Source organism: Macaca fascicularis, chromosome 8, assembly GCF_037993035.2.
Source record: "Macaca fascicularis isolate 582-1 chromosome 8, T2T-MFA8v1.1".
In the NCBI taxonomy this organism is placed as follows: domain Eukaryota; kingdom Metazoa; phylum Chordata; class Mammalia; order Primates; family Cercopithecidae; genus Macaca; species Macaca fascicularis.
This window is the reverse complement of record NC_088382.1, coordinates 105,680,909-105,818,378: the sequence shown is the minus strand read 5'-3', so window position 1 is coordinate 105,818,378 and position 137,470 is coordinate 105,680,909. Positions and strand designations below refer to the sequence as shown.

The window sequence follows — 137,470 nt, the reverse complement described above, 5'->3', positions numbered from 1 at the left end:
ATTCCCCCTGATTTTAATGTGACCCTGGTCGGTTTGAAGGTCTTGGCTTCTATAAATCAACTGCCTGCAGCAGCTTTTCCCTTTTCACCTCTCTAACCCTTCCCACACCCCATCTCAGGTTGGGGCATGTGTGTAAGAGTGAACCAGCCAATGCTACGGTCAGCCCTGAGTACAAACTGGGTGTGGCTGAGGCTCCAGAGCCAGCGCCCCCGGGCTACATCTGGACTGGTACAGAGGCTTGGATGCTGGGCCCAGTGACACTTTTACTATTGAAATCGACCCAAACTTTACTAGCTTCTGGGGAAGGCTGGGGGCTTTGGGGATTTTTGTATTTGCTAGGTTGTAAATATTTTATGGGAAGGCAGCCCAGGAAAATCTGGTTAGCTTTCCGCCTTGCACATTGAAGTGGAGTTGGCTTCGTGCACAAATGTGTCAAAAAAGAAGTCCAGTTTTGCCTTGGTTCTGAAGAATTTGCCTTGGATTTTAAAAGCCTGTTATACTCCCCTACCTCACCTGTCCTAAATTTCTTTTTCTCACTTATGACCAAACCTTTTATCTTCAGGAATAGTTGCAAAGCGAGAGAATTTTAGATTGGAAGTGGGAGGAGAGATGAGAAAGTCTCTCTCTCTCTCTCTCTCTCTCTCTCTCTCTCTCTCTCTCTCTCTCTCTCTCTCTCTCTCTGTGTGTGTGTGTGTGTGTGTGTGTGTGTGTGTGTGTGTGTCTGATTGTCCCTGGCTGAGGTTTTCTGCCTTCCAGGTATATATTTTTCTCATTGACTGCAGGATGTTCTCAATGGACAGACGCAAGGTGTGTTTGTTCACTTCTCACCCCCTGTCCCCAATACTTCTGAAACTTCATTGCTCTTTTGTTTGTTGTTTAATGATTGGTGAATACATAAATAAATCCCTCACCAGCTCTTCATTCTGCCTGCACTGTTGGACCCACCCAAACCGCCTGATGGGCAGCAGTGTTACCCCAGACTAGTGAGTCTAAACTAGAACTGCACCTTTAAATCATCTTGGAGTTAACAAAAAAAAAAAAAAAAAGCAAACAATAAACAAAACCCCATGCCCAGTCCTGTCCTTAGACATTGACTCAATAGGCTGAATCAAGCCCTGGCCCTGGAAGTTTTTCAGTTCTCCAGGACATTTTAGTGAGCCAGATTAAGACTCACTGCGGTAGAAGTTTCCCACTTAACCGAGGGGCGTGTGCTCCAGGTCAGGCACCGCCCTAGGCACTGAGGGGAGCAAGGCGGACTATGACATCGGCCTAGCTCCTGTGGGCTGGTGGAGGCGGGCAGAGTGTTTCTGGGAAAGGCAGACTACTAACGAGATAAAAATAAACAAGGTAATTGTAGATAAGCCTAAGTACCGGGAAGATAATCAAGCCAGTCCTGTGATAGGGACCTGGAGAGGCTACTCTAGATCAGGGTGGTCAGGGATGGCTACTTGGAGGAGGTGACATTTGAGACGTGAACGAGCACCAGCCAGCCCAGCCTGGAGGAGGTCTGGGGGAAGCACGGCCCAGGCTCGAGACCACAAAGGACACATTAGTGGTTACGAAGCCTTCTTGGGGGAAAACACGGTAGGCCGCCACCGCCTCGCCAGCAGCCACCGACTTCCGCCCTGAGAGTCCGGAGCTGACCCGGAGGAGGGGGCCTGCCCTGGCGCGCCCCCTTCCCCGCGCCATGCACCAGCCAGATGGGAAGCCGGGGTGGTCAGGCCCCGGGCCGGGCAAGCTGGACTCCCCGGCCGACCTGCCCCCACTCCCCGCCCTTTTCCTCCCGGGGCGGCCGAAGAGCACCGGGCTGATCTCCCCCTTAAGTGAAACTGACTGTAATTATTTTTTATCTCGCAGACGATCTCTCGCACACTCCTCTCCGGAGACAGAAGTATTTGTTTGATGTGTCCATGCTCTCAGACAAAGAAGAGCTGGTGGGCGCGGAGCTGCGGCTGTTTCGCCAGGCGCCCTCAGCGCCCTGGGGGCCACCAGCCGGGCCGCTCCACGTGCAGCTCTTTCCGTGCCTTTCGCCCCTGCTGCTGGACGCGCGGACCCTGGACCCGCAGGGGGCGCCGCCGGCCGGCTGGGAAGTCTTCGACGTGTGGCAGGGGCTGCGCCACCAGCCCTGGAAGCAGCTGTGCTTGGAGCTGCGGGCCGCATGGGGCGAGCCGGACGCCAGGGAGGCCGAGACTCACGCGCGGGGACCCCAGCAACCGCCGCCCCCGGACCTGCGGAGTCTGGGCTTCGGCCGGAGGGTGCGGCCCCCTCAGGAGCGGGCCCTGCTCGTGGTGTTCACCAGATCCCAGCGAAAGAACTTGTTCGCAGAGATGCGCGAGCAGCTGGGGTCGGCGGAGGCTGCGGGCCCGGGCGTGGGCGCCGAGGGGTCATGGCCGCCGCCGTCGGGGGCCCCGGACGCCGGGCCTTGGCTGCCCTCGCCCGGCCGCCGGCGGCGGCGCACGGCCTTCGCCAGCCGCCATGGCAAGCGTCACGGCAAGAAGTCCAGGCTACGCTGCAGCAAGAAGCCCTTGCACGTGAACTTCAAGGAGCTGGGCTGGGACGACTGGATTATCGCGCCCCTGGAGTACGAGGCCTATCACTGCGAGGGTGTATGCGACTTCCCGCTGCGCTCGCACCTGGAGCCCACCAACCACGCCATCATCCAGACGCTGATGAACTCCATGGATCCCGGCTCTACCCCGCCCAGCTGCTGCGTGCCCACCAAATTGACTCCCATCAGCATCCTGTACATCGACGCGGGCAATAATGTGGTTTACAAGCAGTACGAGGACATGGTGGTGGAGTCGTGCGGCTGCAGGTAGCGGTGCCTTTCCCACTGCCTTGGCCCAGAACCAAGGCGGGCCAAGGTCCGTCTTGCAGGAGAGGCCTGGCTGCAGAGAGGAGGAGGAGGAAGCTGGCGCTGGGGGAGGCTGAGGGTGAGGGAACAGCCTGGACGTGAGAGCCGGTGGGAGAGAGGGAGCGCAGCTTTCCCAGTACCTTCTACCTGCCAGCCCAGAGGGAGATATGGATTTTGACACCTTGCCTGGCCACCCTAGAAAAACAAGCCAAGGAGGATTTCTTTTGTTCTGTGTGTGTGTGTTTTATTTTTTCTCTCTCTCTATTACTGTGGCTTTGGATTTCCTTGTGTGTCTTACAGGTTTTGATAGAAGGGGAGGGGAGAAGAGATGCATACCCGTTTCTCAACTGCTCCATGGATTGAAAAAGTAACAGTTTAAAAAGGGAAACAATGTGGGAGGAAGAATCACCATTGACCGCATCTTGGTTTGGTTGGTTTTTACTGGTGTAAAGAAGGTGGGGCCTCTGGCCATCTCATAGCCCATGTCTTGTGCCCTCCCACACAGAAAGTGTTAGATAGGGAAACTGGCAAAAGGAATAGTTAAATCAGGAATGGTACTGCCTATAGAAGAGCTTTGAGAGAGGTGGGCCCACGAGTGCCCCTCTCACCCATTTGTGTACTCTGGGAGTTTACCAGCTTTGCCCTGGCCTCTTCCAGTACCAGGAACTGGCAACCTTCACCTCACTCCTGAGGGCCCAGGTCTCTGCCTTCATTGTTGCTTTTTCTGGTAGGGGCAAGGGGAACTGGTATGGATGGAATGACAAGAATTAGTCCAAATGGAACCCCCTGAAGGATAATGAGAAACCACAAGGCCTGCCTCTGACTGGGGCTGACACTGAGGTGCATTAGCCCAGGCTGGAGGTAGCCCACCCAAACGCCCTTTCTGATTCTAATTGATTTCTTTCAACAGAATTTGCCAAAATTCAGACATGCTCTTCTAAGGGGAAGGTGATTTCCCAGTTAAAAAAAAAAAAATGGGCAGGAATGGGGAACAAAACAAGGTAAGAGCTACAAAGGAGGAAATAGGAACCGAGAAGTAGAAGGAGTCCCATCAGGAGGGAAGATGGTGGGCCTCAGGGAGGATGGGGATCAAGGGACAGGCCAGGAGCCAGGAATGGGGAAGGGAGGGATGAAAGGGGACACAAGTCCCTGTCTCTGAAGTTTCTTTAAAATCTAAGTTCCCTCCCCTCTCTTTGACATTCCAGAAAGATTACCAGCCAGCAATAGCCCAGGGCTCCCCCAAAAGAATTGTTTCAGATTGTAATTATCAGTTAGGCAATGTTTTTAAAACTTAGTAATGAGAAACTGTGAAAAGAGCCAAGTGTTACATTGAGCTTGGGGTGGGAGATGGGGAACAGGCAGTAAGGAAGGAGACAGGGGTGGAATTTGTCTTCTGGGAGGAAGCTGGAGAGAGTACAGTGAAATTGAAATACCCATTCCCAGATAGTCAAAAACATGAACTTTCCCCCAGCCTGCACCAGTATTGTTTTCAAACATTGCCCATGAGTAGGCCCTTTGAAGAGTTAGCTTCTTCCTCATCTTTGAGTATAAAGTTGTTTAATCAATGGAATTTGTACCAGCCCTTAAAAAAAGTTTTAGTTTTTCCTAAGTGATTTTGCTGTCTTCCAATCTAAACCTGTTGCTTGTTTGGTTCAGAGAACTACAAACTGTCAAAGAAAGGGTGGGGATGATAAGAAATACTAATATAAAAATGCTAAGTGAAAAAAAGACTTGGCCAGGAGAAATAATTTAAAATGCACATTTGCTTTGGATGCACTGTTGTTCTGTTAAGGCTGTATATATTTGTTTATTTAAGGTGACTGAAAGTGCAAAGAGGAAATGGACAGCATGCAATTCATCCTAATGTACAAAACGTTATATGCACTCAAATGTTATAATTTCTAATATTTTTAAAGTTTATATTCGAGTTGTACAAAGTTAAGCATTAATCGGATATTTCATTTTTTCATAATGTTATCATTTTCTTAAATATTATTACAAAATTTTAAGTCTGTCTAATGGAGAGTTTTTTTAAAACTGTCTACCTCATATAATACAAGTATTTACAACACTAAAGTTACCAGCGGTCAATTAATAATCAAAACATTTTTTACAGTACACCTTTCCTGGATGATACACAATCGAATGCTATATTATTAAATGCATTTTTCTCCTTAATAACTCAGCCTGGTTTATATGGATCGATTTAGAAAAATCATTTTCTTGAGGAATTATTGTCAGAGGTAGTTTGTTCCAGTTTGGGACTGAATGTCTGAAAACAATCTGATGATTTAAAAAATCTGTCATTTAGTGCATTACACTTTTTCTTCATAACTCTTCAATAGCTCCTTTTTCATGACATTTTTATTCACTAGAATAAAGCCAAATCCTTGTCAGCTATTAGACCAGAATCCAAATAGAAATTGGATTATTTCTTAGTTTCTTTAATGTTGAAAAAACAAAGCAGTAATGTTGAGGTAAGAAAGTGGTTACCTAAGTCAACCAAGATGTCAGTGTAATTACTCTTTACATTTGTGGCACACTGGAGCCAGAAGACACAAATGTTTTTCTGTGATTGCTGTGAATTGGGAAACCCACGTGTGAGTGTGAGCACTCACTCTATCACTCATGATGTTATTCTACATGTGTCATCTCATTTAAAACCCTCAGAGGTAGATATTATTATAATCCCCATTTTACAGATGAGGAAACCAAGGTGCAGAGAATTTAAGTAACCTGCCTGTGGTCATCCAGCCAGGGAATTGTAATTAGGTTTTAAAATTAGTTCATTTAGACTCTAGAGCCTGAGGAGTTAACCACTGTACAATTCTGTCCCCAGATCATCTACCTGCTCATCTACCCAAATATCCACGTGGGGAATGTGCAGTTAGCTACAATCCTTAGGGCTGGTCAGCTGGTGGTGGAGGAGATGGTACTGGGGCCAGCAGCATTGCCTGAAGTTTTGGAGTGTGTGAATTCTAACTGCTGGCATAAGGGCAGCTGAAAAATGGGTATGGGATGCAAAACTCCTTGAATTCTTAGCTTTGGGCTTGGCCCAGTAAACTTACAGTTTAAGCCATTACTGGGCTTTGACTCTCTACACTTTGCTGGGACTGCCCTGGGTGTGATTTTTATGAGTTTTGGTTATCAGCACAATAGTCAATTTACGAATAGGTCATGGTTTAAAAGACTGGTTGCAAGTGGATCCTTAGAACTAAGAAACATTTTCCCGTGGACACAGTGATCGTTTGAGTTTCCAGGTCATTTTGCAGAAACTTTTTTTTTTTTTTTTTTGAGATAGAATCTTGCTCTGTCGCCCAGACTGGAGTGCAGTGGCGCGATCTCGGCTCACTGCAAGCTCCGCCTCCTGGGTTCACGCCATTCTCTTGCCTCAGCCTCCTGAGTAGGTGGGACTACAGGCGCTCACCACCACGCCCGGTTAATTTTTTGTATTTTTTAGTAGAGGCAGGGTTTCACTGTGTTAGTCAGGATGGTCTCGATCTCCTGACCTCGTGATCCGCCCCCGTCGGCCTCCCAAAGTGCTGGCATTACAGGCGTGATCCACCGCGCCTGGCCAGTTTTTGCAGAAACTTTATTTACCCAAATGGAAATTTTTAACGAAGCAATTTTGACTTCTGGGTTTTGAGAGGACATAATCACCTGGGAAAGTGGAAAGAAGACTCTTTTCTGAGTGGAAGCTGCTTTTGAAATAGTTGAGAATTCTTGGCGTTTTTGCACCACTCTTTTTATACCTGCCACCCAGTTTGCCCATGCTCACGAATGCCCTGAGGACTACAGCCTTGTACCTTAATATGTTCTCAATCCAGAGATTTCCCTTTTCTGCACAAATATTTTCACCTCCAAAGTTATTTTTCTTTCTTTCCTCTATTAGTTTATTCCCTAACTCAGGTGTTAGGAAAAACACAATCTGATTGAATTACATGAAGATGTAAATATCTCCTAGCCTTTAACCTTAGAGAGATTTGCATTTTAAGAAGAAAATCTTGGTTAACTCAGATTTTTTTGGGAATGATGTGAAAAACTCCAGAACATAGAGGAGAAGTTTCAACACTCAAGCTACACACAATTTTGAGAGTTAAACGTGAACGAGGCATTAGTGATAAAAGAATGAATAGAGACACTTGTCAATGTGAGTTTTTAGTGTCCCTTAGGAGAAATTCTGTGCAACAGAGAGGCTATATATGGCCAGTTTGTTTTATCATTAATATCTAACATACTGAAGCAAATAATTTAATGACTTAGTTTTTAAAATTTTCTCTAAAGCTCTTAAGTTTAATGTATCCAGGCCCCATTGTGATATGTTTTTGCCCTTATTTTGTTCATTGCTATATTCCTAATACCCAGAATAGTGCCTAACACATAGCAGACACCCAGTAAATATTCTGAATGAATACATTACAAATCCTAGTCTACTTATAAATCTAGTAATTTTAACAGTCACTTTCAAGGGAGCCTTTGATTGATGTCTTCAACTCACATTGAACGGAGCAACCTCCCTTAATTAACCAATTCTAGTTTCAACCTAGTTAATAAACTTCCTTTAACTATTGTACATTGCTTTTATGAGCTTAATATATTCCATTTTCTTTTTAAAGCCCTTCAAATTTCTCTAACAAGAAAAACCTTCCAGTATACTTAAACCATTCCAAGTAAAGCTAATACATTAAACTTCTAAAGATGGTGATTCATAAGTTCTATTAAGCATCCCAATATAGTTTATACCTTTTGACTCAACATCAGGAACCTACAATTAATTACTCAACTACCCATTTAAATTGATGTTAGAGGGTAACCTGTTAGGTATCTTAATAAAGTACATTTTTAAAGCTTGCAAACATTTTATTTATTTATTGTTTTTGGAGGTGGAGTCTCATTTTGTTGCCCAGGCTGGATTGCAGTGGTGCGATCTCAGCTCACTTCAAACTCTGCCTCCCGGGTTCAAGCGTTCTCCCTCCTCAACCTCCTAAGTAGCTGGGATTACAGGTGCTCGCCACCACACCCATCTAATTTTTGTATTTATGATAGGGCTAATTTTTGTATTTTTAGTAGAGAGGGGATTTTGCCATGTTGGCCAGGCTGGTCTTGAACTCCTGACCTTAGGTGATCTGCCCACCTCAGCCTCCCAAAGTGCTGGACTTACAGGCATGCCCAGCCACAAATATTTTAAATACCAAATATATACAGATTGTCCCAATTATTACAAAGACTATTTTTGAACTTAACACAAAAGCATTAATAATTTAAATTTGATTTACCTAATATCTGTACTTCATTCTAAAATATCTTTGGGTTAAAAACACTAACCCATTACAGAAAAATCATACCGTCACAACCAAGATAGGGTGACTATTTCAGCAGACTGGCTGCAAATTTACCAGAGGTGTTGGTCAAGAAATGAGATGGACCTTCCCTGGACACTAACCAACATGTTAAGTCCTCTTTAAGAGTCACAGAAACAAAAGGAATTCCTATCTTTGAAGAGTTGGCCTCTCCTAGGTTCAAGATAGGCCATTTAATTAATTTTTCCCCCGATTTGGGTAAATTGAATTCCACACTCCCCATTAAGATTGTAGGTAAATTGCTTCACTAATTAATTAGATTTCATTATTATTTATCTCTCTTAGGACATTTCTTTGCTTTTATCTTTGGCTTTAAAAGTACTTTATTGACACTGTATTGAATTATTCTGCCCTTACATATTTGTTCATAACCTCTTTTGACTTTATCATCAAACTCTGATCATCTGAATTTTGTGTGTTTCTTTTCCTATATGCTTCTGTCTGGAAGAGCTACAACTCTTACAGATGTTAAAATGACATCTAATGGAAACATACATCTCTTATTCCTCATCTAGTTCTCTGGTCACAATACTAATGTTGTGTTAGTGAAAAACTGGTCCCTATGCTTGAAGAGTTCACCGGAATATTATTACTACTATAATTTTGTTAGGTAATTTTTGCAACAACTCTATTTGTTATTACTTTGCTTTACAGATGAAAACATTGGGAGTTAGAGAGGTTCAATCACTTGCCTGGGAGGAGCTAGAACTTAATCTGGTAGAATCTAGAGTGTATTCTCATCTGCTGTCATTCAGCTGTTATTTAGTGAGTTACCACAGTCTGGCAGGCACTGTTTGAGGTTTTGGGAAACTTTACATATAGAACTAGAGAGAAAGGAAATTCAAAATTGAACCTGAACTTCTAAGACTTTCCAGACTCATACAGGCAAACTGTTCCTTTGACATAAGTTCTGCTTTTATGACTTACTCTTCTGCTTTCTAACTTACAAATTCTGTCAAAGCTTAATTCGCCCTTGTCCCCTATAACTATTGAGGAAGGAGGATAATAGGATTAGGGATTGAGGGATGAGGAGAAGGGTAACATTTATAGCCATGGGTTCTCTATACCATTCTGATGTTCAAAACAGGTACAATGCTGACCCTTCTAAGAAGTTCAGACTTATTAGGAATATAACATGTTTGTTAAGACAAAATTTAATAAATACTTATTATACTTATTATATATTGGTGTCATCTGTGAATAGGTATACCAGATGTGTCTGAGAATGATCACATGAGTGAAAATTAGAACTTCTTCATTCAACTTTCTTTTTGAAAATTCACATTTCCAAGTGATTATTTTTTAACCTCTGAAAAATAGTGGGAGATCTTAATCATGATAATTATTTAGTAACAGGAATGTGAAACTAGTTCATATTATCGTTTCCCCTGAAAACAGATAAAAACCAACAAGACGTGTCAAGGGAATTTTAAAACAAGCATAACAGGAGTATTTACTCTTAAACTAGGTCAATGACTAAAGGGAACATATCCATGATGCTGAGATTCAGCCATCCACAGCTTCATGTTTGGTCACCCCTTGTTGGAAAAGGGCACATCTCATGTGTCTCTACATCTCTTTTCTATTCAGAAGACTTTGTGATTTACTTGAGAAAACCAAGTGACTTACGCCATCTAGTTGTGCCCTAAACTTAAAAAAAAAAAAAAAAGCGATTTGATTCCTACTTTGTTAACGTTCTTTTGAAAGTTCCAATTGGTTCGGCCGGGCGCGGTGGCTCAAGCCTGTAATCCTAGCACTTTGGGAGGCCGAGACGGGCGGATCACGAGGTCAGGAGATCGAGACCATCCTGGCGAACACGGTGAAACCCCGTCTCTACTAAAAATACAAGAAAATTAGCCGGGCGAGGTGGCAGGCGCCTGTAGTCCCAGCTACTCGGGAGGCTGAGGCAGGAGAATGGCGTGAACCCCGGGGGGCGGAGCTTGCAGTGAGCCGAGCGCGCGCCACTGCACTCCAGCCTGGGGCACAGAGCAAGACTCCGTCTCAAAAAAAAAAAAAAAAAAAAAAGAAAGTTCCAGGAAAATGATGGGCTCTAATTTGTTGGAAGAAAAGGGTACTTGGACTCCAAAATATCATCACTCCTTTCCTTTAAAACTAGTCTAGTAATCTACATGGGGAATATTTACCTGTCTTTGTCAAGATAGTCTTAAAAGTCTCAGAGGTTCGGTCTCAGTTTTGGAACTTCCTGTGTTTCCAGTTTTATCCCTAAAATATCTGACAAGCTGAGAAAACTACAGAAATAATTAGCCTCTGAGTTGTGTGATTATTTTTGCCCTTACTAGTGGTTAATGTTTATCAGACACCAACAGCATTCAGATAATGGTAGAAGATTTAGAGTTGTTCAAATCCCTTGGTTAGAGGGCTCCGTTCATGCTTTATTCACATAAGAAAGCACTTTTCATTTTTCTGACTTTACAATTGCTATCTAGAACAAACAACAACATTATTCTTATAAGTATGTTTGGTTTAGGCTTAAACAAAACTGTATTTATTCATTCCATGCTTTGTCTTTTACTAAAGCCTGACTCCTGAAGTTTGTTGGGAATGAGTTGTTAGTGACCATTAACCCCTCCCATTGCACTGAACAAATGATTTTTCCTAAAACGATTTCCTAGATAGTAGTTTTATTAAAAAACAATTTTCTGTTTTTTAAAAGTTTACTTGTGTTAATTGGAAAGTGGCTTCTTAGCCGGCACATAGATAGCTGCTGTTCTCTAGTCGGCAGTGAGAGTACCTTGGGCTAAACAATGGGCCAGCGTTGTGATTAGAGACCGCTTTGAGGCATTCTCTGAACAGCCACTGTATCTTAGAATTCCTCCAGATTATCCTACATGTCTGAATTTGGGTTGTCTATTGGTAGGTCTGCAGCTGTAGGCAGATCTGTCTTCTGTGTATCTTTTCCCCTACACCTAAAATAGTCTGCATTATTTGTTATTTAACACATTGGTCTTTTTCTACAGATGGAGAAGATGGAAATTTGTATGAATGTTATCAGTTGAGTTTCTTTCATGGACCACACTTTGAGTGCCCTATAACTTCATATGTTATTTTGCTTCAGAAAGGTAGATCATAGGTCAAAGCATTTCTTCCAAAAACTACACTCAACAAGGCATTCAGAAGTCAGCTCAGGTTCTGGATATGGCAGGGGTGGGTGGAGAGGACAGGAGGGGCTTTCGGTATCACAGCACCAAATTAAATGGCTTCTTTTTTGATTCTGTGTGGCTTGGGCATGGAATGTAGCTATAGACATAATGTAGAACTAAATACACACCATACATAAACCTCTCTCAGAATTTTTTCTAAGCTTAATAAATGACCTAGTACAGTTTGTCCTGGCCCTCTGTATCTGGGTCTTGCACACCTGTGGATTCAACTAACTCTGGATGAAAAATATTTGAGGGAAAAAAAAGTGTCTGTACTCAACATGTATGGACTTTTTGCTTGTCATTATTCCCTAAACAATACAGTGTAACAACTATTTACATGCCATTTACATTGTAATCTAGAGATGATTTAAAGTATACAGAAAGATATGCGTAGGTTATATGCAAATACAATGCCATTTAATATCAGGGACTTGAGCATGGAGGATTTTGGCATCTGAAGGAGGTCCTGGAACCAATCCCCCATGTATACTGAGGAAAAAATCCATATAGAAGGTGCTCTGGTGATTGCTTGAGTCTGGGAGGCAGAGTTTGCAGTGAGCCAAGATTGCACCACTCCATTCCAGGGTGACAGAGTGAGACCCTGCCTCAAACAAACAAACAAAACAAAACAAAAAGAAAAGAAAAAAAGTGCTCTGTAATTATTATTACCATCATTATTATTATATTATTTTTTGATAGATTTTTTTAAAGCTACATCATTTTTGACTGGTGATAGGAATGGTAGTTGAAATGAGCCTCTAATAAAGGACATAATTTATTAAATAGTTGTGAATATTTTTTGTGCATCTACCATTTGGCAGGTGTTGTGCTTAGCACTAATGATATAGACTTAAATATAAACATCTCTGTAAAAGAGAAGATTTGCTAAAATCATTGTCCAATGTGGTAAATGGCATTAGATATTCAAATAATATGCTAAAGAAGAGGAAGCAGATCTCCTCTGTACAAAAGTGACATTTCCTTGAGTCCTTAGTGAGCCATTCACCCTCACTGTTAATTTCTCACACTGGTAAGATAGTTTGCCAAGCTTAGTGTGCAACATGTCATCACAAAATTAGTTTTTTCTCTACCTGAAATGAACTATGTATGCCTTTGGAGAATCAGAATATTGGCATATATCTTATTAACACTAATGAGCAAACTCACCTGGACTCTATATTTTAGAAAACTATGTTAAAAATTATGGAGGGGGCATTGTGTCAACCCTGTTTGGTAGAATGAACTCTGAGAACATATAATCAAATGAACCAATGCAAAGAATTTGTTTTGTGGCCAGAAAAAAAAAAGAAGAAGGAAAAAGTAGACGTGTCAATTAATATTAGGTTCATCTGCCTAAAACCCCAAACAACAGTGGCTTAAACAAGAATACAGACAGTCCATGACTTATGACGTTTTCAAGTTAGAATTTTTTTGACCTTACAGGGTACTAAATACATTTTGGGGTACTAGTTTGGGGTACTAAATACACTTTCAATTTATGCTATTTTTTTTAACTTAGGATGGATTATTTATCAGGACATAACCCCCATCACAAGTTGAGGAGCAGCTGTAGTTTATTTCTCTCTGGTAAGAAACAGAAACAAAAACAAAACCTGGAGTTTGGCATTTCAGTTTTGCTTATGGTGATTTCTCATCAGAGAATTTAACAAGTCATTTAAAAGTACGATTTTTATCCTCAAGTTTGCCACATAGTTCAAAATAGCTGCTGGAGCTCTGGTCGTCACATCTACGTTCCAGTGAGCAAGACAGAGAAGAGGGAAAGGCAAAAAGGGGTTACCCTCATCTCAGCACAGTCAGCCACCTTTAAGAAGTCTTTCTGGAAATCTCACCTGACACTTTGACTTCCATCTCATTGGCTAAAACTTAGTCATGTGCCTCCCCAAACCTGACTACAAAGGATGATGGGAAATGTAGTCTTTTACCTGAGCACATTATTGCCACAAATAAAACTGAAGTTCTGTAACCATGGGAGAAGGGATAATGGATATTGGGAAGATACTAGTAGTCTGTAAGACAATAGGCATTAGTATGGATTACCAGACTCTACAGTTGTTAAAGAAGAGTGGTATGGGACATGTCAGTGGGAACAGAGAAAGAAAGGAGCCAGGAATATAGGGTGAGGCCTTTTTTTATTTTTTATTTATTTATTTATTTTTTTTTAACAAACCAGAAAAAATATTCCCACTTTTCTCAATTACGAAGATGATTTATTCTGAATTTTATTAAATGTCATTGTACAATGTGCTTTTAAGATATTGCTTTCTTGAGTTATCTGGAAAACTGTGACCCATGGTGGGGGGAAACTCATGTCGTGGGAGATGAGGGTAGAGTGTTCATTCCCACCCCTTGAAGAGCAGTAGCAGCGCTCTTCAGTTCCTAAACACTGAATAGTGGTGGAAGGGGTTAATGAGTTAATGCTTACGCAGGGCTAGAAGATGAAAACCAGTAGGGTGGGATATTATTTTTACTGTGTTGACACAGATGCATTTTCTTAAAGATTTATAAGAAACTTTTAATTTTTTCAAAATACTCTGCTTCTTGCTTTACAAATTCCATTTTACTTATGTATGTGTCATCTACACTACAGCCTAACCAGGGGAGAACAACAACAAAATATATTTCTCTTTACTTTGAGGTTTTACATTCATGGGGAACATTTTTACTGAGTCAATAAATTGCAGCTTACCAGTAAGCATTCCCCCAAAGGAATTGATCTTCAGAAAATTTTCTGAAATCTGGGCAAGGTACTAGCCATCCAGGAAGAAGGCTCAAACAAGCAGATTTAACTTATCAACTTCCAAGACAACCAGGAGGTTTTGCAGGAAAATATCACCACCATCCATAATAATAAAAACTGCCAACCATGTATTCACTTCTTACAATACTAGGTGCATTTCCTGCATCCAGCACACCCTCCCCCATTTCTTCCTCTCTCCTTGTATTATCCCTAATTCACAGATAAGAAAACTAGACTCAGAGAGGTTAAATAAAATACCCATGGCCATAGCCAGAACAAGGCAAAGATGGGACCCACAGCAGGCAATTTGATCCCAAAGCCCACGGTGGTCTCAACCAGTGTGTAATGCTGTCTCACAAACATCCTCAGAATCTGCTCCATCTCTTATCACCAACAAAGCCTTGGATTTGCTGGTAGAGAAAAAAATGCTTGAAATCTAGCTGGGCTCCTCTAGTATCTGTTTTGACAGCCGAAATTAATTGTTCATTTTCTGAGCACTTTTTGGCAACTCATTCTAATGACCCGAACTGCCGTCTCCTTCCTTTTCAGCTTGGCAAGGCTCCCCGGTGTGGAGCTGTCAGGGTGCAGGGCGGGTGCGAGAACTGCACTGATACAGTGGTCTGGCAGGGCTGCGGTCTTTAGGAGAAAGGAAATGATTGTTTTCACTCTTGGAGTTTCTAAGAATGACAATGGGCATTTTCTGACTCTGGTTAAAACGAAAGTCTCACAAAGCTGATTAAACCAAATGTGATAATTGAGTTGAAGATGAGCCTATCTCATCTTTGCGATTGTCTTCCAAAGCAGGACAATCTGTCTTTCTCACACTGCACCTCTGCACGCTCAGAGCAAAGGAGGAGTCTCTCTTCCCTCTGCACTCTACCTCGGTGTTGACCAGAAGAGGGAGCAGCTTCTGTTGGAATGTGAGTGATGCATAGGCACATATTCGAATGGGTACCTAGCTCCAAAGATGCTCAGACTCTTAGGATTAAGAACACTTGTTAAATTTTAAAATCCTGTTGGAGTAGAAAATACCAATATTTTCTGGCAGCTCTGAGCCCTTAGGTACCATTTTGAGCTACTTTGTTTTGAAACCTGCAGAAGCTATCCTCAAACATGCATTAATTACTTGAAAGCCCATCAACATCCTTGATATTGTTATTCTCAAAATACCCATATGCTAATCCAGATGCTGGTGCTTGAAACATGCAGAAGGCATGAATTGTACCGGCAAGGCTAAAATATAAAAAAGAGGTGTAGATGAACACTAACATTTCCCCCCTTCATTTACTCTGTCTCTTTTTTTTTTTTTTTTTTTTTGAGATGAAGTCTTGCTCTGTCGCCCAGGCTGAAGTGCAGTGGCTTGATCTCAGCTCACTGCAAGCTCCGCCTCCTGGGTTTACGCCATTCTCCTGCCTCAGCCTCCCGAGTAGCTGGGACTACAGGCGCCCGCCACCTCGCCCGGCTAGTTTTTTGTATTTTTTAGTAGAGACGGGGTTTCACCGTGTTAGCCAGGATGGTCTCGATCTCCTGACCTCCTGATCCGCCCGTCTTGGCCTCCCAAAGTGATGGGATTACAGGCTTGAGCCACCGCGCCGGGCAACTCTGTCTCTTTTTTATAGATAATGCAGAATGGAAATAAATGGGGCAGGTCGATATTTGGCTTTGGATAAGAATACTTCCTCTCCAGATTCTTTACCATCATGGTGGAACTCCTGGTGAAGGTGAGCTTCAAGGTGGGTTTTAATTGGAAAGAGAAGGAAAATCTGAACTATGAAGAGGAGGTAATTCCTACAGGTGAGGACTGGATGGAAATCTTTCAGAGAGAGAGAGAGAGAGAGAGAGAGAGAGAAGGACAGAAGTTGCCAGTATTCGTTTGACAGCAGATCAAACAAAGACTTTGGGTCTGACAGGCTTGTGGCAAACTCCAGGAGGAAGAGTATGAATTTGATGCTAAAAGCAGTGAAAATTACTAAAGAGTATTGAGGCTGGAATGAAGGGTAAGAAGATGATGCTGGCCACATCACACCACGGTGGTAGCATTTAAAGTGTTGGATCCTACTGGATAAAAGTTCAAGTAATAAAGCCGCTGTTAGGAAAGCCAGATGTGTTGATTGGTCGAAGAAAGTCCCAGTTTATACTTACTGCCCAGGCAAAACTATTAATAGCTCCCTTGTTCACTGCCCAAGTATCCTGTTTGGTTGTTAAATTACACAGTCACCCTGGCCTTAGTTTACATATGACTGAGGGTCAAAGAATAAATCACATACTTAGCAATGCACATGCAGAGGGAGAGAGATCTTGAAGAGATGGTTGTAAACAAACAAACAAAATGTAGGATGATAGGAATAGTGAAAAGTGACCTACCTGGTTATGTCCAGTCAACAAGGACAGTGGGCAGTCAGTGTGGGGGACCATGAGGGAAAGATGTAATGTTCCGTATGATGGCAAGATCTCCAGGGACAATAGATATTTATTACATAAACAATATGGAAGAACCAATGAGTGCTTGTTAGATGAATGAAATTGTGCACAGGTGGAGGAAGTAGGACTGATGTGAAGAAAGGACATGGAGCAAAGCCTGGAAGCAACTGCTTAGGAGCAGATTTGATTTTCTAGGATAATGATAGCTAGAAAGAAGTGTGAAGGCTCTGTGGATGTTGGCTCTTAGTGGGTCACATCAAAGGAACAGAAACAACACTGGAGAGGCAATAATTTGGGGAATGGAAGAGATGTAGAGCAGATGAAGCTTCGGGTGTGGAGAGAGGGGTGGTGAAGATCTCACTTGCCGTGTGTGCCAGGCACTGTGCGAGGCTTGGAGACAGAGATGCATGGAGGCAGCTCTCAGGTTCTGGCGCTTTAAGACAATCACAAGCAAACAGTTATTCTTAGTGTTGTTTGAGGAGCACAGTCACGAAGGGGTGAATTCTGCTTCAAGGTGGGGAGAGGGAGCCTGCTTGAGAGGAGCCAAATTAGTGTCAGACTTGGAGGTGACTGGTGAGAGCCTTGAGGAAAGCATAGGGATTTCCTAGTTGTACAAGCAGGGGAAGGTGGAAGGATTGTGTGAGCACATGCAGGGAGGTGCAGCTGCAGTACAGAGCATCTCCAGGATTGTGAGGGCAGGTGAGGATGCAGGTGAGGATGCAGGATGGGCAGCCTTGCATTTCAAGCTGGAGCATAAGAATTTTGGCTTGCCAGGAACATTTCTTAAAGTAGGAGAGTCACAAACTCGCTGTGAGCACTGGCTTGAAGGACGTGGAAGGATGGGGAGTCTGGATGGAGCGAGGGAACCAGGGGAGGAGAGGAACTGCAAGAGAATTCCCAATCTGTCAGAAGCAGAGGAATAGAGAGGAAGAGATGGAGTGAGGGGACACTTGCAGGGTCTATTTGGAAGGTTTTGAGGACAATTTGGATGTGGAAGGTGAGAAAGAGAGAGGACTTAAATATTTTGACTATGAGGAAATCTTTGGGAAGGCGGTGAAAGGGGACAGCCCCAGAAACAGAACTGCAGGGATGTAAGAAATGAGTTTGGTGAAAGAAAGCAGAGACAAGTTCAGAGAACTTAAGCCTGGAGGGGAGGGTTGAGATGGAGTGATAGTTTGATGGTGGGGAGGGGACAGGGAACAGGAAGGAGAAAGGTGGAGGCGGGCATGCTGCCAAGGCTAAATGAAAGTGGTTTTGTCTTGTTTCCTAAGATGGATGGGGAAGCCTGGGTATATTTGGTTTTGATGGGGTTATAGAAACAGAAGGAAAATGCTGATGAAAAATGAGGGAGAGTCTGTGGTCACTGAGGAAAGCAAACAGTTCCAGCAGATGTTACTGTTCTGGTTTGAGGATTCTTACCAGCAGGTACTCCAAGTCTTGAAGATAATGACGGGAAGTTAAAATCCAGGTAGAAATTGGGGGATGGCTGAAAGAGGGAAATTACTGAAGAGGCAGAGAAAAGCCAGGGACAAAAATGGGACTAATGTGTGTCTGAGGTAGATACTAAGATATCAGTAGAGATATCAGTAGAGGAGGGAAGAGAAGAAAAAGAATATCGGGCTCAGGTGGGATACGAATGTCACAGAGAAGATGAGAAAAGCAGAAAGCAAGTTTAGGATTGTAGTGGTTGTTTGTTGTTTTTGTCAGTCTACATTCACACACACTTTTTGAATCAAGAATGCCCTGATTTTGTTTTGGGGAAACCATCTTTATTCAGCGTTTAGCGTGTGTGCTTGGAGTTTAGCTGATGATACTGAGTCCCAGCATTGGGGTAACTTGGTCCAATTCTAATAGTGTATTTCGCCCCCTGGGCACAGTGATTTGTACATGAGTATGCACCAAGTTCAAGTCAGAGCTAGGAAGGCTCAACTCTGGGATTTTTAATGAAGCTATTGAGGGAGAAGATTCTTTCATCTAGGACTTGTATGTAGAAGACTATAAACTGGAGATGCCCCAGACATTTTACAACCTCGAGGGGAGAGTCTGTCAGAGAATGCAGACAACATAGTAGAATGCATAATTAATAGATGGAGAGAGAAACTGGGTCTTCATGAAGTCATCTGAACCCTATGGCTGAAGCCAGTCCTAGCCCTGCCATTTTCAGTTGTATGAGCACTAGTTTTCTTTTGATTAAGTCATTTGGATTGGGTTTTCTTAGTTGCCATAGGAAGAGTTACAACTGATGAAAAGATGTAGGGGGAATGTTATGCGAGCACAAAAAAATGAGTGAAGAAGGGAGGTATCTGAGGGTAAGAACAGAAAGGAGGCAGAAGCAAAGAGGCCATTGAGATAAGGTTGATAGGAAATGAAAGGAAAGGATTAACTGATTGGGGCTAGCCAGGCTTTTAACATCCATGAAGTACCCTTGGACTGTAGTAGATTTCATTGATAAACACTAACCTAGGAATTAAATCCACCCTGGGGGTTCGGTATTGTTTCTCATGTACTCAAAGAGAACAACATGTAGTAATGATAGTCACACTCTGTAATACCGGTGGATGCCCATTCATTCATTCATTGTTTAATTTATTTGCTCAGTAAAAGTGTATTAGCATCTGCCAAGCAACATGTTAAGAATCAGAGGTAGAAAAGACACCATATTCTCCCTAAAGGTGCTGTATTGAGAGAGAGCAGCAGTCAGATGTAATTAGAATGCTGGGTGGTCGGTAGACTGGGGATAAGTCTGTGAGTCTGAGCTCAGAGGGAGCCTCAGGGAGGTGACTGCATAGCTAGCATAAGTTAGTAAGAGTTGTGCAGCTAATGGATATCTGAAACAACCCCTGGTTTGGGTATTGGCAGTCTAGATGAGCTGTGTTCTCTCTCAGAGTCTTGGTCCCACATTGGAAAAGAGGAACCAGATGAAGGTGTTTCTGTTTTCCTGTTTCGTTTCTCTTAATATGAACGGACACTTGCTTATTAAGTGTGGTACCCTCTGGTTATTGTAGGATGCTGTTCATTTAGGCAGTCAGACATGGATTTTGAAAGTCCTCTTGCCTTTTACAAACTGGTTGCATTAAGTACAATAAGTACAGTTTTCTTTATTAATATGCTGACTGTCTTGTGTACCTAGGCTGAACAGGTCTACCTTGTTTGCCTCTCAGAGCAATGTGTATAAGCAGCTGCAAAACATATTTGATGCAATGAAAAAGCAATTTTTGTCTGTAAAATAAACACCAACTTTTCTCTTCTGTAAGCCTGTCCAGATGATCAAAAGCCAGATAAAGCCTTAAAATAAATTCCCTTTTCCCATGTGCAATGTAAAAAACTCCTTTATTCCTAACACACCCTCCCCTTTCATTAATGGAAGCGCAGCTCTTATCTTGATGTATGTGTAGCTGGTGCTTCTTCAGTTCTGACAACAAGAAAAGTGAGCAACAGAAAATAATGGAGCCCTGAAAAATTGCTGTCTTATACCTGAAATGTCTCCTTCTTTCAGGCCAAATCCACCCACGTACCATGTTTGAGAAATGATGAGCACAAGAGGTATCTGTTAAGTTGACAGCCTGCAAAGCTTTTTCTTTTAAATAGCCAATGATTGTTGAATCGTTGGCCAGTCTTGAACACTCTTAGGCGCAGTGATAGTTAATAGAATGGAGAAGGCATCATCTTTTGGCCTTCAAAAGCTTCTGAACTAAAATGGGTACAAGAAATTAGAAGGAAAATAATTGAAGAACCAGAGCTGCAGCAATCACAGAATCCCTGAACTCCGATACAATGGCTGTAGCTTCCTGGGCCATGTCCCATTCTTAAAGTGTGCAATAAGCAAAAAACATGTACTATTCTCTTGTTCTTCACATACCTTGAGGGATAAACATAACAGCAAATTCTCCATCTCAGGAAAATCTTTCATATCCAAACTGTGTAGGGTGGCAATCAAGTGTATACTAAGTTCTGGTTGATGCTCAATGATGAGCAAAGCATTAAGCCTGCCAGCACTTAAAATAGAATGGTGCTCTGTAGACAGACCAGATCTTCAGGTGTTTCAATTACGCTACAGGTAGTTGATTGATTTCTTTTGCCATCTAGGATGATTCTATATCAAGGACTATGAAATATGTTTGCTCACATCATTTTGGCCAGATCTTCAGGCCAGACAAACTTTGTCTTTAGTCAGTCTGGAGCAGGCTATGGCCACACAAGGGAGGAAGCAGAACTGAGAGACTCCATCATGATATTGTATCTAAGGTATCTAAAGCCATTATAGGCTTCAAGGCTTCCTATGGATTCAATGGCTAGATGGGGGCATGGGCTCGGGCATGGGCTCTGGCATGGGCACCCTTCCCATTTGCAAGGTCTGTATCCAGGACCCTGATCACCTCATAACATCTAGCACGAGCCCTTCAACCAAAGTTTAGGCACCATGGCCAAATACCATGCCATATTCTCTGTCCACTGGTTGGTGGATACCATAAATAATGAGGTGCGCTAATTTGCTTCTGAAACTTCAAGCTGACCCTCTGACATTGACAGTGACCTGAGCCACCCCATCTTGATCTACCTGTCTCCACTTTCCTGGCCAGTTCAATACAAACTTCCACAAACTGGTGGTCTGCCTGGCCCCCATTCCTTATGTTACTTCTTTATGCCAGGTTTTGCCTCACTCACTAGCTTGGAAAACTACTAGTACTCTCCTCTGACTGCAGCAAAGCTCACCCAGCAAATTCTCAATGCCAAAACAAGATGGCAGCATGTGATCCATGTCATGCTGATGTTATCATCATCATCATTTTCTGAGGACAGAAGTCTATGAAGGAAGTGTATAAGGACATGCTCAACTAAGAAGCAACAGCAGCAGCTGCTACAAGGAATGGGTCCCCAACAATATCAAGACAGTTATCTACAACATTCCAACCCACGGGCTCAAGGTGGACATTAGCAAAAAACCACCATCCAAAAGCTCTTCAAGGGAATCTCCTAGTCTAAGCAGTTCAATGCTATATCCTGTCTGAACGCTTTCTACGTTAAAACACAGGGAAAAGAATGAGTGAAATGCAGTTCCTGGAGAATGAGAGCAACAAGAACACCTTTGTTTGGGGAAAAAAAAAAAATCTGTGGCATCAGAATGCCCCAAGGAAGAAGAGAAGGAATTATCCTTCCTCCCTCCCTCCCTCCCTCCCTCTCTCTTCCCTCCCTCCCTCCCTCTCTCTTCCCTCCCTCCCTCCCTCCCTCCCTCCCTCCCTCCCTCTCTTCCTTCCTTCCTTCCTTCCTTCCTTCCTTCCTTCCTTCCTTCCTTCCTTCCTTCCTTCCTTCCTTCCTTCCTTCCTTCCTTTGAGATGGAGTCTTGCTGTGTCTCCCAGACTGGAGTGCAGTGGCGCGATCTCTGCTCACTGCAAGCTCTGCCTCCCGGGTTCACGCCATTCTCCTGCCTCAGCCTCCGGAGTAGCTGGGACTACAGGCGCCCGCCACCACGCCCGGCTAATTTTTTGTATTTTTAGTAGAGACAGGGTTTCACCGTGTTAGCCAGGATGGTCTCCATCTCCTGACCTCATGATCCACCCGCCTCGACCTCCCAAAGTGCTGGGATTACAGGCGTGAGCCACCACGCCCGGCCTAATTTGCCTTTCATTGACCATCTCCAGGTGTTTCCCTGGTTTCCATGTGGCTACTTCGCTTTCTCCCCCACCTTAGGTTCAGGTGAGATGTTGATGGTATTGCTCAATTCTCCCCTCAGTTCTGCTCTGAGCCTTCATTTTCCTTTAGAGGAGACTGTCCCACTCTCTTAAGGTGGCCCACATACTTTACCTTCTTTTTGGGGGCAGACAGGAAGTGGGGAGACAGAACTGCCTTGATCTCTAAGCCTCTAAGGAGGACCCCTCTCCTCTTCTTTCCTTGCTCATTACATACCTAAAATATGGAAAGAAATGTATTACCAGCTAAAAACAGAATACATTTTTTTTTCCCTAGAAGATGGAGGAATCAAAAGATGCCCGACCATCACTCCTTTGCAATTTCTCTTCTTTGTTTTTTTCCTAGGCTGGGACATTTTTTCTGCCTTAGTTTTCCTGTTCTGCCACTCAGATTTCAGTTTTGTGTGAGATTTACTGCTCTTTGGAAAGATGATGTTGTTCTATGTTCAAAAACAAACAGAAAATGAAAAAAAAAAAAACTATGCTAAAGCATGACTCAACTCTTGCTTTCATTCAATCAACCTTCATAAAGCATCTAGTACATGCCAAGCATTGATTTGGGGAGGGTACACACCCTGTCCTGCCTGCAGCATCTGGTCTTGCTGCCCTTTAGGTGGGAGTTGAGCCAGGTAGCAGCTAATGAATGGCAGACCACCCTCTGGAGGGCAGGGATTAAGTCTGGATGGAGGTGCTAAGTTGGCCAACCATTATTGCAAGGATAGAAAGTGTGTTGGAATCGCTTTCTGTGATCTTGTAACTCTTTAAAGCCCTCTAGCAATATTGAAATTCCCAGTTTAAGGAAAATTGCCTTCACACAGTGGGATATAGCCACAAAAATCCATTTATATAAAATGTTTGCTGTTTATTCTAAAGAAGTAGATCGAAACCAGGCAAAAACTCCCTTCTTTCTTTCCCCTCCCTTTTCAGGGACACTTGGCAGGAGGCATTTTTGATTGTCTTGGTTGGGGGGACGGTGATGGTGGCATCTAGTAGATAGAGGTCAGGCACGCTGCCAAACATCCTTCAATCCACAGACAGCCTCCCATAACCAAGAATTATCAGGCCCAAAGTGTCAACTGTGCTGTGGTTGGAAACCCCGTTCTAAAGGAAGAGATTTCTGACCCTTCCCTAATCGTGCAATGATAGTAATAATGCACATTTGACAAGCGCTTACTGTGTGTCAGATGCTGTTCTTAAGGTTTTACTTGCAATACTTCACTGATTTCTCATGATCAATGACAAAGGGAAGTCTTATCATCATCCCCATTTTCCAGATGAGGAAAATGAGTCCTGGAGAGATTAAGTGTTTTGCTGCAAGTCCCGAGGCTAGAAAGCAACTGGGTTGGGATCTGAATCTCAGCAGCCTGTGGCCAAGTTCATTTACACTTAACCTTATTTATAGGTTGCCTCTGGACAACAAAGCTTGCTAAAGTTCATTGTTCTCAGTTGGAAGTATACTTTTTTTTTTCTTGGGTGAACATAGCAACCTAGAAGAGGGAGTAAAGGAGAAGGGACAATCTCAACAATTTGTCTTTGTAATGAGAATAATCAAAGTCCTCTTGTCTCTATGGCTGCACTGGAGTGGGTGGATCCTGGTGAACATGAAGGAAGAGATGCACCTGACCAGACAGGACCCGTGTTAATGACAGGGCACACTGTGTCAGGCAAGCCACTCCTCTGAAGCCACACACACCCTGCTCGCTGATCTCCCTGCAGTGGAAGGCTAAGTCTGCAGCATCAGCCAGCCCCGGAACCCTTTGAAATACCATGTCAGAAACTTCTTGGCAAAGCCTAACAATAGAAACCATAAGCAGATTCTAAATAACCATTATCATTAATCGGGGTTGACATGTAACTGGCCCCTCCTAAGTACTGCTCAATCATTGCCCCCCTTTATTCCTTTCTCCAAGATTCCCACAGGCCTCCTTAGAGTAAAGGGTACCTGAGCCGTGCCCGGGTGTGTGGTCCTCAGCGGAACAATGGAAGCAAAGTAATCCCTGACAGAGCCGGGCTGGGACCTTCGACATAAAGCAGATATGGGGGCAAATGTGAGAAAGGGCCATGGGGAGCAGCTCAGACAGGGAAGAGGACTGGGAGAGCAGCCAGGTATTAAGGGGCCGGGTGGGGGCAAGGAGAGCCAGCAATACGGTGGGTGAAATGGAATGAGCACGGTTTGTGTTCAGAGTTGGCATTTGTCACTTTAATGGATTCCAAAGAAGGAGGCAGGCATGCTTTCCAACTAGCCTGGGAAATCAGCTACATATGGGAGAAGAGTTTTTAAAAAGCCCTTCATTCAGGAAACCTATCTGTAAGCTATTGTTTTAGAGCATTTTAAAAATAACTATTAATTATGCTTCAGATTTTTTTCACTTTCGCACCCCACATGGGTTTTAGGAACTGCAAAAATCCCAGACCATATATTTAATCTGTCCATTCACACATTCAGTTATTTGGCAAATATTTATTGAGATCCCACTAAATGCCAAGCACTGTTCATAGCATTGGGGATGCAGCCATGGACAAAATACATATGGCCTGGCCCTCACAGAGACTGCATCATAGAGGCGAGACAGACAACAAAACAGAAAGCATAATAAATAAGTAAATGACTTCTTCTCATCAAAGGACACAATCAACAGAATGGAAAGGCAACCTATGGAATCAGGGAAGATATCTGCAAATTATATATCTGATAGGGGTTAATATCCAGAATACATAGAGAACTCCTACAACTCAACAACAACAACAATAAAAACTTGATTTGAAAATAGGAAAAGGCTTTGAATAGACATTTCCCCAAAGAAGATATACAATTGGCCAATAAATACATGAAAAGATGCTCAACAGCACTAATTGTTAGGGAAATGCAAATAAAAGCCACCATGAGATATCACCTCACATCCATTAAGATGTCTACTATGTTAAAAAACCAAAACTCCAGAAAATAACAAGTGTTGGTGAGGAGGTGGAGAAATTGAAACCCTTCTGCAATATTGACGGGAATGTCAAATGGTGAGGCCACAATGGAAAACAGCATGGTAGTTTCTCAAAAAACAAAAATAAAATTACCATATGATCCAGCAATACCACTTCTGAGTATATACCCGAGAGAACTGAAAGGAGGATCTTGAAGAGAGATTTGTACACCCATGTTCATGGCAGCATTATTCACAACACCCAAAAGGTAGAAGCAACTCAAGTGTCCATCGAAGAATGAGTAGATAAGCAAAATGTGATATATATATACAATGAAATTTTCTTCAGCCTTGAAGAGAATTCTGATACATGCTACAACATGATGACCCTTGAGGACATTTATGCTGAGTGAAAGAAGACAGCCACAAAAAGATAATTCGACTTTTGTGAGGTATCTAGAGTAGTCAAATGCTTAGACACAGAATGTAAAATGGTGGTTGTCCCTGCCTGTAGTACCAGCTACTCCAAAGACTGAGGCAGGAGAAGCACTTCAACCCAGGAGGTGCAGGTTGCAGTGAGCTGAGACCACGCCACTGCACTCCTGCCTGGGGGAGAGAGCGAGACTCCATCTCAAAAAAAGAAAAGAAAATGTGTGTCAGCAGATGGGGCAGAGGGAGAGGGGAGTGGCTGTTTCATGAGTAAAATGTCAGGTTTGAAAGATAAAAAGAGTTCTGGAGATTGGTTGTACAACAATGTGAATATACTTAACAGTAGTGAACTATACACTTAGAAATTGTTATGATGATAAATTTTATCATGTTTTATGTAATCTATTCCAATTGAAACTTAAAAAATAAGTAAATAAAGAGTAGTTTGTTAGAAGGCGATGAGTGCCCTGGAGACAAAGTGTAGCTGCGGGGCAGGGAGTGGCTGTGCAGCGTAAGCCTCATTGAGAGAGTGACATTTGAATGAAGACTTGACATTGATGAAGGATTGAGCCATGTAGATATGGAGTAAGAGCTTTCTAGGAAGAGGGCAAAACTAGGGTAAAGGTCTTAAGGTGACTTGGCGTGTTTGAGGGACAGGAGGCCAGGGAGGATCCAGCCAGGTGAGCCAGGGTTAGAGAAGCAGCAGGTCGTGTTAGGCCTTGGATGCCACTGTAAGGATCTGGCTTTTAAACTGAGTGAGGGCCAAGCCACTCACTCAGGAGGACTTTGAGTAGAAAAGAGCAATATTTTAACTGACTTGTTTCCTTGGGATCACTCCACTTGCTGTGCTGAGAAGGGACTGTAGGGGGCAAGAAAGGAAGTTGGAAGACCAGTGGAGGAGGCTGCTGCTTCAATCCAAATGAAAGAATTATGATCACTTGGACCCAGGTGAGAAGAGTGGAAGTCTTGAGAATTGGACAGATTCTGGATAAAATTAGAAAAGAAAGTCGATTGAATTTCTTGGCGAATTGGAAGTGTGAAAGAAAAAAGCAAGAATGACCCTAAGACTTTTGTCACGAGCGATGGAAATAATGGAGTTTCTGTTAACTGAAATGTGCAGAGCAGAAAGTCCAGAGGTTTTGAGGAGAAGAGCAGGTGTTTGATTTAGGCATATTAAGTTAGAGATGATAATCACGTATTCAAGAGGGACTTCGGTGGATATATGGGTCTAGAATTCATGGGGGAGGTTGGGGAATTATTAGTATACATAAGTCAGTTGGGAAAGTATAGATTAAAAGCCATGGATCCGAAGACGGTCACCTTCAAATTGAGTAGAGAGAGAGGGGAGGGAGCCCTAAAATGCACCTAGGATGAACCAATATTAATAGGTCCAGAGAAAAGGAGGCATAAGAACAGGAGACTGAGACACACAGTGGCAGGTACCATTCAGAGTCCAATGTGACTACAGAGAACCTCCAAGATGGAGCAGGAGAGGCTGCCTTTTCAAGATAAGGAAAAACTGAGTCCTAGAAGGAAGAAGGGATTTACTCAAGTCACATAGCTAGTCAATGGCAAACTGAAAGTAAGTACTCCTCATAGGAATGTGCCTATTCAGCAAGCAGAAACACAATACCTAATTTTAATGGAGGTGGGGACCAAACCTTCAGTAAAGTACAAAAATTCTTTCTTTGAAGTTCATCTAGACTAGCATGTAATTAGACAGTATGTTATAAATGCTATAAAACTGACAATACAATAAGCAAAGCCAAGGAAAGAAAAGTTAACTGTGCATCCTGGTGACATCATGAGCTTGAACAGTTAATAGGCTAGCAGTGCTAGCGCAATTATAAACTTAACTTTCAAATCTGCTTCTTCATAGAAATTCTCTGTTCAGCCCTATTCAAAGCTTGTCATTTTCTCAAAATTCTTTTTTAATGACCAGACCTATCATAATGCCTAGAAGTGTTTTGAATACTCATGTTGAAGAAATTATCAAAGCCCACCAGACATAAAAAAGAGTGTTGTGCAACTCGGTGTTATTTGTAAAATGAAGCCCTAAGAGATGCAAATTGTGTATTTTCAGACACAAGTTTTTGTTACATTGTCATTTCAATGGCATTCTTAGTGCATGGCATGTTTTACCCTAACCTAGTCTATTTTCAGAAATATTTACACATTGATATTGTGAATATTTTCAATAACATCCCAATTGTATTTTTTCCATGTACTTTTATTTTGTTTCCTTTTATTTCCTAAAGCTGCTCCATATCTCACCTCTCATAGTTTCAGGCTTTCAGAAAAACTTGGGAGAGGGAAGAAATAAAAAAGTAAAATCACCCATAAAATCATTATCCAGAAACAATAGCCATTACTAACATTTTAGCAAGTTTACTTGTACTGAATTTTTCCCTCTATTAAAAACACCTTTTTAATTATTAATAATTTTACAAGTATAGTATCTTAGGTTACTAATACTTCCCAAACAGCTGGACTATTCTGGACTCTTTGCTTCTGGAGAAATAAGTGACTGAACAGAGAGCAGAGAAAACAAAACTCATTCCTTGGCTTTGGGGTTTGAAAGGCAATGTGTTTAAGCATATAAAGATTATAGATCAGCATTGCGAGGACGGGATTTCAGAAGTATAGGAGCTTGCTCTTACTCCCCCACTCCCTAATACACACACACACACACACACCCTGGGCTGGGAAGAAGAAAAAGGTGACCCAGGGGAAATTTGGAAGGTTCCAGAGGAAGACATTAGGCTCTATCCTTCAGGTTAATCACCAGGAAAATGGCAACAACTGAAGACAGAATATCAGATTTGAGAGCAAAGGAATCTGTTCTCATCTTCCAGGTGGGAAGTGGTAAAATCATAGAGAAAAAATGGCCTTGTGTGTGTTCAGACAAGGAAGCCTAAACCAGTCTCACAGAGGGTCCTATACTGTGGTTTAGAAGCAACGAGATGATCCAAGATGGAAAGTTGATCTTGGCTGGAAATGAGGGCCATGGCAGATTGGAGGGTATAGACTTTTCCACAGAAGTCCAAGTGCCCTGCTGATACTGAGGTGCAGCGAGGAGAAAGGAAAAACCCTGGATTCTGAAGTAAAGTTTCTAGCACTCCAAGGAACATATCTCAAAAGGGAAATTAACTTGTTACAGAATTTTTTTTTTTAACCCTTGGGTTTGTGAACTGAACTCTTATAGATATATTTTATATGCTGATTTTTTTTGCTACCTTCAAGATTTCTTAATGAAAATCACTTTTAATACTGGCTTAACATGTCATTGATTGGATGCCATAATTTTCCTAACCAATCCCTTATTTTTTAACAGTTTTATTATTTCTAATTTTTTGCCGTTATAATTAATGCTATATATTTTACAGCACGAGCATCCAGGACGAGTGTTTTAAAAAATTCCTGAAGTGGAGCTATTGGTTAAAAGGCCAGAACAACTTTCTTTCCCATGATACATTATTACCAAATTACTTTCCAAAAGCTTTGTAGAAATGTAATCATGAGTCATCTATAGGAGTTTATTGTTAGACTTAAATATTATATCAGCATCAAATGACTTTACCATTTTATAGTTGAAGAAGAGATTTCACTGGTCTATAAATAATATATATTTCTTTTTTCTATGGTTAGAAGGACAACATATATTCATTTTAGAAAATTTTAAGTGTACAGGAAAGTGTGAAAATCACCAATAATCCCATTACTTGAAGATAGCTACTGTTTACATGCTAATGTACTTTTCCCAGTCTTTCTTTCTCTGAGTATGCATATCTACTCACACACACAATCACATGCACCTATATTTTGCTTCTTATAAAATTGGAATCATATCATATATATCATTATGCACATTTTTGATTTATCAATGATATGAAAGTTTTCCAATATCATAAAATATTCTCCTAAAACATTCATTTGCACAATTATTAATGTTTGAAACCTGCCTTAGACACAAAACACTCACTCAGTAATAGCTTGCTGTTGCTGTGATGTAATGGGGATATTAAAACCATTAAGTGGCAGTTGAGGCGGGAGAACTGCTTGAGGCCAGGAGTTTGAGACAAGCCTGGGCAACATAGCAAGACCCCATCTCTACAAAAAGAAACCAACAGTGGGAGGATGGGCTGGAGCATTAAAACATGACTTGAAATAACTCTATATAATGTATTATAATGTTTTGTTATATACCACAATTTTTTAAATCATCTCCCCAGTTATTGGAGATTTAGATTATTTCCTATTTTTCACCATTATAATAATTCCAAGAGGATCATCCCTGTGTGCATCTTTGTGCACATAGCTAGCTCCAATTATTTTCTTCAGATAAATAGTTAAATGTCAAGATGTTTGAGTAAAAAATTATGCTTGTGTTAAGTCTTCTTGTTGTTACCAAATTGCCTTATAGGAAGTTTATACCATTTTCGACACTCATTAGTAGTATTTGTATGAGAATATTTGTTTATTTGCAGCTATGCCAGAACTGGGCATTATAATATTTAAATATTTCTGCCATTTCATTAGCAAAAAACAACATCTTGTGGTTTAAAAAATTTTGGTTAATAGTGAGATTGACCAATTCCTTAAGTATGCTAATTAGTATATCTCACCATTTGTAAATATTATTTTTATTGTCTTCTTCAGGTGAATTCCATGACATTGAGAGCAAGTATACTGAGTATTATTTAATAAACACTTGTTGATTACTTTGAGATGCATATGAATGCCAGTTATTTCAGTTTGACTACTTCTATTCTGAGGTTCTCTGGGGGGATCCATTAAAATAATAATGGTGTTCTTCAGTTTTCTTTTTTTAGTGTTTCAAAAAGCTTAGTAAAAATTTGTACACATATACAATAAGATTGGACACTTTACTAAAATGTCTTTTTTTTTGCATTGGCTCGGAATTTTACATCATTGTTACACTGTACTGATTGAAATTTCAGATTAGTGGTTTGAAATGATAGATTGGTGAAAAAAAGTGTTTCAAAATACTGCTTTGCTTGGTGGTTGCCAGGGAATAATACAAATCCCTGTTATTGAAAAGGGTGAGAACCATTAGATTATGATGTATCTGAGTGTTGAGTTTAGGTATTTCCTTTTTTTCCCCTTTCATCATAATTATTCTCACTTATGGATTTTTTGATTGGCTGATTTAAGTATTATATTTTGTTGTGGTGGTTTATATACTTTTATTCTTCCATACAAATAATTTGTGTTCATTAAAAAACAATCAAGCAGCACAGAGAGCCCAGAGAAGAAATGCTGGGGGTGCAGATGGGGGTATTAACAGAGACCAGGCAAATTAAGGCCAAGCAGATTTCCCAAAAAATTTCGATTAAATATGAATACCACTTGTGTTTCATGAGTAGTTGCTTACCTCTACTTCTCTTGGACTGGGTTTGGTAATACACACACAAAAATGCACATACACAAACATCTATTTCACATAGATGTTGGCACATGATTCTGGCCTTCAAAATGTATGATGAGCCTGGGTGTGGTGGCTCACACCTGTAATCCCAGTACTTCGTGAGGCTGAGACAGGAGGATCACTTGAACCCAGGAGTTTGAAACCAGCCTAGACAACACAGGAAGACCCTACCTATAGAAAAAATAAACAACTTAGCTGGATGTGGTGGCATGCACCTGTGGTCTCAGCTACTTGGGAGGCTGAGGTGAGCGGATTATTGAGCCTGGGAGGTTGAGGCTGCAGTGAGCCATGATTGCACCACTGCACTCTAGCCTGGGTGCAGGGAAAGACTCTGTTTCAAAAAAAAAAAAAAGGTATGACAATTTGCAGCGTACAGTAAGCCCTAAATGTCACCAATAGGTTCTTGGAAACCTTGATTTTAAGCGAAATAACTTACTGCATGATGTAGGAGCTTAAAGTTGTAATTTCCAAGAACCTATTGACAACATTGAGGACTTACTTAGTTTAGTGGAAAGAGCATTGATTTGAAGTTGGAAAATAAGGGGTTTGAGTTTGATTCCATTATTTAGCAGTCATGAGGCTTTGGGTAAACTAATGAGTATCACTGTCCTTCGCTTACCTTTATTTTAGGGGTTTATTGTGAGTGTGAATGGGAAAGAATTGAAAAATGTCGTGTCTGACATCTTTGGCCCATGTATTATATCTCCACTGGACTTTAGTATTCTATTCAATCACACCAAATCCAATGAATTAGTTGAGACCTGGAGCCCAAAGCATCATTTCTGGTTTGGAGCCTCAGAACCTCTGTCTCCCGATCTAGCAACTGTAACAAAGTGCTTGTGAGTTGTAAGACTACTAGTATAGGGTGACTCTAGATATCAATCTTTTACTTTTTCAAGAACTGGACCAGAATCACATTTTTATCTTATCAGGTTATCTATGCTCAGTGATGAGTTGGCTGTCCACTGGCTTTCTTCAATTGACCCTACCTATAGGCAATTGCTAACTACCCAATTCTTGGGAATAATTGTTCTTCCTCTCACTTTTATATAGGGGTGGCCTGTTAAAAAAGCTCTCCCATTAAGTGGAACAGCTTCTAACTAGGCTGCCTTATATTCAGCAAAGCAATTATGACCAAACTTCCCTGGGATTTGCCTTGCAGTGTGTGGGCACTTTTGGCTGTGAGGCTTCACCGTGTAATGTGTTCTGTCGGACCCAACTTGACACAACTTGCATGGTGCATTTACTTTCTTCATTCAAAGAGATTCTCTCTTTTAAGGCACTGGCTACTGAAAAATATGCAAGTGACCTGAGGGAAGAGACTGAGGGCCCCATCTTTCTTCAAAAATATCTCAGGTTAACCCCGAGACGGTTAACCCATCATGTTTATTTGTGGTGTTTTAGCAGCAAGATATTGATTTTATAAGTATGTCATTATTGGGTTTTATTTTTAAGCTACCTATAAAATACCTGATTCATGTGGATATTTAACAGCAACATTGAATTGTTTTTTGGTATTTATTTTTAATTATTTAGAAATATTTAGAAAATGTTATGATTTTACCTCCCAATCTCTCAATAGATGAGTCAAAAGGACTCTCTGTAGCCAATTTCCTTAGTACCCTTGAGAAAATCAGATTGGCTATGCTTTACTTTAGTTTCCTGGATGGAAAAACAAATGTTTGGGACTTGAGAATTTCCTGAAACCTTTAGAGAGAAGGGGCCTTTGAGAACATTCAGAGGAGGAGGGGTGAAGGGCAGGGGAGAGGAAGTGATAAAAGTCATTTTGCTACCTGAGGCTTGGGATATGTTCGCTAAATAAATTTCTTCTCTCCTTGGTTGTTGAAATATTTTGTCTCAATGAGAAAATTGTGGTTTCCTTTCTTGCTCAGGGGAATTTTATTGTGGACATATCCCTGACTGCCTGTGTGTAAATACACACACACACGTGCACACACACAAACAATTATTCAGGGGTTTGGGAGTAGAACAGATATGGCCAGGTGCAGTGGCTTGCACCTGTAATCACAGCACTTTGAGGGGCCAAGGCAGGAAGACTGCTTGGGCCCAGGAGTTCAAGACCAGCCTGGGTAACACAGGGAGACCCTGTCCCTCCAAAAATAATTTTAAAATACAAAATTAACTGGGTATGGTGGTGTGCGTCTGCAGTCCTAGCTACTTGAGAGGCTGAGGCAAGAGGATTGCTTGAGCCTGAGAGGTTGAGGCTGCAGTGAACTGTGATCATACCGCTGCACTCCAGCCTGGGTGACAAAGTAAGACCCTTTAAAAAGAAAAAAAGAGCAGATATGATTAGGAAGACTCTTCAGCCAACAGTTAGAAGTAGCATTTATTGGATGCTTACTATGAGCTGGGCACAGTGCAAGCACCCCATTTGTGTTATCTTATTTTATAGTCACTAAAAAAACTCTCACATGAGGGCAGTGCTCTTATCACCCCCTTTTACATGAGAACACTGAGGCTCAAAGAGTTTAAATTGCTTGTTCAAGCCCACATAGCTGTTCTGAGAGGGAGCCAGAATCACACCCAGGCCTGGTCGACCCCAAAGTCAGATTCACATGAGAATGGTGGAGGCTGTGAATCTGTGGGCTCGAGGCTTCGTGGAGCCCTGACTTGGAAGGGTTGCAGAATTGCCTGGGGACCCTGAGTCTCTAACCTAGTGTGGGTTCTGTCAGGACAAGATGAGGGTGCTCTAGGCCCTGGAAGTACTGAGTGGGTCCATGCCCCTGACATGGACCATCTGTTCTCATTTCCTCGTGTGAACTTGTTATGGTTAATTTTATGTGTCTGCTTGGCTGGGCCACGATGCCCAGATAGTTGGTCAAACGTTATGCCGGGTGTTTCTGTGAGGGTGTTTTCTTAGATGAGATTAGGATGTAAATTGGTAGCCATCGAGTTAAGCACATGGTAAAGTAGTGGGCCTCATCCAATCAGTTGAAGGCCTTAATAGCACAAAGGCTGACTTCCTCTTACCCTGCCCCCGACCAGCAAGAAAGAACTCTGCCGGCTGGCAGGCTTCAAACTCTGAACTGCAACACCAGCTCTTCCCTGGGTCTCCAGCCTGCCCCCTGCCCATTAAATGTGAGACCCACATGGCCACTACAATCTCATGAGCCAATTCCTTAAATCTCTCCCATTCTCTCTCTCTCTCTCTCTCTCTCTCTCTCTCTGCATACAACCTGTTGATTCTGTCTCTCTGGAGATCACTGATTCCTACAGAACCTGTTCAAACTGTTAGTGATTGTCTCACTTTTCCTCTAGGATCCCCCGTCGCTTGCTATGTCCTGCCTCACAACCACCACTGAGCATCTTAAAGGTGTTTGTTTTTTCTTTTTTCCAGTTTTAAAAATTACGGTTATTCCCGTTCTTTTTTTCTCACCTAGTTGTTTTCTGAGAGTGAACCTGACAGTGCTGGAAGTTCCTGGTCCCCTGGGGGAGTCTCACCCCACTCTCCCTCACTCCAGGCAGCCAGACCTTCCTCTTCCTTCAAGTCTTCCTCCCATGCTTAGCATTTGAGGTTCGCGGCGCTTGTAACAATTTCTCCCCAAAAAGGTTCCCATCTGTTTCCTTCTCCACACTCAGGCCTTGGCTTACACATCTGCTTCTGATAGGCCCCATAACACCCACTTCAGAGTAGCTCTCCAGTCTCATTCTAGCACATCCCTTTGTTTTATTTTCTTCAATGCACATATCACTTCTGATGCGGCTTCTTTCTTTACTTCCATAGTGTTTGCTTTCTCCGCCAGAATGTCAGCTCTGTGGAGTTCTGTCTGTCCTTCTCTTGCCTGTACTTTTTACAGTTACACTCCCATGCCTTGAACATTGCCTAGCACAGAGCTGGAGCTCAAGAAACAGTAGTTGAGTGAATGAATGAATGAATGGACAAATATATTTTATCAGCTGGGTAGGCAAGGGTGTGCAGGTGCATGATATCCTACTGGTGAGAAGAGAGTAAATTGCTCATTTTTGAAGGTGCATTAACTCTTTCAGGCCCCTAGGGTATCATTTAGTTCACTGGAATAGTAATTTACTAAACTGTACCTTAGGGGCCTGAAAATGTTAATGCACCTCCAAAAGTTTCTAATTTACACCAGGGAGCAGTTTATTTACCCAGCAGGGTTTGACCTAATAGGTCTTAACTCCATTTAAGAGAGTCATAAGGACTTTATCACTTTTCCACCTTCACATTTCCTACTTCTAGCATTTATCTGCTTGTGGAATACTGTTGCCAGTAGCTACTGTGTTTATGCACACCCATCATATGCCTACCAATACCAACACCTGAAACGTTGCTTTCTTATGGCACTGGTACACATCTTTCATGTAGATTTTAATTTGTATAATTAAAAAAACCTGTATATTGCAATCCATCCACATATGTTATTTCAGTGGCTTCTTGGTGCATATTTTAAATAATTCCTTAAATAACTTACATTTTGTTTTTATCCAATAATTAAATGACGGTGTTAGAAAATGTAAAAAATTCTATGCATTTCGGTTACCAACCCTTATCTACAATATGCAGGCCATGATTTTATTTCTATTTGTTGTTTCAAATAGCAAAGCTGCTTCCACTCCTAATCTTGGACACTTTTGTCCTAAGGTTTTCCAGATTTAGTCTAATCTTTCCTCTTTTGCTGATTACTGTCAATTCTGTACTGTTGTAGCGTGTCAAAAAAAGAATCTCCTCCTCTCCTGAGTTTATATTTTTGAAGAATCATTCTTACAGATTCAATTGTGGAGACATCTTTCCTTTAATTCTTGTCACACTGATGTTACAGGACGTGGTAAAATGTTTCTCTTGACTTTGGGGTCAAATCAGGTATGATTGTTACCAGCATTAAGTAGCAAAAGGTTTTTCATGAAACTGATGGTGGATGGAGTTTTCCAGTATGGCATAAACCCATTAATGAAACAGTCCCTCATTTAGTCTTTGGGATAATTCATCCTGGACTGGGTTTAACTATGCCCTTGCTGCAAAATGAGGGTTTGCTAAGTAAATAATAGTGTAAATCAGATTAGAGAGAACAATTGCTTTTGAGAACGTTAGCACTGTATGGTAAAATCTTGATAGGGTTACTTAATTGTTTTGTATCATGAAGTTTTTTGTTGTTTTTGTTTTTGGTTAAACACCTTAGAAACATGTTCTCTTTTTCTGTTTCAGCTAATAAGGTAATTAAATTTGATTTCTGAACATTTTAATTCCTCAGGGATATCATTCTGGGCAACAATGACCACTCAACATAAGTCAGTAGATGTGAGTTAATTAGAGTATCAAGTCTCTGGAAGTTTTAAATGATATTTGTTGATGCAGAGTTATGGTCTTGTGAGTTGATTCATCCTTCTAAAGGTAGATTGCAGCAAAAACATCAGCAGGATCCAGGGTAATGGATGTTTTGGTTATGGTTCTTCACGTTTACAGAGCTCCTCCAATTTCAAATAGATTATTTATTAAAGGCAGCAGTTTGTGTATTTGAAATTAAGAAGATATTTTTATTTCAAAAATTTTATCATTCAGATTTTTTGTTAATTCAGAATTTCTTCTGCCTTCTAACCTTCTAGGCCTTCAGGATTAAAGTGCAGTCCTGAATTATTACTGTACTAGAAAAACATTTTTAGTAAGTAGATTTCATAAGTGGGCTTTTTCTGCATCACTTCTTTTGTGGGTTGTAAAAAAAATTATAAAAACTGAACTTTACACTGGAAATACGGTAGTGTTAGGAGAGAGTTTGGGTGAGCACTGTTGCTATGGAGACCTTTGTTGGTGTCCTCCTGCTTAGACTGTCCCACCTCTGTGTTATCTACAGGTGGTAGCAATATTGGAAAGATCAAGGGTCTTACTTTACTGACTTGACCCTGGCATTCTGAAGAGCTACCCCTTAAATTCCTAGCTCCTTAATGGCCTTGTAGCAATAGCTGCTGCTCGGATTGCTTTCTAACTCTTGTTCATATTCTCAAGTTTGAAGGCTCTACCTAACTTCACATTTTTTTTTCTTGAGTCATACAATATATGACTGAGCTTTTATCTGACAGCTAGGGATGAAAAACTATATCCTGAAAATGGTCTTGTCTTGCAAATGGAGAAGTCTGAGCTGGTTCATCACTGACTCTCAATCTGTGTTGCTTTTAACAGGATAATTGAAGTCTTGCCATTTTTAAAAAACATTTATTTTCGTTCCCCATGGATGAAAGACATCCAGAAGGTATAGAAGTTACACAAGAGTCATGTCAGAAGATGGGAAGTGGTTGTTAGGGGGAAATATCAAGCTGTGGATTCTTTAGTTAAATGTGATTGTTTTAGTCAAAATGACTTGTTTGGGGCTATCCTCATGTGTCTTAAAATATGTGAATGGCACTTAATTTTGTGTAACTCCCATAGATCTCCTTAACTGATTCTTCAGTTAGATAAAGTTTTACGTACTAGTGAAAGTTAATGCTGATTTAAGCATAATCAGATTGAAAATTCTTCCCTGTGGTCTACATGAAGGCGGATAAACTTCACATGAAGAATCCTAAATGTTATGGCACACACACAAAATCCTGAGTTTTAGAAGTAGTGAGGCACTGTGCTGCTGCTTTATTATTGGATACTACATGCTTTCAAGGAATTTGTTATATATTTATTGGTAATTTTCACAAGATTTTATTACACTGAAGAAATATGTAAATACATGTGAGAAAGCTGTAGTTAGCCTCAAGAAACAAATAGTAATCGTTATTTCAATCTCATATTTCAATTAACCTTAATCTTTTGTTTGTATAGCCTTGAAAAGCTGTAAAAATCAGTCATTATAGTTTAATTACTAACCACTATCCCAGGTGGTTAACTCCACTTCCTTCTAAACAAGTTCCTTCTTTCATTTAGTTTTTAAATGCCACGATTGGCATTCTCTAACAGTGGTATTATGCCTTATAGCCAGGTGTTGTAAGTTACGCTGTACAATATTTTAAGTCTTGTTGGTTCCTCCTGGTACCAGAGAACTGCTGTTTCTTCTTTTCTTTCTTTTTGAACTGGCCTGTTTGCTGTTCCACTTCAGCATAGAATCACACTTGAGTTTTACATAATGACAGAAGTTGAATGTTTCCTGCTCTAATGTTTATTTAGTAAAACATTTTACATTCCTGGATAGATACCAGTCTGTCATTAATGGATTCTTGGCTTTGGGCCAATAGCTAATAGTTTTATTAGTCCTCATAACATAGCTATGTGATTTTTGTAACCACAAGGGGCTCTTTTCCGTGTTTGTCTTTCTTTTCTTCTTTTCTTTTCTTTTGTCTTTTCTTTTCTTTCTTCCTTCTCTTTCTTTCTTTCTTTCTTTCTTTCTTTCTTTCTTTCTTTCTTTCTTTCTTTCTTTCTTTCTTTCTTTCTGGCTTTCTCTCTTTTCTTTCTTTCTTTTCTTTCTTTCTTTCTTTCTTTCTTTCTTTCTTTCTTTCTTTCTTTCTTTCTTTCTGGCTTTCTCTCTCTCTTTCTTTTCTTTCTTTCTTTCTTTCTTTCTTTCTTTCTTTCTTTCTTTCTTTCTTTCTTTCTTTCTTTCTTTCTTTCTTTCTTTCTTTCTTTCTTTCTTTCCTTCCTTCCTTCCTTCCTTCCTTCCTTCCTTCCTTCCTTCTTTCTTTCTTTCTTTCTTTCTTTCTTTCTTTCTTTCTTTCTTTCTTTCTTTCTTTCCCTTCCTTCTTTCCTTTTTTCCTTTCTTCTTCATTTTTTTTTTTTTTTTGGAAAAATAACTTAACAACCCAGAGGTGCACCAAATTTAAGGACAGAGTATTTTCTTTAAACCATTATCTTTTCCACCTCGTTCATTCTCTTTGCTCTTAGGAAATTCTCACATATCCTAGAGTATTTTGAACAAGGCTTAGGACTCAGTTGCACCATTCCCAGCTCTCTTGTTGACCTAAGGAGACTAAGCAAGGCTCGTGTTCTCTGCCAGGTGCTGTCTATTTGCCTATTTCAATAGGCAAAGGCAAGAAGGGTTATTTACTATTGGTGAACTTGTTAAGCTTTATTTGATTGCTTTAAGCATTGAGTAAGGAGGGCCAGCTTTGGAAATCTTGGAGTCAGTTACCCTAAAAGAGGAAGGAAAGGTCTTTACAATCGGGTAAGTGTGAGCCAAGTCTGTGCAATTTATGTAGTTTTTTCTTAGATGTATAGGTGTTAGTCTTGAATTCAAAACCTGCCATTTTTGTCCTGACCTCACACAAGGCTATGCTGTGGTATTCTTAAACTTCCCTGCCTGTTTCCTCTCTGTGACATTTCCTGTTTAGATCTTTCTTTCCCCATCCCCCCATGCATTTTAAAACAGAGTCTTAAAACAAGTTAAAGTGCTTTGTGTCTCTAAATTCCCCGCAAATTCAATCTTCTCCCTAGTGCATAAGTTACTATGCAATCTCACGATCACAAAACCATCTAAAAACAAACTATGACATTGGGCTGAGTTCCAGGATGGGAGACTCTGTTTTTTGCTTCGCCTTAAAATCTACTAAACAATAACAAAAACATCAACAACAAAATATGAAGATTGTGCATGCCAACTATGGAAAATTCAGAAAACATGGAGAGGATAAAGAACAGGATAATTATTCCCAATTCCCAATCTCCATTCCCACCCCTGTCCCATCACAATGATACATATTTTAGCCTATTACCTTAATGTATTTTTTTTCTCTATTTTTCACATAGTGGAAAGCATTCTTTACATAAGATGTTTGCATTCTTATTTTTTATTTGTTACATAATGCTTATTTCCACATGCCATTTAAATTCTCTATTAACATAATTAAAAAGTATACATAACATCCCATGATAGGAGTTGTACTATAATTTACTCAACCATCTCCCAATATTTAGTGTCTTGTTTTTCTTTTCTTTTCCTTTGCCGTTGTGAAATATGTGGTCATTAACATATTTGTGCATAAATCTGTGTCTCACTGTCAAAATTCTTGGAGATTTTGCCTCATTTTAAACACAACCCCACAGGACATTAGGGAAGTCTAGTTCTATTGATGGACACTCACTTTCAGTGGCTAATTCCAGAGAAAAAACGTTGTCCAGGGAGTAGTAAATAAAAATGCCCTATTTTTGTGTAAGAGATTTGCCTTCAGAAAGAGGTAAGATTCTGAAGGTTTGGCGGGTGAGGGGAGGGTCCTAATTCTTTTTCAGAAGGAGGTTTACTCTTGGAGCTCAGCTGGAGAAGTTATGGTATGACATAGGTACCCATGCATTCTGGTGGCTCGCTGGAGAAGATTGAGCACTTTGGTGATGTAGGTCAAGTTTCCTTAACGCTGTGATGTTTTAAAACAGGATGATGCCTGTTCAACTAAGTGTCCCAAAACAACAATTTGCAAGGCCATTCTTTGACAAAACAAAATAAATGTTTCCTACTTTTGAAAACAGTGCCTCCAAATAAATCAAATTCTGCATAAAACAAACCAGTCACAAAATAAAATGTATTAGAAAAACCAAGAGAGAGGGCCCTACCTGAGGGCACCAATGATCACCCATCAATCTATCAGTCGGCTGTCACTGCCTACTGTAAAACTAATATTTTACTGTTATGGTAAAAATTACATGTGGATTTCCTGAACTCATGAAAACAATAATAGCTAAAATAAAAGTCAATGTTCTTTTATGTAATAAGCCAGTATTTTTATTTGCTTGGCTGATGCCTTAAAAGAGTAGCATGTTTCTACTACTGAATCCAACCTCACTCCTCCTGTTACTATCACAGCCAGGTGTATTTGAAAGCTGAGAGGAGAAAAAGAAATAAAGTATTGCTCCTGCTGTTTCTGATTATGAAATTAAGCCTGTCAGTGATCAGAGTTTAAGAGGAATGCTTTCTTCACACCAGTTGTCAGAGTCCTCCTTTTGTGTAAATTCTGTTCAGGTCACCAAGTCTGGTTATGAATTTTATTAACCAACTTGATTGGTGGTTGAATAAAACCCCACTTAGTAGCTAGCAAGGGAAGAACTCCTTCTCTTTCGTGTTAATTTTGTGTGAAAATCTGGAGTGACCAAATGAATTTAGCAGCCCAGTGAGCCGGTTTGATCTTCAGAGCAGTCTCTGGGTCTCTTGAAGGTCCCACATTGGCACCCTAAGTCTGACTGGAAGAAGAGAGAGTGATGAGTTTAACCAGGGCCAAAACTTCAGTTTGGCTTTTGACCAGGACATAGCTGGTTGAGAGGCCTAGTTCCAAAATCAGAGTATGTAGTTTAATTTCCTGCAGCACCAGCAAAAACTCTGATTTACCTCAACAACTATCTGAAGCAACTTGTAGGCCCAGCCACAAAGTTAGTAGAAGAGAAAAGTCTGACCTCTTAGAAGATAAGATCTACATCTGCATCTTCATGTCTCCCTTGGCACTTAACACTATGTTATTTATTTTATTATATTTCATTTTATTTTTGAGACAGGGTTTGTCTCCTGTCTGTCACCCAGGCTGGAGTGCAGTGGTGAGATCACAGCTCACTGCAGCCTCGACCTCCCAGGCTCAAGCGATCCTCCCACCTCAGCCTTCTGAGTAGCTGAGACCAAAGGTGTGCACCACTATGCCTGGCTTTTTTTTTTTTTTTTTCCCCTGTACAGACGGAATTTGGCCGTGTTGCCCAGGCTGGTCTCAAATTTCTGGGCTCAAGTGATCTTCCCGCCTTGGCTTCCCAAAGTGCTGGGATTACAGGAGTGAGCTCCTGTGCCCGGCCAGCACTATGTTTTGAACATGGTAGTTCGTTATTGAACATTTGTTGGAAAAAAGGATCAAACAAATAAGTTAGAAGTAGATGCTAGAAGCTAAAATATATTAATAGAGCCAAGTCTCATGCCAAGTCTAGGAGTATATATTTTTGCCCTGTGTTATGTGAGGCCCCAGGATGCTGAGATAAATGAATCAATCCTTGGGGTTCCCTGTGTACTGTGATTTGGGATCTGCCAAGCAGCAGTCACAGTGGATGACTTGTTTTGAAATAGGTTCTGAAGAGGGGACTGAGCAGGAGGTGGCCACCTGGTCTGCAATGAATTCTCACCAAGCCGGGCCTACTATAAACAGGAGTGTTTTAAAATAGCAGGATGATAACGTGAGGGATTCCACAAATGATCATTTCTCTCTGGTTAAATGGGTTATGAAGTAATGCTCTTGTCTATGCACTTTCCTTTCATTTTGAACTCTCCATCTCAGCCTGAGCAAGAATTTTGCAAGCTTTGAAATATGTCAACATAAAATAAGCTTTGAGACAGCTTGAAAAATGTAAGATTCATAATGGACTCCACTAAAAATATGGTTTGTTAAGAAAACAAACCAGGCTCGATCTTCCTCACTTGGAAAAACAATCAGATGGAACTTGAGCTATCACCACCCTTTTATAGATTCCTGCACCATGAGAAGTCAAGCATTTCCCAATTAAAGCAGGCATATTTGTGATGTTCTTTTCAACCACTTCCCTAATGACCTCCATGACCTCTTCAAGTTCTACTTGACATTCTTCAAGGCTCTTACAGAGGTTGCCTATTCCATGAAGCCTTCCAGACTACTCCACCATGACAATCTGTCCATCTAATTTCTCGCTCGGCTGTGCATTGGCATGTACTATCCACTGTTTGATTTGTCAGTGTTTTCTTCCAGCTTCCCGAAAGACAAGGCCCTTGGTGGTAGGAATGAAGTCTTTTATTTAATGTCTTAGCACAACAAAAGTTTATTTCTTATTCATGCAGGCCCTGATGCTGTTTGCAGGGGCAGGTTGGAGTATGTTGGAGAGCTTTTTTCATGACTTAGGTTTCCTTCATCTTGTGACAGCATTTTCTCAACAGCGACCTTCTAAGATCACTGCAGCAAGGGAGAGTGTGGAGGTAGCTGCCAGCTCTTAAATGTCTCAGCCTCAAAGTAACATACATCACTTCTCATTTCAGCTGCAAGATGGCTGGGAAGTACAGCTGCCACATGGGCTCAGGAATAAGAGGAAATTGTATGTAGGTGACCCTAATTAGTGTCTACTATGTGGCTAAACCAACTCAAACTACTCTGTCTGGCTCTGGTCCTACTGATTCCAATCCATCCTCTGTACTTTTAAAAAAAGCAAAACAGATTATCATACTTTCTGAACCATCCATTACTTATATGATAAAGTCCTAACTCTTTAAAAAGCACAGAGTTCCTCCAGAATCTGCTCTCTTTCCTTCTCATTTCCGTTAGTTGCCCATAAATACTCTGCTTTTTCAAGCCTGAATGGCTTCGTACATGTGATTCCTTCCTTGAGCCTGAAATATTCTTCATCTCTGCACATCAGGTAAATTCCTGCTCAACAATCCTTTCAGAAGTTTATTCCTGTTAAAGGGCCTCTCCCACCAGAATTAAGGTCCTCTTCTTTGAGGTCCCATGGAACCATCTTTCATGGCTGGGCCACTTACTAGCCGCGTGACCTTAGCAACTAACTTCTAGGAGCTTCCATTTCTACATCATAATAATGTTAATGTCCTGTCCCCAGCTGAGAGTCATTTTGAATAAGAATACATGTAATACCCTGCTGGAAACTCATCTAATATACCAACATGAAATATCTTTATTAAAATTCAGGATCTTTTCTCTTCTTTGCTATGATGCAAACAGACAAAACTAAGTCCACTTGAAAGTCCACTTTGGAAGAGAAGGTAAAAATGAGAAAGGTTTGACTGTTTCTTATTTATTCACTCGAAAACATTTATTGGGCACCTGATATGTCCCAGGCATTGTGCTCAATTTTGGGGCTTCCACAACCAATCAGATGGACAAGATCCCCGCCCTCCAGCAAGCTTTGACAAATGGGCAGTGAAAGCAATTTCAAAAGGAGTCACTGATGGCAGGTCTGCTGAGGTAAGGGTGCCACTCAACAGTAAAGGACACATCTTTAGGGGCTTAAGTTCCTAAAAATTTATTACTCTTCAGTCAGCTCTACTCTTGTGCCTTCTTCCCTGTATTAGATGGTCGTAGATTTGTAGTTCCAAGCAGTGATAGGAGGTAGCAGAACTGGGCTTACCTTCGTTCTGGGGAAAAATCTCTTTGTGCCTCAGGTGGTCATAATGATGTACAATGTGCTTCCAGGGGGCCACCTTTCTGAAATGGGCTGTCATTGTGTCCACACTTTTCAATATATGGAATCATCTGAGATGCTGGATAGGCAAAATAACATTAGCAGCAGCTTTCTCCTGCAGAGAAAAACCATGAAATTGTGCATGCAACATTAATTAAATTAGCTACACTGCCATTTTCCCCCCTGCTTTAGGTAACAGTACTCCAATTTCTTTTGGGGGACCCCATCCCTCCTCTACTGTTACGTGATTCTGGTAGGAGTCCACTCTCCAATTCAGGAATAGACATGATATCCAAGCTAACCAATCAGGGGACCAAATTCTCTCAGTCTGCGTAATTGGTAAAAAGCAGTAGTGTGGCCATGTGGTGAACAAAATTCTTTTGGTCCCTGTGATTGGTGGAGGGATGAAAATAGGTTGTAAGTCTACTTCATTCGAGTGAATTCCAATGGTTTAGTGTAGTAATTTCTTCTTCTGGGATTGCAGAGAGAAGCACACATTCCTGGACCACCTATAACCATGGGCAGAGCATGCTTGAAAACAGAAACATTCAGAGGAACCATGTCCTGATTGTATTGTTTGTGTTACCTCATTCACTGGGGCCTGAAATCAGACTAGACCTGAAAGTTATTAGTTATCCAAGGAAATAAATCCTCACCTTTATCCTTTTTATTTTTATTGTTTTTAATAAGCCAGTTTGAGTTTTTTTTAAATCACTAGATACGGAGGAAGTTTCAACATTCCTAAACATTCATTCATTCATTTATTCCACAAATATTTATTGATGGGCAAATGTTTAAAGCACAGCAATATGACTAAAATAAATGTTTGTGTAAACAGAAATATAGTTATATAAAATGGGCGATTATGACCTGTAGTTTTATTTAGTCTATATTTGTTTGGATCTTTAGAAGGTCCTTTCTGCACAGTGGTTTAACCTGGGAAGGCCTCCAGTCTGTGGAAATTTTGTGGGTCACAAAGCTTAGACTAGTTTTATAGGTATGCAGGGAGATACTGTGTTAGTGGTGGTTTCAAATGTTTGCGCATCCGTTGGACTCTTGAGGTCTTGATTTTTAATAGATCATATTGTATGAAAGTTTCACATTATCATTTGGAGGAAATTCAGATATTCTGAGATGAAGTGATATCCAAAGATATTCTCTGTTTCTGGGAATTATGGTTTCTATATCCTGTGTTTGTTTGCAAGATATGTGCATAAAACCCTCTTCAGGGAAGGCCAACCATACTGCACAAAAATGGCTCACCATCACTAATTTTTAAAAAAATCCAAAATGACAGGCAAGGAGATCTACTCACATGACCATTATTCAAAGCTCGATAGGTATTTGAGTTCATGTCTGGTTCACTGATACTGCAGCAGAATTGACTTGCTTTTGGTGCGTTCTCAGATGGCTGGACGGAACCATGAATTCACACTGGATACCTGTTGCTTAAATCAATTGCCAATATCTGATCCAAAAATAACTTAGTTCCTCCTGCAGTGTTCACTGGTGCTTCCTACTACATTCTATAGGACATTTTTTTTCTGAGTTAAATTTTTCACATGATATTACATTTTGCCACATTAGCTGATATTTCATAAAGTGAGGAAGCAGGGTACAGGACAATGTAGAAGATGAATAAAAAACAATATACATTAGCATTAGTATGCTTGGATATTTTAAAGCAAATTCTATTTTTTTTTACTTAGTTCATAATATCAGCATCACACCTAACACAATTAACAATATTCCCTAATTATTATGTGATACACAGTCTTTTTCAAAATTTCTGTTTGTCTCAAAATGTCTTTTTGTAGTTGGTTTATTCAAACAAGGATATAAACAAAGTCCATACATTGTATTTAGTTGTTCTGTCTCTTTCTTTATCGTCCTATATCAGTCCACCCTCTTGTATCCCCTACCTTGTGCTGTTTCTTTGTTGAAGGAATGGACAGTTTGTTCTGTAGAATGTCTCACATTCTAGGTTTGGCTGATTGCTTCCTTTTGGTGCCCTTTAACTTATTATTTTATTCCTTTTATTTTTCTATTAGCTGATCATTAGGTCTAGGATTAATGAGATTCATATTTATTTTATTTAGACAAAAATATTTGCAAGGTGATATGCTTCCTAGTCTATGACATCAGGAGACACATAACTTGTCATTGTTCCTCTATTAGTGGTGCTACGATTGAGCAATGGGTGTGGCTGCTCTCTGCCTCATTCATTCATTATAAAAAGTTCACCCTCGCCTACTTAGTTGTTTTAGCATTCATTGACCATTGTTACCTGCATCCATTCTTTTATTGAGGGCTGCAAAATGCTTTATTTCTCCTTGATTATTAGCTGGAAATTTTCCATAAAGAATGTTCCTTCTGTCATTGATATTGAAGCTGTAGACTGGAGAAAGGGAAATAGGCAAACACTTCAAGGCCTAATTGACTTTATAGCTGAGGACCCAAAGATCATCACAGCCTCCACTTAGCCTACCCCAGATCTGGCTTACGGTGGGTCCACTGGGACCACGGCCACACCTGGACATACTTAGTAGTTGGCACAGCCTGTGCATTCATTCTTTGGCTTCTGGGTTAAGAGCTCTTGTAGTGAAGAAAACCAGGTGGCGGCCTCTGAAACTGCCCACGTGTTCTGGCCAAGATAGTAAATAAAAAACGACATTGCCTCCCAGAGGAAGGAGAAGCTTACCACCACCTTTAAAGGTACAAAGTATGCAGGGTGGCGGTCCCTATTAAGTTTATATTTAATTTGTCAGTCTGACCCTTATGAAAATTAGATGATCCTGGAAGATGACAGTAAATCATCACACACTCAAACAAGTAATAGTTCCTTGCAAGGCTGCTCTTCCCGATGCGGCATCTTTGCTGAAACAGACTGACATGGCCTTGGGTGTATGGTATGCAGCCACTGATCTAGGAAATGTGTTACCCCGCAACAGTATCAGAAAGGAGAATCAGATACAGTTGAATCACATTCACTTGGAGTAGACAACAAGAGGCAGGTAGAGTCTTGACCCAGGCCTATGTTAACTCTGTAATTGTCTATCATCATATAGTTAAAAGACACCTGGGCCATCTGGACATTCAGAACATAACACTGAACATAACACTGAACATCCACTCTACGGATGACAACATTCTAACAGATCAAATGACTAAGAAGTGGCAAGTATATTAGAGCCTGATAAGATATGTGGGCTCCAGAGGACAAGAGATAAACTCTGGATGGTTCAGAGATCTGCCCTATTAGTAAAACATTTAGAAGTCTAATGGTCTAGAACATGTCAAGACATCCTCTCCAAAATAGAGGATGCTTTATGCTGCATAAAGAGAGGATGCCTTTCTGCATCTAGCACTGGGAGGAAGAATACTTCATGCCTGGGTATTTTACTCCCAAGATGCAAAGGACATTAGGGAATAGGGTTGAAAGGACTTGGCAATGGGTCAGACCTACTATTTGTACAAATAAGGGAGACAAAGATGACGCTGAGGTTTCAGGTCTGAGACATTGAGATGATGGTGATGCTAGGAACTCAACTTTTGCACAAAAGATGATGAGTTAAGTTTTAGACAAATTTTGTTTGAGATGCATACATAGTTTGAGATGCATGTAAATAGTCTAGCAGACAGTTGGACATGTAGGGCTAGAACTTGTAAGATATATCGGGACTAGAAATAACATGACTTCACTAGTCATTCAATAATTATTTACTGAAAATTATTGATGTTCTTAGAGCTGGAGCTAAGTCTCAGCTCTGTGTCACAAAAAAATTACTAAATGCCCTCTTAAGATACTAAATTTGTATTCAGGAAAAACTTGCAGTTTATTTGACATGGGTGTCATCAGCATAGGCGTGATACTGAAGCCCTGATTTTCATTTGTTCCCTCATTTGTTAATTTATTCATTCATTTACTTGATGAGATTTCTCAGGAATATAAAGGGCAGAAATCACCTGGGGAGCTTGTAAAAAAATGGAATGTCTGCTCTTTACCCTGGACAGAATGAATCAGAAACTCCAAGAGTAGGGCCTGGGCGCGTATATCTTTTCAAAGCTCTACAGGTAATTTTGACATCCAGCCAGAATTGAAAACTACCAATGGAGTGAAAAAAACACATGAAAACAGCTCATTTGTGAGAGAAGAAGAGCTAGAGAAAGATACAGCAGGGGGTATCTGTAAAATAGAAGGTGACTCAAAAGATGATCATATCATGGAAGCCAGGGGAATAATATTGTGCATGTATATGTGTGTCCGTTTAGAAGGTGCATGGAGGATAAGATGAATTTATAACCAACGTGAGTAGGGAAGTGTCATGGAGGAAGGGAAGAGCAACGCTGATGTGATTGCTACTGGAGGAATGGTGGCAAGGAGACTCTGTGTAAACAAGGCTCCATGTGCATGTGTATTGTTCTTATAGGAATGCAATGGCTCTTGAATCATATTAAATCATAATTTTGACTTTGGGCATGGAGTCCCACTGGAAGGGTGTGATCATTTGGTGTACCATTGTCTGGGAAAAAGGTGTCCTCATACCCAAAACCAGAACCCAGAAGTAATACCCTAGGTAAGTACAGAAGAGCATTCAGCCTTCCCTGATATTCCTGAACTCGAACCAGCAAGATGGTGCTTTCACATGGGCAATGCACAAGAAACCAAACTTGGTGAAAAGCTATGATAGGATTAGTGCCCTGTGCTGTACCCCTGGTAGTGTATGTTTCTTATGAGTTCTGTGTGTTTGCCATAAAGTCTCTTCTGATAGTTCTAGTCTCTCTCAGCTGTAGAAGGAAATGAAGGAAGAGCATTTTGTTCTTTGGAGTCAGAAAATGAAGCACAGAGAAGCCAGCACGGTGGTGCCACGCTCGGTGCAGCCACCTCCCCTTTCTAGGAGAGTCTTGTTCCAGACTTTACCCTGTGGGTTCTGGAAAGTGTGTTAAGCAGGAAGACTTAAATCAGGGTATGCAATGAGGAAACTTACACATTTAAGTATGATTTCTATGTGTATTTCTGGTTGTTTTCTCTTACAAAACCTTCTTCCATGGAGAGGTCAAAAGCAGGCCATTAACTTTTCATCTCCAACTTTTTGTTGCAAAAAGTTTTATAAAACTGGAAAGAATAGGATAATGATTGATCATATTATTGCTACCTAGATTCAATAATTGTTAATATTTGGCCAATAGTTGCATTATCTGTCAATCAAATTTTTGTTTCTGGAAGCATTTGAAAGTTGCAGATATCATGACATCTCATCCTGAAAATACTTCATAATTCATTTCTCAAAAATGTGGATAATCTCTTGCATAGTCACAATATTACTATTATACCTAAGAAAATTAACATTAATTTCCTGTTTCATCTAATTTCACATAGATCCCTACTGCCCCTTAAATGTCTTCTTACCTGGATTTTTGAAAAAACAGGGTCCTGACCCGGCATGGTGGCTCACCCCTGTAATCTGAGCACTTTGGGAGGTCGAGGCAGGTGGATCAGAGGTCAGGAGTTTGAGACCATCCTGGCCAACACTGGGAAACCTCGTCTCTATTTAAAAAAAATTCAAAAATTAGCCATGTGTGGTGGCACACGCCTGTAATCCCAGCTACTCAGGAGGCTGAGGCAGGAGAATTGTTTGAATTGAGGAGGCAGAGGTTGTGGTGAGCCGAGATGGCACCACTGCACTTCAAGCACTCCAGCCTGGGTGATAGAGTGAGACTCTGTCTCAAAAACAAAAAGAAAAAACCAAACCAAAAACAAACAAACAAACAAAAAACCAGGGTCCAATTAAGGCATAGACATTACTTTCAGTTATTATGTCTCTTCATTCTCTTTACTCTAACACAAACTTTCATGGTATGGTTCTAGCTTTTTGAGGCAAGGACCACATCTTAACACTTTTAATCTCCAGTCTTGAAACTGACCAGGGATAGTGGTAGATTACTGCTTTTGTAACTGCCCTTGGGTAGACTCCTGTCATTGAATCTGGACTGGCCCTCCAACTTGCTTTGTCCAACAGAACGTGGTAGACATGATGTTCAGGAACTTAAGACCAAGCCTTAAAAAGGCTTGGCAGCTTCCAGGTTTACTCTTTCAGAGAAGCCAGCTCCTGCAAGAATTCTGACAACTAGATCCCTGAGCTGTGAGAAGCCTAACTTAGCCAAATGTAGAGGCCAGCTGGAGGAGAAATGAGTTTTCCATTCGATGGACAGCACCATCTGGCCAGCCATGTGAGTGAGGCTATCTTGCAGGTGGGTCTTCCAGCCCCAGCTGAGCTGCCTCGGCTGATGCTCTGTGGAGCAGAGATGAGCCGTCCCCACTAACACCTGCCCAAATGGCAGAATTGTCAGCAAGTAAGTGCGTGTTGTTTTAGGTCACTAAGTTTTGGAGTGATTGGTACTCAACAATCAAGCAAGATCCTCAAGAGTTGTTTGTTGAACTGGACTGGATAAAAGCCTGAACAGAGGTAATTTAAGAAAAGCAGTCAGAAGCTGTAGGAAAAATATCTTCTGACTGAATCAGCAGATTCTTTATGGTCTTCTCCTAGATCACAGGAATCCAAACTTGGCCAAACCCTAAAGTCAATGCCTGTCTTTTTCCTTGCCTCCCCTCAACCCCAGCCAAAGGGGACCCTGTCCCACTCCATTCTTCACTATCTCTTTGCTCTTCATACCCTGACCCCAGTAGACTTTTGTAATCTTGTTTCTCATTGCTGTCTTCCATGCATGCTGCATCCTGGCCTGGCCTGAACTTCCCAGGTTCTCCTCAGCATGGAATGCCATCCACCCATGTCTTCTCTGTGTCTATAGGCATGTCAAATGCCACCTCCTCTATGAAGCCATTCCTAATGCCACATCAGAATTAATCTAAACTCCTAAAGCAGTTGTCTATGCTTCTCCTATTCTATCTGTCACATTTTTTTCCTTGTTCTGTGGTGATTTTTACACAAGTGTCTCTTTCCTCATAGCTCACAAAGCCCTGGAAAATAGGAGCCATGTCCTTCCATTCTTCTGTTCCTCCCACTGCATGGCTTACAATGAGTGGCATGGGACATACACTCAAGATTAGGAGGTGGCATGGCACAGTAGCTAAGCATGAGTTCAGAGTCAGACTGTGGGTTTTGATCTTCACCCTGTCACCTATCAACTGTATGATTCTGAGCAAGTTACCCAACCTCTCTGTTTCTGGATTTATCATCTGTGAAATGGGGATCATAATAGTATATATCTCATAAAGATGCTGTCAGCATTAATGAGATACACAGAATGCTTGGAATGCTTGTCACATAGGAAGGACTGCATAAATGTTAACCATTTTAATCCAGGCAGTTCACTGAATTGAATCAATCATCTCTTTTTCATACTATAGTACTACTCTTCTTTTTCTCTGCAATCCTCCCGCCCACTTTAGACTACATAATTTTTACAGAAAGTATTATTGCATTGGGATTAGAGGGAGAAATAAAGGTAGGGGGTATTATGATATGAATAATATGATACACAAACCTCAGGAAGAAATTGTACCCTAAATGCCAAGAACTTTCTTTAATAATTTCTCAAAATAGATGGAATTTAGACTGGAGAAGTGTATGAGAGTGAGTGGGGAGGAGGAGAAGAGCAAGACTAAGAAAGAAGAAAGTCCCCAGGTTTTTTGTTTTTTGTTTTTTTTTTTGATGGAGTTTTGCTCTTGTTGCCCAGGCTGGAGTGCAATGGCACAATCTTGGCTCACTGCAACCTCTGCCTCCTGGGTTCAAGCGAGTCTCCTGCCTCAGCCTCCTGTGTAGCAGGGATTACAGGCACGCACCACCATGCTCAGCTAATTTTTGTATTTTTAGTAGAGATGGGGTTTCACCATGTTGGCCAGGCTGGTCTCAAACTCCTGACCTCAGGTGATTCTGCCCGCCTTGGCCTCCCAAAATGCTGGGATTACAGGCATGAGCCACCAGGCCCAGCCCAGTCCCCAGGTTTTGACCTAGAATGACTGATAACTGTTTTTTAAGGTGACAAAAGGAAGTTATTTTTTTTCTGCCCATGTTGAAAGTCCTTGGTTGGGTGGATTCAGCTGGACCCCACCCTCATGCCAGATGCAGTTGTTTATTTCCAGCTTTATTTAGGAACCACATTAGAGAGGACACACCCTTTGGGCCCTCTTGAAAGATCCTGTAAAAATGAAGGCACTTCCTTGTAAGTAAAATATCCCTGAATGCAACAATATTTGGATAATTATAGTCTCCCAGGAGCATAATCCTTAAATGGCTGAGATAATTATAGCATCCCAGGCCTGTGGCACTTCTCTTTTAAGAGCCTAATCCTATGGGCAGAGGGAAGTGGGGACCCCAGGATGCTGCTTATGCTGAGTCTCCCTTGCCCACACCTAGGATCCTTCTGGAAGGACAGATCCTTCTCCTAGAAAGCAAGCCTGGTGAGTCTTCAGACCAAGACTTCCTTATTCACACTGGATGTGTTCCCTAGGGTGCAACAACAACAAAATCTAGCATGAAATAGTGTACATGAATGAGTATGGCTATTTCTGACAAGTAGAAGATGACTCTGCATGTAAACAAATGAGATAAGAAATGATTCTTTGCAACGACACCTCTGATAGTTATTAGAACCCTGATAGTGCTTTCCCGCACAGGCTTGGGCAAGGAGAGATCAAGTCAAAGTTCATGGTCATTGGTGTGACTTCTATTGTTATTTTCTCATCTAGTCTGGGAAGTGAGTTGGGTGGGGTGTGATATTTTAGCCATTGCTATGTTTGATCTCTCAGAAAGACAAATGGAGTCAAAGAGAGAAAAGTGTTTCCTTGGCTATGGGCTGTACCTTTACCACTGGCCAAGGAGCTTCTTTTAAATTTGTGAGCCGGTGTTCACAAGACAGAGATGAGAGAGTGATGATGGTTTGGTGTAGCCTACCATCTTTACTGGGAAAACAAGCCAAAGTGAGCCTTCAGTTGATAGACAGGCAAAAGTGTCCTGCCTGTCCGTGAGTGACAGTCCCTCTATCCTTTATTCTTGGATGCCTTATCCCTCATCGCTTTCATTGCTTGCATTCTATTAGTTTTCTTTTGATTGAAAGTGACTCTCTGCTTAAAGGCATTGTGAGGACTGTATATATATATGTGTGTGTGTGTGTGTGTGTATTTTTTTTTTTTTTTTTTTTGAGATGGAGTCTCGCTCTGTCCCCCAGGCTGGAGTGCAGTGGCGTAATCTCGGCTCACTGCAACCTCTGCCTCCTGGGTTCAAGCAATTCTCCTGCCTCAGCCTCCCGAGCAGCTGGGATTATGGGTGCATGCCAACATGTCTGGCTAATTTTTGTATTTTTAGTAAAGATGGGGTTTCCCCATGTTGACCGGGCTGGTCTCAAACTCCTGACCTCAGGTGATCCGCCCACCTTGGCCTCCCAATATTTTTTCTTATTAACTAGACTATGAATGCCCATGGGTAGGTATCATGATTGACAAGAGAGATGAGAATACTCTAAAGCCTGTTAACACTGTCTCCAGGACTTACCCTGTGGTTTATGGGAACATGCTGCATTTTCCTTTTATAACCTGCCACCGTTTGGTTCCCACAATCAGAAGAAGTTTTTATGACTCACTTTGCTTATAGAACCCTTTTCTTTTGAAGCTTGGCAAGTGTACTTTCTGTAGTTCAGATGACTTCTGTGGGCTCTGGAATTTTTTTTTTTTTTTTTGAGATGGAGTCTCACTCTGCTGCCCAGGCTGGAGTAAGTGGGATGATCTTAGCTCACTGCAACCTCTGCCTCCTGGATTCTTCTGCCTCAGCCTCCCAAGTAGCTGGGATTACAGGTGCACTCCACCACATCCCGCTAATTTTTGTATTTTTAGTAGAGATGGGATTTCGCCATGTTGGTTAGGCTGGTCTCGAACCCCTGACCTCAAGTGATCCACCCACCTCAGCCTCCCAAAGTGCTAGGATAACAGGCATGAGCCACCGTGCCTGGCCAATGACTTTTATAGATAAGAATAATAAAACTCTTTGTTGACCTCTCTTTCCTAAGCTGGTGAAGAGGGGTCTGCATGAATTTATCTCTAAGATCTCTTTGGGTTTTACACAATTGTGTGTGTGGTTTTTTTTTTATTTGGTATCCACATTCTTTGCAATCTTTTTTCATTCATTCATTCATTCATTCATTCACTAGCTACTATTTGTTTTATTCTACTTTACAGACATGTATTAGACACCAGGAAAAATTTAAGATATATGGCTTGTCCTTTCAGAGCTCATTCTGTACATATGAATGCTCAATAAGTGCTGCTCTGGTCTCTTAAAGCACAGCCATATAACTAGACTATGTTATCATGAGCTGTTTTGCAGCCACAGATACATTTAACATCAACTTTCTTATGCTGCAGGTATTTTCCCCAGTGACATCTTTTTGACACTGTTCTGTTAAGGTGATTCAGAAAAATTTCTTGCTGGGGCCTTGCCTTTTCTGATTCATTTTATTTCCAGCTATTTTCTCTTTGAAGAATGTAGGTATCAAACTGGGTATATTTCCTTGGATTCATGTTGCCTGGGTGCCTGTTAGGGTTTCTTCAGGGGCTATACAAAGAGGCAATGGTTGTAGCAACAAAAAGCAAAACTGAGAAGTGCTGGCAAGACCCAGGACAACCCTCTACTCAAGCTTCTCACAGCAGCAAACATAAAAAGTCAAGCACGAAGACTATTTCACAAAAGGGACATGCTGACTTGTGAACAGACCCCCAAATCAAGTTCTCCCTTAGGTTCCCTGCATATTTGAAGGAGTCAAAAAGTATAAAGGATATAGTCCTAAGATTTCTCTATTTTTCCTTGGGGACAGAACATTTGCCATGAGATCTAACTTCTAGAAGATGAAGGTTTCTTTATTTGATACATTGTATTCTAGTCAACACTGTGTTTAAAATGCTTTAAAACCCCAGGAGAAGATGAAATATCCCTACCACAGGATATGAAGTCCACCTAAATCTGACTTCTGTTTGCATCTCCAGCCATGGCTCCCACCTTTGTCTTCTCTCCCTGTAGGTGGCAGCTTCATTAAACTCCCCTGGGTTCCTGCCCACATCAAGTTGCTTCATGTCTTTTTGGCTCTACTTACCTTGCTCTCTCCCAGGAATTGTTTTTCCTCCCCTCAATCTCTGTACCTGATTCCTATGCAGACTTAAAGACTCAGTTCGTGTGTCACCTCTTCCAGGAAGCCTCCTCTGAACTTTCTTCTCCCCACATTCCTTGCACTTCCTCTCTGCTCCCACAATACCCTGTTCATCGTTCTATCATTTAATTTCCTGTGATACATTTATCTGTTTCTGTGTCTGGAACTCCCACCAGTCTTCAAACACCTTGAGGGTGGTGCTTTAGTTCTGTATCCTGAGAGTCTGCCAAAATGCCTAACAGAGTCATAAGTACTTGTGGACTGAATTAGTGAAAGTTATTTCAATTTTCTGAGTTTCAGCTTGCTCATCTGCAAAATGGGGGCAATAATACCTCTCTTTCAGGTATTATTTTGGGGACAAGAGAACGTATGCAGAGCACCTAGGCCAGTACCTGCAAATGAAAGGAACCCTGCGATGGATAGCCCTTGTTATCATCAATGAAAGTGCAGTGGATGCAGCGCAGAGAAGGCCGTATTCTGACTGTGGGCCAGGAGTCCTGGCAGAACAAAGAAAGACAGGATTTTGTGTGCTTCTCAAGCCATATCAGTGGAATGACCCAGAGTCTGGATCCCAGCTCATTCACACAAGTGACTGTCACTGAGAGGTGGTTGTGGGTGATTGTGGCTCATAGATTCTTAAGGAAACTACCTTCCACTCCTTTGATAGACGCGTCAGGTGACCCATGAAAACCACGCAATACAATGGAATTAGGTTGAGTGTATTTACTTTCCACCTCCTGCAGGAACTGTGGTTCTCATGAAGGTGCAGCAAATGGCTGATTCTGCTTCAAATGCTCAGCCTGCCCAGGACCCTGTTTGCAAGCTGCTGATATTGTTTGCAAGCAAAAAAGCTGTGCTATTCTGGGATTTGTACAGTTAAACCCCAATTAACCAGAACTCCAATAACCACGACTTGGAGTTCACTTTCCAAATCAAGACGTTTAAGTCTTATGGTGCACGAACTAAGATCAGGATTTAACAAAATAAACAAACAAGGAAAATGACTGACAAAATCCCAATGAGCAAGCATAAAAAGCTTGGAAAGGACGACTCACAAATAACTTCCAGAACTTGATTATATGTAGTTCAGAATTGGGTTCAAACTTCTGTGGTATGCACAGAATAGATTTGAGTTTTGAAGATAGGGGGACTTGGGTTTAAGTCCCAGTGCTTCCATTTTTTTTTTTTTTTTTTTTTTTTTTTTTGAGATACTGGGCAAGTCATTTTATCTGCCTAAGCCTTAGTGTCCTCATCTGTAAACTGTGGATAGCAATGGTAGCTACAGATGGTCCCCAACTTATGATGGTTCAACGTAATGATTTCTTGACTTTATGATGGTGTGAAAGTAATAAGCATTCAGGTGGGTGCGGTGGCTCACGCCTGTAATCACAGCACTTTGGGAGGCCAAGGTGGGTGGATCACGAGGTCACAGGAGATCGAGACCATCCTGGCTAACACGGTGAAACCCCGTCTCTACTAAAAATACAAAAAAAATTAGCCGGGCGTGGTGGTGGGCGCCTGTAGTCCTAGCTACTCGGGAGGCTGAGGCAGGAGAATGGCATGAACCTGGGAGGTGGAGCTTGCAGTGAGCCAAGATTGTGTCACTGCACTCCAGCCTGGGCGACAGAGCAAGACTCCATCTCAAAAAAAAAAAAAAAAAAAAAAAAGAAAGTAATAAGCATTCAGTAGAAATTGTACTTCGAGTGCCCATATAGCCATTCTGTTTTTCACTTTCAGTACAGCATCCAATAAATTAACATGAGATATTCGACATTTTATTATAAAATAGGCTTTGTGTTAGATGGTGTTGCCCAACTGTAGGCCAATGTAGGTGTTCTGAGCATGTTTATGGCAGGCTAGGCTAAGGTATAGTGTTCAGTAGGTTACATGTATTAAACGCACTTTTGACTTATGATGTTTCAACTTATGATGGTATTATCAGGATGTTTCTCCATAGTAAATTGAGGAGCATATGTACTTATTCACACTCACAGAAGCAGATAATAGAATGGTGGTTACCAGAGGCTGTGGGGAGGGGAAAAAGGGAGCTGTTCAACTGGTATACAGTTTCAGTTAAGCCAGGTGAGAAGTTCTAGAGAACTGCTATACAGTATAGCACCCATAGTTAACACTAGTGTAATGTGCACTAAAAAATTGTGAAGAGGGTAGACTAAGTGTTCTTACCACACACACACACAAAAGGGCTTGTAGTGCTACAGTCACTTTTTGTTTTGTTTTTTTTGAGACAGGGTCTCACTCTGTTGCCCAGGCTGGAGTTTAGTAGCATGATCTCAGCTCACTGCAGCCTCTACCACCCTGGGCTCAAGTGATCCTCCCACCTCAGCCTCCCAAGTAGCTGGGACTATGGGCAAATGCCACCATGCCCAGCCAATTTTTGTATTTTTTTTTTTTTTTTTGCAGAGATGTGGTCTTACCATGTTGCCCAAGTTGATCTTGAGCTCCTGGGCTCAGGAGATTCGCCCACCTCCACCTTCCAATGTGCTGGGATTACAAGCCTGAGCCACTGTACCCAGTCTTACAATCATTTTTGTCATGATGAGCCAGCTCTACCTGAGAATCGAGTTACTACCTGATGGGGAGCAGAGCCAGCAAAATCATGGCAAAACAGAGCTGGGACTATGATTACTAATCTACTTTTTAAAACTAACCTACTCTGCACATTTTCTAGGACAAAAATTTCCCCTTATTGTTTAAGCAGATTTGGGTTAGGTTTTCTGTCACAACAAAAAGTGTTTGCAGTCATATTACCCTTGAAGTCTACATTTAGAAAAGCAACATTTAAATTAAACTTAATTTAATTTGTGTGTGTGGCAAAAGTGAGGGCAAGTACAATGACGTTCTGAAATGGACATGGAGAGGCTGAGCCATGGCCCACGGTTGTGGAGTGAGTAACACAAATCAACTTGATCTCTTGATGACTTTCTGTATGCATGCATGCTCACAGTTTCTCATACACAAACGTTTCTGATGTATGCTAATATATAACCTTCGTTCTTTCAATACACCCCCCTACTTCATGGATGTTCTAAAAATTCCTGTAAAATATTTAGATATCCTTCCCACAGCAACCAAGCAAATTACTCCCAAGGGAAGGGGAGAAATGACATCTTTATTTGCTACAAGCCTACTAGGACTATATGGTAGGCAGAGTAATACCCCCACTCTCCCACCCACAATCATATCCTCATCCTAATCCCCAGAACCTGTGAATGTTAGGTTACATTACAAAGCAGAATTGAGCATTGACCTTGCCAATCACCTGCCTTGTTATTTCTTTTTTGAGACCAATTTGCTCTGTTTTCCCGGCTAGAATGCAGTGGCATGATCTCGGCTCACTGTAACCTCCACCTCCCGGGTTCAAGCAATTATCCTGCCTCAGCCTCCCGACTAGCTGGGATTACAGGCACCTGCCACTACGCCCAGCATTTTTGTATTTTTAGTAGAGATAGGGTTTTGCCATGTTGGCCAGGCTAGTCTCAAATTCCTGACATCAAGTGATCCGCCCGTCTCGGCCTCCCAAAGTGCTGGGATTACAGGCATGAGCCACAACGCCTGGCCGCAAGAGTCTTTATAAATGTAAGATAGAAGCAGAAGCATGAGAACCGGAGAGATGGCCGCGTTAGAAGGACTCAGCTCAGGGTTGCTGGCTTTCAAGACGGAGGATAGGGCCACAAAGCACAGAATGTGGACAGCCTCTAGAAGCTGGAAAAGGCAAGGAAACAGATTTTTCCCTTGAGTGTCCAGAAAGAATGCAGCCCTGCCAACACCTTGGGTTTAGCCCAGTGAGACCCATTTTTCACTTCTGACTTCCAGGATTTAAGATAATAAATTTGTATTATTTTAAGCCACTAAGTTTGTTGTAATTTGTTACAGCAGCAAACAACTAATGCAGGCCACAGCAATACGTTTTTAAAATTGAGCTTTCTATTGACTAGTAGAAAATTTCGTCAATAGAGGGAAGGCAGAGAAGGGTAATAGGAAGTTTAAGATTGTTTGAACTCCAGGCAAGTCATTTGAAACATCCTCTACATTGCTCTTGAACATGACTCAGCAAGAAGAACTGGAAGGTTTATTTGTTTGTTTGTTTGTTTAAATATATATAATCATAAAGACAACTTGGGTAAGATAGAATGTTCTCCCTCCATTATGCATAATGCAAAATGTCTGATCCTCTAGAAGAACCTGTTACTACATTATAATAATACCGGCGTAGAAGAGAAGAGGTGACACAAATGAAAATCTTAGAGGGAAAACAAATCACTATAGCCATGAGGGAAGTATTATCTAAAAGATGGTGTGAGGCTGGCACAGTGGCTCATGCCTGTAATCCTGGTACTTTGGGATCACTTGAGGTCAGGAGACCAGCCTGGCCAACATGGTGAAACCCCATCTCTACTAAAAATACAAAAATTAACCGGATGTGGTGGCACGTAGCTGTGGTCCCAGCTACTCGGGAGGCTGAGGTGGGAGAATAACTTGAACCCAGGAAGCAGAAGTTACCAAGATCAGAAGTGAGCCAGGGTGAAATCCCGTGTCTACTAAAAACACAAAAATTAGCTGGGCGTGGTGGCACGCACTTGTGGTTCCAGCTACTTGGGAGGCTGAGATGGGAGAATTGCTTGAACCCAGGAAGCGGGAGTTGCCAAGCGGAAGTGAGCCAAGATCGTGCCCATGCACTCCAGCCTGGGTGACAGAGCGTGACTCAGTCTAAAAAAAATATATATATATATATATATATAGTGTGATTTTTTGAAGCCTGGTTGAATTAGGCCAATTTAGCCTCTTTAACCACATTTCCAAAACGTGGAAAACATCACAGTAGGTTTCTATAATGCCAAAATAATTGTGAAATAGATAATCATAAGCTTCATGAAATTATGTCATCTAAAGAGAAGTTATTATTATCTCCTTTTGTTGAGGGATTATGTAGAAAGAATTGGCTTCCCAACAGTACCTTATGGTTTTAGAAAGAGATTAAAACTTTTTGCATCAGGTTCCAAAAGATTAGTGGTTAATGGTTGAGTTATAAAATACTCACAAACCCAGGACTGGTTCATAATGTGTACGGATCTCAAAACTTTAATCATACAATCTTCTGCCTAGCTCCACCTCGGCCCTTCCATTCTGTTTTAAAAATAAAGCTACCAGTTTATAAACAACTTTCATACCAAAGGCGTGACCCCCTGGGTGGTAAGTGACAAAAGAGGAGTACTAATGGACATTTTAAGTGTTCCACATCCGCAGACTTAGCCTGCCTCAAACTGGCTTGGGGTTATCAGTGTAATCTTTTAAAAATTACTTTCTAAACAAACTTAACAACTAAAATGATTGGTATAAGGGAAGGAAAGTTAAAGCCAAAAATATTTCAAATGTAGCTTTGAAAAGAATAATGGCACATACATCACCGATCAATTTCTGAGCTCTGGACATTTTCCTGTTTTCTTTGCAAAGCAGAAGAGGTTTCCTCTGCTCTTGGGCCTTTGACCTCCTGCCACACATCATAAATAAAAAAAATTTGTGACTGTCATAAGCATTATTCAGAATTACTTCTGCACATGACACTGTGTTAGGTGTGATGGTAAACAAGTTAAACAGTTTCTCCCATGAGGCAACTTTTATTTTAAATCAGTCTTAGCTGGTCTTCTAGTTAAATTGATGTGTTGATTTCATGTGTTTTTTATCTTCTCCCTTTACCTCTTAGGGCTCAAAAAAGAAGAAATAAATATTAAAGGATAAATATAAGAGATTTAAACCAATTTTTGGAAGATTGAAAACAGAACTAGGAGTTGTACCTGACATAATAGAATAGAGGAAGTTATAACCTAAATTACTTATTAAGAGGGATGCTAATGAGGGACCAAGAAGGATACTGATGACAGGAAAACTCATTCTCTCCTGCAAACTTCCTTCTGTAGTACTTAAGAATTTAGAGGCACCAAGAAAACCTGAAGGTGAGCATGACATGTGGGACTGAATACAGGGACTGAATAGTGAACTTATTGAACTGAAATTTTGCAAAAGGAAGAATTGGATCCCAGGATGTCCTCCCTGATGCTGTGTGAGCAGGGGATTCTATTCAATGAATAATACTGAAAATGTATTCTTTGGAATCATTCAGGGATATCAGATAGAGAGGGGAGCAGGGAAGGTGTTGAGCTGAAGCAGACGAGTAAGTCAGAACCACCCTAATGAAACGTAGGACCCGTAGGATGTGTCCCTCTTTTGTCTCTGAAAACATACAAATCCAAGCATGCAAACCTTAGGTAGGAAACTGGAGAACTTCTCTTTGGAGAAACCCTAGAGAAAATACTTTCACCCACTGATAACTGAGAGTTCCCCAAATCTAGCTGGCATGCTGCTGACACATTTCACTAGAGTGGAGACCTCCAATACACAAGTCTTGCTCACTCACAGAATTTCTAAACAGTTTAATGAAAAATATTTTGTTATAGAAAATTTCAAACATATAAAAGTGGAGAGAAGAGTATAATAAACCCTCACACACCCACTGCTCAGTGTCAATGCTTACGTTACTCATTGTCAAGCAATACATGGCCAATCTCAAATCATCTCTTTTTTCTCCCACCTGTGTTATTTTGAAGCAAGTACCAGGCATTATATCTTTTCGCCCTTAGATATTTAGGTTTTATGTCATGTTTTCCTAAAAAAGACTGGCTCTTAGCCTGTATTCCCCCTGCACCATCCCCGCTGCTTTTTCTGTACTGTTTTCTTGGAATGCAGACTGCAGGCCAGAGACTGGGGAAGGAAAAGCAGCAGAGACCCAGCCCGACCCATCTTGCCTTTCTGCCGTGGAACCTGAATGCTGCTGCTTCCCTCCTGCCTGCACCTTAGAGCTAGAGGCCAGGTTGGAGGCCTAGACTGAGGGCCTGGCAGATTTCCTGAGTGCTCTCTGCAACAGACCAGCCCCATCAGAGGGGAACAGGGATCTGGTGAATGACCACAGCCACCAGGAAGTGGACTGAAAGAATTTTTACTTCTCCAAAGATATTCTTACTGGTAACTCCAGGGTTTATATATAAGACAAATGAGGCAGGGGTGGGAGGGTGGTGAAGAAACATTGGCCAGGATAGAATCCCAACTTTGTCACTGACCACTAGCAGTCATGTGACCCTGACAGGTCATTTCAACCTCTAACCCTCAGTTTCCATTTTAAAGTGGGTGCAAAATAAGCTGCTCCTATGGTTGTCATGATGACTAAAGGTAATCCTGCCATGGACTTTCCAAATGTCAGGAATTGGCATGACATCATGACATCTACACAAATGTGTGCCATACCTTCATGCCAGTCCTACTATTGTTTCTCCGAGACTTCCCCCTAATGGCTTTGCTTTTTAAACACGGGCATCTCTCAAAGCATGCTGCTTGAAAAACAAGATTTATTTTACAGATTATTGTTTCCTAGTCCACTTAAAATAGACAATTACTAAAGTAAGAACAAAGAAAGACTGGCCTTTAGAAAAATAACCACGCACTATTATCAGAACCAAAATAAATAACAATGATTTGTTAATATCGTCCAATAGTGTTCAAATTTTCTCAAATTGTCTTATAAATGTCATAATTTTGTTTTATAATTTGATTGAAACAGGCTTCAACTTAGATTTGTCTCTTGAAATTAGTTGGAATGTCTTTTAAGCTCTTTTCATCTATAGGGGCTCTCTCCATCTTTTTCTCTTTTTTGTTTGCAATTTGTTAAAAAATCAAGGGTTTCCCCCCAGGACAGCATGGTAAGATTTACTGGTTACATCTTTGTGGAATAGTTTAACATCTTCATTCTCTGCATTTCCTGTAAATTAGATCTAAAGGCTAGATCAGATTTAGGTTGAAATTTTGGGGGAAGAAATATTTTCAGGTGGTGCTCTGTTCTTTTATTTGGTGGTATATAATATCTGGCTCTCTCTTTTTGTCTGATGTTTGCAGTTGTTGATGCTTACCCATTATTAGGCGATGCGAAATATTGATATTCTAATTCTATTAGTCTTCCATTTATTAGTTGAATGTTTCTATAAAAAGGAAATTCCTCTCATTTGACATTTGCTTACATATAGGAAAGGTATGATTAATACTTGATTCTTCCTCTTTGCAATTTTTTAAATAATGAATTGGCTTACTAATATCCTCCAGTGATGACCAGTTGGGTTTTGTTTTGCTTCACAGTTGTCATGAACCCATAGATTTAAAAATATTTACTTTGTTCTATCCAAGGCATTAGTATTATTATATTTATTGAAGCTTAAATTGTGCCACTTTTGGTCAGTGGGTTTGGCTACTGAACGCTTCTGACACGACATTAGTAATCATTGGTAGCTTCTTTACTGTTTGGAATTACCACATGATTCAGGCTCACCTAGACATTTCCTTATTCAAAACATAGTCATTGGAGAAAAATGTCTAACATGAAAAAATAAATCAAAAGAGAAACCCAAAGAAAACAAAGATAATGTAGGAAATTATACAAACCTTGAAAAGTACCTTAGGGAGATCGCTAGAATGGAGATAAAGTAAAGACAATTTCTGGAGAAAGAAAGGGTAAAAACAAAAACAAATGAAAAAAAATGACACCTAGGTCCACCATTCAACTGATTATAAGATCAGAAGAAAAGATAGAAAAAAATCAAAGGAAGAAAATTACTTAAAAAGACACAACGCTCCTACCCAAAACAACTGAAAACCAATGTTTTCAAGACATCAGATACCAGGCAACAATTGATTTCAAGACATCAATGATCCCTGAGAGATGGGGAAGAATTAACTATGCCTCAGCTTACTGTGTTGAGAGTTTTCCAGCCATGGAACTGAATTTAGGGAGATTAAACTAAGGGTTAAGGAGATTAAGCTGACAGTCTGGAGAGATCAAAACAACTGGAGCTCATAGGGCAGAGTACTAGACAGAACAGAGAGACAACTCTAGAGAACGGCAGAAGGGCCCCCTCAAGTATTCAGTAAATTACTGACCAGTATCCCTGCAGAAGCTGGGGAAAGAACCATATAAAAGAATTAGAGGTAACAGTACCTTGAGCTCACATAGGTCTGGGAATAGTTTCTATTTCTACCATCCAGACTGGCAAACGTCACTAGGAAGAGTATCAGAAGGATCTCTCCTTATGAGTGGAAAATAATTATCCCTAAATCAAATGCTGTTCTGGTCTTGCTTATCAAATATTAATAGCAACACCCCAAGAAATCAAACTATTTTTAGGTGATTTCTAGAATATAGTTTAAGAATATTTATAGAGCTATAAAAATATCCAGCATCCAAAAAGGTAAAATTGATCATATCTAGCATTTAGACAAAAAAGACTAGGCATACAAAAAAAAAAAAAAAAAAAAAAAAAAAAAGGAAAATACAACACATATTGAGGAGAAAAAAACACAATCAATTAAAATTGATGCAGAACTGACACAATAGAATTATCAGGCAAAGACATTAAAACAATGGCTGCAACTGTATTCCACACAGTCTAGAGATCAAAACCATGATGTTTGGGATCAAAGTCCTACTTGGGAGGATTACCAACATATTAGACATTGCAGAAGAAAATATTAATGAATTTGATAATGAAGCAATAGAAACGATAAAAAATGAAACAGAAATAAGACTCAAAAGAAACGAATAGAACACCAGTGAGTGGTGGGACAATTTCAAGGGGCCTAATATTATGGGTAATTGGGGCACCAAAAGAGGATGGAGGGAAAGACATTTAAAGAACAATGGCCCTAAATTTTCCAAATTTGATGAAAACTATAATCCCACAGATCCAAGAAGCTCAACAAACCCAAATTCAAGCAAAGAAAGAAAGAAAGAAAGAAAGAAAGAAAGAAAGAAAGAAAGAAAGAAAGAAAGAAAGAAAGAAAGAAAGAAAGAAAGAACCTACACCCAGGTATGTCATAGTCAAATTGTTCAAAACTAGCAAAAGGTAAATATGTTAAAAGCAGCCAGAGGAAAAAAGACACCGTTCAGACAGAGGAAGAAAGATTAGGATTAGATATTCCATTAGAAACAATTACAATGTAAGCAAGAAGATAGTCAAGCAAACTTTTTAATAGTATTGAAAGAGAGAATTTCAACCTAGACTCCAATAACCAGAGAAAATATCTTTCAAAACAGAAACTGAAGTTGAATTAAATAAATTTTCAGAAATACAAAAGTTAAAAGGCTCTATCACCCCATAGACTATAAGAAATGTTAAAGGAAGTCTTTCAAGCTGAAGGAAAATCATACCAGATAGAAATATGGACCTATGCAAAGGAATGATGAGCATCAGAAACAGCAACTAGTCTCTGCTCCTTCTGTTTGATATACTGCTGCAACTTCTCATGAAGCTCCAGCTTTTAACTATGGCAAAGTAAATATTGTCACCATCAATGACTCCTTCATTGACCTCAACTACATAGTCTACATGTTCCAGTATAATTCCACCCATGGCAAGTTCCATGGCACTGTCAAGGCTGTGAACAGGAAATGTGTCACCAATGGCAATACTATCACCATCTTCCAGGAGCAAGATCCCACCAAAATCAAATGGGTTGATGCTGGCATTGATTATGCTGTGGAATCCTCCAGTATCTTCAGTATCTTGGAGATGGCTGGGACTCACTTAGAGTGGGGAGCCAAAAGGATCATCATCTCTTCTCTCTCTGCTAATGCCCCCATGTTTTTGGTGGGCATTAACCATGAGAAGTGAAAAAAGAGCCTCGTGATCCTTAGTAATGCCTCCTGAACCAACAACTGCTTAGCCTCCCTGGCCAAGGTCATCCATGATAATTTTGGCATTGTAGAGGAGGACTCATGACCATAGTCCATGCCATCATTGCTATTGAGAAGACTGTGGATGGCCCCTCTGGGAAACTGTGGTGTGAGGGCCACAGGGCTCTCCAGAACATCATTCCTGCATCTACTGGTGCTGCCAAGGGTGTGGGCAAGGCCATGCCTGAGCTGAATGGGAAGCTCACTGGCATGGTCTTCCATATCCTCACTGCCAATGTATCAGTCGTGGACTTGATCTGCCATATGGAGAAACTTACCAGATATGATGATATCAATAAGGTGGTAAAGTAGGCATTGGAGAGCTCCCCTGAAGGGCATCCTGGGCTACACTGAGTACTAAGTTGTCTCCTCTGTCTTTAACAGTGACACCTACTCTTTCCCCCTTCAATGTTGGTGAAATGCCCTCAATTACCACTTACTTTGTCAAGCTCATTTCCTGGTATGACAATGAATTTGGCTACATCAACAGGGTGTTAGACCTTATAGTTCACATGGCCTTCAAGGAGTAAGAACTCCCTGGACCACCAGCCCCAGTGAGAGCGTGTGTGGAGGAGAGGGACCTTCAGTGACTGGGAAGTCCCTGCCACAGTCATTCACCTTCACACTAAGAATCTCCCCTTGACACAGTTTTCATGCCAGAAACCCTGAAGAATGAGAGGGGCCTAGGGAGTCCCACCTTGCCATGTACTGTACCATCATAAAGTCCCCTGTACTCAGCCAAAAACAAAATAAAATAAAATTAAAAAGTAACCATATTGGTTAGTACATGACTTAAAAACTTACTTACATCTCTTTACAAGATAATTTACTACTTAAACAAAAATAGTAACAATGTAGCGTGGGGTACACAATATATGTAGAAGTAAAGTATACTACAATGTTAGCACAAAGGCTAGAGAGAAATAGAAGTAAACTATTGTGAGGTTCTTAAACCATATATGAAGTGGCATAATATTACTAGAAGGGAAATTGTTATAATTTAAAAATTATATTGTAAACCACAAAGTAACCACTAAAATAATAAAATGAAGAATTGCAGCTGATTAGTTTACAAAGGAGATATAATGGAATAATAAAAAATACTTAATACAAAACAAAACGGCACAAAAAAGAGGAGGAAAAAGTAAACAAAGAGCAGTTAGGACAAATAGAAAACAAATATCATGATGGTGATGTCAATAAACGTATTAAATGGAAATGTTCTAAACACCCTAATTATAATGCAGACATAATCAGATTGGATAAAAAAGCAAGACCCCATTTGTATGTTGCCCACAAGAAACCCCATGTAAATATAAAGACACAAATAGATTAAAACTAAAAGGATGGAAGCAGATATACTATCCTAGTATAAATTAATAGAAATCTGCACTGGCTATGTTAGTATCAAACAAAGTGAACTTCAGAGCAAAAAATATGACCGGGGTAAAGAAGGTCATTTCTTAATGATAAAGGAGTCAGTAAATCAAGAAGACACAGTAATCCTAAGTATTTCTGTACCTAATAATATAGCTTCAAAACATTTGAAGCAAAAACCAGTAGAACTACAAGGAGAAATAGACAAATCCACAATTTTAGTCAAAGATTTTAATGCCCTTTTCTCAATTTATGGAACAAGAAGACAGAAAGTCAGGAAGGATACAGGAAACTTGAACAATGCTATCAACCAATTTGACCTAGTTGACACTTATAGACTGCTCCTCCCAACGACAGCACACAGTACGCAGGGAACAAGTTTATCAAGGACCAAGTACACATCAAACAAATCAACACACAGTTTTGCAAGATGGACCATGTTCTAGATCATAAAATATGTTTCAATAAACTTGAAAGAATTCAAGTCATACAAAGTATATGTTTAGAAATGGAACTAAATTAGAAATCAATGACATAAGGAAATCTGGAAAATTCTCGAATATATGGGAATTAAATAATATACTAAAAAACTTGGCTTTCACTCACCTTTACTGAGGAAGCTAAAAGTATGTGTTCCAGCACAATTAGAGAGTAAAATAAGGAAGGGAAAAACTTGAGGTTCAGAATATAGGAAATTCTAGACAAGATCTTGTAAAACCGAAGTTCAGGGTAACAGCCATCCTTGAGTCCAGAGAGCAACTGGTTTAGAATTGGGAAATAGGAGAGAGAATTTCATGAGGAAGATATCCAGGAACAACATAAAATTGATACATCATCTGGTATATTTAAACATAGGCATATGATGGAGAGGTTTGAAACATCTAAGGATATTGTTTATAGATATGGCTTATAGATATGGTATCTTTTATTTCATAAAAGATATAGATGATTATGATAAAAGGGAGGTAATCAAGTAATACCAGTAAAAATCAAAAAGTATACAAGCATAATTATATTGTAGCATTTGCTATGCAGAGAACAATATTTTATGTTGTTATGATGATGCAAACAACAGTTATTGATTTTACCAAAAAACATGATAACTGTATTGGGAAGGTGAAGGAAAGGAAAAGTATATTGGGGTTAGAGAATTTGATATCTATCATAACAGCAGTAAATAATGCATCTATTTGATAATCAATAGGTAAAGTCTTATTTAAAATAATGGCAGAAATATAAGAAATGATTTTTAAAAGTTAAAAAATGTTGCTCTTGGAAATTGCATTAGGAAAAAGTGACAGGGAAGACATTCTTCATTATAAGCTCTGCTTAGGTTTGATTAACATAAAACTCTGTACAAGTATTTTTTGGTGAAATATTTTTAAACAAGAAATTAAGTCAACTAAACAGAAGTCAGTCATGTCGCCTATTACTCTCTACTTCAACTAAGAACAGAATAAGAAAAAATGGCAATTCCTTGGGGATGGTTCACTGTCTTCTGAGCTGTAGCAGGTAGAGCAGAATATGTCCTTGGTGTAAAATTTCGATATGCTTCTGCAGTATTTAACAAAGTTTACTAACTCATAATGTTGGGTTGTAAGGGTAATGACATTTAAAAATAATATTTAAAAGGGACTTGCTAATAGACAATGGATAGGATGGGGGGCATCAAAAAACTCAGTAATCAAAGTAAATAATATTTTAATGCAATATTTTAAAATTAAAATCTGCAGAATAAATGCAAAACATTCATAATGAATACAATATCAAAATTGTAAATAAAAATAGGATCAGTATTGCTGAATTTTTTCTTTTGTCTTAGGCTCCAGTACGGCCCAGCATGACACAGGTTGAACTTATAAATATTAAGGGTTCTGGTTACTGGGAGTATAATAATCATCCTCTTTCACATCTCATAACTCTGTGTGAACATGAACTATTGTCACAAGGGAAAGTTTTTTGAAAACTTTAACATGCTGTATAAATATGAGTTGTTTCAAATAATCTCCGTAGTGCTTTATTACCTACTAAATCATTCATTCAGATCAAAGGTGTATGGTTTCTGGTGTCTTCTAGGAAACTCATCAATCCTGTATTTTCTTCAATGACCTTAGCAAATGAATAATTCTTCTAGATACCGTTTTCTTTGCAGGTGACTAGTGTTTAGTGTTATTAACCATCTGTTCCATTTACTTTACTCCTCACAAGTAAAGGGCAATTTGTCCAAATTCCGGTGTTGATTTTTTTCTGTGCTCACAGCATGGACTGTAACAATGGGGTGAGACTCAGTGCATTTTCTGTCTTGGAGAAAGTGCACCTGTGAGAGAGTGAGCCATAGACCTCCAACATTTTGAAAGCAAATGGGAAATTTGGAAGCCAATGGGTAACTAGTAGAAGAAATAGAGAGTCATACCTCTGAGTAGGCACCTTCCTCAAAGACCTATTTCTCTCAAGGTCCATCTTTCTAATTGCTGACTTTGCACAGACTCCACAACAACCTGCATACCATAATCTGAAAGGAAAGGTCAATCTAAAGGTCACAGGTTTTAAGGGTGCTACTTCAAAGACATTTATCTCCTTTACAACACCATTAGGCTTGGGTAATGGTCTATTGTCTTTCATCATCCCAACCTCTTCACCTGCTTGTTTACTTTGAGTCCAACCTCACAATTTAAGCCCCAGCATAAATGGATGCTTTCCTGCTGCTTAACTTGGGCGCAATGGAAGCTTGTTCATAGTCTAACTTCCAATTGTCAGTTGTTTAAAGGAAATACAATTACTAAGAGAGGGATATGGTTTAGTCTTTTGGATAAACGATGAAAAGGAAAAGAACTTTTTAGATAAATGGTTAACAATGAAGAAAATAGCTTTATGAATTAAGTTGCTTATTGTAGTTTTATTGGTATTTCTAAAAAAATCAGGAACATAAATATCCAATGATAAATATTGCTATATTTGCATAGTAGTGATCTAAGTACTTTATATCTGATATTTTACTGAATCCTCATTGTAACTCTATGAAGCAGGTATTGTTGTTAGTCCCATTTTGCAGATGAGGAAAAATATTTTACAAAGAGTTCATGTTATTTTTCAAGGTTCTAGTAAGTGGTAGAGATCGCATTTGAACCCAGGCAGTGTGGCTGTGAAGCATGGGTCTTTAGCCTCTACGCTAGGCTGCCTTGCACACAGGGGAATAATATACCAACTTGGTGCCTCATTTTTCAACCTTTACAATGGTAGAAAGTCTGTGTAGCAACATAAAACTAAATATAAATTTCATGACCTTGTTATTTAAACTATATAAAATGTATAACAATGTAGATAAAGACTGAGAGGTAATAGGAATAACTGACTTAGGTCAAGGACCCCAAGTGGTCAAAAGAAAAAAAAATTACAAAACCGAAATATGACAGGAAAGGCCCTTGGTAGAATCTAAGTATTATTAAGAACTGCTCCTGACTAAATTCCATTTTCCAAACTCAGTTTTGTGCCTAGATTATGACATTCTGGAAACTTCTGGAAATGTTCTTAGGGAAATCTTTTACTGAAGCATGTTATCCAACTCTCTTTGACTGCTTGAATTACAGACTCATTTACCCTTGTATGACTGATACTCAACATCTATCTCCAGTCTTTCCTTCTACATAGTCCTCCCTGTAACACAAACAACAATAATGAAAATAGTTCTGGTAGTGTGCTATTGAGATTGTGTTGATCATTTACTCTTATTAGAAATGTTTTTCTATTGTAAACATGAATAACGTAAAATTGGAGGTGTGCCTGCAAATTAAAAAAAAAAAAGATGCTCTTGTAATGATGAATGAGGTGATATTTGAAGGAACATGTAGTATTGGGAAAAAAAGGAAATAATGAATTCCAGACAGAGTCAGTGATCAATTTACATCAATCCATTCATTTATTCAGCAAATATTTATTGAGCACCCACCACCTGCCAGGCACTGTGCATGTGCTGGATATTCAGTGGTGACCACAATGGATAAGATCCTAACAGTCTCAGAATTTACTGTATAATCAGTGGACTTTAAACAGGTAAATATAAATATGTAACTACTAACTGTGAAGTGATATGAAGGAAAAAAGCAGAGTGTCAAGACTAAGAATAATCTGGGGACCTGCTTTAGGCTGAGCGCTCAAAACTAGTCTTCTTGATGAAGTGAGGCTTAAGATAAGACTGAAAGATGAAAGGATATTGGCCATATCATAAGTCATTGTAAGCACTCTTCAGGGGAGGGAACAATAGGATGTGTAAGGACTCTGAGGTGGTAAAGAAAAGGTCAAAAAGGCTGAAGTGTAAGGAATGAAGAGGGGAATGAGGTAGGCAAGGGGTGAGATACAGGTCATGTGACAGTAGAGGATTTAATTATAAGTGTACAAGAAACTATTGAATATCATTCTGGATGTTTAGAGAATAAACTTGAGGGTTACAAGAATGAAAATAAAAAGGCTATTGCAGATGTCCAAGTAAGACTTGGTTGACCCTTGACTAGAGTGTTGGCAATGAAGATGAAGAAGAGAGGAAGAATTGAAGAAATACTGTGTTGAGAGAATTCTCAGAATTTAGATGAGGGGTTGCACTTGGGAGGAAAATGAAAGTAACAAAAACATGTATTAGGCAGGGTGGTAGCAGTTGTAACAAGCATCCCTTTCCAAATCTCAATGACTTAACCCATTATTTTCTTGCTCATATCACAATCCAATATGGGTCTACAGGAGAGTGAGGGAGATCTGCTCCACATCTTATGGAACCTCCATTTTCAACAGGTGACCTCTAAAGAATATAAAGAGAGAGCATAGAGGACCATACAGGACATTTTAGGAGCCTGGCCAGATGTGGAGTTCATCACTTTCACCTACATTCCCACTGGCCAGGGCTCAATAACATAACCATGTTACTGTAGGGGTCACTGGGAAATGTAACCTGGCTGTATGTTCAGGTAAAAAAAAGTGAAATAGGTTTGTGAACACACAGCATAATCTCTGCTCCAAATGACTGCCTGATTTTGGCTTGAATAACTGTCTGGATGGTGTCAGCTCTATCTACATACTCAGCTGGGGAAGACTGGAGGAGGAATAAGTTTGTGGGAAAAGATTCCTATGGTCTAAACACTTGTATTCTGCCCAAATTCATATGTTGAAATCTTAACCCTGTTGGCCACTTGTATGTCTTCTTTTTAGAAATGTCTATTCTTATCCTTTGCCCACTTTTAAATGAAATTATTTGTTTTTTGTTCTTTTACTGTTGAGTTATTAGAATTCCTTGTATATTCTGGCTATTAGTCTCCTGTAGGATGAATAGTTTGCAAGTAGTCAAATATTTACTCCCATTCAACAGGCCGTCTCTTCACTCTTGATTAGTTCTTTTGCATTGCAGTAGCATTTTAGTTTAATTCAGTCCCATTTGTCTATTTTTGTTTCTGTTGCCTGTGCTTTTGAGGTCTTTGTTATAAATTCTTTGCCTACATCAATGTCCAGGAGAGTTTTCCCCATGTTTTCTTCAAGTATTTTTAGAGATTCAGGTCTTATGTTTAAGTTTTTAATCAATCTTGAGTTTATTTTTTCTATATAGTGAGACATAGGGGCATAGGGGTTCCATTTCATTCTTTTGCATGTGGCTATCCAACTTTCCCAGCACCATTTATTGAAGAGGGCATCCTTTTCCCCGTGTAAGTTTTTGTCAGTTTTCTCAAAGATCAGTTGGCTGTAAGTATATGGCTTTATTTCTGAGTTCTCCCTTCTGTTAAATTGGTCTATGTATTGATTTTCATACCAATACCATGCTGTTTTGGTTTCTATAGCCTTGTAATATCTGCTGGTACCTTGATGTTAGGTTTCCCAGCCTCCCAAACTGTAAGAAATACATTTATGTTGTCTATAAGCTACTCAGTCTATGGTATTTTGTTATGGAGGCCCAGGTGGACTAAGACAAAGATCAAGCAATTGGTTTTAGACTTGCTAAGCTTGAGTCAAATAGTAGCCATTCAGGTAGAGATGTCAGGTAGGCAGTTTGATACTCAAGAGATGAGTTCAGTTTTTGGTCAGATACATAAGCCACTAGGAAATATGTAGGTAATTTGATCAAGGTCATGCATATTGACTGTGTATTTACTTAGCTATTAATTAATTATTTACTGAGCACTTACTGTGTTCCAGGCATTGTTCTAGGCACAGGGTAAATAGGTTTATACACAATAGTTAATACGTTTAGAGCTTTGATTCTACTGGAGACAGACAAACAATAAAGCAAGACAAATAAGTAAAATATGTAGTACGTTGAATGTTGATAAAATCTAGAGAAAAATAGAGAAGGGGAATAAGGAGAGAAGTGGGTTACCTATTGCAATTTTAAATAGGGTGGTCAAGGAAGACTTCACTAGGAAGGTGACTTCTGACTAAAGACCTAAAAGGAGATGAAGATCAAGACATGTGGTTAACCAGAGAGTGGAGATTCAGGCCAGAAAATAATAAATGTAAATGCCACAAGGCTGGATGTAACTGGCTTTGGCTGGACTGGACTAGTCGAGAAGAGGAAAGGAGAGAATGAAGTGAATGAGGTCACAGACGTAGTGGGCAGGGGTCGAGTCAGACAGTGCAAGTTTTATAAACCCTTATAGGACTTTATCTTTTACTTTGGCCATGCAATTTATGTTTATTTAAAGTTTTCTTCTAAAAGTTGAATAATCAGTCACTTTTTAAATTTTCCTTTGGTCCTCTGTCCTGGTTTAGAACACAATATAAAACAGGTAGAATCACCTCATTTTATAGTAACACACTGGTTAGAGTTCCTTTTTCTGTTAGGCTAGGCCCTATATTTACACATACACTAAACAAGAGTAACTAAATATATATCTTTTCAATGGCTTATTATTTAGGAGTCATTAGGCTAGGCACTGCAGATACAAAGATAAAAGAGATATGATTCCACTTACAGAACTTCCTGAAACAGATCATTTTAATATATCATGCTAAGTACAGATAGATATATGCAGAGGATGTTGCAGAAAGCTGTTTAGCAAATGGAATATGTGCCAGGAGAGGTCAATGCTTGAGGCAAGACTTAGCAAATGAGTAGGCTTTAGACAAGCAAAGATGGTGGAAGTATAAGTGAGTGAAACAGAAGTGTTCAGAAGGACAGTTTGGGCAGAGTAGACAGTGTTCAATCAATGAATATCATATCTCATGGAAGGTAAGAGAATTAAGGTCAGAGAATATTTTGGAAAACAGTTTGCATGACAAAATTCTTATTCCACACATTTCTATTAAAAATAATTATGAGAACTTCCAATCTAAAAAAAAAAGCACAAACGCTCCTAGAACTCAAAAAGATTATCTAGACTCTCATTTACAGATGAAGGAACTGAGAATAGAAGAGGTTAAATGACTTGTTTAACACCAAACAGCAAATAAGTGGCTGCTGTAGGACTCAAGGCTGTGGGTGATGGTTAAACTGATGCTGTCGCAAGTGCTTCCTCAAAAATAAACATACTTTTTGCTCTGGTTTCTTTATCACTTAGCATATGCATCTTTTTGAGCCCAAGTGTACTTCCAAGTATTTTTGGAGACTTCAGGATGGTTCCTAAATTCTCCGTGAATTCGTTTTCAAACACCTATTAGAATTGGTCTTACTCATTGGTTTCTGCTTGGAGGATTGCTCTCAGCCCAGTACAACTGTTCTTCTACAGAGACTTTCTCCAAAAAATATAGAATTTGTTGGTTCTGCTTAGTTTTCAGTTTTGCTCTGTTAATTTTTCTCCTTCGGTCTTGGAGAACACAGAGAATTTATGAGGCTAATTTAGGGCAGATATGCTAAAAGTCAAAAGTAATGTTCTCTCTTTGCAGAAAACACCCCAGGGGGCAGAGAATGCAGGAAATTGTGTGTCACTGTGATGAAAAACAAATGAAAGCTTTTACAGCAGAAATGTTGGTCTCTGATCATCTAACACGTCCATCACAACATGCAGATGTGTTGTGTAGATGCACATGAGCCAGCCAACTGAGCATCCAAAACCAGATTCTTCTCATTCTCTTGTTCGCCACGTCCTTCACTGGAACTCTCAGAGATCAGTAGGAAGCAGTAGATGTTCTGAGAAAAATGTGAGAGTATGTGTAACTTTTACGATAATTAGATTAGAATGTAACGTGTGACCTTGTATAAGGAAAAAACTCCCTTGAAACTATAGTTGCTTTCCTCTTATTGAATAAATGTCATGGTTATTTTATTTTATTAATATATGGTTATCCAAATGAGATAATTCGTGTTTCAGTTACGTGGGGAAGAGAAATATCCCAGATAGGAAGTGAGACAGAAGACCTGGGAATGTTGGCGGAGAAAGAACTCTTGATCTAGTCTTTAAGGGTTTCACGTGTCTGGGAAGATTTTCCTTTGAGAAAGACTTAAAGGTGGTATCTATCAAGAGGAGGCAAACCAGGAGGTGGGAAGAAATCTCAAAATAGCATTTATTTCTCTGCGCTTCAGTCAGCTGTAGCTTGTAAATAAGATTAGTTAGATTCATGATCTTTTCTGAATTTATTTCCCCTTTGTTATATCCCAGAAGCAATGAATTTGGGGCACACTTGAGCCAGTAGTTCTTTTTTGTTTTGTTTTGTTTTTTACATTTCTATCATTCTGTTGAATGATTATATGTTACAGATTACTTTTGCCACTGAGAGTCAAGGTTTATATCTTTCACATGCCAGTTTTTAATCCCCTTAAAAACGCAGAAGTGTTACCCTTTTATCCTGCTCCGCACACATTCTAAAGAAGCCAAGAATCATTTACCATGGCCCTTACGCTCTTTGACATGGCATTTCCCTAGCTCTTCTATTTGTCACTTGGGCCAGTTTTAAAGGAGTGAATGTCCTGAGGCCAGAGATAATCAAGGAGAGACTCTAAAATAGTAGTTCCATCTGGGGGCAATTTTGCCTCCCAGGGGACATTTGGCAATGTCTGGAGACATTTTTGGTTGTCTTAACCGGTGGAGAGGATGCTACAGTCATCTAGTGGATAGACAAGGGATGCTGCTAAACTGAGTCCTGCAAGGCACAGAATAACCCCACAAAAGAGGACAATACAGCTTACAATGTCCATAATGCTAATATTGAGAAACTCTGCCCAAAAAGGGAAGATAATCTCAAGAGAACAGAATTGGCATCATGTGGCCCAGCTGTTTCCAACTTCCAGAAGATTTTCCTTTCAATGCTACCTCTGGAGGTTCTGGGTTTTCACTGTGACCGGGGTAAGTAACATTTCCTTATTCCCATCGTAAGTAATATGCTTTTCCTATTGCCAAATCTGAGAAAACTCCCTGACTTCTCCCACTCTCCAAGTCATTAATACCAAATATTGATTGATATTATACTAGTCTTATAAACTAAACTTTATGCACTGTGATACAAAGAAATTTGAGATGTTATCCCTTCCCAGAGATAACTAAATCCTTACTTGGGATCCCTGACTTGTCACTGTCTTCATAAAATTTCTTTCATAAAGTAACTTGGTTATTTGGGAAAATGGGCCTTAGCTCCCACTGTGAGCAGGTAGGCTTGAATCTTCTTCTAGGTTACTCCCAGAGTCAAGAAGTCATTCTTGAAGTTTATAACAAACACCTGTGACAGTAAGACATTTGCAATCCTCTTAACCTAACCAATCATGAAATATAAAAAGTGTTTGGTATTAACTGTTCGAGATTCTCAAATTGTGTTATGCTTTGACTTCTTAGTGGGTTCTAATCTCTCAACTACATATTGCTCATTGTATTTTCCCTTGATAGAACAAGGATTGATTTCTCTCTCCTTCCTTCCTTCCTTCCTTCCTTCTTTCTTTCCTTCCTTCCTTCCTTCTTCTACTCCTCCTCCTTCTTCTCTTCTCCTTCCTTCCTTCTTTCTCTCTTCTTTCTTTCTTTCCTTCCTTCCTTCCTTCCTTCCTTCGTTTCTTTCTTTCTCTTTCTTTCTTTCTTTCTTTCTTTCTTTCTTTCTTTCTTTCTTTCTTTCTTTCTTTCTTTCTTTCTTTCTTTCTTTCTTTCTTTCTTCTCTTTTCCTCTTTCTTTCTTTCTTTCTTTCTTTCTCTCTCTCTCTCTCTCCTTCCTTCCTTCCTTCCTTCCCTCTTCCTTTCTCCCTCTCTTCCTCTCTCCATCTTCCCTCTCTTTCTTTCTTGTTTTTGTTTTGTTTTTGTTTTTTCAGGGTCTTGTGCTCTGTTGTCCAGGCTGGAGTGCAGTGGTGCAATCTTGGTTCACTGCAATCTCTGTCTCTGGGGTTCAAGTGATTCTCTCACCTCAGCCTTCTGAGTAGCTGGGATTACAGGCTCACGCCACCATACCTGGCTAATTTTTGTATTTTTTATAGATATGGAATTTGGCCATGTTGCCCAAGCTAGTCTCCAACCCTTGAGCTCAGGTGATCCACCTGCCTTGGCCTTCCAAAGTGTTGGGATTACAAGCATGAGCCACCACGCCCAGCCAGGATTGATTTATTTCTTAAAGAAGACCTGCTTTAAGAGAGTTACTCTTGAATCTCATTTTTTTTTTTTTTAACAAAAGAAAGGCAGGATTGGAGACTATCAAACATTTTTGGGGACTATTAGTTGCCAATTCTGAACAGACCTAGAGTTTTTGATATGTGTATATATTACAGCCCCCTCCACAGGCACACAAAAGAGTAGAAACCACTGGGCACCCTCGACTGGGGGGTGGGTTTGGGGGGATGAGGAGAGACAAATCAATAATCTTATAATTTTTATAAATTATAAAAGAAATAGGAAGAAAATATAATTTGTTGTGAAAATTAATGCAATAGCAATTGACATCTTAATTTAAAACTGTAGGTAGTTTTCCCTAGAAATACAATACTTATCTCTTATTTCTACATATATATTTCCTCATTATTTATTTCTTTTATGTTTACACAGTGGGCATCTTCCTTTTGTATAATCAGCTGTGTGTAAGGTCTGCAGTTTAAGCTTTGATTCTGACTTATTGACTGAAGAATGCCAAGGGCTATTATTTCTACAAGGTAAAATGAAATTTATTAAAGCTATTGTTCAGCCAAGATCTCATTACTAAAGAAATAAATTAGATTAAAGGTGTTATCTTCCCACAGAAGGATTTTAAAGGTGGGAAATATATAAACATGCAGTAGAAAATGAGATACTTTATATAGAATTCAGGGAGTTAGTTGGAAAACCTGACCACAAGATAATTCAATTAAATTGACTTCCGGAATCCTTAGTGAGTGCCTGTTGCATAAACCAGAATTAAAATAAAATGCAATTTTAAAACTGAGAGATCAGTGCAATGCTTTGTCTTAATTTAAAAATTATTATTATTTTTTTCAATTCAAATATATTAATCCTACCATGAAGATACCTGATAACATTTTCTGGCATCCATACATCTCGACAAATTAAAATTAAAGTTACAAACCTTTATTTAACAAATCAAAATTAACAAATATTTACTGAGTACCTACTACATAAAAGCAACTGTTTTAAACACAAGTGAGGTAGAGCAGAGTTGGGAGGAGGTATAAAGACAGGTAACAGCAGGCTCCTAACCTCAAGTATCTAAGAGATTAAGCCATTTGTAGTTAGTTCAGTCCCAGTCTGGGAGAGAAATATATGTGGTGTATGGGGGGGGGGTGGTGGTGGTGGGTATGTGTGTGTGTGTGTGTGCGGTGTGTGCCTGTTTACAATGCCATTGGCATACTAACCACTGAAAAGTGTCCAGCTGAGAAAGAGTTGGACAAGGAGCTAATACCAACCTTCCTTGTAAAATTCTTCATTAAACTACTGATAGGATGTACAGAGAAAGTTAAAGATCTCTTATAAACAATTGAGATTTGTTTAGAAACTGTGAACAATTACGGATTTCTGGAGAGCTGTTGAAACAAAAACCAAAGCAAGAAATAAATTAGTGTATCATGTGATACTAAAGTGTAGCAGAGGATTGCTCCCCCTTCCCCCAAAACTATGAATACAAAGGGAGGGAGGGAAGGTATCTGGCTATTTACATGAAAAATGACTCTCCCCTACAATCACCTTCTGTCAATAAAATGCTTATTTTCTGACATGTCAATTAGGTGATTCATAATCCAGATGACCATCCCCTTCCATTTAGTACTGTTGGGCTGGGTTAAATGTCTTAAGTGTTTACCCTTTATGACCAGTGGCCTGGATCTGTTCTCAGTCAAACTGGGCCACTCATGACATGTTTGCCTGTAGGATTTCTCTTGAGGTAAAGTAACCATTATTATCAGATTTTAAACTGAACGGCAGATTAGGACAGTGGTTTTGCCATCAGCGGTGAAGAATGCTTGTTTTACAGTACTCTGTATCCAAAATACGAAGTTTGTGGGAAGAGTCTGATGCAAAATAAATAGCCTGTAATTTACGGAATTACGGAGAATGAGGCTTATGGGGCTGAGCTTGGTACTTCAAAGGAATTATCTGTTGTTCAAAAGCCAGTTATTAGGGAGGGGTGATTTGTTCTCAGCATCTTTAGCTAATTTTAAAAGATTTGACTGATAATGAGGTAAATTTTAAAATAAAAATTGAGATAAAATTCACGTGACATAAAGCCTGCCATTTTTACCATTTTAAAGTGCACAGTTCAGTGACTTCCAGTACATGAAGTAGTCATTTTTCAAAAGATTAGTGAATAGGATTCTAAGGTGTGGAAAATAAAATTAAGCATATTGAAATTTTCATTCATAAGTACATCCAATTCTACCTAACAAATATTAAATAAGCACAGTATTAATATATCAGAATGCTTTTTTATAATTATATGATGAAATCTTCAAATAAATGATATATTTTAATGCTTCTGAAGGTACAAATTGTCAATCAGTTTTACAATTAAAGTTGGAAAGGTGTTTGCAGCTTTAATTCTGGGGAAAGGCAGATGGAGTTTAAAATATCCCCATTGTCAACTTACTTTGCCAAAATGATATTTGGAGAATGTTTGAATGGAAACTTTGAAAATGGTTCTGGAAACTAGAAAACATAATTTTTGATAGATAAGAATTAGATTTTTATAAAAACATGTTTGCAGACAGGCTATATTTTGGATAAGACTGCTTTTTACTATTTTGGAGTAGATGTATGAAGAGTACAGAAATAGCAAGTTTAAAACTTCAGGCTGCCATATAAATGACATAGGCTGGTCAAATAAACTAGTGAGAGACTTCTGGGTTAATAAGTAGAAAATAGAAGATAAAAATTTGTTTTGGCTGAAAGTAGATCCTTTTAACCAGTGATTCTTCGCTAGAGATGGAGGTATGTTCCCATAAGGATAAGTACAACTTCCTAGAGGCTCTTTTAAATTACAAGTCCTCTGAGGCACCCTGCTACCCTTTCCCCGCCAAATTTTGATTTGTCCTACTGGTACATGGTGAGTAGTAACAGCCTTCTCCCCAGCTGAGACCCAAGAAAGGAAGATCACACTCCTCTTAACCAACAAGACTTTCATTAGTAGATATATAGAAGTACTTTTTTATTTGAATCACACTTAGTCAGAATTTATAATAATTTTATGAAGAGTTAGGGTTTATCTCTGAGTTATTTGTGAAGGAAAAGACTTATTAAGTAGCTGACCACAGTAGAAGTATTAAAGCCTCAATCATTTACAAGCGTATTGGTAAATACAGAGAAAGAATTCTATGTCATTAAAATAGAACTACTATGGACCTCTGCTTGGCCGTCTTTTTTACACTACAGCTGTATTTCCTACACAGTTGTGGCAAGGGAGAATTTGATAAATGAATTTGATACATGCTTGGTTAAATAAATTGAAGTTAGCCTACAGATTTCTCAGCCGCTTTAAATTACCATTGATACTCCAGGAGGGCTTTGTCTGATTAGCAAACTTTGCCACTTCATTGGTGTTTTAATTTGTATTTTTCTTTACATTGGTGAAGTTGCAGAACATCTTTTCATCTTTTTATTTTTCTGTACATTGCCTGTTCATATCATTCACCTGTGTTCCTATTGGGCTGTTGGTCTTTTTCTCACATTCCTTTTGTATTACACATGTTGCAAATATTTTCATTCTGTTACTTGTCCTTTAACTTTATGGTATCTTTCTTGAAATGGAAGTTTTTAGTTTTGACGAATTGAATTGTCAGTCTTGCCTCTTATTACTTCTGCGGTTTGTTTGTCTTTTATAAAAGACTTCCCTACTCCAAGATTATAAAGATATTGTTCTATTTTTTCTAACAAGGATATAGTGTTTAAAATATTTCGGTGCCAATAGATCCTTCTGTAGTGATAGAAATACTCTGCATCTGTGCGGCTTAATATGGTGCTACTAGCAACATGTGGCTATTGAACACTTAGGATGTGGCTAATACACCTGAAGAACTGAAGTTTTAATTGACTTTATTTATTTGAGATGGAGTCTCGCTCTGTCGCCCAGGCTGGAGCGCAGTGGTGTGATCTCGGTTCACTGCAACCTCCATCTCCGGCGTTCAAGTGATTCTTGTACCTCAGCCTCCTGAGTAGCTGGGATTACAGGTGCCTGCCACCATGCCTGACTAATTTTTGTATTTTTAGTAGAGACGGAGTCTCACCATGTTGGCCAGGCTGATATCAAACTCCTGACCTCAAATGACCCTCTTGTCTCGGCCTCCCAAAGTGCTAAAATTACAGGCGTAATCCTTAGCACCGTGCCCAGCCTAATTCACTTGAATTTAATTTTATTGTTAATAAATTTTGTAGTGTACACTCAAGGTTTACAACACGATGTTACGGGGTACAAATAGACAGTAAAATGGATACCATACTGAAGCAAATCTCATATAGTTACTATTTTTATGACAAAAACAGCTAATATCTACTTAGTAAACAAAAATCCCAAATATAATATGATTTTATTAACTATACTCTTTATGTTGTGCTTTAGATCGCTAGACTTATTTATGTGACATATCTACTATTATGAGGAAATAAGCTTATTTGCTACTTTGTATCCTTTGACCTACATCTTTTCATTTCCTCCACCTGCCTCCCTCATTCCCTGTGACCACAGTTTTATTTTCTGTCTATATATTTGACCCTTCTTTTTAAAAAAAATTCCACATGTAAGTGAGATCATGCAATATTTTTCTTTCTGTGCCTGGCTTATTTCACTTAGCATAATGTCCTCCAGGTCCATCCATGTTGTAGCAAATGGCAGGATCTCCTTTTTTTAAAAAAAGGCTTAATAATATTTCATTGTGTGTGTCATTTATATATGTTACCCATTGATGGATACTTATGTTGTTTCCATATCTTGACTATTGCACGTAATGTTGCAATGAACATAGAAGTGCAGGCATCTTCACAAGGTGGTGATTTCATCTCCTATACCAGAAGAGGGATTGCTGGGTGATGTGGTTTGGCTCTGTATCCCCACCCAAATCTCATCATGAATTGTACTCCCATAATTCCTCTGTGTTGTGGGAGGGACCCAGTGGGAGATAATTTGAATCATGGGGGCGGTTTCCCCCATACTATTCTCATGGTAGTGAATAAGTCTCATGAGATCTGATGGTTTTATCAGGGGTTTCCACATTTGCATCCTTCTCACTTTTTCTTGCCGCCACCATGTAAGAAGTGCCTTTTGCCTCCTGCCATGATTCTGAGGCCTCCCCAGCCATGTGGAACTGTAAGTCCAATTAAACCAATTAAACCTCTTTTTCTTCCCAGTCTCTGGTATGTGTTTGTCAGCAGCATGAAAAAGGACTAATACACTGGGTCACATGAGATTTCCATTTTTAAATTCTTTAGAAATCTCCATACTATTTTTCATAATGGCTGTACCAATCTACCTTCCCATCAACAGCATATAAGAATTTTCTTTTCTCCACATCCTGGCCAACATTTGTTATCTCTTGTCTTTTTGGTAATAGCCGTCTTAACGGGTGTGAGGTGATATCTTACAGTGTTTTTAATTTGCTTTGCCCTGATAATTAGTGATGTCGAGCACATTTTCATATACTTGTTGACTACTTTTATATCTTCTTTGGAGAAAAGTCTATTCAGGTCCTTTGTTCATTCTTTTTATTGTTATTATTATTATTATTATTTGCTATTTAGTTTTGAGAGCTTTTTTAAACATGAATTTTAATTATTAATTCTTTCTCAGGTATGTGGCTTGCAAATATGTTTTCCTAGTCCACAGATTGCCTTTTCATTTTGTTGTTTCCTTTGCTTTGCAGAAGCTTTTTAGTTTGAGTTAGGCTTATTTATTTATTTATTTTTGCTTCCATAGAATGAGATTTTGGTACGGGATCCAAAAAAATCACCGTCAAGAAGTTTTTCCCCTATGTTGTTTTCCAAGAGTTTTATGGTTTTAGTGTTACATTTTGGTCTTTTTTTCATTTTGAATTGACTTTTTGGTCTGGTGTAAGATAAGGATGTGATCTCATTGTTTAGAACATGGAAATTTACTTTTCTCTGCACTATTTATTGAAGAAATGATTCTTTCCCCAATTAACATTTTAATTTTATTAATTTTAAGTTTTAATAGTCACTCTGGATAGTGGTTACGTATTGAGCAACAAAGATATATATTTGACCTGTCTGAAATTTGTTTTTATGTTCCCTGTGGATTAGAGATTTTTCCTATACAAATGTCCAGTTATCCTAACACTGTTTCTTGACCCTCCTTTGTTTTTCCCCATAATTTGAAAAGTCACTTACATCATATTACAAATTCCCATGTATATACGTCTGTTTCTGAACCATAGTTTCTTTCATTGATCTATTTGTCCATCCTTGAGTCAATACAGCATGTTTTAAATTACTCTTTATCAAGTTGATAAGACATTTCCTATGTTATTTTTCTTCTTTTTCAGAATTTTGTTGCCTCTTTTTGCATATTTTCTTTTCCAGGTGAAGTTTAGAATTGGCTTGCCAAATTTCATGAAGTTGTTCTGTTAAGATTTTTGTTGCTATTATTATTTTTATTACACAATTTGATGTGATCTAAGTGATACTTAAATTTTTTATACTTATATTTGTACATATTTGTGGGTTACACGTGAATCTTATTACATGCATAGAATATGTGATGATAAAGTCAAAGTTTTAGGGTATCCATCACCCAAGTATTTATCATTTCTATGTATTGCGTATATTTTGAGTCCTCTTTTCTAGCTATTTTAAAAGTATAATTCATTGCTGTTAACTATAGCCACCCTACTCTGCTATCAAACATTAGAACACATTTATTTATTTATTTATTTATTTATTTATTTATTTATTTATAGAGACAGAGTCTCACTCTGTCACCCAGGCTGGAGTGAAGTGGCACAATCTTGGCTCACTGCAATCTCTGCCTCCAGGGTTCAAATGATTCTTGTGCCTCAGCCTCCCAAGTAGCTGGGATCACGGGCACATGCCATCACACCCAGCTAATGTTTGTATTTTTAGTAGAGATGAGTTTTGTCATGATGGCCAGGCTGGTCTTGAACTCCTGACCTCAAATGATCCACCTGCCTCAGTCTCCCAAAGTGCTGGGGTTATAGGCATGAGCCACCGTGCCCAACTTGTATTTCTTTTATCTAACATTATGTTTGTACCCATTCACCAACCTCTCTTTATCTCCCCACCCCCACCCATATGTCCTTCCCAGTTTCTAGTATTTATCATTCTACTCTCATGTGATCAACTTTTTTCGCTCCCACATGTGACTGAGAACATGCAATATTTGTCTTTCTGTGCCTGGCTTATTTCACGGAACATAATGACCTCTAATTCTATCTATGTTGGTGCAAATGACATAATTTCTTTCTTTTTAATGACTGAATAGTATTACGATGTATACAAATATCACATTTTCTTATCCATTAATTCATTGATGGACATGTAGGATGATTTTATATGTTTGCTATTGTGAATAGTGCTGCAATAAACATGGGAGTACATGTTTTCCTTTGATATATTGATTTGTTTTCCTTTGGATAAATACCCAGTAATAGGAGTGCTGGATCCCTTGACAGTTTTAATTTTAATTTTTTGAGAAATCTCCATGCTTTTCCATAGTGGCTTTACTAATTCACATTCACTCTAACAGTGTATTCACATTCACTCTAAAGTGTAGTTCCCTTTTCTCCACATCCTTGCCAATATGTTATTTTTTTGTCTTTTTGATATTAGCCATTCTGCCTGGGGTAAGATGATATCTCATGTTGGTTTTCATTTGCATTTCCCTGATGATTAATGATGCTAAGTATTTTTTTTTTCTGTTGGCCGTCTTATTTTGAGAAACGTCTATTCATCACCGTTGCCCATTTTTAATGGGATTATTTCTTTTCTTTTCTTTTTTTTTTTTTTAACTGTTGAGTTGTCTGAGTTCCGTGTATATTTTGACTGTTATTACCCTGCTGGATGAGTAGTTTGCAAATATTTACTCCCATTCAACAGATTGTCTCTTTAATCTGTTGATTGTTACTTTTGCTGTGCAGAAGATTTTTAGTTTAATAGTCCCATTTGTCTATTTTTGCTTTTGTTCTCTATGTTCTTAAGGCCTTGCCTAGACCAATGTCCTGAAAAGTTTTCCCTAAGATTTCTTCTAGTAGTTTTTACAGTTTTGGGTTTTAGGTTTAAGTCTTTACCCATCTTGAGTTGATTTTTGCCTCTGGTGAGAGATAGGGAGTCCAGTTTCATTCTTCTGTGTATAGTTATCCGGTTTTCCCACCATCATTTATTGAAGAAGGTGTGCTTTACCCAGTGTATTTTCTTGTCAGCTTTGTTGAAGATCAGTTGGCTATAAAAATGTAGATTTATTTCTGGGTTCTCTATTCTGTTTCACTAGTAGGATTTTGAAGGGAGATTTCAATGAATTTATAGATCCACATGGAAAATAATTGACTTTTTTGATATTTTGATATTAAGTTTTCTCTCTTTAATATTTTTTAGCCTGTATGGGCTTTGTTTACTTTTTGTTAGATTATTCTTAGATATTTTACAGTTTTTGATGCTATTACAAATAGCGTTTTTTTTTTTTTTTTTTTTTTTGAGACAGGGTCTCACTCTGTTGCCCAGGCTGGAGTACAGTGGTACAATAAGGGCTCACTGCAGCCTCAACCTCCTGGGCTTAAGCGATCCTCCTGCCTCAGTGCCCCCCTGACCCCCCACCTGCCGAGTAGCTGGGCCCAGGTGTGCACCACCACACCTGGCTATTTCTTGTAGAGATGGGATTTTGCCATGTTGCCCAGATTGGTCTTGAACTCCTGAGCTCAAGCAATCCGCCAACCTCAGCTTCCCAGAGTGCTGGGGTTACAGGTGTGAGCCACTGTACCTGGCCTACAAAGAGTCTCTTTTTCAATTAAACATTATAATTGATTACTGTTGGAGTGTAACAAAGTTATTGTTATTTTCATGTTGATCTAATATCCATTTAGCTTGCTGAACTTTCTAAATCTTTGTCTTTATTATTTCTGATTTTCTAGATAGTTACAATCTCTTCAAATAATGCCAATAATATCTTTGTTTTCAAAATGAAGAAAATTTTCATAGTCCATGTATATGTATGTGTATATATATGTATACACACACACATAGTATCCACGCACTGGTTAGGAGATGGAGAGCAATGTTGAATTAACTACCACAATTGGGAGTATTCTTTTCTTTTCCTTTACTGTTGGGGCTGCTTCACACGTCTGATTGTGATATGTATAGCTTGTTGTGCACATCCCACAGCCTTCCTCTCCAATATGCTCCTCTTACAACCTTCCTCATCGTAGTAAATGACACCTCTAAACTGCTAGTTCTTTTGGGTAAAAATCACGGGCATCATTCGTGACACTAGACTTGCTCTCAAATTTTATTATACAAATGAAAATCCTGTTTCCTCTACTTTCCAAAGACTTGCAGAATCATTTCACTACCTCCATCTCTTCTACCACTTCCATGTTGATTCAATCAATCATCACCTCTTGGTGGATTATTGCATTAACCTCCAGTCTGGTCTCCTTAATTCTGCCTTGGTCATCTATCCTCAACATAGGAACCAGAAAGATTCTTTAAATTTATAACTTAGATTATATCTTTGTTCAAATTCCTCCTTTTCCCAGCTAATTGAGAGCAAAAGCCAGAATTCTGACAGTGTCATGTAAGACTCTATATGGTCAGCCTTCCTCATTACCTCTTTGACTCATGTTCTTTTACTCTTACTCTCACTCACTCTCTCATCAATTTAAAGTTTCTGCTAAAATGTCAGCTTTTCTATAAATTCTTTCCTCACCACTCCATTAAAATTTTCACAACACCTACTTCTTCCTCTCCTATTTTCTTGTTTACTTTTTCTCTACAGCTCCTATGAGCATCTGACATATTGTACATTTTGTTTATTAGTGTGCTGTCTATCTTCCCCCACTAAAATGTAAGCTCCGTAAGGGCAGGGATTCTTTTTTTTTTTTTTTTTTTTTTTGTTTATGTGTTTGTTATACTTTGCTAGAGGTAAATGTATTATTTTGTTAGGGATTTTTGTATCTATGTTAAAAAATATTGGTCTGTTGTATTTTTTCTCTCTAATATCTTTGATTTTAGTTTCATGGTTATGCTGGACTTGTAAAATGAGTTGGAAATTGTTTCTGTTTTGTTCATGACTGCATCTTCATTGCCTGGAAGAGTGCTTGATGCATAGTAATACTTTAACGTATATGTCATTTTTCTCCTTAGCTCTCTGACTATGAATTCAGATTTAAATGAATATGTAGTCATCCTTGTGTTTCTGGAATAAACTCTCATTGGTCGTGATACATAATGTTTTTTATTCACTGCTGATTTTGAGTTGATACTGTTTTATTTAGCATTTTTGCTCGTAAGGGAGAATATAGTTTTCTGTTTTGTATAATAATTGTTCAATTTTTATATCAGGATACTTATCAAATGAGTTCAGGAGATTTCTATGTTTTGTTTTCTATGCTTTGGAAGAGTTTATATAATAGTCTCTTCATTAGATATTTTGTAAAATTTGTACATAAAAATCTCTCAGGCTTGGTATAAAGTTTAGGGTCTGTTGACTAGATTTTCCCTTCTGTGGAGATTGATTTATTCAAGTTTTCTAACTTTTCTTTTATTTAACTTTGATAATTTATATCTTCCTAGAAAAATCGCCTTTTTAGTTTATATTTTTAAATTTATATATGTATAGTGGATGTCTTTTTATTTCTAATGATGTTTGAATCTTTTTAATTTTTTTGCTTACAAAAATTGATCTCCTACTTTGACCTTTTAAATAAAGCTTTGATTTCATTTTATGAATTTTTTTCTCTTTATTATTTTTTTCTCTCAGCTTAATTTATGCATACTTTGGACAAATTTGTCTAAAGCATTGTCAAAACTTTGAATACTTAGAATTTTATGTTTATTTTTTGTCTTTTTTTAATGAGTACATTTAGTGTATAAAAAGCACTTGAGCTGCAGCTCAAAGATTATAATACATTGTTCTCTGTCATACATTTATAAATAATCTGTAGTTTCCATTTTGATTTCTTTTTTCATCTAACAATTATTTGAAAAAGAGTTTTAAAATTTCCAAATAGCATAGATATTATTTTATTCATTGTTTTGACATTATTGTTATTTTCATTTACTATGCAGAGAATCTGCACTCAGTATACATTGTTGTTTATAAAATTTAATAAGATTTGTCTTTTGGCTTGATAAGTTTTTTCAATAACTATGTCATGGGTGTTTGAAGAATATTTTCTTCCTTTGTTGGGTGTAAAACTTTTTAGGTATCCATCAGAACCAGCACAATAGTTCATATTCAGAACCTCTGAATGGTTTGTTAATTTCAGAGACAGTGTTTTAAAATCTCCCTGTGGATTAGGTTTTGCATTTTCTTAATTTATGTTATTTATTTTTAAAAACTATACCGTTAAGTGCATGCCATTAACATTTTACCCTTACATTTTCTCTGTGGATTACTTTTATTAAAAACAAATACTCTTTTCACCTGTTTATTTTTATTGTTTCGAATTCTATTTTGAATGAACTTTATTTACTTATTTTTATTTTTTATTTTTTCCCGGTGTATCTTTTTTGTCTTATTTTATTTTTTCTTTCTTTCCTTGGAGATCCTTGTTCTGATCTCTCTTTTTTTCTTTTTCTTTTTTTGTAGAAATAGGGTCTCACAATTTTGTTCAGGTTGGTCTCAAACTCCTGGGCTAAAGCTGTCCTCCTACTTCATCTTCCCAAAGTGCTGGATTACAAGCATAAGCCATCACATTCTGCCTCAATGTATTTTGACCTGTAGGGATTGAATGAGTTTTATTTTGTCAAATCTGTTTTGTTATTGTTAGTACTTTTTTGGCACACATTTATATCTTTATATTTTAAACCTTTCTCTGTTACTTGGCTTAATTGTGTCTCTTCTAAATAATATTTAGCTAAATTGTAACTATAAACGTCTCTTTTATTTTTTGAGACAGAGTCTTGCTCTGTTACTCAGGCTGGAGTGCAGTGGCATAATCTTGGCTCACTGCAACCTTCGCTCCTGGGTTCAAGAGATTCTCCTACCTCAGCCTCCTGAGTAGCTGGGATTACAGGCGCCTGCCACCACGCCTGGCTAATTTTTGTATTTTTAGTAAAGATGGGTTTCGCCCTGTTGGTCAGGCTAGTCTTGAACTTCTGACCTGAAGCAATCCACCCACCTCAGCCTCCCAAAGTGCTGGGATTACAGGTGTGAGACATCACACCTGGCCAAAAGTCTCTATTTTCAACTGTAGAAAATTAACATGTGAAGCTGATAAAAGGCTAATATTCATAAACTATAAAGAACTTCTGTGAATCAATAGGGAAGGGACCAACATCCCAATATAAAACGCACAAAAGATATGAGCAAAGAATTCATAGAAAAAGAAAATCAAATGGCCAATAAACATGGGAAGCGAAACCCTTCTTAGGGTGCAAATTTAGGAAGTGCAAGCTAAAATAACAATAAAAATCATCTTTTGCAAAAAGAAGAGCAAAAAATAAGATTAACAATCTTTTCAATAATAATGAATAATTAGAGGGAGCAAGGATGTGGAATTCTCAAGTGCTCTGAGTATAAATCTATATCAATTTTTCATGTTATGACTTCTTTTGTGAGAGAGGAATAACTATTTTAGCACTTTTCAATAATCCTGAAGGACTTAATTGGCCCAGACTGGCCAGTCTACCTCAAACCATCTGGCTTTGGTGAGGCTTATGGCTGAACAGAGAGCAGGATGATGTGATTAAGTAGGTCAATGTCTACTCTGGAATCACCAATAATGACCAGGGTTAAGGTCAGGGAAGACTATGTAACTCCCAGAGTAGCCATGGGGGCTAGGCTTAAGGGAGAAGGGAGCAAGGGGTTAGATCTTAGGAGAACATGGAAGGTTGCTTGGCAGATAGTTTCACAGATGTCCATCAATTTTTACTTTACCAAATAGGAGAATAATACAAAATAGGAGAAATAATACATCAGATATATCAATGCATGAACTAATTTCACTGTCCACCTTTCTCAAATAAACATACCCACTTGGAAAGCTTTCTTAATTTGAAAGGAAATAAAGCTAGATAAATGAGCCAATGTATGTGATATGTCTTGCAATTGCTTAGGTGACTGAGCAAAAACCGGAGGTGTTGATTACTTCTAAAACCAGTAAGGAAAATAGGAGCACATGTAACGACTTTCAGAAGGGAATTGATCTGGTCTACAGAATAGAATTCTAAATTCTTAAAAAGAGAAGTTCATGGAAATGTCACCTCACAGCTGAGGCATTTCAGTGGTATTGAAGTGAAGGGGAATTTCAGATTGTTCATTCGTCTGGCTTCCACTTAAAACTGTGTGGTGTATTTTGCAATTTGGCTGATATGGCCATACTTTCTTAATAAGTATTCCTGCAAAGTAAACCTTTACTCATGTGGAATAAAAGGCAAAGGAAAATCACAGAACTATGTAATTTAAAGCTAGAAGAAAGAGGGGAAAGAAGAGAGTTCTTTTTTAGTTTAACAACCTGAATTATGGAAGATGTTTAAATACATGTAATTTTATAAATCTTAAGTACATGTTTTGAACTAAGATACAAATGGACCTCAGTAAGAAAAGTGAGGCAAGGAAGAATGACAATTTACCTGGGTTTCACATCACAAAATACGACGCCATTGTATAATGAGGGATACCAGCAGCCTCAAGAATTTTAACTAGTCATGTATGCTCTCTTGGGAAATATGTGCTTTTGGTATTTAAATATATTGTACTGCAATTATTTGGTTTCATGTATGTCACCTATTAGCATGCCAACTCTTTGAGGGAAGGTATGTGTCATTCATTTTTGTAATTGCCCTGCCCAGAGCTCTAATTAGTTCCCAAATTGTACTTGATGCTCAACAAAAGTTTGCTGAAAGACTGAATGAATAGAATGGATAGAAAGGATTTACATAGGCTGGTCAAAATCCATCATGTGCCTGTCTCCAGATATTCTAAACTCTTGGTGAATGAAGTAATCAAATTAAGTATGAAAATCATCTGAAGTGTCTGCATTTAGCACAAACTCTGAGTTAGTAGGGTCCAATTTGCTGAAGACTTTCTGTGTTTATTCATCACCATGGGATTGCATGAGGACAGAGTTGTACACACATTCCTAAATCCCTCATTCCTTTCCTCTGCAGCTTGAATCACCCCCTGCCCTGGTGTGCCTAGGAAAGTTCTGAATTATGCTGTTGTTTCAGTGTATTATTAGTGTTCCATTTCAAAAGTGTCTCAGGTTGGAAAATAAATTATATAGTTAATTTATTTATAGCATCTTTTACAAACCCATGTTTGAGAACCTATATGCCCTTCTAAATACGGGAGATTCTTTTATGTTTGGAATGGATATTTTCTCAACCAAAATGAATCCTTTTGCTGTGCAGGTCTGCAGAAACACCTTACAGCTGTGGGAGAGTCAAATTTTACAGCTTTGTGAGATGACATCCTTGGTTGCGTCAACATGCTAGGATGTTTTTGACTTCAGCTTTTTGGCTCCAAGGGGTCAAGCCATCTTGGTGCAGTTTTTATGAATCTAAACCACTCTCTGTTAGTTGTTTTTTAAATTAAAAAATTAAGTTTATTTTATTTAGTTGTTTTTTTAATACTCTCTCTTAGTTGCTTGATGTTTGGCTTATTGAAAAAGGAAGAATTATCAGCTTTCTCTGAGGCTTTGAACATGAAATTCTTTCACACTGGCAAAAATCTGTTGCCAAGAGAACCGTCATAAAAGTGGCCTAGGCAGTGATGACAGTTTGAAGCTTCCTGTGATTTCAACCCCAAGTATCAGGTATGTGGTAAAGGTAGGTTGGAGACCTATAATCATGACTCTTCTATCACCTGACCTTTTGTGACTATTTATTCCTCTTTCCTATCCTCACCTACTCAGCCAGCCTGACTCCATTCTGTCTGCTTGTTAGTCCTATGTTCTTGTTAACATGAGTCATAAATGTAGTTGCTACAACAGATATTTGTTCAACAAATTTGTCAAATGCCTGCCATATGCTAAAACTAAAAACATAGATTTTCAAAAGATCTCTGCATTCTGGGTTCTCATGTTCTAGAAAATGAGATTGATACATATAGGTAGATCACTACATTGCAGTATATGACAGGGACCATGCTGGAAGTCTATCCAAAGTGTTGTGTAAACATTGAGGCAAGAGCGATTGATTAGTTAAGTTTGAGCTATTCTATTAGATGACCAAGTACAAATGCCCTGTAGGCAGTTAAGGGCTCAAGAAAGAGGCCGAGTTAGAGTAGAAAATTTTAAGTCATTAACAAAGAGAGAGTATTTAGAGTCTACCAGAATGGCAAACTGTGTCGCTTGGAGTTAAAAAATGCACCCTCTGGAATTAGACTATTTGAGGTAAAATACTCTCTGGTAAGATACCAAAAAAAGCGTTTTGCTTCTTTTTTGGAACTGTCTTCGTTATGGTTATGCTAAATCATTTCTGTTGGAAGTATATAGACATTGTGTCATATGTCAACAAACATATACACAATTCTAAAAATCTTTCCTTTTGTTAGGCAAAGAAAATTGTTTGATTTCTATTAAGGATGAAGTGAATTTACTGTATTATGTAGTACTGATGTTCCTTTAATGAGACTTTATCAGTCTGTCTATCTATCTATCTAATCTAATCTATCTGGAACAATTGAAATTGTTGCTTTCCTAGTTTGGAAATCATGGGGAGAAAAATACTGATGGCGAGAAAAAATTTTTTCACGTAAATGAACATGTTAGGGAACTAGTTCCAAAACTTCTATTGTTTTACAGGTATTCCCTCTTAGCTCAAGGTGTGTGAGATAAGGCAATCTAGATTTTATCTTGGAAATGACTCAGGGAACCTAATCCTGATTGGAGACATCTGGGCAAAGAATGCTTATCTCCCTTACTCCTTTTTACCCTCAGGACACAGAATAAGAATAATACAAAGTCTTATACCCAGTGCCTCTCAAACAAAAACCTAAATTATTTGATAGTTATTCAGTCCTGTAATCACTACCAACTTCTCACTCCACTGCCAGGGATCATAAAATTTTCTGGCGGCAGATTAGACATTATTTGAGCAAAATGACATAGGAAGGCAGTGGTGCAACTAGAAATAGTATGTGGGACATTCTCCAAGATCTTTCTTAAATAATGTTTTTGTTTAAGGCATGAATGATTGAAGGTATAGGAATGACTTATTTAAGTAGCCTCAAAGGAGAAAACAACTGGGAGGAGGTACGTGTGTTTATATGTCTTGCAGAACCCACAGGCAGAAAATACATTTATGTTTATGTTTTTTTTTTTTTTTTTTTTTTTAGAGAAAGGGTCTCACTCTGTCACCCAGGCTGGAGTGCAGTGGTGCGATCATAGCTCACTGCAACCTCAAACTCCTGGGCTCAAGCAATCCTCCCACCTCAGCCTCCTGAGTAGTTGGGACCATAGGCGTGAGCCACCTCGCCTGGCTCAGAAAATAAATTTTTAAATATTTGTGCTAGTAGAGGGAAGCAAAGATATGAACAATTTGATAATAATGATAAAAAATAATAACAATAAAATGATAACAACGACAGTGTTAACAACCAACAGTTACATAATGATCACTATGTGCCAGGCACTCTTCTAACCACTTATTCAATCCTCACAACAGCAAATCTATTAGGTAGGGATCTTATTATCTCCATTTTATATATAAATCAGAGGCAACAAGCTCAAGAATGCCCTTGAAACAAATCTGGGATCCTAATTCGATTAAAATTTAATAATTCTATCTTGGGTCAGGATTTTCTTACAGAAACATGAAAAATGATCATGGTAATTATCAGTGAATGTAATACTAAAAACATTTCAAAAACTTGATTTTTAAGGCAAATTAATTTAACATCTGCATCTGAAATCTTTTTCATCCCTTGAAATCAGATTATATTTGGCTTAAGAATGGCACAAAGAAACATGTACTAACTTAGTTGTGAAGCCTTTTCTCGATCACTTAGTCTTGATTTCAGCTAAACACATGCTCTTCCTCACCTGTACCATACTGGGACTTACTTGGGCAGGAGAAAGGAGGATTCTTAGATAATCTGCTCAGTGGTAAAACACCCCAGATACGTGAGAACTTGCTATCATTCAAAATAATGTTTGTGTAGGGATTGAAGAAATGATCCACATTTAGAAGTCTTTGGAGAGTTTGGAGCTTGGTAGTATATTTAAAATCGAGTCCTGGGGACTGTTAAGAATGTTTTTGCTTCCTTTTACAGTTTGGTAGAGGAAAGAAAGCCCATGTAATACATTACCATTTAAAAAAGAAATTAACAATGCTGTGCTCCCACACAGGAATTTTTCCACCCAGTGTTGACACTGGGTCAAGTGAGCCTGATGAGTCAAGCCACAAATTGGATGAACAAGAGGTAGCTGTCCCAGGACACGAACATGCTGGATGCTTTGTGTGGAAACATGAATGTTGGAATGACAGAGCTCATGCTCTGTGGATGACTGATAAGAGTCAATGTGTATAGAAGAAAAATTCCCAGGATTGAAATCAGAAGCTGAGGGTTGGAACACTAGCTCTATAATACAGTGGTAGGGTGGCCATAAACAAATCACCAGAGGTCTTGGAACTGCTGGTTTTTCATCATGAAATGGAAGGCATATCTAGTTTACTGTTAGACATAGGATTCACTGAGATAATGCAGGTATTTTTAGGCTGTACAGTGATAAATGTTTTATTGATGTTAAAATGTGTTACTAAAAGCAGTAACACATTTTAATTGTTTCTTCTGCAAATATCTATGAGTGTCTGCTGTGTGTTAGGCAGAGTTTTAGGCACTGATAATACAAGAGCGAATGAGTTAGATCTTTAAATGGGGAAGACAGACAATTAATATGTAAAATAATATATATCTAAATTTATAGATAATATTTGTAAATTTATATAATCAATCAATCAATTCTTTTACTAAGTAACATATTGCACCAAAACTTAGCACCTTAAACCAACAGATGCTTGTTATCTAACACAGTTTCTGAGGGTCAGGAATTCAGGAGTGCCTGGACTGGTAATTGCAGCTCAGAGTTTTTCATGAGGTTGCAGTCAAGATGTTGGCTGGGGCGGCAGTCATCTCATGGCTTGGCTGGGCTGGCAGGCCCACTTTGAAGCTCATTTGCATGGCTACTGGCAGGAGGCTTTGACTCTTCAGCCTGTGGGTCTCTCCGTGGTATTGCTCACACAGTGGCATCTGGTTTCCCTAGAATGAGTTACCCAAGAGGGAAAGAGAAAGAGTGAGATGGAAGCTGTGTTTTTTAAGCTAGTCTCAGAAGTGACACACCATCACCCCATTTCTACTCTATTGGTTACACAACTCAGCCTTTGTACAGTGTGGAAAGGACCACAGAAGGTTGTGAATTTGAGGAGGTGGGAATCACTGCCCCCAGTGATCTTAGAGGCTGGCCATCATGATACTCTAATACATGTGGTAGGAAGCACTGTGATCTTTAGGGGGTAGGATTCCAAGATGGCCATATAGGAACAGCTCTGGTCTGCAGCTCCCAGCATGACCGACACAGAAGATGGGTGATTTCTACATTTCCAACTGAGGTACCTGGCTCATCTTATTGAGACTGGTTAGACAGTGGGTGCAGCCCATGGAGTGTGAGCCGAAGCAGGGTGGGGTATCGCCTCACCTGGGAACCACAAGGGGTCGGGGGACTTCCCTTTCCTAGCCAAGGGAAGCCATGACAGACTGTAGCTGAAAAATTGGGACACTGCCACCCAAATACTGTGCTTTTCCAATGGTCTTAGCAAACAGCACACCAGGCGATTATATCCTGTGCCTGGCTCAGTGGGTCCCATGCCCACAGAGCCTTGCTTGCTGCTAGTTCTGCAGTCTGAGATCAAGCTGCAAGGCAGCAGCCTGGCTGGGGGAGGGGCGTCTGTCATTGCTGAGGCTTGAGTAGGTAAACAAAGCAGCCTGGAAGCTTGAACTGGATAGAGTGCACCCCATCTCAATGAGGCCTGCCTGCCTCTCTAGACTCCACCTCTGGGGGCAGGGCATAGCTGAACAAAAGGCAGCAGAAACTCCTGCAGACTTAAACGTCCCTGTCTGACAGCTCTGAAGAGAGCAGTAGTTCTCCCAGCATGATTTTTGGGCTCTGAGAACTGACAGACTGCCTCCTCAAGTGGGTCCCTGACCCACATGTAGCCAAACTGGGAGACACCTCCCAGCAGGGGCCGACTGACACCTCATACAGCCGGGTGCCCCTCTGAGACAATGCTTCCAGAGGAAAGATCAGACAGCAATATTTGCTGTTCTGCAACATTTTCTGTTCTGCAGGCTCCGCTGGTGATACCCAGGCAGATAGGGTCTGGAGTGGACCTCTAGCAAAATCCAACAGACCTATAGCTGAGGCACCTGACTGTTAGAAGAAAAACTAACAAGCAGAAAGGAATAGCATCAACATCAACATCAACAAAAAGGACATCCAGACCAAAACCCCATCTGTAGGTCACCATCATCAAAGGCCAAAGGTAGATGAAACCACAAAGATGGGGAGAAACCAGAGCAGAAAAGCTGAAAATTTTGAAAACCAGAGTGCCCCTTCTCCACCAAAGGATCGCAGTTCCTTGCCAGCAATGGAACAAAGCTGGATGGAAAAAGACTTTGACAAGTTGACAGAAGTAGGCTTCAGAAGGTCAGTAATAACAAACTTCTCCCAGCTAAATGTTTGAACCCATTGCAAGGAAGCTAAAAACCTTGAAAAAAGATTAGATGAATGGCTAACTAGAATAAACAGTGTAGAGAAGACCTTAAATGACCTGATGGAGCTGAAAACCATGACATGAGAACTACGTGATGCATGCACAAGCTTCAGTAGCTGATTCAATCAAGCAGAAGAAAGGGTATCAGTGATTGAAGATCAAATGAACGAAATGAAGCGAGAAGAGAAGTGTAGAGAAAAAAGAGTAAAAAGAAATGAACAAAGCCTCCAAGAAATATGGGACTATGTGAAGAGACCAAATCTATGTTTGGTGTACCTGAAAGCGATGAGGAGAATGGAACCAAGCTGGAAAACACTCTTCAGGATATTATCCAGGAGAACTTACCCAACCTAGCAAGGCAGGCCAACATTCAAATTCAGGAAATACAGAGAACACCACAAAGATACTCCTCGAGAAGAGCAACCCCAAGACACATAATTGTCAGATTCACCAAGGTTGAAATGAAGGAAAAAATGTTAAGGGCAGCCAGAGAGAAAGGTCGGGTTACTCACAAAGGGAAGCCCATCAGACTAACAGCGGATCTCTTTGCAGAAACTCTACAAACCAGAAGAGAGTGCGGGCCAATATTTAACGTTGTTAAAGCAAAGAATTTTCAATCCAGAATTTACCATCCAGCCAAACTAAGCTTCGTAAGTGAAGAAGTAAAATCCTTTACAGATAAGCAAATGCTGAGAGATTTTGTCACTACCAGGCCTGCCTTACAAGAGCTCCGGAAGGAAGCACTAAACATGGAAAGGAACAACCAGTACCAGCCACTGCAAAAACATGCCAAATGGTAAAAACCATCAATGCTATGAAGAAACTGCTTCAATTAATGGGCAAAATAACCAGGTAATACATAATGACAGGATAAATTTCACATATCACAATGTAACCTTAAAGGTAAATGGGCTAAATGCCCCAATTAAAAGATACAGACTGGCAAATTGGATAAAGAGTCATGACCCATCAGTGTGCTGTATTCAGGAGACCCATCTGACATACAAAGACACACACATAGGCTCAAAATAAAAGGATGGATGTAGATCTACCAAGCAAATGAAAAGCAAAAGAAAGCAGGAGTTGCAATCCTAGTCTCTGATAAAACAGACTTTAAGCCAACAAAGATCAAAGGAGACAAAGAAGGCCATTACATAATGGTAAAGGGATCAATTCAACAAGAAGAGCTAACTATCCTAAATATATATGCACCCAATACAGGAGTACCCAGATTCATAAAGCAAGTCCTTAGAGACCTACAAAGAGACTTAGACTCCCACACAATAATAATGAGAGACTTTAACACCCCACTGTCAATATTAGACAGATCAATGAGACAGAAAGTTAACAAAGATATCCAGGACTTGATCTCAGCTCTGCACCAAGCAGACCTAATAGACATCTAAAGAACTCTTCCACCCCAAATCAACAGAATATACATCCTTCTCAGCACCACATCACACTTATTCCAAAATTGACCACATAGTTGGAAGTAAAGCACTCCTCAGAAATGTAAAAGAACACAAATCACAACAAACTGTCTCTCAGACCACAGTGCAATCAAATTAGAGTTCAGGATTAAGAAACTCACTAAAAAGTCCACAACTACATGGAAACTGAACAACCTGCTCCTGAATGACTACTGGGTACATAACGAAATGAAGGCAGAAATAAAGATGTTCCTTGAAACCAATGAGAACAAAGGCAAAATGTACCAGAATCTCTGGGACACATTTAAAGCAGTGTGTAGAGGGAAATTTATAGCACTAAATGCCCACAAGAGAAAGCAGGAAAGATCTAAAATTGACACCCTAACATCACAATTAAAAGAATTAGAGAAGCAAGAGCAAGCAAATTCAAAAGCTAGCAGAAGACATGAAATAACTAAGATCAGAGCAGAACTGAAGGAGATAGAGACACAAAAAATCCTTCAAAACATCAATGAATCCAGGAGCTGGTTTTTTGAAAAGATCAACAAAATAGTTAGATGGCTAGCAAGACTAATAAAGAAGAAAAGAGAGAAGAATCAAATAGACACAATAAAAAATGATAAAGGGGATATCATCACTGATCCCAAAAAAATGAAAACTTCCATCAGAGAACACTACGAACACCTCTATGCAAATAAATTAGAAAATCTAGAAGAAACGGATAAATTCCTGAAAACATACACCTTCCCAAGCCTAAACCAGGAATAAGTTGAATTCCTGAATAGACCAATAACAGGCTCTGAAATTGAGACAATAATTAACAGGCTACCAGCCAAAAAAAGTACAGGACCAGACGGATTCCCAGCCAAATTCTACCAGAGGTATAAAGAGAAGCTGGTACCATTCCTTCTGAAACTATTCCAATCAATAGAAAAAGAGGGAATCCCCCCTAACTCATTTTATGAGGCCAGCATCATCCTGATACCAAACCCTGGCAGAGACACAACAAAAAAAGAGAATTTTAGACCAATATCCCTAATGAACATCGATGCAAAAATCCTCAATAAAATACTGGCAAACCGAATCCAGCAGCACATCAAAAAGCTCATCCACCAAGATCAAGTCGGCTTCATCCCTGGGATGCAAGGCTGGTTCAACACATGCAAATCAATAAATGTAATCCATCACCTAAACAGAACCAATGACAAAAACCACATGACTATCTCAATAGATGCAGTAAAGGCCTTTGACAAAATTCAACAGTCCTTCATGCTAAAAACTCTCAATAAACTAGGTACTGATGGGACATATCTCAAAATAATAAGAGCTATTTATGACAAACCCACAGCCAATATCATACTGAATGGGCAAAAACTGGAAGCATTCCCTTTGAAAACTGGCACAAGACAGTGATGCCCTCTCTCACCACTCCTATTCAACATAGCATTGGAAGTTCTGGCCAGGGCAATCAGGCGAGAGAAAGAAATAAAGGGTATTCAATTAGGAAAAGAGGAAGTCAAATTGTCCCTGTTTGCAGATGACATGATTGTACATTTAGAAAACCCCATTGTCTCAGCCCAAAATGTCCTTAAACTGATAAGCAGCTTCAGCAAAGTCTCAGGATACAAAATCAATGTGCAAAAATCACAAGCATTCCTATACACAAATAATAGACAAACAGAGAGCCAAATCATGAGTGAACTCCCATTCACAGTTGCTACAAAGAGAATAAAATGCCTAGGAATTCAACTTACAAGGGATGTGAAGGACCTCTTCAAGAAGAACTACAAACCACTGCTCAATGAAATAAAAGAGGACACAAACAAATGGAAGAACATTCCATGGTCATGGATAGGAAGAATCAATATTGTGAAAATGGCCATACTGTCCAAGGTAATTTATAGATTCAATGCAATCCCCATCAAGCTACCGATGACTTTCTCCACAGAACTGGAAAAAACTACTTTAAAGTTCATATGGAACCAAAAAAGAGCCCACATTGCCAAGACAATCCTAAGTCAAAAGAACAAAGCGGGAGGCATCATGCTCCCTGACTTAAAACTATGCTACAAGACTACAGTAACCAAAGCAGCATAGTACTGGTACCAAAACAGAGATATACACTAATGGAACAGAACAGAGGCCTCAGAAATAACATCACACGTCTACAACCATCTGATCTTTGACAAACCTGTCAAAAACAAGAAATGTGGAAAGGATTCCCTATTTAATAAATGGTGCTGGGAAAACCGGCTAGCCATATGTAGAAAACTGAAACTGGATCCCTTCCTTACACCTTATACAAAAATTAATTCAAGATGGATTAAAGACTTACATGTTAGATCTAAAACCATAAAAGCCCTACAAGAAAACCTAGGCAATACCATTCAGGACATAGGCACGGGCAAGGACTTCATGACTAAAACACCAAAAGCAATGGCAACAAAAACCAAAATAGACAAATGGGATCTAATTAAACTAAAGAACTTCTGCATGGCAAAAGAAACTACCATCAGAGTGAACAGGCAATGGGAGAAAATTTTGCAGTCTACCCATCTGACAAAGGGCTAATATCCAGAATCTACAAAGAACTTAAATTTACAAGAAAAGGATCAAACAGCCCCATCAAAAAGTGAGCCAAGGATATGAACAGACACTTCTCAAAAGAAGACATTTATGCAGCCAACAGACACGTGAAAAAATGCCCATCATCACTGGTCATCAGAGAAATGCAAATCAAAACCACAATGAGATACCATCTCACTCCAGTCACAATGACAATCATTAAAAAGTCAGGAAACAAAAGATGCTGGAGAAGATGTGGAGAAATAGGAACACTTTTACACTGTTGGTGGGATTGTAAACTAGTTCAACCATTGTGGAAGACAGTGTGGCGATTCCTCAAGGATGTAGAACTAGAAATATCATTTGACCCAGCGATCCCATTATTGGGTATATACTGAAAGGATTATAAATCATGCTACTATAAAAACACATGCACACGTATGTTTATTGCAGCACTATTCACAATAGCAAAGACTTGGAACCAACCCAAATGTCTATCAATGATAGACTGGATTAAGAAAATGTGGCACATATACACCGTGGAATACTATGCAGCCATAAAAAAGGATGAGTTCCTGTCCTTTGTAGGGACATGGATGAAGCTGGAAACCATCATTCTGAGCAAACTATTGCAAGGACAGAAAACTAAACACCGCATCTTCTCACTCATAGGTGGGAACTGAACAATGAGAACACTTGGACACAGGGAGGGGAGCATCACACAATGGGGCCTGTTGTGGGATTGGGGGAGGGGGAATGGATAGCCTTAGGAGAGATACCTAATGTAAATGACGAGTTAATGGGTGCAGCAAACCAACATGGCACATGTACGTTGTGCACATGTACCCTAGAACTTAAAGTATAAAAAAGCAAAACAAAAAAAACCAACAAAAAAAGAAACATTGCAAAAGCAATAAAGTGCTGTGATAAAGATGGCAGAAGTGTGGGACCTAATCTGGGTAGCCTTTCTAAGAAACTGGCTCCTAAACTGGATCTAGGAGCAGAGAAGGAGACAGCCATTGGAAGATCGTGGGAAGAGTAGTCCGGCAGCTTCAGGCAACAGCAGGTGCAGAGGCTTCCAGGTGAAAGAGGTTGGTGTTTTCCAGGTCTTGCTGGGAAGATGGCATGGATGAGTAATGGTGAGAGAGAGAGTGGCTTGAGATGCCACTGGAGGATGAGGCAGAGGCCAGATCATACAGGCCATGTATCTGTGGAAATAGTTTGCACTTTTTTTTCCAAAAAAAAAAAAAAAAAAAAAAATTCAAAGGCTTTAAGTGGGGTGTAGGTGTGACCTGCATCGTAAAAAAATATCTCTTTGCCTCCTTTTGGAGACTGGGTAGAAGGAGAGCAGGAGTGGAAGCAGGGAGAGCAGTATGCAGGCTATTGTAATTGTCTATAGTCCGGGTGAGAGGTGAGGGTGTGAAGTGCAAGTTGATAAAGAGTGGTGGACAAATTAGAGCTGTATTTTGGAAGAGGGGCTTTCGGGATGTACTAATGAACATAAATCATTCTTTTTGTGTGTGTGTGTATATGTATATGTGGCAAGGGCAGGATCAAGAATGATTCCCAAGTTTCTGTTGGTGCTATTTACTTAAATGGAGAACAATGAGTTGAAGGGGTTTGGTTGGGGATGGGGGGTTTAGTGGACTGGGGAGCAGGGAGGTTCAAGAACACCTTTTTGGTCATGGTACATTTGAAATATCTATGAAATACAACTTATGAGAAGGTAGTAGTACACATGAGACTGGGGATTTGAAGACAGATCTCTGAATTTGGGAGTCATTATCACAGATATGTTTTTAAAGCCATGCAGTGAATGAGATCCTTTAAAGAGGATGCAGATGGAGAAACAAACAGCCTTGGTAATCCTGACTTTATTCTGGGGATAGATAGATGGCTTTAGCCATTAGCATGGTTACTCTATCCTTCCCAAGATCGTGTATCAAAGAAAATATAAATGAAAGAACCAAAGAGGAAGGGAAGGGAAGTAAGTGTACAGCTTTATTTCTTAGTTCTCTCTTCTGTTATATTGGTGTATGTATTGACTTTTATACCAATACCGTGCTGTTTTGGTTACTATAGCCTCCTCTCCTTTTCCCTTCCCTTCTCTTCCCTTCCCTTCCATCCTCTTCCCTTCCATCTGCTTCCCTCCCCTTCCCTCCCCTCCCCTTCTCTCTTCTCTTCTCCCCTCCCCTCCTCTCTCCTCTCCTTCCCTCTCTTCTTTCCTCTCCTTTCTTCTCCTCTTCTCTCCTCTCCTTCCTCCTCTTTCTTTTTTCCTTTGATACATGTTCCTCTGAAGTCATCTATCCCCACAATAAGCACAGAATCGGCAAGAGATTACACAAATTAACATGAATTGTGCATTCAAAAATAACCTTGCCTTTAATAGAGAAGGAGGGCAGCTGTGCTGAGCTTTGACCTTGTTTTGGAATGCTCTGACTTTTCTCTGGTCAGTGGGAAGGGTACTGACTTCCACTGAAGGCCAGGCATTGTGCCAGGCATGCATTATCTCATTTAATGCTCCCCAAAGTTCTGGAAGGTAAGTATTTTTATGCTTGTGTTACTGTTGAAAAGAATTGTTACCAAGATGTATTAAGTAATTTGGCTGAGCCTGGATTATATTTGTTTAGTTTTACATACCTGATCTCTTTCCATGAAGGATGTACGATGGTGCTAAAGGATGGGGAAGAATCATTGAAGGGTAGGAAGGTCTTTGGTGATTTGGACAGTCATCCACTCAGAGCCCAACCCTATGGGTCTCTCTGTGTGTTTGCATCATGTCGATCTTCTCTTGCCTCACACACCCTGCCACTCCACTCCTACCACAATAGGCTAGTGTCAGGGAAAATTACTTAACCTCAGGCAAAAGAGTGATTTAGGCAAGTTTTTATTTCCATGCCTTTGACTTCTAATGTCTTCCTCCAGTCCTTATGCTCTGCTCCATTCTGGGTGCCTCTCAGGCCTTTGCCTCTTATTAAATCCTGTTCTGGAGAAAGAAGCAGATAAACTCATTCTCAATGAGGTGCAAATTGCGCATCAGTCTTGGCAGATGGCCTCTCCTAGAAGTATTTTCTTCTTTTAAGAGGGGAAGAAAAGACTTACATAAAAGGAATGAAAAGCTCTCAGGGAAGGACTTCGGTAATCAGAGAGCTGTTGGGCAATTGGCATACATTTCACCTGGGAAACTTTCTCTGGGCTCTGGAGAGAATTTTACACCCCCAGTGTAGCTGAGGCAGCCACTGTGGGAACAGGGACCAGGCCTGCTGGGGAGTGGCAGCGCACATCCACTGAAGACTCACCCCTTCATTCTCCTTTGGCTCCCATTCTGAGATTTTCAGCCTTATAAATATGTCCTTAGATTTGGATAGGGGAGAGACATTTGGTTTACATGCATGTCACTAATAACACAGAAGATAATGACAACATTCTCTAAACTGTAATTTAAGGGAACTGAACCATTGTTTGAAGGTAAGGTAAGGTAAAATGACCTATACATTTTCTAGTTCCTGGCATTTTAAGAAAAACATTTGGGACTGTATACCTTTATATAAGGGGGTTTGGGAAAAGATTGTCATAGTTTGTTTTTAAAATTCACTGCCTTTATTAGATTTCAAAAAATATCACTAAAACTGCTCATTGAAGTAAGTCATCATATAGAGTGGCATATAAGGGAAAAGTATCTGCTTTCTCCTCTTACTTTAATCTTACTCTCTGAAGAGACAGTTTGGTGTGTACCCTTTCTCAATTTTCCCTGTGTTCTTACAAACATATCTATAAAATTTATATTTATATAAACATATACATATGCATATGCATATGCACACATACATGTGCCTAGTAGGGTTTATTTTTTAATTTCTGTAAATAAAATGGTATCATGATAAAGAAATTACCTACAACTTGCTTGTTTTCACTGACTGTTGGTTCCAGAGATCCCTCCAAGTCAACACAAACAGATTTAGCTCAGTTTTTAAAAATACAACATTCTGTAGCACGGCAGTGTCATAATTTATTTGACACTATTTCTCTATTGATGCACATTTAATTATTTTCAGTCCCTCCTGGGGGGGGGATCATGAGCTCTGAAGTATAAAGAACATTCACAAATTGATCAGAAAGGAAAATCTAGTAGTAAATTGGCAAAATTTACAAACAAATAATTCACAGAATCCAAGCTGAAACATAAATGAATAGATGTTCAACTCTCTAGAGTTGTAGATATACAAATGGAAACAATTTGCTACGTTTAAAAAATTCAGTAGATTAACAAAAATGAAAAAGTTTGCCAACAGCCATTGTGGTTGAGATAAGGCAAACAGATATCCTCATGTCTTTCTGGTGGGAGTGAATTCTACCTAGCAGCATCTTTCAAAATCAGGCCTGCCTTTCTCCTGACACTGTAGTCTCACATTTAGAATTCTAGCTGACATAATAGAAGCACCAGTAAGAATGATTCTTTTCAAAGAATATATGTTGTAACATATTTACTGCCAGTTTGACCTTCAGATCCAGAAATTTTATTTCACTCTGATGCTCACAAGAGAGAAGTCCACAAATTGATTTTATCAGAAGTCTTAGAACAGTGCCAGGTTCATAGGAAATGCTGAGTAAATGTTTGCCATTATTGTTATTGGACAAATTAGAGACAAGAAGAGCTAAACAACAAAGGCAAAAGAAGTAAACAACAAAGACAACAAATGAGAGAAAAGAATTAAACAACAATAACAAAGGGAAAAGAAGTAAACAACAACAAAACAAAAGGAAAGGGAAAAAGCAGAACAGAAGAGCTAACCAACTGTGAAAAGACTCCGGTTAATGTTTGTGGAATATTTGTGAGCATGAATTCCATACAGATGTCCCACTCTCCCAAGAAATGTCAGCTCTGGGAAGGTGAGGGAGTCATGAGTGTGCTCTGGGTACCACGCAGCCTGCTGAGGTTAGGTAGTGATTGTTAAGCAAAAAGAAAACTCCCCCGAAGGATGGCCCTGATTATTTTCTCAAATTGTGTACACCTGCACTCAACTCTGATTTTGTCTACAGAAAGAAATGCACAATGCACACTTTTAACCTTTTCCTACTTATTTGAAACTACTTACCTTCTTTTCAAATTGGAATTTCAGAGCACTAATATTTCAATATCCTCCTTTAAGATTCTGGACAAATTATACAGATTCTACATGTCATCCAGCAAATATGGACTATGAACCTACCATGTCTCAAGAGTCATTGAAAGGCCTGAAATAGTGCACACGATAGGTGTCAAATGGGGTTTTGCAGCCCCACTTGAGGCAGGGAGGAGGGGGAAAGGAAGGCGTGCAGAAAAGGCAGTTAAAATTCTTTGGAATGTAATGTGATCAGTACTAAAGGAAAAGAATGAGGCTCTTTAAGAGGAGATGGCATTGAGTCTTGAGGAATGCGTGGACTTTTATTTCAGAGGGGATGGGCATTTCATATAGAGGGAGAAACAGATGCAAGCTCATGGATCGAGGACAGGCCTGGGGAAGACTCAGGATTTTGGAGTGATTGGTGTAGTGCATAATGGGAGGCGGGGCCAGATGTTACTTTGCATCCAGATCACAAAAGCCTGTATTGGGTATGGGCTGTAACAAGAGAAAGCCGGGGGGGTTATATGTAGGAGAAAGGATCAGAGTTATACTTTTGTGAAATAAATTCTGGAGAATTTCTTGAGGCTGAGTAGAGAGCAGGTGGCAGGGAAACCACCAAAGACCCTGCTGTGATTATATGGAGGGATATCATGATGTAATTTATGGTTAAGATTACAGCTGGATCCTTGAGGAATCGCCACACTGTCTTCCACAATGGTTGAACTAATTTACACTCCCCCCAACAGTGTACAGATGTTCCTATTTCTCCACATCCTCTCCAGCATCTGTTGTTTCCTGACTTTTTAATGGTTGCCATTCTAACTGGCATGAGATGGTATCTCATTGTGGTTTTCATTTGCATTTCTCTAATGATCAGTGATGATGAGCTTTTTTTCATATATTTGTTGGCTGCATAACTGCACATGTACCCCAGAACTTAAAGTATAATAATAATAAAAAAAGACTACAGCTGGAACCACACTGCTTGGGTTCAAACCCCAGCTCCATCATTTCTTAGCTATGTGATCTTGGGAAGGTTACTTATTTCCCCATCTATAAATTGGGTGTAATAAATCTCATGGGATTGTTAGGAGAATTATAGGAGTTAATATTTGCAAAGTGCTTAAAATAGTGCCTGGCACATAGTACATGTGTTATAGATAATTGTTAAGTAAAATAAATAAATGTTAGTAATAGACACTGATGGTCAAGAATAAGTAATTGGCAGTAGAAGTAGAAAGGAAGCCCTGGCTGCAATTGAGAAATATTTATTTCTGAGGTACAATTTCAGAGGTTTTGGTGACCAGTGGGATGGGGCAGATGAGGAAACAGGAAGAGTTGAATATGAGGCTACACAGCATAGCAAGGAGCTGAAGTAACACAGCTTTGAGCCCCATGGCCAGGACATCTAACATTGCCCTAACCTTCATTTTTCCTCTCCATGAAATAAGGCTGCTAATGAACGCACTGTGTACCTCCAGTGGTTCTTCTAATGCTTAAATCAGAAAATGCATATAAAATGCTTAGCACGATGCCCAAAAACTATTAAGTTGTTAGTAAATGTTACTTAAATTATTATGACTCAAAGTTTATAGTGACGATGAGAGAGAGAATAGTTTATGGTGTCATTCACCAAGATGGTGTGTGTGATGTTGAAGGGATGGAGGAAAGACAGTGAGTTCCATTCTGAACTATGTTTGAGAGGCCTGCAGGACATCACGTTAAATACTTAGTTGGGAAATGGCTCTGGAGCTTCTGTGAGAGGTTATTTATTTATTTATTTATTTATTTATTTTTATTATACTTTAAGTTCTAGGGCTGCTTAGGCCATGGGGCCAAAGATGATCACCTACAGAGAGTCTCTGTGGCAGAGGGAGAAAAGGACACTAAGACAGCCTTCTGTGGCCCCCAAAATTCAAGGGTCAGCTTGCTGGAGGAGGAACCAGGGAAACCAAGAAAATAATGATGTTTCTAAAACAGATACAACAGTAGATGTGTCCCATAATACTGTGAAAGTTGAATGTCTATTCACAAGGATGATTTCACATCTCACATGTTCTTTACAGCACTTTCACGTGCATTATCTATTTTGACACTCCCAGCAACCCTCTGAAGTCTTCTTTAGTTATGTAAACTGAGGCTCAGCTTTTCAAATGGCAGAGCTAAGACTTGAAAACAGGCCTTTTCTGCCCCCAATCCAGTCCTTTTCCAACTGTCTCAAACTTTTGTCAAAATAATAAAATAATAATAATAATAATGAATACTACCTTTTTTCAAAAGCCAAGTGAAATGCAGAGTTGAGTTACTCTATTCCTGTAATTCTTGGAACTATATGACCTATCGATATTCTTTGATCCTCTACTTCTCAGTCACTTTTCAATCACACCAATGATTGTTAATGTCTTTTGGCACCTGCTTTTTGGCCTGGGCCCAGATGACTTGGAAGAGCAGCCCTGAGGGCCCAGAGAGCAGAGGAACAGGCCTCCTTCCTCAGGGTAGGTGGATACAGAAGGATGGAACATAGAGGTTCTTGCACACATCTTGAAGGTGATTGGGAATTTTTGCCCTGATCTTGCCCTGGTGAGGGGCAAATGCTGGTTTCCTCAGCATTTCTGTCCTTTTCTCATTTACCAGATGAGAATGTTCTCTCGAACACGGGCTTCAAAGTTGATCTAGTCTGCTTCTAGATTCTGGTTCTGCCACTTGCCAGACATGTGACCTTGGGCTTGTCACTCGACTCTTAAAAGACTCAATTTCCTTTCCCAGGAAATGGGCTAGTAATTTCTTCCTAAGGGATTTGGAAGTTGTGTTTGACAAATGATGGATGCTTAAGAAAAATTGGTTAAGTCTTGATTGAGATTAAAGCTCTCAGTGGCTCCCATTGCTCTGGGATAAATGGCACTTTATCTTAAATGGGCTGCAACTCCCTGTGAAGTCCAGCCTCTACCTTTCAGCCTTCCCCTGCAGCGTGGATCACCAAAGCTCTCGGCTCCAGACACACTGGCTTTCTTTCCATCCCTCCCATTCACCATGCACCCTGTCACCACGGGGCCTTTGCATGTGCTGCTCCCTCTGTCTGGAATGTCCCTCTTTCCCCTCCTACTCACCTTTCAGAACTCAGTTTACATGTCCCTACTGCAGAAAAGCCTTCTCCGACTCGTAGATAGGCTGACCTTTGTACACATCTTTCTCATTGCACTTAGCATAGGTGCAATTTTCCATTGATCTGTATGGTTTTTGGTGCATGTTTGGGAAGATTGGAACCTTGTCTGTTTTTGTTATCTTTGAATTCTTAGTGCTGGCACATATCCTGTCACATAGTAGATCCTCAATATTTGTTGACTAAATGAATGAATGAGACAATGTATACAATTTATTTGACAATTGCTAGTGTTTAGTCGATTTCAGTTGGTTTCACAGACCTCAGAAGTATAGCAGAGATCTCTTGTGGTTGTGAAGTGCTGAGTCCCTCTGGAAGATAATATTGTGTTATGATACTAATATAGTGTTTAGAGTTGTGCTGAAATGGAATTTGAATCCAAGCTTCACTTATGAACTGAACAAATTATCGTCACCTCTCTGACCATCTGTTTTCTCATATGCAGCACGGGACAAATATCGCTTCCAGACCTGTTGTTGATATTCATTAAAATATTTATGGAGTACCTTCTGCATGCCAGGCACTGTTGTAACCACTGGAAATACAGCAGTGAACAACATCAATAAAAGTAGCTGCCCATATTTTGGTAGGAAAGACAGAAAACAAAGCAAGTAAGTAAAATATCTATATGTTAGATGGTAATAAGTGTAAGAAAAAAATGCAGCAGAAATGAGGGTGGGAAGTATGCAATTGATATTTACATAAGTAAAGTGATATTGACAGGAAGAAATGAAGAATGTGAGAGAACATTTTAGGCAGATAGAAGATAAGAACCAAGGCCCTGAAGCAGGAAAATGCATGGCAAGGTTGAGAAATAGAATAGATTAGTCTAGCTGGCTGGAGAGGAGGGGTAGGGGTGGAGGGTAGTAATCAATGAGGTCTGGTGACAGGGATAAGATCATGTAGGGTTTTATGGGTCATTATAAGGACCTTTACCCTGAGTTGAGGAGAGTTTTAGATAGAAATGACATGCATTTTAATAGGACCACTGTGGCTGCTATGTTCAGAATGGAATGATTAATCTTAATCAGGGAAGAACCAGGGAGGCCAGTCAGATAAGAAAGTCTAGTGTTTGAGCCAGGGTGGTAGTAGTGAAAGTGGAGAGGAATGGTTGGGTTCTTTATGTATTTTCAAGGTAAAGCTGATTTGCTATTGGTGTGGATGTGGGGTATTAAGGAAAGAAGACCCAAAGATCAGTGAACAACAGGAAGAATGGAATTACCATTTACTGAGAGGAGGAAGGTTTGGGGAGAAGTCAGTTTGTCACATGGAGTGGAAATCAGGACTTCATTTTTGGACTCCCTAAATTTAAGATGCCAAGTAAAGACATACAATGGCAGTTAGATAAATAAATCTGAAATTTAGGAGAGGTATCTGTAATGAAGATATATGTTTGGGAATTGTCTGCAAAGGGATGATATTTAAAGTCGTGAGACTGGATGGAGTAACATCTTGTCTAATTTTGGTAAATGTAGATTTAGAAACAGAAATTAGATCCAAAAACTGACATTTAGTAGAGGTTGGGATGGTAGGGGATGCCAGCAAAGAAGTCTGGCAGCCAGTAAGGTAGGAGGAAAACCAGGTGGGTATGTTATCCTGGAAGTCAAATGAAGAAAGTGTTCAGAGGGGAGGGAGTGACCCACTAGAGTCAAATGCCATTGAGAAGTCAAGTAGGATGAGATCTGAGAATTGACCATTGGATTTAGCAATGTGGAGGTGAATGGTTTTATTATTGTATGCATTTGTGTGTGTAGTGGAGGAAGAAAAAAAATTAAGCCACAATGACTTTCTAGGAAGGCTGCCTTTCATTGAAGGGAAGTTGCTTTGGGTCAGCTGTGTCTCTGTTAATATATGCAAGTATGTGCCTGGAGCCTTAGGCAGTAGGATTGAGGGTAAGCTAGACCCTTTCTATAACGGAGTGAAAAGAATATGGATTGGGGGTGCACTGGGGTTACCTGGAAGGAAAGGGATGAGAAGGAAGATAAGAGGAGAGTGTGTGAGAGAAGTTATTGAGATGACCTGAAGCTGGAGTTGTAAGAAGGACCCCGAAAAATGTCTGATGGCCAGAGCCACAGAACCTTAAAGAATAGGAAGGATAATGTTTAAGTTAGATGACTTGCTAGGATGCAACCATCTCTCCTTTGGCTAAATGTTTGATCAAGTGTATCACACACATTAATAGCATTTGAGAGAGAGAGAGCGCAAGCATGTGTGTGCATACATATACATGTGTGTGGTAGAAACTGAAGAGGTTGAACTTCGTGCTTGAGTTGACAGGAGGTGGGCCAGATGGAGGATGTATGACATGGAAGGATGATCCACAAACTGAATAGATGCAGCAGGGCATGGAAATCAGAGCTACAGATGATCATGGGAGGGTTAGTTTCCCTAGAAATTTATAGAGAAGGCTTTGGATTTCCCCTGGTGTGGCATGCGAGGCTTAAGGTGACAATACCCGGAGACATCTGGGTTAGAACTTAGAAGGTACCATATGAAACACAATAGTGTTTCAGCAAATGCTACTTTCATTTCTCCATCCCAGATCCTTTTTAACCAAAAGTAAGCAGGCTCTTACTTTTGGTTAGAGCCTGTTTACTTTTATTAATTAACCACTATTATTAACTATTCAAAATGTACTAGTTGCAGTAGGCAGTATAAAATTGAAGGTAAAATAAGGACTTTGTTTGCTTGCAGTTGAGATGAGGAGCTAATGTAAGGCGGGATGAACTCAAGGGCTAAGTGTCAGATTTGTCAGTCTGAACAAGGGTTCAGACTATTAGAGCCATGGATTTGCTCGGTTACTTGGTGCTCTGCAAGTTTTTGGCCTTCCAAAGGCACTAGACAATATTTAACCACTGTTTCACAGGGCAATGAATTGGTCAATTTAGGTAATACTATAACAAACAGTGCCCAGATTTCAGTGACTTAATCTGACAAAGGTACACTTCTTGTTTATGTTCCATCCAATGTGGATCAACTGGGGTTGGAGCAGGTGGGGTGTTTTGCTCCACGTTGTCATCCAGGGACCCGGATCTTTTTGTTTTTAGTGGCCCCTTTGGCCACTTAGGCCTCAGAGTCCTCTGCTGGGTATTCTGCATCTGATTGGCCAACAAATGAAAAAAGAGTGTGTGGGGAAGGACTGTGTGACCCCAGTTGCCTCCATCCAGTAGGGGCACACTAGTTGGACTCATATACCTGTGGTGAAGATTGGCCATGTGGCATCACTTTGATGCAAGGGAAATGAAAAATGTGGCTTAGCTGAGTACCCATGAAGGGGAACTGGGTCTAGTGAACATCTAAATTTTCAACAATCTCTGCCATGGAGGAAAATAACATAATTACATAGGAAATTTTTTAAACAGAATGTTAAAATCTGGGTGAAGATTTAAAAAAAATACTTTTTATTTCATAGAAGACAAATTAAGAATACAAATTAAGTGGTAAGGGTGTTAAATATACTTGATAGCTAGTACTTGATATTAGAGGATCCTGGCAAACCTCTTTTATTGACATTTTAGTATTTATTTATTTATAGACATAACTACATGCATGTTTAGGTGGTAAAAGCAGCTTCTTGCAAATGGGCTTGTACACCAAGCTGGGTTCTCAAGTACTTTTACCAATAGACTAACATTGGTGAAGCTGTATTTTCTCAAGCTGAATTTGGGGGCTTTGAGAACATTTTTGACGTAAACTTTCTGAGGGAAACTGGGACTGACAGTTGGAAAAATATGGAGTGAGAGTAAGGGCATGTGTTTTATTCTGCTTTTTAGGAGATAGAGCAGGTATTTATTTCAATTTAAAGGATAAATTTCAAGAGCAATCCCAGTGTATGAGTTACTGTGGATATAAAAATGAACTTCTTATTTCTCATCCTGCCAAGAGAATACAAACATACCTTGCACATATTGTGGTTTGGTTTTAGATCACAATAAAATGAGTGTTACAACAAAGTGAGTCACATGAACTTTTTGTTTCTTTTTAGATTATTTTCTTATTTTATTTTATTTAGAAACAAGGTCTCATTGTGTTGCCCAGTTTGGAGTATAGTGGCACAATCATAGCTCGCTGCAGCTTCAAACTCCTGGGCTCAAGAGATCCTCCTCCCTCAGGCTCCCAAGTAGCTGGGACTACAGGTGAATGCCACCACACCTGGCTAATTAAAAAAATGTTGGGGGCGTCGAGACAGGGTCTTGCTGTGTTGCCCAGGCTGGTCTCAAACTACTGACCTCAAGTGATCCTCCTGCCTTGACCTCCCAAAGTGCTGGGATTAAGTCGTGAGCCATCACACCCAGCTAAATTTTTGGATTTCTCGGTGCATATAAAATTATGTTTACACGTACTATAGTCTATTAAGTTTACAATAGCATTATACTTAAAACAACAATGTACATACCTTAATTGAAAAGTACTTTATTGCTTAAAAATGCTAACAATCATGTAAGCCTTCACTGAGTAATCTTTTTGTTGATTGGAGGATCTCACCTTGATGTTGATGGCTGCTGACTGTGGGTGGTGGTTGCTGAAGGGTGGGGTGGCTGTGGCAATCTCTGTTTTTTTTTGAGACAGAGTCTTGCTCTGTCACCCAGGCTGGACTGCAGTGGTGCAATCTCGGCTCACTGTAACTTCCGCCTCCCAGATTCAAGCGATTCTCCTGCCTTATCCTCCCGAGTAGCTGGGATGACAGGTGCATTCCATCGCGCCCGGCTGATTTTTGTAATTTTAGTAGAGATGGGGTTTCACCATGTTGGCCAGGCTGGTCTCGAACTCCTGACCTCAAGTGATCTGCCCGCCTTGGCCTCCCAAAATGCTGGGATTACAGGCGTGAGCCACTGTGCCCAACCTTGTTTCTTAAAATACTTAACAATGAAGTTTGTCACAGTGATTGACTCTTCGATGATTGAAATATTTCTCTCTAGTATGTGATGCTGTTTGATGCCATTTTACCCACAGTACAGCTTCTTTCAATATTGGAGTAAATCCCCTCAAACTCTGCCACTGCTTTATCAACTCAGTTTAAATCCTTTGTTGTCCTCTCAACAATGCCCACGGCATCTTCACCGGGAGTAGATTCCATCTCAAGAAGACACTTTCTTTGCTCATTCATAAGAAGCAACTCCTCATCCCTTCAAGTTTTCTCATGAGATTGCAGAAATCTGAACATATCTTCAGGTTCTACTTGTAATTCTAATTATTTTGCTTTCTCCACCACATCTGAAATGACTTCCTCTACTGAAATCTTGAATCCCTCAAAGTTATCCATGAGGGTTGTAATCAACTTCTTCCAAGCTTTTGTTAATGAGAATATTTTGACCTCCTCCCATGAATTATGAATGTTCTTAATGGCATGTAGAATGGTGAATCCTTTCTAGAGGCTTTTAATGTATTTTGCTGAGATCCATCAGAGGAATGACTCTATAGCTGCTATAGCCTTACAGAACGTATTTTTTAAATAGTAAGATTTGAAAAGCAAAATTACTCCTTGATCCATTGGTTGCAGAATGGACATGTGTAGCAAGCATGGAAACATTAACCTCCTTGAATGTCATTAATCTCTGTCTACAACATTAATCTCCATGAGAGCTCTTGGGTGACTATGTGCTTTGTCAATGAATATTTGAAGGGAATCTTTTTTTTCTGAGAAGTAGGTCTCAAGAGTGAGCTTAAAATATTCAGCAAACCATACTGTAATCAGATGTGTTGTCATCCAGGTTTTGTTCTTTCATTTATAGAGCACAGGCAAAGTAGATTTAGCATCATTCTTAGGAGCCCTAAGATTTTTGGAATGGTCCAATGAGCATTGGCTTCAACTTAAAGTCACCAGCATTAGTCCCTAACGAGAATCAGCCTGTCCTTAGAAGCTTTGAAGCCAGGCATTGAATTCTCCTCTCTAGCCATGAAGAGTCCTAGTTGGCACCTTCTTCCAATAGAGGCTATTTTGCCTATGTTGAAAATCTATTATTTAGAATAGATTCATCAATGATCTTAGCAAGATCTTCCGGATAACTTGCTGCAGCTTCTTCATCAGCACTTACTGCTTCACCTTGTACTTTTATATTATGGAGATGGCTTCTTTTCGTAAACCTCATGAACCAACTTTGGCTAGCTTACATTTTTCTTCTGCAGCTTCCTTACCTCTGTCAGCCTTCATAGAATTGAAGAGACTTAGGCCTTACTCTAGGCCTTAACTTAAGGGAATGTTGTGGCTGCTTTAATCTTTTATCCGGACCACTCAAACTTTCTCCATATCAGCAATAAAGCTGTTTCACTTTCTTATCATTTGTGTATGCTCTGGAGTAGCACTTTTAATTTCCTTCAAGAATTTTTCCTTTGCATTCACAACTTGGCTGTAACTGTTTGGCACAAGAAGGCTAGCTTTCAGCCTGTCTCAGCTTCTACATGCCTTCCTCACTAACTTTAATCCTTTTGCAGCTTTTGATTTAAAGTGAGAGACCTCTAAAGTGACTCTTCCTTTCACTTGAACACTTAGAGGTCATTGTAGTTATTAATTGGCTTAATTTCAATACTATCCTGTCTCAAGGAATAGAGAGGCCCAAGGAGAGGGAGAGAGACAAAGGAACAGCTGTTCAGTGAAGCAGTGAGAATACACATACCAAAGACTGATTAAGTTCATCATCTTATATGGGCAGGGTTTGTGGCACCCCTGGACAATTACAATAGTAGCATCCAAGACCACTGATCACAGGGCATTATAACAGATATAATAATAATGAAAAAGTTTGAAATATTGTAAGAATTAGTCAAATGTGACATAGACACACAAACTGAGCACATGCTGTTGGGAAAAATGGCACCAACAGACTTGCTCAAGGCCGGGTTGCCACAAACTTTCAATTTGTGAAAAAAATGTAGTATCTGTGAAGCACAGTAAAGTGAGGCACAATAAAATGAGGTATGCCTGTAATTATTTTGAATAACACACAAAAAGAGGCCTTTGATTTGGCTAAAATAGTGCAGTTAACCAAACTTTATCATCATCAAGCAAAATGTAATATAGTCATCTTTCTACTTTTTGTGGCTGAAGCAGAGTATTTGAGGAGAAGCAGAGCAAGCATTGTAATAATGTAGGCGAACTAGAGAAGAATTCTATGGACAATTTATAAACCATATGTGCCATTTTCAAAAGAATACTGACATTTTGGGGCAAAACCTTATAGGTTCTGTTGTGTGTTAGTCATATGCCATTGCTTGAAATTATATCACCGATACAGCCTTGAAATATGAGATTTCTTTTAATTAACATCCTCATGAACCTTATCACCAGGTTCAATGTGATTTTTGTTCTTGATATACTCACTCTTTTGCCTGAGGCTGCCTACAGGAGGCCATGTCCCAATTCTCCCATAAAAATGACTTCCACATTCCACATCCCAATTACTCTGAAGGACCTGCCCAAGATACCTATAAAACCCTACTACAGTCTACACCACCTTCTAACTAATATTCTACATGTGTTTTTGATCAATGAATCAGATTTTCAAAAGTCAGAATGGTTTTCCACGTGGAATTTGAGTAAATATATAAACCTTTGTTATTTATATACATGTTTCAAAAAATAACATATGAGACCAAAGATGTAGAAAGAGCACTGGACTTAGAGTCAAACGAACTCACTTATCAGGCCAGCCACTTACTCTCAGAGTGACATTGGGAACATTAGCTAATCTTTTTGAGTCTCAGTTTCCTGATTTATAGTTACCTCCAGGGTTATTGTGAGACTGACATGAGCTAGTGTATGCCAAGGGCTCACACAATGAGATGCTTATGCTAGGTGTTCAGGAGATAAAGTTGCCTTGCCTTTATTAGGAATTTTTAGGTATCAAGAAGAAACATACTCAGCTCAACTGTTACTGGGAATACTTTTGGTTACAAGTGACAGAAGCTTAAACCAAATGGATTTAAATGTTATAAGAAATTTCTTAGCTCATTTAGTTGATGATTCCGGAGGTGCACCATTAGGCATGGCTTGGTCCAGAGGTTCTGCATATCACGAGGGCTGTGTGCCCATTTTCCTGGGATACTCTTGGTTTTGCCCAGCTTCATATTTTGGCTTAATCTCAGGTTGGCTTCTTTCGTGTCACAAGGCTGCCAGCTGCTCCAGGACTAGTTTCCTCATTTATATCCAAGGAGAAAAATAGTTTCTGCTGTCCCAAACACCAAATGGTAGTTATGAACTTCCCTCTGGCTGGACTAGTTTAAGTCATGGGTTCATCCCTGAACCTATCAGTGTGACTAGGGAAATCTGATTCCTTGTTTGGCTTAGACCAATCAGGGCTAATCTCTGGAGCTGGGGAAGTGGAGTTAAAATTGCTGAAATCACGAATCTGGGGAGTTTCTTTTCTTATTAGGAATGGGGGAAGGAATGGGGCGCAAGACATTCCACTGACAAATCCACTCCTCTGGCTTCTTCCCATGTCACACACTCCTTTCTCTCCTTATGTACATCTCCAAAAGTTCATGCCTACTGGAATCACAAGCAGCTCTCATATCGAGCTCCATATTCTGGATTTGTGGCTGATGTGTTTTCTTCTAGGTCAGCTTCTGGATGGAGATTTTCACACTCTGATATAGCTAAATAATATTATCCACTCCTGTGGAAAAACTTACAATTTTCCTCTCATTATCTAATCTCACAATCCTCCTTTTAGTAATAGAACTCCTGATTTTCAACCAAGCACATGGCCACCCAGCTAGACACCACATTTCCTAGACTTCTTGACATTAGATGTGGCCATGAATCCAAATTCACAACGAAAGAATGTGAACAGAAGTCAAACATGCCACTTCCCCATTATAACCTTAAAATATATCATTGTCCTCTCTTGTCTGTTCCCCTTCCTGGGAATGAGAATACTACGTGGTTGTGAGCCAGGTGGGCCAAAGAGCATAACAACCCAGGCCAGTGGTCTCGAACAGGGGTCCTGGACCAGCAGTCCAGGGAGCTCACTGGAAAGGCATATTTTCAGGTCCTATTCCAAAACTGGTGAGTCAGGAACTATGGCAGTGGGGCCCAGAAACTTCTGCTTTAATAAGCTCTCCAGGACATACACATTAAGTTTGAGAACCACTGTTGGTGTGATTTTTGGTCCTACACCATCCAACATTTGGCAGTATATTTGATTGTCGCAATGTGGAGGGACAGGAAGGTACTGCTACTGCCATCTAGCAGGTATGGAACAGGCTCACTCTAACCATCCTACTATGCACTAGATAGAGCTTTATCAGGCCTCAAAAGTCAATAATGCTGAGCTTGAGAAATCCTGCTCTAAAGAAAGTGGAATGATGAAATCGAAGCACTGTGAGTTCCTGGCTAACCCTGGGCAGAACTGTTTAGGGACTCTCTGATCTCTGGTCTGCACTGCCCAATATGGTAGCCACCAGCGACATGTGGTATTTGAGCTCCCGAAATGTGGCTAGTCTGAATTGACATGGGCTATAATTTAATTCCTCCCAAAAAAGAATGCAAAATATATCAATAGTATTTTATGTCAATTACATGCTGAAATGAACATATTTTGGATATATTAAGTTAAAAGAAATATATTATCAAAAATTAATTTCACGGCTTATTTTTTCCAGTGTGGCTACTAGAGGATTTTAAGTTACAAATGGGACTTGCATTATATTCCTATTAGACAGTTCTGCTCTAGCACTTGAGAAATAAACTTCTTTCTGTCTTCTTTGAGTCACTGTAGTTTTAGGTCTCTTTGTTGCAACAGCTAAGCCTGTTCTCCTTTCTACGATAACCCAGTAAATATAAAATGGTGGAGGATAACCTCAAAGAAAACTTTTATTGGAAGAAATAGACAATGAGAAAACAGTACACAGTGGTCTCTGGTTCACTGTATGTATTTTTCCCTGCTTCACAGGAATGGTGAAGTGTTCTTGCCTTGGTAATGCAGCGAGTTCCTTGGTTAGCCAATCTGGCAAATCCTAGATGTGCTCTCTGGAAACGTCTCCCTTGTCCATTGTCCTCTTAGCTCATCTGAGATAGATATTGGCATGTATGCCCTTTTTGGGATCTGTACTTCTTTGGAGCCCATTACTTTTTTGTGCAAATTTGAGGGGCCTGGAAATTACCTCGGGGATTGAGTAATCACAGGCTGTTTTCAGCCAGGCTTGGGTTTCTTGGACTGAACCAAATTCCTTAAAAACCTGAAGGCTTCCTGTCTATTTGCCTTCCACCAATTCCATGAGCTGATAATCAAAGCCAGAGTCTTTGTCTAGTCATCTCTGAGTCTGGGAATTCTGGTCTCTCAGCAACAGGCTTCGGTGCTCTGCCTTCCAATATAACCAGGGCTGTGTACTTGGCCAAAATTCTGCCATCCATCGACTGTCTTGCAGTGCAAAAAGCAGCCAGCCCATGGGTGCCGCCCTACAGAGATACCTGCCACTTCATGGTGAACGAGCAAATTGCCGGCATCCTGCCTGTGAGTTTCCATAGAAGGCATGGGAAAAGTCAGTTGGTCAGAAGTGGCTGAAGCTGGGGCAGCAGGGCCAAGAGGTGGTGGGCTCATCGTGATGGCTGAGCACTTGAATAAGCCACAGTCCCCTGTTGTGGAGCAGCAACAAGGCCAACAGGCATGAGAGCTGTTTACACTCTGAATAAGGCTCCAGTTTCTGAATATCTTTCTGGGCTCCATAAAACCTAGTTGTGTGGCCAGGTTGGTGGGTTTCAGAAGTGAGAGCAGGGTGACCTCTCTATATAGGAAGTCCCGTATAAGAACCCTTTTTCCTGGCCTAGCCAATACCTCTCCAAGTGAGCATCCCAGCCATGCACCCCTGCTGTCTGTACACAGCATACCTGCTTCCTAGGGGGTACTTGTCAGGCACTCGAAGTCCCCTGCTTTTAGAAATGGACAGAATAAAATCCCCCTCTTAGATTCGTAAGTAGATTTTTCTGGCAGAATAACGAGCCCCTCTTGCCATTAATCTTAATAAGCTTTGGGGCTAACAAAATCCATTTTCCCAAGGTCGGAATTATTCTTAAGTGGACTTTGGGAAACATTTTAACCTTTTCGTCACTCAGGCTAAAGAATTAAAACACATTTCTGGAATTTTTTTCTGGGGTTACTAGGAAGCCAGAGCGAGGCGTGGCTGCCTTTGTGTATTTTTCTTTAGAAAAACCTTGAAGTCAGGGGACCCAGGCCCTTCTCAGCTCCGGTTTGTGTTTGTATTTCCACGTAGAGTGCACATTCCTGGTGGAAATTTCTAGGAAAAAGAAGAAAAAGTGGCATAATGATAGACTAAAGCAAGGAAAATGTTTTTATGAAGCAAACAAGCCGAAAATGAAAAAATGGGAACAACTCTGACCCTGGTATACCACCCTACTCATAACCCAGGCAGCGGGGTTACCAGCTTCGCATTACATTCTCAGACTGAATTCATCTAATGTAAAACAGTGCATGGGAACCGAACTCCCCGTTTTCTCTCAGGTATGGTGACATAGTAGGAGATGTCACTTTGAATACTCCCAAATGAGAAAGAAAGATGACAGATTTGGCTGCTGCATGGTTCAAAGATGCAGGAAATGGATACAATACGTGGTGTCGTTTAGATTCAAAACAAGGGCACTTGAGTGTTCAGTGTTACTTGCAATAAATATATTAGATTTAAGCCTCAGTTTGAACCTAACCATAACTGGATTCTTAACTATCTAGTTTAAATGACTGGTAACATGAAGCATTTCATAATTTCTGGTCCATTAGTTGTGATCAGGTCCTAATTAACATTCCAGGACCTGGTTTTAGCCAACCTATGTGGAAAATTTGAAGTGGGAACACATATTTGGGGCCCTGCCTCTAGTATGGTGTGTATCATGTTGTGGTTTGTGCTACATTTTTTTTGCAGGGGTGCAGAATTGGACCAGTGGAGATTATCTATAGAGTTATGAGTTGCTTAATGTTGGGGATATGTTCTAAGAAATATATCGTTACGTAATTCTGTTGTGTGAACATCATAGAGGGTACTACCCAAACCTACACAGTGTAGCCCACTGCATACCTAGGCTATATGGTATAGTCTATGGCTCCAAGGCTACAAACCTGTACGGCATGTTACTGTACTGAATATTGTAAGCAATTCTAATGCAGTGGTAAGTATTTGTATATCTAAACATACCTAAACATAGAAAAGGTACAGTAAAATTATGGTATAAAAGATATAAAACGGTACACCTGTACAGGGCACTTACCATGAACGAAGCTTGCAGGACTGGAAGTTGCTCTGGGTGAGTCAGTGAGTGAGTGGTGAGTGAATGTGAAGGCCTAGGACTTTACTATACACTACTATGGACTTTATAAACACTGTACACTTAGGCTACACTCAATTTAGGAAAACGTATTTTCTTTCTTCAATAACAAATTAACCTTAGCTTACTGTAACTTTTTAACTTTATAAACTTTTTACTCTTTTAACTTTTTAACCCTTTTGTAATAACTGCTTAAAACACAAACACCGCTGGGCACATGGCTCACACCTGTAATCCTAGCAATTTGGGAGGCTGAGGCGGGTAGATCACCTGAGGTCAGGAGTTTGAGACCAGTCTGGCTATTATGGTGAAACCCCGTCTCTACTAAAAATACAAAAATTAGCTAGGCATGGTGGCTCACACCTGTAGTCCCAGCTACTCGGGAGGCTGAGGCATGAGAATCACTTGAACCTGGAGGCAGAGGTTGCAGTGAGCTGAGATATTACCACTGCACTCCAGCCTGGGCAACAGAGTGACCCCCTGTCTCAAACAAACAAACAAACAAATAAGCAAACAAACACAAACACATCACATTATACAGCTGTACAAAATATTTCCTTTCTTTATATCCATATTTTATAAGCTTTTTTCTATTTTTAAAATTTTTAACATTTTTCTTACTTTTAAAACTTTTTTGTTAAAAACCAAGACATAAATACACACCTTAGCCAAAAAAGGGTCAGGATCATCAGTATCATTGTCTTCCACCTCCACATCTTGTCCCACTGAAAAGTCTTCAGGGAGAGTAACACGCCTGGAGCTGTCATCTCCTGTGACAACAGTGCCTTCCTGTGGAATCCCTTCTGAAGGACCTGCCTCAGGCTCTCCTTGAGAAGGTATCACTCTTTTCAGGAATATGTCCATGGTGGTTTATTTTTCTGACCATAAATTTGTGTGAGTAATGCATTGTGCTACAGTGTTACAATAGCTACATTACTAGGCAATAAGAATTTTTAAGCTCAATTTTAATCTAAAGGACCAGTGTCATTTATGGGATCAATTGTTGACCAAAATGCCATTATGTGGCACATACTGTATTTTCTTTCTTTGGTATTAACTGAGCAGTATTTACTTCCTGGTCTAAAGATACTCTCTGTGTGTAATGTAAGGAAAATCCCTTCTTTATGGCGGTAAGATTCTCATCTATTGATCAGTTAAGGCTAAAAGCTAAACTCAACTTCTCCACTTCACTTCTTTATCTGAGTGAGAACTGAAACTCTCCGCTGCCCATATTATGCAGCCTTGTCTGGAAAATCCACACCATGTACCCCTTGCTCCTCTAATAGGAATCCAACCTGCTTCCTTGTAGCCCACTGTCCTTCTCAGGGAAAGCTTATAGATTTTTCTTAGACTCAAACTCATCAAGAGGTGATGTGCCTAAATAACTTGAAGGAGAAACATAAAAAAAAAATAGCCGGGCATGGTGGCGGGCACCTGTAGTCCCAGAAAAAAAAAAATTCCAATACTCCATCCAGAAGGATCTGACAGACAGGGTCATCCCAGCTAGTGTTTCATGGAGCAACAGTGATTAGAGTGAGAAATGCTCAGTCTGGGAAGAGATGAGAATGGCCAGAGGCTGATATTGCCTCAGGACTTATAGCCCTGCCAGGCTGTAGGAAGTGATCTTAGTGTATAAACAAGAGCAAACATATACCAGAGACAGCTAGTTGCTTATCCCAATATGTCCAATAGTGCTTTTTTTGTGGTATAAAATGGAATAGAGTTGCCAGGATATAGCTCATCCCTGGATGTGGTTTGACAATCTACAAATACTTTTAGTCTCAGCAGGGTAGCTGTCCATGTTCTTATGTATGTATTTGCATGTTTGTGTGGCTCTTGCATTTGTCACTGGAAAAATTCCTTATGGATTAATGTGTCTCTGGTTCTGTACCCATGCTACTTTGGAAAAAAATAGAGATGAAGAGCCTTGCTTAGCTGGCGGAGACTTCTTCCTTCAAGGAATGGGGACAAATGTTCTTGATGCCTGGGTAGCTACTTACTGGCTCCAATAGGAAGAAGAGATGGAGGATATAGGCATAGGGCTGGAGGCAGGCATTTACATGGTTAAACAAGACTTTCTGAATGGAATTCGTATAATAAACAGATTTCCAACTTCCATGCCACCAAAAGTCTAGATGGGTGATATTTGGAAAGTAGGAGGTTTCTCCCCCATTTTTGTCAGTATCAGCTTTAGTCAGATATATATATCTTACTTTTATCAAAGTAGGTAACTGATATAGCTACATTTAGACAAGTGCATCTAGAGAGACAAGAACTTCCACCTATTTCTACCTACTGTAATATTAATAATGATCATATATAATTATTGCTATCTTCCAGATAAAGTTTATTAGGACGTTATAATATGTTTTGCACACACATCCCAGAAATATAGTTCCTCTTTATTTGGCCCTCAGTATCCGTGCAATTTAAATTATCTGTAGACTGCTAACTTCTCATGTGACACACAGTAGATGAATGGGGAGAAGAGACCACAGAGCTTCAGGTAGAAGAAAAAAAGCATTTCTTTCCTTCCTTTCTTTACCGTCTGATGACTTATACGACTGTATAAACAAGAGCAAACATACACCAGAGACAGCTAGCTGCTTATCCCACTATCTATTCTCCCTTCCTCCTTCATAAAAGAGCCTGATAGTTAGCTAGTTCTGTAGTTTGAAGGTTTTTCCCTCAAACCTCATGTTGAAATTTGATCCCCAGTGTCAGAGGTGGGGCCTAATGGGAGGTGTTTGTCATGGGGGTGGACCCCTCATGAATAGATTAGTGCCCTCCCTGGAGATTGAGGGTGACGGTTTCTCACTCTACTAGTTCCTGGGAGAACTGGTTGCTAAAAGAAGTCTGGTACCTTCCCCCACCCTCTACTTTCTCTCTCTCCATTTGATATCTTCACAGGCCAGCCCCCTTTCACCTTCTGCCATGAGTGGAAGGAGCCTGTGGCCCTCACCAGATGCAGATGTCCAAACCTGAACTTTTCCAGACATCATTACTATGTGCCAAATAAACCTCTCTTCTTTGTAAATTACCCCGTCTCAGGAGGTATTCCTTTATAGCAACACAAAAATGGACTAAGGAAGCTAGACATGTTGCCTTTAAGATAAAAGGCATATTTTCAAGCCTCTTGTGTTGCTAGGTATGGCCCTCCATTAGTTTCTAGCCAGCAAGATATAAGCAAAGTACTGTGTGGGACTTCTAGGAAGCATCCTTAAAAGTGAGATAATGTGCTTTTATTTTCATTTCTTTTTCCATCCTACTACCTAGAGCTCATATGGTATGGATGAAGTGCCAGCAAACATTTTGGAACATGAGGACAGTGGAGAGGGCAACTGGAAGAAGCCTGGGTCCTTGATGTAGGTTGGTTCTGGTTGACACATTTCCCATTTTCTCTTTTAAGAGAGAAAAATAATCTTGTTTAAGCCACTGTGTCTGTATTACATGTAGCCAAATCAAATGTTAGCTGTTATACTGTGAACAAGGAAAGAGTGGGTGAATTGAGTTCTGGTTCTTGGCACCCAGTGTCTGACTACAGTAATGACATTTCCCTGGAGCAAATTTTTTTTCCCTGGGCAACATACCAGCTTTAGATGAGGCAGTCACTCACTCTTCAGACAAGGGTCAAAGCAGCAAACAGCAAGGTTTGTTGGGTTGATGTCTTAGTCTGTTTTGTGTTGCTATAAAGGAATATCTGAGGGTGAGTAATTTAATATAAAGAAAAGAAGTTCGTTTGGCTTATAGTTCTGCCAAAGCTACAAACTTCTTGTTGGGAATATTTACACCATGGGAATTGACAAATGCTAAAAATCAGTTGTTGTCATTGTTGTTTTTATCAGAGATCCTGCTTATCCACAGACCACTGGCTAACACTGGACTATTGTCCTAAAATTTTTTTCTTTTTCTTTTTCTTTTCTTTTTTTCTTTTTTTTAAAAAATTATACTTTAAGTTCTAGGGTACATGTGCACAATGTGCAGGTTTGTTACATATGTATACATGTGCCAATTTTTTTTCTTTCTCATTGAACTATCAGAGAACATTCTAGGGTATAATAATTACATACATAATTTGAGGTTAATGGGTTACAAAATGCTTTTCCTGATATTATATCATTTAATTATTGCAACAACCTGTGAAATAGGCAACACAGTTTTTGTCATCCCCCTTGTATAAGAGAGGAGCCAAGATTTAGATTTATACCAAGTGAATTAGGAGCAAAATTGAGATTAAAAGCCAGTGCTGTTGTTTCTTATTCCTGCTGATTTCACTGGAATTAACTCATTTTCCAGTTAATTTGGAAGAAGAAAAGGAGAAGGAGGAGGAGGAGGAGGAAGAGGAGGAGGAGGAGGAGGAGGAGGAGGAGGAGGAGGAAAAATCTATTCCAAAGGAAAAGACAAATCAAATTTTTTCGTCTTCAGTTTTTTTTTCTAAAATACGCCTATTTGAAAAATAGCATATAAAGAGTCAATGTAAGAGTTTAGAAAATGGTACAGTATTTTTCTTTGAATGCTAGTACCAGATGTAGTTATCTGTTAAGCTGTGGTGTGAGCAAGTGCGCTATCGAGGAAAGAGTATGAGTTTTGGAATCAAATGCCAGCTGCCAGACCTGGCATTCTCAAGTTACTGCTGTGTGAACTTAGGCGAATCACCTAACCTTTGCATGCATCAGTTGTTTTCACCTGCTACATGCGTCTAATAATGAACTCTTAGGGATACTGTGAGGATTAAATGAGATAACTATGTAAAGCAATCAGGACAATGCCTGGCACACAGTGAATGTTTATGAAAAGTCATAGCTCTCTTTACTTTTAGATTTTGAGTACTACCTATCATAAAGTAAATCATGGGCTGTGATTCATGCCTACTTTTTTCTCAGAATGAGCCAAAGTGTCTGTAATCTAAAACCATATATATTATAAGTGTTCTGAAGGGTCTTGTGGGTGTCCAAATCCAGAACTCATATTACAAGTTTGGGGGAGACTGAGAGTTTGGAGAATTTTGTGAGAAAGGACAGCAGTTTTTAATTTTGCTGTCTGTCTCTAGTACATTCCATGCTGGCTTTTGAGACCAAAACCAAATCTGGCAGCAGCAGGCAATCATAGAATTTTCATGTAATTCAATAATTTATCACAAAGAATATTCATTTATAAACAATGACTTGTTTTGGAATGATAGCAGCTGTCAGTTTGGAGGCCTTGTTTCTCCCCGCTGGGACAGGAGTCTGGCTTCCCCCTTTGTTAAATCATGCAGGGTCGCTGAGTTTGGAATCTGAGGCTGAGTGCACTTTACAATGTGTTTATGTTTTGGTATGTGCATTATTTCATTTTTACTTTGCGGTCATGAAACCCATGTTGCCAGATGCCAAAGGAGTCTCTGAATAGCCCCCTATATGTGGAGAGGAAATAGTCAAACTGAGAGCAATGATTGCACCTGAAAACCTTGAACCAGAAGATGTAGAAACGTAATCCTCTTCCATGACAGACACACAAATGCCCTGGTGCTTCTCTGTGTCATCACTTAGATTTGCTTCAGCAAAAAAGAATCCTGGATCCTTTGCTCTTTGGAAAATTTATTGCCAGTATGATTTGTACATCAGAAAGTTGTGATTATTTCTCTCTAGTGTCTTGGGAAATTCAGTGTTTTGAGTTCCAGAGAAGATCAAACTGCCTGCTGGGAATAAAGTATTCAGCATCCTATGAAACCATTTGATACCTTGCACCACTTTCACAACTTTCATGTCACTAGCAGCCAAAGGTCCCTGGTTTTTCTTACAGCTCCCCAAACTTTCATGAGCGCCTGGAAAGCTGTTTGTAAATCAAGAGAGGAACTTGCCCAAGTCCTGGAGGTCTTCCATGTCCAGCATCCATTTCCATTGCCTGATGTGGCATTTACACTCACATGTTGGTCTTTAGAAGTTCAATCAAGTACACTCTCAATGGCCACTTACTAACTGTAGTCAACTGAGGACCTATGACATGATCTACTGGGGGGTTGATTGGAGGTTGTATTGTGTCCCCCTGCCAAAAAACCAACAACATTTGTTGAAGTTCTGACTCAGGACCTATGAATATAACCTTATTTGAAAATAGGATCTGGATCTTTGAAGATGTAATCAAGCTAAGATGAGGTTATTAAGGTGGGCTGTAATCAATGTGACTTGTGTCCTCACAGGAAGAAAGAAATTTGGACAAAAACACACAAAGAGAATGTTATGTGATGACAGGGGCTGAGATTAGAGTGATGTAGCTGCAAGAAATGCCAAGGGTTGATGGCCACTGTGAGAAGCTAGAAAGAGGATGCATGTTTCAGAGAGAGCATGGCCCTCCAGACACCTTAATTTCAGACTTCCATTCTCCAGAACTGTAAGGCAATATTTTTCTGTTGTTTTAAGCCACCCCACTTCGAGTACCAAAATCTGTGTTAGTTTTCTAGGGCTGTAGTAACAAAGTGCCACAAACTTGGTGACTTAAGTTCTTCCTGGGTGGCTTTCATATGTCATGAGAATCAGAAAAGCCCAATGGAATTCTGCAAATCATGTCCTCCCATCCTTTTAATACAACTCCTCTGTCTGCTGTTCTTCCCCTAGCATCTTATAATGCTCTTCACAACTCTGTCTGCTGGCACTCTGAGTGTGACATCACCATTCCAGGCAGAGGTGCTCGGGCTCCTGGCTTCCTTGCCCTGTGTCTGATTTCATCACTCATTGGCCCTTTGCCACGGAGTAGCAATCACTTAACGAGATGAATAACTTCCCAGTGGGATGACTTCTCTATGATATTCCTTCCAAGGGTCATGTTGCCTTAACACAGACATCATCTTAAGACTTTTCTTAGGAAGCACAAACAGTCTCTTAAACACCAGGATGGACTAGAGGGGAAGATAGTATCAGTAGCCCCCTTGAGGTCCTTTAAAGAACAGGGGTGGTACTGTGTTTTAATTTCCATTTTACAAATGAAGAGATAAGTCAAGAAAGAAAGAGCCACTTAACTAGATTATCTCTCTTAGTAGTAATTCTTCAATCCATTGCTGTTTTTCCAAAAATAGACTTTGTCTTAGGAGAAGGGATTTTCGCTTGCAGTAGAGAGACCATGTGTGGTTTCTAGTAAGCAGACCCCCTTAATAGAGGTCTTTGCTTTTGTTAAGGGACTAGATCTTATACACTGAGAAATATGTTAAAAATGAATTGTAAATTTGTAATGATATTAAGTCAGATCCTCTCACCCATTTCTTTCCTCTAAGTTGAAGAGCCTTGAGTCACCTTCATTTAGTCTGCCTGTGACCTATGAATGGTCTGGCACAGTGAGGCATGTGGTAAATTTCCACTCCTGTTTCTTCTTTAAATATACACTTCTAGCTGTTTTCCCCACTCTTGAAGTTATATTCAACTTAATTATAAATTGTTAGATTAAAGTAAACAATACGGGGCATTTTAGAATGAGGAAAAGGAGAGGAGAGTTGGCGGTGGTGGGGAGAGAGAGAGAGAGAATGAATAAAGAGCATCTGGAAACCTGGAAGAAAGTGGTACATTTGAAACCTGATAAGCTGCTGCTGGTATTACCAGACCTCATGGTTTATAACAGCCATGCAACATTTATGGCTAAAGACATGTGCACTTCTTACACAGGCACAGCACACCCACACTCCAGGGCAAACCGGGGACATGGCACTTGGGACTTGAGCCTGTGGTTGGCTAAGCCCTATGCCTGCACTAAGCTCTATGTGTGGGGACATGATTGTGTTGACATCACCAGTGGACCCATTTTAAGCAGCTGCCCAATCCATATCTGTAGGATATCTGGGAAGCATGACAGATTGAAATGAAAGCACAAGAAAGGACTGAGGAACTCCTGAAGCCCTCAGATGGATCACATTGTAGGGGGAAGCAGATGGACCAGGTGCTTTCTCAGTAATTATAACAGCTACTCAAGCCACCAATTATGGATGTTTCCTAAGCATTTCGCATTGTGCTAGGAATCTGACATGCATTATCTCATTTAATTCTTACAACAACCCTATGAGATGTGTTTTATTAATTCCTTTTGATAGATGAAGGAGCTTAGTCTTAGAGCTTAGCACACTGTCTGATGCATAGTTGGCCCTTAATAAATACATGTTGACAACATGATGAGGAGTAACAGTAATGCGCTTAGGTTTACATAGTTAGCAATTGATGGAGCCACATTTACATCCACTCTGTGTGGTATTTTCAATTATGCAAACCAATGTACTCTGAATGGAATTTTAGATTGAAATAACAGAACTGGAGCTTGATTTGCTCAAGCAAAAGTCAGAAATCCAAGAGTAGTAGCACTGAAATACTTTTTTTGGCAGAGTAAAGGATGGAGGGCTGGTGTTGACTATGGTAATAGATCAGGGCAGTCAGGGTAGGGCTGTGAACAAGGCAGAAAGGCTTTTTAGGTCATAGTTTGCAAGGACAGACTTGGGCTTGTATTGGGGTTCTTGGGTGTAGGTGAGGTAAGGGTGGAGAGGTTCTGGAATCTTACAGGATATGAGCATAAGGAATGAATTAGTTGAGTAAGGACAACTCTGGACCAGCCAATGCCAAGGGATCAGTGATAACAATCTTGATTTCTTTCTCTTTTGCTTGGAAGAAACTGCTATGTCTACATGCTAATGTATGGTTCTGCAGCCCCAGGTCCTGTTTTAGAATCACAAGGGCATTTAGGGCAACAGGAGTTTGATTCCAAAGAGGTTATATCACACTGGGCAATCTGAAGATGACCACTTCAGAGATCGGAAACAGTCTGTGTCATCATCAGCAAACATGGCCCTCCAAGAAGCAACTGTGGCTTGAGTCAATGGAAAAAATATTGTGAGCAGGAAAATGTGAGCCATGTGCCTGTGCCCTGCCCAGTTGCCTTCCCCATCTGAGGAATGGTCTGCCCTTTGAAATACTAGGAGTGAGGCATTTGCACGCAGGGGCTTGAATGGTTTGTGACATGGGAATGTAGAGTTGGCCAATTCTCCAGGAAGGGAGCTAAGTTTAGAGAAGCTTTCAGGCCTGGTTGTTACTTCATTGTGTAACTGCTGCCTCGTGGGAAGGGAATGAGCCCATAGGAGCAGAATGCCTTTCAGATGTGGTCCCCCTAGGTCAAACAAAGCTCTCTGGAGCCTCCACAACCCAAAAAGGCAATGGAAAGGAGCTTCAAAATTAGTTATTTCTTATTCATGGGTTATACCAATGTATCATCTAAATTGATAAAGGGAATATACCCAATCTATTGGACAATGTTGATGGCCTATCCAGCATCCATTCTCTCCTTTCTTCACAGTGACATCTCAGTTTTGTTCATAGGATTTAGGGAAAGTTACCCCATCTCTAACTTCAGTGGTAAGACTCAATTAATTGAAAGCAGCTAAAGAATCTAATCCACTTGTTAGTGAATGCTTCAGGAATGGGCATATGACCCAATTCTGGTCTAAGAATGGGTTACTGGAGACTTCAGGCAGGTTATTCCTTGTCCTTAGGAGAGTAGAACAGAAGTCAGCTTCTTCTTTCAAAGGATGTGAATAAGGACGGGTGATCCCCTACCTCTTGCTGTTGGCTGCCATCTTATGGCCAGAAGGGAAGTCAGATTCAGATAAAACAAATTAATGGAAGAGAGCAGAGACTTACAGAGAAATGGAGGCCTGAATTTACCATGAGAATAACCTGTCTACCTCTGAACTTCCAGCTATTTAGCCAATATAATTCCTTGATATTTTAGCTAGTTTGAGTTGGATTTCTGCTACCAGCAGTTGAAACCTTTTGAACTGATAAACTCTAGAACTGGTAATAACATGAGAGAGAGAAGAAAGTGGTAGTAGTTAAGGTGAAGTATTGGTATGACAGGGAAGACTGGGAAAGTGAAAGAAAAGGCAAAATTTACCCGAAATAGCTGGTTGGGACATTTGGGACTAATACTCAACCTTACCCTGTATTTTTGTTTATTAATGGTTGTAGGTAAAAGGAGGAATGGCAGGTGTCAAGGTTTCTTTTGCCCAGTGGATTATGGCAAAAGATTGTCAAAATCTAAAAGCACAGCCTCTGTCTCAATGTCAGGTGGGTAGTAAAGAACAGAGGTGATGAGTGCATGTCGGAAGAAGAAACAGATGAAATCGCCCTGCCCATTGGCCTGGAAAAATTGTGTGGTCTCCTTCCTCATCTGAATGCACTGTATACCCTCAGTCTGCAAGGCAGATTTACATAGCTATCCAGAGACTGGAAGGTTTTAAAATGCCACTGCAGGGAGCTATTATTTATATCCTTGGCAGTAAGTGTTTTTGATTCTAAGTAGGAGTTTGAGGAGCACCGAGGTTCTCAGCGATCCATAACAATTGTCACATTTGATCTTTTGGTCCACACTATGACCATAGCATGTATTTAGGAGATACTGGCTGGTGGCTAGTATGGGGATAGGGTTTAGGGAACCCACAGGTCATGCCTATAGTAAGTAGTCTCAGTACACAGATTGAACATGAAGTCATGACGTTGGCCTCATTAGCAATCCATCTAGTGCCATTTGCAGCATGGCTGATGCTTTTCCTAATCTTATCTCAGACACAGCTGTGCCAATGGTTCATAGAACCAGTAACTCACTTTCTACACTAAACAACCAACCAATTAATCAACTGTACACATGAACACACACACACACACACACACAGAGAGAAGCAGGAAGGGAGAGAGAAAGGATAATTTATTAATGCCAGCACTGTTTCCTAATTCTGCCTTACTACAAGATCACACTGCACAGGAATGCCACTTTGGCCAGTAAAACCCTTAAAGATCCTTTTCTGAGTGTAAGCTTGCTTTATATAATAACAAGGGCTAAAAATCAAATCCCTCTACATTAAAAAGTGAGAAAGAGCCTCACAATTCCAACTATGACATGTACTGAGACCTTGAATGTAGAGGTTCACAACTATTTCTGCTGTAACATGAGTGATAGATGATGCTCATATGCAGGACACATTCCCATTGCATCCCTATGCACTATCTTACAGGTCCTCAAAGTAACATGAACCCTGTCACTTCTAACTCAATAAAGCATATCAGAGAATGTGGTGGTTTAAAGTGGCATTATTATAGGGCTTACCTTGAAGCTACCACTAAGTTTTATTTAGAAGCCGAGGCGGGCGGATCACGAGGTCAGGAGATCGAGACCATCCTGGCTAACACCGTGAAACCCCGTCTCTACTAAAAAAAAAAAATACAAAAAATTAGCCGGGCGTGGTGGTGGGCGCCTGTAGTCCCAGCTACTCGGGAGGCTGAGGCAGGAGAATGGCGTGAACCCAGGGGGCGGAGCTTGCAGTGAGCCGAGATCGTGCCACTGCACTCCAGCCTGGGGCACAGAGCAAGACTCCGTCTCAAAAAAAAAAAAAAAAAAAAGAAGTGAATTATTCACAAACTTTAGTACTTTAACTGTTATTAACTACAGATCACTCGCAACATATCCCACAACACTAAAGTAGACTCAGACCTCTTGTACTTCCAGAATAAAATTTATTCTCCTTATTTAACCCAGTATCTGTTTACTAAGTTAGGAGATAGTGTTAAGCTTGATTTTGAGGAATCTTTTTTTCCACACTCAACTTGTGAGCCCGAATATTTCATGTCACTCCACAAATGTAACTTTGTGTCAAATTTTCTATATAGCTCACAACTCAATAAAAATAATGAATAGGTTAATCTGAGTCTATAAAAATAAGATTTATTAAAGAAAACTGGATTGGAAGAAACAATTGATTTCATGATGGTGAATATTGTCAGAAGTAGCAGAATGCTGAATAACTAAGGTTTCAATGAACTTTTTAAAAAGCAAGTTGTGGGTTTGATAGAGTTTAGATGTAGATGGCCCTATCTAGCTCTTGTGGAACAGGTAGAAAAAACATTCATCATTTGACATGCCAACTCTTGTCTGGGCTGTGAGGGCAGCCTTAGGTGGCCCAGGTCTTTTTTTGTGACTTCTAGTTTGGGAGAAGCTCTGGGTGGATTGGCATGATGCCAGTATCCAACACAGCTGCAATAATAGCGATGGTTTCTCTCACTTGTCCATGCTGAGAGTGGGCTTGACCTAGTGGTCTCCTGTATACCCTCTTCCCAACTGAGAATAAAGCTGCCTGAAGTGAAGAATCCTGGGAGAACTCCCAGAACTTTAGTTCTTCCTCCTGTTTTTGAGAGGCCTTGCTTCTCATTTTTCTGCTCCTGGTTGACAGATGGATAAAACCCAGCACAGTGGAAGTCATAGGAGGAATTCAATTCAGTCTCACACTAAGTCAGCCAGTTGATCTGACTACAGAGAAGTGAAGCCTACCCCTAGTCTGAGTTAATGTCACAAAATGTGTTTAATCACCACCAGTCAATGCACACACACATACATTCATAAACAAACACACTCACACTCATACACCATAGCAATAACAGCTCAATCAAGTCAGCACTGTGGACGAGTGGAGACATTTTGCCAAGCCCATAGTGGACTGAAGCACCAAGGGATTTGGAATTTGGACCCTCCCACTGCACCCCTTCAATGCTAGGGAGTGGAGCATGTAATTTCTTGGCTAAACAAGACTTCTTAATATTCAGGGAAGAAGGGTTCAACATGGTATTATACAACCAATGCAGAGCCTGTGGGACATGATAGCCCTGACAAGTGGAGATTTGGTCAGTTACATGTAAATGAATCAGAAACAGATGGATAATATTTTTGTTAAAATACACATGGGTTTCAAAATTAAGAGGGTGAAGAAGGGTTGTGGAGACAGCTTTGGCAAAAATGTCTTGTGCTCTTCCAGGCCCTAAGGAACCGTTCATTGAACCTAGAGTACAGCCAAGGTCAGTGTTCTATCATTAATGGATAGCATACAGCCCATGACCACACACAGGCCAGGAAATAGGAAGAATCCTAACACATGTTGGCATTTATCAGCAAGATTTTCAGTTTGTGATAAGAAATAAAAAGGCTCATATTATGTCATGGAATGGCATGACATGCATTCCGTAAGCCAGCAGTTGACTTGGTCTTGGAATGTGAAAAAGATGAAGGTATTTTCTATATCTCACCCCCTTCCTCTATCACAATATTTTTACACAGTATTAAGAAGCAATGCGTCCAGATTCTAATTTACTCTTCTTTTTATTTTTTTTGCTACATTTCTTTACTAATTGAAAACGGACAACAAAAATACCCCCTACCACAAATATCTAGAAGAAAATGGAGACATTTGGACAGACTGAAAAAGTTTTATGAGCTCTAATAAGGCTAATCAAGGCTCTGGAAAGAATTTTGTTTCATGGTGGACTCAACAAAACAATGAACTGGGTCCTTCAAACAATGAGCTGATTGGCCACAGCAGAAGGCCTGGGGGCTGGGGCCCTGATGAACTGCTGGTCAGTTTGGGTGTTGCAACCACTTTCCATGGTGACGCAATCACGGTGGAACTTAGGCACCATCTGTTGCTTGGCCTTCAGGCTGCTGTCAATCTCCCATCACTGCAAGTCCTAAATAAGCCTCCCCTGAAGTTCTCAAAGTGGAATTTATCCCTCAGTGAATTTGTTTTCTGAGCAGTCTCTACAGTGGAGGCATGTTCCCCACCTCATTTCTTTATGGCAGTGTTACACAGTCCAGGCTGAGGACTGCGGTGGGGGAGTGAAGAGTACACAGGGAGGGCTACTCTGTAGGGATAGCAAAGGAGAAAGTAGAGTTGATAGACAAAGGGGCAGTTCCCTCTGGGTTAGTGCCAACGTCAAATTCCTCTGTGCTGGGAAGAAGGGGAGTGCAATCCCTTTCCCTCACCTATCCTTCATCCCCTCAAGTGAGCTCCTAGGGAATAAGAAGGTTCTACCAGCCAGTAGGTTCTGAGGACTGGCTGAGCCTGGAGGCCTCCTTTCTCAAGACAAAGCTGCTCTGAAGTGGGTAGGCTTTACCTTTGCCTGGGCAGGTGCCACTGCTGTGGTGCCTCCACAGAGGCCTGGGAGGAGCTGAATTCCATCTTCAGTTCCCCGCACCTCCTTTCCTAACCTGCTTCCTCTTATTTTCCCCAAGTTGCTTCCATGAGTTTTTCCTTCCCCTGACAAGCTACGGATTTCCCCAGCTTCTCAGGGACAAATATTATAAACTCATCAGGCATGGGGACTCTATCTGATCTGGTTTTATAACCTTAGTTTCAGTACAGTGCCTAGCACATAGTAGGCCCACCACAAATGTTTGGAAACTTCTAAGACCTCGGATGTCCCAACACCTGAAGCTTGGTGCATCGGCTGTGATGGGGGCATGAAAGCCCATTGACCTTCTCCTTCCCTTCATCCTCCTGCAGGTGTGTGTTTTCATATGCTCTCACTCTTGTGTGTGGCAGAACCACACACACGCATTTTCTAAGTCAGTTCCTCCTTACACTCTCAACCCCACAAGTGTGTGAACTTGAAGCATCAAAATTTAGCTATGCCATGTCCCATTCCTTCTATTCTGGAAAAGCAAAAAACTTAAAATTCCTTCCTGCTAATGTGGCCTGAGTGTTAATGAATTATTTAGATAACATATTTCTGTTACAGATAATGCCCTAATTCAAGGAGTGACTCCAGTGGAGGGAACTCCAGGCACCACACTGGTATGTCCAGGCCAGCTTTCCGCAGCCTGCCTTTGGTAGGGAAGTGGTATGAAGCATCAGAAGGGCATGGTTTCAGATAGATCTGGGTTTGTTCCCAGGTTCTCCCACTTACTGGCTGTCAAATATAGGCAATTTACAGAACTTCCCAGAGCCCACTGGAAACCAATACTCATCCTTGGGGTTATCGCAAGGATGAAACAAAAATGATGTATGTAAATCTAGCACAGTGCCAGGCACACAGTAAACCCAAATTCCTTTCTTTCAGTTATTCATTTGCCTCAACAGTAAATCATTACTAAAAGCCTACCCTTGCCAGGCCCTCTGATTGCACTGCAAAGATGCGGCATTTCCCGTTGGCATTAGAGGTCTGGGATTCTCCACTTCTCAGACAGCCCCTAACTTACCTGAGTAATCTCTTGTAACCAGATGCTGTTTGGCTTCTGAAGTTGGGTGAGTTCTCTGTACAGATACACATATTTCTGTGATGAGTCCTCGTCTCCACACCAGGGATCTCGGAGACTCTACCGATGAGGAGAGGGTTTGGGGGCTCACCTCTCCCCCTGCGATTGCTGGCTACGCATCTTCGCAGCTGTGGGTCCAGCTTCCCAGGGGAGGGAAGCAGAACACCCTGAGCTTCCTTTTC

At 39.9% G+C, this 137,470-nt stretch overlaps 1 protein-coding gene and 1 pseudogene across 1 annotated transcript in view; both read left to right on the top strand.

Moving 5' to 3' along the window:
• Positions 1–5,032, top strand: part of GDF6 (growth differentiation factor 6) — a 19,295-nt gene extending 14,263 nt beyond the window's left edge. The window contains exon 2 of the mRNA XM_045398526.2: positions 1,858–5,032. Within this exon, the coding sequence (XP_045254461.2) occupies positions 1,858–2,819 (962 nt within the window). The 3' untranslated portion in view covers positions 2,820–5,032. The remainder of the gene's footprint in view (positions 1–1,857) is intronic.
• A 10,804-nt stretch (positions 5,033–15,836) lies between these two features.
• LOC102145590 (glyceraldehyde-3-phosphate dehydrogenase-like) lies at positions 15,837–66,705 on the top strand (annotated as a pseudogene).
• The last annotated feature ends 70,765 nt before the right edge of the window (positions 66,706–137,470 follow it).